Source organism: Lissotriton vulgaris, chromosome 8 (genome assembly GCF_964263255.1).
Source record: "Lissotriton vulgaris chromosome 8, aLisVul1.2, whole genome shotgun sequence".
NCBI classification, from domain to species: Eukaryota; Metazoa; Chordata; class Amphibia; order Caudata; family Salamandridae; genus Lissotriton; species Lissotriton vulgaris.
In genome coordinates, this window is record NC_141696.1 from 1,434,224,740 (window position 1) to 1,434,368,918 (window position 144,179).

Below are 144,179 nucleotides of genomic sequence, written 5' to 3' on the forward strand. Positions count from 1 at the left end.
TGCTTTGTGTGCGTGGGTTAGGAGGCGGAATGTTATCCTCTTATTGACGGGGAGCCAGTGGAGGTTTTTCAGGTGACCAGAAATGTGGTCTTTACGCGGAATGTCTAGTATGAGTCTGGCTGATGCGTTCTGGATGCGTTGTATTTTTTTCTGAAGTTTTGCGGTGGTACCAGCGTATAAGGTGTTACCATAGTCCAAGCGGCTTGTAACCAATGCGTGGGTGACCGTTTTTCTAGTTTCGGTGGGGATCCAGCGAAATGTTTTTTTGAGCATGCGAAGGATGTTGAAGCAAGATGATGAAACGGCGTTGACCTGTCTGGTCATCGAGAGTGAGGAGTCCAGAATGACGCCCAGGTTCCGTGCGTGGTCTGTCGGGATGGGTGCTTTTCCAAGGGACTCTGGCCACCACGAGTCATCCCAGGCGGAGGGGGAGGTACCAAGGATGAGGACTTCTGTTTTGTCTGAATTCAGTTTCAGGCGGCTGTGCTTCATCCACTCGGCTACTTCTTTCATTCCTTTATGTAAGTTTGTTTTGGCGGTGTTAGGGTCTTTGGTGAGTGAGAGGATCAGTTGAGTGTCATCAGCGTAGGAGATGATGTTGAGGTTGTGTTGGCGTGCGATGGCCGCGAGGGGGCTCATGTATATGTTGAAGAGGGTGGGGCTGAGTGAAGATCCTTGTGGTACGCCGCAGATGACATCGGTGGCCTCTGATTTGAATGGTGGGAGGCGGACTCTCTGGGTTCTTCCGGTAAGGAACGAGGTGATCCATTCCAGTGCTTTTCCTTGGATTCCGATGTTTCTGAGGCGTTGTAACAGAGTGCTATGACAGACTGTGTCGAAGGCTGCGGTGAGGTCGAGTAGAATGAGGGCAGCTGTTTCTCCATTGCCCAGTAGAGTTCGAATGTCGTCTGTTGCTGCGATAGTTTGATACACTCCATCCTGAAGCAATCTAGCATTGTAGGCAGTATTCTCTTTTCACCAAAGCTTCCTTTGTTACCCTAATTGTTCTTCCTGAGGAATACTCATGGTCATTGATTCCATATAATTTGTTGCAAGAATTCTCTCTGAAGGTCGAAACACATTCCATTAAGTATAGTCCTGAGATGTGAAGTGTACAGCGATTCCACCCATATCAACAAAAGAACTCATAGAGCTACAATTTTTGATAAATGTTATACTGTACTTCTGCAGAGCTACTAATCTCCAAGGGGGTATTTTAGATACAAAATATACTATTGTCTGTCTCGTATTTTCTGTGTTATGAAATCCATTTACTGTCTCTTTCACGAGATATTATTAGACATATGATGCCTTGCACTCCCCCTAAGGGACTATAGTTAGCTCCACTCATCACTGACTTATGCGTAAACCTTCTGGTTATAATATTCCATTCCCCCGACCTTTGTCTGCTGGTTTTCAAATCATGTGTGTTCTTTCGTGAAGAAATGTGGATAATTTATTGTTCGTGTTTGTTTGTATTAATGAATAGTTATTTCTTCTTGTGTCAGCCTGTTAAGATCTCGAAGGACTTAAACCTGTAGGTGACACAGTCTGCTAAGTTTTTTCTATGGTATGGGTGGGAACTCGTGGCACACTTGAGGAGAGGACAATCCCTAAAATATTGCTTCAGTCTTATGTTGTATACATGCACCATCATCTCCTACCGTGCTTGAGAGGGATCATGGATGATCGTTAAAAACATCTCCTAACACTTAATTCAGACCTTTAAAGACTGTGTCTGCTTGACACATCCCACCTGCCAGTGGTCTTGAGCCTAGGGATTCCTATAATAATGATATCATTATTACACACCTGGAGAGACAGATCTGGATGTGTTCTACTTTCCTTACATTGTCTTTTAGTTTCTCTGAATTTCTCCTCTTTCTCTTTTCTGCTGTATGTGTTTATTGGGCCTCATCAGTGGGGGAGTTTTAGCTTGAGTCAATCTGGCACAGTAAAGTGTACATCCAGACGCGGTTTGTGGCCAATTCTGGTACAACAACTAATGTACTAACCCTATCCGTTTTGATAGAGAAAAAGCGTCTGTCCAAAAAATCCAACTGCACTGCTACTTCGTAGATTTTAAAGAGGCCTTCGACTGAGTTCCCCGGGACCTACTGTGGCAAAATTAAAGTCTTGGGGCGCACCCCGGTCTCTGCTACTTGCGATAGCTCAACTCCATTCTGAAACATGGATTAAAATCAAGCTGGGTGAAGGCTCTCATGTCTCTAGGAAGATTGAGACGAGAAGCGGGGTAAAACAAGGCGGCGTGCTGGCACCACTCCTTTTCAACCTGTTTATATCAGATCATCCACAAATTCTCGACAGCGTTAACAGCCACCCGCCCCAACTAGATGGAGTACATATTACTAACCTTTTATACGCCGACGATCTGGTGCTGCTTAGCCATACGAAAGTGGGCCTACAGAGGTTACTTGATGAACTGCTCCTTACACTAAAAGCAATTTCCTAGAGTTGAATCTATCAAAAACCAAAACAATCTCCTTTGGGAAGCAAAAGATGCCGTGTGGAGTGTGGCATTTCAACAAGGTAAAAATTGACTCAACAACTCACTATAAATATCTGGGAATATTTCTTGACTCCAGAAGTTCATTTGTCAAACAGAAAGAAGCACTGGGGACCATAGCTCTAGCTTTAGAGGTCGTCACCACAAAACTCTCCAAAAAGCTACTTGGCCCCAGCTTAATCCCACGGTTAAAGGTGATGAAGGCCAAGATAACTAATTCATTAACGTATGGCCACGAGATCATGATCATGATGGGCACCACAAATACCCTCTTAAATTAACTAATAACCAACATTTGTAAACGTGCATTTCATCTGCCAAAGTCAGCATCGCCTGCACAAGTTCTCCTTGAACTAGGTCTATTTGACCATCATGCGTCATGCCCGGGAGGGCTCTTTTGAGGCCAGACTCTGGCAAAAAATCCAGAAAAGTCAAGCCAGTAACAAATATCGGCTCCACCTGAACCATAGTCTACAACAACTTGGTGTTGAGGAATTCTGGGTAACAAACCCCTCCCAGTCGGCATTAAAAGTAGTCATTAAGAAGACCGTCAGGATGTGGTCTTTCCACTCGGACAGGGCAATATTGTCAAAAAGAAAACACGCCTGGGCAGTGATCACAAATTTCAAACCCGGGGTGGTACCCCCATACTTATCTAGTACATTTGCACTCTTTTTGAAAAGAAAGTTCTTGGCTCTAAGGATGGGTGAATGGCCTTTTTCAATGACTCAGATAACCACACTCATTGAAGGCTGTGCGGACATCATACCGAGGGACTGTACCAGATAGTTTGCCTATGTCCCGCAATGCTCACTGTCAGACGTTTTTTACTGCGCGAAGAAAGGAATAGGCTCAGATTTCGATAATGCCGCCAAGCCATAATAGTAGCTTTAAACCAGAGCAACAGGAAGCAGAACATCGAATTAACAAAATTTTTTACCAAGGCGCTAAAACAGTTGGAAGCCATCAAGGTCCCCAACCACTCCCCATTACGGCAGCGTGGCACCCCACCTCTGGGTTTAGTAACTGTTCTCTGACTAACCAAAAACAGCTGACCTCAAGCTGGCCCTTGACTTGAACAATAACCACCAAGAAGCTCTCCAGATTTCTAATGTATAATGCAAATTTTTGATTTGTGTAATTTTATATTCCGTTTTTTTTTTAAGAATATGCTGCAATTGTTTTATAATGTAAGGGTTTTTAACCAAATAACAATAAAGCTTTCACACCCTTGCATAGTGTACATCCTAGCATCCCCATGTCATATACAGTGACTTACTGAAAACAAATACTGTACTGGGGGAATGAAAAGGGCGAATGGCCTTTGCCACAAAGTTTTTACCACGAAATGCAATCACAAGGCAATTTTAAATCGTAAATACTTTTATCACGCTAGTCTTTGCCACACAAGACTTTACAAAGCATATATATTTGTATTGGGACTAAGTGGTAAGTAGTTTATAGAGGGTATTTAAAAAAAGGGAAGGTTGAGGGGTCCCCCCCAATGTAATTTATTTTAAAATATATATATTTCGTTTACAAAGTGTTTTAAGAGTTAATGTGCAATCTTTTAACAGTAGGTGGAAGTGTTATACTGTGACTTGATTTCTCTGTAACAGTAAGCCTGGTAAAAATGGGCGTGGTAGTGGATTGTATGGTAAAGGTATTTCAGATGTGAGTGAATGTAAATGCATGGTATGCGTTCTACAATCTGTGTTGTGAAAACATGCGTGGTAAATGAATGTTTGGTAATGTCATACAACCCTGTCCTGCTCAGACTGAGAGTCACTTTACCTCAGAATAAGAACACAAGAACTCCTCAAATGTTTTGACCCTAGTAAGAGGTGCAGCTTGTATTCCCCCACGGCACAGCGAGGTACATTGCATATGTCTTGACGCAGCTGGACATACCCTAGTCACTCTCAGTGATTCAACAAGAAGAAAAAGAATGTGATTCCTGACTTATTTATAGCCATTGACATTTCTATGTTGTGTTATCTTATCTTACTTGATGTTATGTTATGTTATGTTATGTTATGTTATGCTATGTTATGTTACGTTATGTTTATTGTTCTTCACAGTGCACACTCAGCAACGGTTTCCTGGTGCTTTTACAAAGATATCAATACTCAGGCAGAGTTTCACTCAAGGAGGAAAGGTTGGAGGAGCTTTGCGGGTGACCAAGATGGCCGCGTGAGCTCGGAGCTCCGAAGACCTCCCGATCCTCCGCAAAGATCCTGCCACCCATCCTGTCCCACGACGGTGGGTATCATCAGTTAAGCCGGTGCTGAAGCGGCGCCCGTTCCCGGATTGAAAATCCGACCTTCCTGGACCTAGTTATGCCGTCGTGAAGTTGGCTGACTTCGTTGGGCCCAAGAGGTGACCTGCCGCGGGACGCCCTGTTCGGGCATATCGAACTGATTGGACCAGCTGGCCCGGGCTATCTCCGTCTCACTCTCCCTTTGGTGGCCCTTGGGGCTCTTATTGTCGTAACTCTCGCGCCGACTGGAGGTGCGATTCGCGACCTTCCCCTCCCCCGGACTATCCTGCCCTAGTGTTTCAATATGGCGGGCAGAGGGGACCAGGACAAAGGCAAGCCTCCAAGGGTCAGCAGAAAGCCGGATCAGTCCCAATCCACTATTCCGGAACGATTCTCTCAATCGAAGGGGTCGCCGGTAATGACGGGTCGAACTAAAGACTCGCTGCGGGACGTGTCCCCTGAGGATCCTGAATTTACGCTACGGGACGTGATGGGTGCCATTGCTGGGGTGAAGGCTGAGATGCATAGTCTACACGAGGCGCTGTCCAGCAAGGTGGATACCCTAAAGATCGAACTTAATCTGATCAGAGCCGATCTTGGCAAGACGAATGATAAGGTGAAGTCACTGGACCTCAAAACGTTGAGCTTAACCAACGACATGTCGGATGTACAGACTGAGGTCCGCGACCTGAAAACGGCTAATGGGATGCTGGCATGCCGGCTGGACGAATTCGAGGGACGGGCACGGCGCCAGAATGTCCGCATCACGGGAGTGCCGGAGAGAGCCGAGGAAGAGTCAACTGAACTCTTTGTGGAGGACTTGGTGGTCAAGAACTTGGCGCTGGGAGGTCTGAGCAAGTTTTTCTCAGTCGAGAGGGCTCACAGGATCCCGGGTGGCCCACCGAAGTCGGGCGCGTCCCCTCGCCCCATCATTGCGAGACTATTCAACTATAGGGACCGAGACGCCATCTTGCAGGCATCGAGGAGCGCTGGCCCGCTACGATTCCAGAATGCGGACATCAACTTTTTCCCTGACTTCACTCAGGCTGTCCAGAAACGCCGGCAGAGTTTTACTGGTGTGAAGCGGCGGCTTAGGGAGTTGGGGATGCGCTACTCCATGCTCTATCCTGCAAAACTTCGCATCGAGCATGGCAACCGGACAATGTTTTTTGACCTTCCGGATGCGGCAGGGGACTGGTTGGACACTTTGCCTCAACAACGGACCGAGCCAGATGATCAGACGGAGGAAGCTGCTGGAGGATCAGGTTCCCGGGAATGAAAAATCTGCCTGTGACTTTTTCTGGGGGGGTTGCTGCGGCTGGCACCGACTCTGAATATTGCCTCTTTTGTTTTATCACTTCTGTACCTTGATATGGAGGATGACGGGGGGGATAGGATGTCTCTTTTCTCCTCTAGGGGGCTTCTTGTAGGTTAGTTTAAGGGGCGACAGGCACACTGCTAGTTGGGGTGGCTTCTAGTCAAATGCAGGGGTGTAGGGTGGGGGTTAGTTGGAACGTGTTCTCAATGTTTGTTCTATTCTTTCAACACTCGTCATGGCTGAGGTTTTATTGTTCTGATACTTTTGTCTCGTGGGCTGTGTTCAGGGGGGGGATGATGGGGTGGGGCGTCCTTGATGATGGGGGGTAAATCATTGAATTTGTTGAGTTGGAACGTTAATGGGTTGGGGGATCGAATCAAACGTGGTGTTGTTCTGCAATTGCTTAAACGCTGTGCCCCAGATGTCGTTCTTTTGCAGGAAACTCATCTTGTAGGTAACACCTGTAGGGCTCTGAACAGGAGAGGGTTTAAAATGGTGGCCCATTCGGGGTTCTCTACGGGGTCCCGTGGGGTAGGCATCATGGTGCGCATGTCCCTTCCCCTGGAGGTGGAGTCTACCTTGGTTGATGATAGAGGCCGATACGTGGCGGTGGTGTGCAAGTGGGAGGGGCGCACTCTGGTTTTGGTTTCGGTGTACGTTCCCCCGGGGCTGCAAACATCCACTTTTCAAGATCTTGGTGGTGCCATTTTGGGACTCCCGGAGGGCCTTTTGATTCTGGGGGGGGACTTCAATTCTGTGGTTTCGGGTGACTTGGACCGCTTCCCATCCAGAGATCTACGTAGTGCACAGTCCTGGCTCCCGGACTTCATTGCCACTATGGGCTTGGTTGATTGCTGGCGACTTTTACATCCCGCTCAGAGACAGTACACTTTCCACTCTGGGGCCCACGGTAGTCTCTCCCGCATTGATTATGTCCTGACTCCTGCGGCCCAGGCACAGTCGGTCTCTAACGCTCGTCTCATGGCCAGGGGTATTTCTGACCACTCCCCGGTTTGGGTGTCTTTCGACTTTCACATCGTAGCGACGTCGAGAGTTGCACCTATTAACCCCTGGTACTTTTGTAACCCTAAGACCCGCGATCTCCTAATGAAATCTATAGAGCTATACTTTGCCGAGAACTCTGGCTCTGTTGACTCGGCCGTCTCCCTTTGGGAGGCCTTCAAAACTGTTCTCAGAGGAGAAGCCTTCTCCTTGATAGCCGAGGCGCGCAGAAGATGGGATGAAGACTTGGTTCGGCTGGAGTCGGATATTGCTGATCTGAACTCTCAGCTGGCCCTGGGGCCGACTCCGGATTTGCTCCATGCTCTTGCCCTGAAGCAGTCGGAACTTAGGGCCACTGCTACTGACGCAGCTAAGGCGATGAGCAGGGAACAGCAGGGCAGGATATACGACGCTGGCGATAAGGCGGGCAAGCTTCTTGCATGGCTAGATAAGAAAGAACTTGCGTCCCGAGTGGTACCTGAGATCTTGGGCGAGGACGGCCTGGTCGTGACTGACCCTGCTGCTATTGCTGAAACGTTTGCGGACTACTTCGAGACGGTCTATACGTCCGTCTCTGCCCTGTCCGAATCTGACTCGGCCTCCTTTTTGGAGGGTATCGAGCTCCCTTGTTTGTCTGACGCTGAGCGGGAGGATATGGACCGGGACATGACAGTTGATGAGGTAGCGCTGGCAATCAGGTCGCTGCGCTCCGGTAAAGCACCGGGGCCCAATGGCATTCCGGTGGAACTGTATAAGCTCAAGGCTGACACCGTCGCGGCACCCCTGAGAGATATGTTCCTTGCGGCCCGCGAGACTGGTGAGCTCCCGCTTGACCAACGACTGGCCACTATTGTGGTCATACACAAGGAGGGTAAGCCTCATGATTTATGTCGTTCCTATCGCCCTATTTCCCTGTTGAACGCCGAGCCCAAAATTTTGGCTAAGCTACTGGCTAATCGGCTGGTGGGAGTGATCTCGGACCTGGTTCACCCGGATCAGTCCGGTTTCATACCACATCGCAACACGGCCCTCAATCTCTGGAGGCTCCATGCGGTTATGGCGCGGGCACAGTTGCTCACGGAACCGACGGTACTTGCCTCGCTTGACGCAACTATGGCGTTTGACTCACTGGAGTGGAACTACCCATGGGCCGTACTTGCTAAGTTTGGGTTTGGGCCCGACTACATTGGCTGGATCCGGCTCCTCTATTCTTCCCCGCTTGCCAATGTGACGGTGAATGGTCGACTGTCTGCCTCCTTTGCCTTGCGCAGGGGCATCAGACAGGGTTGTCCGCTGTCGCCGCTCCTGTTCGCTCTAGCGCTTGAACCGCTGGCCGCGTGGATCCGTGTCCATCCTGATGTTGCGGGTATCACCAGGTCACCGGGATTTGAGGATCGGATATCGCTCTATGCCAACGACATCCTTTTATATCTTACCTCTCCATGCCGGTCCCTGATTGTGGTGTTTGACCTACTGGGCACTTTTGGTGGCTACTCGGGCCTGGTCATTAATTGGTCCAAATCCTCCCTCTATGCGCTGTGTGGTGATACTCCGCGCCTCCCTCGCGGGTGCACTATCCAGATTGCGCAACAGGGCTTTAAGTACCTAGGCATTTATGTTTCAAAGGATGCCCGGGCACGCTATGCTCATAATATGCTCCCTCCTTTGGTGAGGCTGCGGCGAGACGTGGAGGGCTGGAAGAAGCTACCGATATCTCTGCTGGGCCGGGCGGCACTATTCAAAATGATGTCCTTGCCGCGGTTCCTCTATGTGCTCCAAAATACGCAAGACCCAGTGCCGGCCAAATACTTTGGAGAGATTGAGGGCCTTCAGCGTAGCCTGCTGTGGGATGGTAGGCCACGAACATCCATAACAAAGCTAACTATACCGTGGTACGATGGCGGTATCGCCTTGCCTGACATGCGCCGCTACTACTGGGCGTCTCAGCTAGCAGCAGTTAACCACGGTTTCTACGGACCGGCGGTCAATCCTGGTTACGCCATGGATCGTTGGCTTATGAACGACGGGAATTACTATAGGGCATTGTACTCTAGGTCTCTGGATCGGAAGCTAACTGGACCCACTAAAACAGCGGTACATCTGTGGAGGGCGGTGACCAAAACTTTGGGTTGGCAGGGTAGGCTCACTATGGCTACTCCTCTGTACGACTCTGACCTGCTTGGGAAACTGTGGCACTCCAAAGGGTTCGACAGGTGGGATCTCATCGGTATCTCAAAGGTTGCAGATGTTATGGCCAGAGGGGAGGTGAAATCCTTTAGACGCTACAGGCCGAGTTCCAACTGGGTAAAGCGGAATATTTCCGTTATGCACAGCTTCGACACGCTCTCACATCTTCTATACCTGTGGGGGAGAAAGTGCCTGAGTCATCTCCGCTGGAGGACAGAGTACTGGACGGCCATATGCCGGATAGCGCCATCTCCTTGACCTATAAAAAGCTTATTAATGTGAGGACTGACCTGCTGATGAAATTGAGAGACCTTTGGGTGAATGACGGGATTGAAATGGACGATGAGGAGTGGCAGTCAGCGGTTTCTTCCCCTAAGGAGGTGGATATCTCGGCTAGGCTGAGACTTGTTCAGTTGAAGGTACTCCACAGGATTTATATCACGGGCCCCAGGCTCATACACATGGGACTCTCTCAGGACGGGTTGTGCAGGAGAGGATGTGGCGTAGTGGCGACCTTTATGCACATCATTTGGGAATGTCCGGTTGTTGCCCTGTATTGGGGTCGAGTGCATGAGGTGATGAGAGTTGTGACTGGTGTGACCCTGCCTGCGGAGGCCCGGCGCTGCCTTTTGAACATCTGGGGCCCGAACGATTACAATGTGGCCCAGACCCGCTGGGTCACCCTGGGCAATATGATAGCCAAGAGAGACATTGCTCAGAAATGGGGCGCCTCTGCGCCCCCCACGATCGGCCTGTGGAAGACCAATATGGATTGGTGTATGCTCCGTGAAAAGACTGTTTACGTGGCTCGGGGCAAGCCCAGGATGTGGGGGTCGGTATGGGGAGCGTGGAATTCGTATAGGGGAGACATCTGTGCACCCCCTGAGATGACACAGCCTGAGGTCCGTCTGTCTCCATAATTCCCCCTTCCCAATGTTCCGAGCTTGGTATCCTGACTCCGCTCCCCGGCTATATTGCTGTCTAACATCATGTTGTTAGTTGGATGTGCGAACCCCGGCCCCTCCCCGCGGCACGTGCCTAAAATATTCCTTTTGTCCTCAGCCTTGTTTCTTTCTCTTTGATTCTCTTCTTTTGTTCTCTCCTCTTTTTCTTTCTTTATGATTCTCTCTTTTAGACTCTGGTTGTATTTATTGTTATTTTAATGTTTCTATTGTAAAATTAAACCTGACCGCTCCTGTGCCTTGTTTTTGTACATGGTTCCGTGCTGCAATACGATGCTGCCTGGCCTCCGGGATGTATGGCTGAATAGCGGTGTACCTATTTTGGTAAATAAAGGTTTTCCCCAACAAAACAAAAAAAAAAGGAGGAAAGGTTACTATTGTAGCCTTACAGCCCGCCATAGAGGGCTATACCCACTATTAAAGGCCCTCTCCAGCGTTTAACAAGCGACTTTAATAGCCGGTATAGCCCAACTACGAAGGGCTATAAGGCTATTAGAACATTCTGCCACTAGAGGGTAGAATGTTCTAACAAAAAAGAACAAAGCCTTAAGGGAGCGTGAGGGGATTGGAATCCCCTCAGGTTCCCTGAAGCCTTTGTTCAAAGCCAGAGCTGTGAACAAAGAAACATTGGAATGTTGGAGCTCCAGGCTTGTACCAGCCTTTATAAGCCTGGAGCACTCTATTGTTTTCAATGGAGCTCCCAACATGCCAATGTTCTAATAATAGGCAAAAGCATTGTCTTTAAATGTTTCTGAAATTGCTTAAAATCAACTTCAATGTGCATTTTGCTGGCAGAGAGTTCCACATTGCCGGTGTTAGTGCTGCAAAGCTATGACAGCATGATATACTCTTACAAAGTGTTGGGACTATATCCCATTTAGCATGTATGTATCTTAGATTGCATGTTGGAATATACGTTTCCACTTTTTTCGTCACAAACATGTGTGCTGGACCTTTCAGCTTTTAAAAGCAATGCTTCAGAAAAGGGGGTGGTGATAAACAGAGTGTCTGAATTAAGCAGACCACTCTTACCCAGTCCAAAGATCAGGGCATGATCCATCACCGTTTTTTAGCTCACTGCACCATCCCAGCTCAGAACCTGGCTACATGCAAATTAGTCTGTTCCTGTCCCAGTGCATGATGGGAACAGGGCAAACCAAACTACCAAGCCAATTCTTATACTGGGAAGGAAACAAGCTACCGGGGGCAGGTTTCTGGCATTTCAGCCGTCGTCGGCCCGGCTTGCTTGAATCCTGATGGTGCAATGAGCAAGGGACTCACATCTGAGTATACCCTTCCACGCTTGTGGTGGACAAAATGATTCAGAAAAGGGGGTGGTGATGAACAGAGTGTCTGAATTAAGCAGACCACTCTTACCCAGTCCAAAGATCAGGGCATGATCCATCACCGTTTTTTAGCTCACTGCACCATCCCAGCTCAGAACCTGGCTACATGCAAATTAGTCTGTTCCTGTCCCAGTGCATGATGGGAACAGGGCAAACCAAACTACCAAGCCAATTCTTATACTGGGAAGGAAACAAGCTACCGGAGACCGGTTTCTGGCATTTCAGCCGTCGTCAGCCCGGCTTGCTTGAATCCTGATGGTGCAATGAGCAAGGGACTCACATCTGAGTATACCCTTCCACGCAAATGCAGCACATTTTGAAATGTTTCACTAGCATTCCATTCCATTACCACTCTGACATTACCTTCTCAAATCACTCTTGGTATGCTGCAGAAGGGAAGTCCAGCCCTAACTTCTAGGCGATGTCCCATCTGAAGTAAATTATATAAACAACAAACCCACCTCTGTTTCGCCTAACTAAGACATAAAACTTGAGCAGCTGAGAGAGTGTGATATGCAGCTCGTGCATGGTAACCTCACCCGGCCCCCATGGCTGCATGCCCTGGAGCCTGGCTTTGATCAGCATATGTAGAAGAGGCAATGAGAGATATTATTTCAGTGGTGCCCAGAGCAAGAATATTTGGATTAAAGGGACAGGTTCGGAAACATCAGACACTGGCATGCAATTTACCTTTCACTTGAGTCTCGTACACCGCTATAATCTCTTTGTCCTTTTTAAACCTGATAATCTTCGATATATTGTAGTAAAACCGAAGGTGTAGAAAAGCAGCTTTTAATGTATTTTTTTGAACTGCTTTGTGTGAGATCTGTTCAGAAGAAAAGACTAAGGTTGAAGAGGAACACCACAACAGCAGGGGAAAAAAAATCAAAACAACTCACAAAAAGGCTTTGTGGTATCTCTGCCCATCAGTCATTTTAAGGGATGCTACATCCATCTGTAGTTATGTAACACGTATGCCACACTTTGGTGCCACCTTTAACCGATGCCCTCCATTATGAGACAAGAACAGACAGGCACGCAAGCAGCATGCGCAGTGGTGCTCTTCCCCCAGCATACTCCATCTGAGTTAACCTGTAAGACAAGCCCAATCCACCTTGAAATGAAGCCCAAAAACAACCGAACAGCTTACCAAATGAAGCGCAACTACAGATCGACATCCAAAATTGCAAAAAAAAGTAAAGGCTAAAACCCATGCCACACTTTGGTGCCACCCTTAAACGATGCCCCCATTAAGAAAAAAGAATATACATGCAAGCAAGCAACGTGCGCAGGGCTATTCTTCCTCTAGCATACTCCATCTGAGTTAACTTGTAAGACGAGCCCAATCCCATTAAAATAAATCCCAAAACTAACCGAACTGCTTACCAAATGAAGCCCAACTGCCGATCGACATCCAAAATTGCTAAAAAATGAATAAAATTGTACAAGCAATGGGACAGGAGACAGCAGTAACACAACTGTGGCTTTAAGAAGCAGTGGGAAGAAGAATGCTTTATTTACATATAACAATTGTGTGTCTTTTGCTTTCTCGCCCTATGTGCGCCAGGTATGCCCAGACGTGGGCCTGGGCTCACTGTCCCACTGGAATCAAGCTATCATGGCTGAAAGGGGTGAAACCCCGATACCGGTCCTAAGATGCTTGTTTCCGGTCCAGGGAGGACTTGGCTTGGCAGTTCGGGCTGGACTGTTCCCATGAGGCACAGGGTCAAGACTGATTTAGATATGGCCAGGTCTAAACTGGGGTGGCATGGTGAGCAAAAGAATGATGGATTTAACCCAGATCTCTTGACTGGGGGTGAGTGTTTTGATTTGTTCTGCATTCCGTCCATCAATTGTGTGTCTTTTATTTACATGCAACTAGGGAGCTGAAGCTGAACACAGACAAACAGTAACAGAGAGGGAAACCAAGAAAAAAGAGAGTCCCTCAGACAACATATAAAGAACCAGAGTGGAATGAGACTGTAAAAAACCCCTGCTCTGTGGGAGGAACAGAAGAGAGAAAGGAGGGACAAAGCGGTAGGACTGACCACTAGCAAGCAAGGATCTTTAAAGGACACTGACATAGACCAATGAAAAGTAATATCAATAAAGGGGATGGACTTGATGCACACAGACTGATTACAGCAGGTCTCTAAGAGACAGGTTGTGCTGTCTAGCTAGACCTAAAAAAGTTAACAAGTGAACTGCACTTATACATTACATTTAGCTATTTGAGAAAATATACACTTGCTGCATTTTAATACACATGAGTACTTATGGGAATCTTTGACACTGCGCCTTTGCAAGATGACTCCTGCACATGTTTGTGAATTCCAAACTTGGAACTAAAAATACTAGAGTAAATGTCCTACTTTATTGTGAGAGTATTGAAGAACAGGGGCTCGATGCTGGCGTTTGATGTCATTGCTGTAATGTTGGAATACACCAGTATTATCTCCAGTAGCTTTTTTAACTTTGCAACAGATTTTTGCTTTGTGTTTAGCTAGGTAGTAGTTTCTCCCTTTAATAACGTATGGGCAGATTTACAAAACTGTTTGCACAACGAAGTTGCATTGAGGCCAGGCGCGTCCCTTCTGCTCCTCCACCTTTTTGCATACATGAAGAGTGTCTATCAGTTTGAGCAACGGTCAGCCTGACAGACACTCTTTATGTTCAGTTCAGGCTGCCAGGCATTACACATGTGCTAAATCGCAGGCGTCTGGGTGTATGCGTCAATGTAGGTTTATTAATGCGTTTGTGCAGTGAATCGGTGTACGTGCATATGTGCTTGGGAATGGTGAGGGTATGTGTGCGTGCTTGTGAATGCATGGGTGTTAGGGAGTATGCATGGAGATGGGTGAGTGTGACTATGTATTTGTGTGCTTAAGTGTATGGAAGGTGTATCAATAATATTGATAAAGCCTTTACTATGCACATACATTGTAATGTCTGCAAATATTTACACCAGCACTGACTGTGTGCAATGTTTGTGAACATTATATAAAAATTAAAAATTAAAATGATGGGGACGGCCCGAACAGCTGTGTTGGTTCCAGGCTTTCAGCCAGAACCTATTGATCAATGCTTGTCAGCACTTTCTGTTTTTCAAGTATGTCAGAACAGGTTTTTTAAAATATCCACATTATGAATTTTGGTGACCAAGAGTCCAGAAGTTTCTTAATCTTTTCTAGTAGCAGTTTCACATTCTGATGTAGTGTGCCCATTAAGTTGCTACCAAAATTGATACCTAGGTATTTGAAATACCCTGGGGCAGAATCGAAACTATTAAAATGATGATCACACCAATGGTTAACTACCTAATCAGTATGCTCCGGCTCCTCCTCACAGATGATTTCCACCGCAAAATAGACATCCTGATCTCTAAATTTCTTCGGCGAGGAAAGAAAGCACAGATAAGTATAAAAAAAATAAGACTGGATAAAAATCAAGGAGGGGTAAATCTAGCGGATTTCACAATATACCAGCAAGCTTTTTGGGCAAAACAAGGCTCATATTGGATATCACCGCCTAACGACTATACCCTGGTATGGCTACAGGTAGAGAGGGGAGAATAACAACAAGAGTAGAGGTCCGCTGCACTCACTAGGTCATGAGAATAGCCAAAAGCATAAAATCCAAGTGGCCAAGGTAGGGGTGCTCAGGAGGTTCACCTCCCTTCCAAGAGGTGCTGTACTTAAATACTCGAGAAACCTTACAAGGGTAAGGTGGGACTCTTGAGCACACCAAAATTAAACTTGAAAAAAGGTGTCAACAATGGCATGCTGACTGAGTTATAGAACACTATATCCGTTTTAACCAGCATGATTTCGTCTCTTCAGTGGGCAGCACACCTTTACCACGTTTAAGTGACTTCCGGTTCTTTTGTTATTCCAGTCACCATTTTTCCAGCACAGTTTTCGTTACATTAGATATTAACACCATCCTTGGCGTTTTGGCACCCTGTGTACCCTAATATCATCGTGTGTAGCATCGTGTTTCACACCGGTTCTTTCTCCTGACACGCTATCTTTTCCATTTGACCTTTATACTTGTTTTAGCTCACCGTTTTCTTGATGAAGTTTGTATAGACTCGGGCTCTGAATTTACATGTAGTTTTCCATTGTATGTTTTTTCTCCTAGACATCTGACCCCCTGAAGAAGAGCCAAGCCAGGCTCGAAATGCATTGGGGTTAATATGCACTGTACAGAAGGATGATGTCTACAGTTGATATCCTATGATTTGTGTTACACTTGTGCAACCAAGAATCAAATTGGAATAGTGCAATATCTTCATTTTGGATAAATGAATATTTTGAATAAATTGATGGCAGCATAAACCTTCATTACTTTATGGACTAAAGATTTGTTGACACCTTTTTTCAAGTTTAATTTTGGTGTGCTCAAGAGTCCCACCTTACCCTTGTAAGGTTTCTCGAGTACAGGTAGAGAGGGCCATCCTGAATAACCTACCCCCCCTGGCTTTTCTAACAAGAAATAGACTATACCCCCACACCTCCACGTCCATTTTTAAAAATACAAAAGTCGCGCTACTATACTAAGGGTAGAAAAGAAGCTGGAGAATATCATCAAAGGATCTAAAATGGAGTCAGTCTGGGCCAATAGCAAGATTGCGTTTAAAGGAAAAAGCTTAGCCTTTGATATATGGATTGAGAAAGGTATCCACTACCCTTACCAACTATAAACGATGCATACCCTATTATATTCTCAGACCTCAAGTCAAGATATAACCTAGATGAGATTGAACTCCATAACTTTTTGAAATTTAGAAAGGCCTTGTCAAAAGCCAAATTATCCACCTTAAAGCCATCAATCTCCCAGTTTGTGTCAAAGATTAATAAATTGCGGCGCCAGGTCTCGCAGCTCTACAAACTCCTCTGCCCAAATTCCTCTAAACTTAACAATAAGCCTGTTGCCTATTGGGAACAACAATCTACAGCCACCCATAATGAACAAGAATGGTCCACACTATGGAGCTCGGTCTCACGTAATAAGATCTCCCCAGTGCTCTCACAAAAAACATTTTGGCTACTGCACAAGGCTTTGCGGACCCCTGCCCGGTTATTCTCATTAGGCCTCTGGGATGACGCATTATGTTGGAAAATGAACAAGGAAACGGGGGACTTAGCACATCTTATCTTTCAATGCCCAATACTCAAAGCATTCTGGGAGAAAATCTTTGTCTTTTTAAATGGGGTGTTTGATTTTACGCTAATAAAAAGAACTTTCCTCCCTACCCATGACATTTATGAGCACAGACTTGAGATCTGAATCTGATAAGGATCTACTAAACCTGCTACTGACAGCAGCAGTGAAAATGGTCCTTGACAATTGGAAAGACACAGGTAAGACATATTATAAAGGCTGGATCAACTGGATCACCAATCACAGAGGAGCGGATAATATTGCACTACAGAACTCTCCCTAGAAACCGGCATCCAGAGGGATGTGGAACTCTCTCGACACGTACCTAGACTCTTACGAACCTCTATGAAAAAAGACAAGGCGGAGGTACACAACCTGGTACCCCCTATGGTCGCACAACCGAGCCAATTATACTTAACTGGTTTCAACCAATGGCCCCTCCTCCGGGCCGCCGCAAGGGGTTGGCCTACCAACACCGGCCTGCAGGTGTGCCAACATCTCCACAGAATGTCAGATGTAATTGATGAGAAATGTAACTCTCCTTGCCTGTCTCCTACCTCCTCATTCCCCCTTTTTCTGCCTGCCTTGTTTTCTTTTTCTCTAATTATCGATATGGGGGTTAGCTAAACAAACTTGACACAATGTCACAGGACACTGATGTATAAACTGCGCCTGGGACAACCTATGGTAACCCTGTAACAATGTGTTCTTGTATAAAAAACAAGCACTGGCGTTGCCAATAGGTCTCAATCAATCAATCAATCAATCAATCAGTGGCACTTGTAAAGCGCGCTACATACCCGTAGGGTCTCAAGGCGCTTGGGGGGGGGGGGTGCCGCTACTGCTCGAACAGCCAGGTCTTCAGCTTCTTCCTGAAGGAGAGGTGGTCTTGGGTCAGGCGCAGGTCGGACGGGAGGGAGTTCCAGGTCTTGGCGGCCAGGTAGGAGAAGGACCTTCCTCCTGTAGTCGCTCTTCGGATGCGGGGGACGGCGGCGAGGGCGTGGTTGGCTGATCGGAGGTGGCGTTTGGGAGCGTAGAAGTTGACTCGGCTGTTGAGGTAGCTCGGGCCTTGGTCGTGTAGGGCTTTGTGTGCGTGGGTGAGGAGGCGGAAGGTGATTCTCTTGTTGATAGGGAGCCAGTGAAGGTCTCTCAGATGTCCGGAGATGTGGCTGGATCGTGGGATGTCGAGGATGAGTCTGGCTGAGGCGTTTTGGATCCGCTGGAGTCTCTTCTGGAGCTTGGCGGTGGTCCCGGCGTAGAGGGCGTTGCCGTAGTCCAGTCGGCTGGTGACGAGGGCCTGGGTGACGGTCTTCCTGGTCTCTGTGGGGATCCACCAGAAGATCTTTCGTAGCATGCGTAGGATGTTGAAGCACGCCGAGGAGACGCTGTTGACTTGCCTGGTCATGGAGAGGGAGGAGTCCAGGATGAAGCCCAGGTTTCGTGCATGGTCTGTCGGTTTGGGTGCGGTGCCCAGGGCGGGAGGCCACCAGGAGTCGTCCCAGGCGGAGGGTGAGGAGCCCAGGATGAGGACCTCCGTCTTGTCAGAGTTCAGTTTCAGGCGGCTGGTCGTCATCCACTCGGCTACCTCTCTCATCCCTTCGTGCAGGTTGGCTCTGGCGGCGGCGGGGTCGTTGGTCAGGGAGAGGATCAGCTGGGTGTCGTCGGCGTAGGAGATGATGCTGAGGTGGTGTTTGCGTACGATGGCCGCGAGGGGGCTCATGTAGACGTTGAAGAGGGTTGGGCTCAGGGATGATCCTTGGGGGACGCCGCAGATGACTTCGGAGGCCTCTGACTTGTACGGTGGTAGGCGGACTCGCTGTGTTCTTCCGTCGAGGAAGGAGATGATCCATTCCAGCGCCTTGTCCTGGATTCCGATGTTGCTGAGGCGCTGTATTAGGGTGCGGTGGCAGACCGTGTCGAATGCCGCGGAGAGGTCTAGGAGGATGAGGGCCGCTGTTTCTCCCTTGTCCATCAGGGCTCGGATGTCATCGGTGGCGGCGATGAGGGCGGTCTCGGTGCTGTGTTTGGCTCGGAAGCCGGACTGTGAGGGGTCGAGGGATCCGTTCGTCTCGAGGAAGGCGGCCATCTGCTTGTTGACGGTCTTCTCGATGACTTTGGCTGGAAACGGGAGAAGCGAGATGGGGCGGTAATTCTTGAGGTCGGTGGGGTCCGCTGTTGGTTTCTTGAGTAGAGCGCTGAGTTCGGCGTGTTTCCAGCTTTCGGGGAAGATGGCGGTGTCGAAGGATGTGTTGATGATTTCTCGCAGGTGGGGTGCGATGACAGTGTCGGCCTTGTTGAAGACGTGGTGAGGGCAGGGGTCGGTCGGTGATCCGGAGTGGATGGAGTTCATCGTGCGGATGGTGTCTTCGGTGCTGATCGGGGTCCAGGCGTGGAGGGTGGTGGTGGGGGGGGGTGGCTGGTCGGTAGTGGTGTGCGTTGGTTGGTTGTTGAAACTGCTGTGTATGTCCGTGATCTTGTTGTGGAAGTATGAGGCGAGGGAGTTGCAGAGGTCTTGCGATGGGGTGATGTCGGTGTTTCCTGCGCTGGGGTTGGAGAGCTCTTTCACGATGTTGAAGAGTTCCTTGCTGTTGTGTGCGTTGTTGTCCAACCGGTCCTTGTATGCTGTTCTCTTGGCGGCGCGGATCAGCTGGTGGTGTTTCCGGGTGGCAAGTTTGTAGGAGGTCCTGTTGTCCGGTGTCGGTTCCCTTTTCCAGACTTTCTCGAGGGCTCGGCAGTTCTTCTTGGAGCTCTTGAGTTCGTCGGTGAACCATGGGGCCTTCTTGCTGCCGGGTCTGCTAGGCGGAGTCCTCAGCGGGGCGAGTTCGTCCGCGCAGTCGCTGATCCACTTCGTGATGTTCTCGGCGGCCTGGCTGGGGTTCGCTGAGCTGGCAGGAGGGTGTTGGCTCAGGGAGGTGGCGAGCTGGTCTGCTGTGATCTTGTTCCAGCTTCTGCGGGCGGTGTGTCGCTGGTGTTGGTGGGTCGTCGTTCTCTTGAAGGTGAAGTGGACGCAGCTGTGGTCCGTCCATTGAAGCTCTGTGGCGTGGCTGAAGTCGATGTCTGTGCTGGATGAGAAGACGGCGTCGAGTGTGTGTCCGGCGAGGTGGGTGGGGGTGGACACCAGTTGCTTGAGTCCCAGGTTGGCGAGGTTGTCGAGCAGGGTGCTGGTGCTGTGGTCGTTGTTGTTCTCCAGATGGAAGTTGAGGTCTCCCAGGAGGATGTAGTCAGCGGAGGGGAGGGCATGTGGGCTGACGAAGTCGGCGATGTCCTCGCTGAATTGTGTGCGTGGTCCGGGTGGTCGGTAGATCAGGGTGCCTCTGAGGGTGGTGTTCGGGTTGGTGTGGATCTGGAAATGCAGGTGTTCGGCGCTGGTCAGGGTGTTGTCGGTGCTGGTCGTGAGACGGATGGTGTTCCTGTGGATGATGGCGATGCCTCCTCCCATCTGGTTGGCGTTTCGGTCCCTCCGGACGATCTTGTAGCCCTCTGGGATGGCGATGGCGATGTCGGGAGCTGAGGAGGCGTTCATCCAGGTCTCCGTGAGGAAGGCCACGTCAGGGGCTGTGGCGTCTAGAAGGTTCCAGAGTTCGATGGCGTGTCTGTGGACGGAGCGGGTGTTGAGCAGGATGCACTTGAGGTGGGTGCTGCTGGAGTTCGCCTTGGCGGGAGCTGGTGCGGGGCTGGTCCGGATGCAGGAGAACTTGCATGCGTGGCAGCTGAACGGGCCTTGTGTGCGTCTTGGAGTGGCTTGATGGCATTCTGGGAGTCGGCCGGTGTTGAGAGCGGTGAGGGTGGCGGCGGAGTACGTCAGGTGGGTCGGTCGGGGTCTTCGTGGGCCAGGGGTCCTGGCGCTGGTCGCGATCCGGTCGCGGACGGGCGCAGACGGGCTTACCTTTGGCGCGCCTTCGGCGCGCAAACGGCGCACCCGCTGCGCGTGACCGCTGCGCGTTCGCACGGTCGCCATTTAAGGCGAAGTGCGCGGGTGGGCGGGTCAGCTGGGAGGCGGGAGCGGGGAGGGATACAGAAGACAAAAGGGGCGGGGACAAGCGGCGGTGGCGGGAAGGGAGGGCGGGGGGCGGCGCGGTAGGCGGACAGCAAGGAAGGAGAGCAGGCACGGCGAAAAATGAAAACAGGCACAAAATCAAGTCAAAAGCGGGGTAAAAACAGAGATACACACAGTTATGAACAACAAGCACAAATGCCAGACAAAAACGGGGAAAACACTCGCAGCGGCGGCAGCCGGCAACGAGGCGGTAGCGAGGCAGAGGGCAGGCAGGGGCACACGCAGCAGCTGGTGGCCGTGCGGCGCGGGGGTGTCCCACAAGTGGGTCACACTCACCTGCGTCGCACGGTCGCCATTTAAGGCCAAGTGCGCGGGTGGGCGGGTCAGCTGGGAGGCGGGAGCGGGGAGGGATACAGAAGACAAAAGGGGCGGGGACAAGCGGCGGTGGCGGGAAGGGAGGGCGGGGGGCGGCGCGGTAGGCGGACAGCAAGGAAGGAGAGCAGGCACGGCGAAAAATGAAAACAGGCACAAAATCAAGTCAAAAGCGGGGTAAAAACAGAGATACACACAGTTATGAACAACAAGCACAAATGCCAGACAAAAACGGGGAAAACACTCGCAGCGGCGGCAGCCGGCAACGAGGCGGTAGCGAGGCAGAGGGCAGGCAGGGGCACACGCAGCAGCTGGTGGCCGTGCGGCGCGGGGGTGTCCCACAAGTGGGTCACACTCACCTGCGTCGCACGGTCGCCATTTAAGGCCAAGTGCGCGGGTGGGCGGGTCAGCTGGGAGGCGGGAGCGGGGAGGGATACAGAAGACAAAAGGGGCGGGGACAAGCGGCGGTGGCGGGAAGGGAGGGCGGGGGGCGGCGCGGTAGGCGGACAGCAAGGAAGGAGAGCAGGCACGGCGAAAAATGAAAACAGGCACAAAATCAAGTCAAAAGCGGGGTAAAAACAGAGATACACACAGTTATGAACAACAAGCACAAATGCCAGACAAAAACGGGGAAAACACTCGCAGCGGCGGCAGCCGGCAACGAGGCGGTAGCGAGGCAGAGGGCAGGCAGGGGCACACGCAGCAGCTGGTGGCCGTGCGGCGCGGGGGTGTCCCACAAGTGGGTCACACTCACCTGCGTCGCACGGTCGCCATTTAAGGCCAAGTGCGCGGGTGGGCGGGTCAGCTGGGAGGCGGGAGCGGGGAGGGATACAGAAGACAAAAGGGGCGGGGACAAGCGGCGGTGGCGGGAAGGGAGGGCGGGGGGCGGCGCGGTAGGCGGACAGCAAGGAAGGAGAGCAGGCACGGCGAAAAATGAAAACAGGCACAAAATCAAGTCAAAAGCGGGGTAAAAACAGAGATACACACAGTTATGAACAACAAGCACAAATGCCAGACAAAAACGGGGAAAACACTCGCAGCGGCGGCAGCCGGCAACGAGGCGGTAGCGAGGCAGAGGGCAGGCAGGGGCACACGCAGCAGCTGGTGGCCGTGCGGCGCGGGGGTCTCGCATTAGGAAAGTGTGAGCTATTGGTATTGTAAATGACAATTATTTTTTTTAATATGTGTTTGCATTGAAAATATATAAATTAATGGCATTGCTATTTACAAAGCCAATAGCTTACACTTTCCTAATGTGAGTCCTATTGGCTATGGGAATGCTTGTTGTTAGCCAGCAAGGACAGTGCTGTTGTGGTGCTGAGTGATGCTGTTATGGTGCTCAGTGATGTGGTGGTGTCCCAGAGTGATGAGGTGGTGTCCGTGAGTGATGAGGTGGTGTCCGTGAGTGATGAGGTGGTGTCCGTGAGTGATGAGGTGGTGTCCCAGAGTGATGTGGTGGTGTCCCCGAGTGGTGTGGTGGTGTCCCCGAGTGGTGTGGTGGTGTCCCCGAGTGGTGTGGTGGTGTCCCCGAGTGGTGTGGTGGTGTCCCCGAGTGGTGTGGTGGTGTCCCCGAGTGGTGTGGTGGTGTCCCTGAGTGGTGCGGTGGTGTCCCTGAGTGGTGCGGTGGTGTCCCTGAGTAGTGTGGTGGTGTCCCTGAGACACACAGGTGGGGGGAGGGCAGCGGATCCGGGCTGACTCACCGGCGGACTAAATTTACACTAAATATTAGTGTATTGGGAAGAAAACTGTTTTTATTAAAGATTTGTCAAATAAGATAGCATCGTTATTAGGAGCACCGCCAGTGCGGGAGGAACATTCTATTTACAATGAATCGGCTCTACGGCAGGTGTAGTATTGGCAATGAAACGTAGTGTTCCTTGATGCGCGGAGGGGGGTTTTAAGATACTGCAGGAGTCTGCAGGGGGGGCGCCGTGAGCTGGAGGTCTTGCGGGGGTGAGCGAGGGCTGAGGGGAAGGGTTATGACTGAGTCTGGGTAGTTAGAGGGGGAGCTGGGTAGTTTCCTAGGGTTATAGTGCGATGGCATCTGGTGTTTTGAAGGGTCCATGAAGAAACGGCGGAGTTCTGTAGTGGTCGGGATGAGGGGATGTGGCGGACAGTAAGGGGGTCTGCAAGGACCGGAGGAGAGGGCGAGCAGCCCGGGACGAGAGAGCTGCAACGCGAGGATGTGGATGCCGGGGGGGGGGGGGGGGGGGGGGGTTGGTGGGAGTCTGCGATGATCAGGAGCGGGGGAGGGGGGTCCTGGGGGCTTTGATGTGAGAGATAAATTAGGGGCGGGGTGGACTCTGGCAGGGGAGGGAACATGGCCTGGAGAGAGGCCGAAGGGAAGCCGGATGGGGGCGGGAGTGCAATTAACATGGTGTAAACGGTCCGAATTCAACGTAATGTGGGGGCTCTGTGGTCTCTGTTCCTCACAGAGTCTGGGTAGTTAGAGGGGGAGCTGGGTAGTTTCCTAGGGTTATAGTGCGATGGCATCTGGTGTTTTGAAGGGTCCATAAAGAAACGGCGGAGTTCTGTGGTGGGCGGGATGAGGGGATGTGGCGGACAGTAAGGGGGTCTGCAAGGACCGAAGGAGAGGGCGAGCAGCCCGGGACGAGAGAGCTGCAACGCGAGGATGTGGATGACGGGGGGGGGGTTGGTGGGAGTCTGCGATGATCAGGAGCGGGGGAGGGCGTGAGGCTGTGGGGAAAAAGCCATAATTGAATGTTCTGTGAACGTGCATGGGTGAGAAAGTGAGATCTGCCCTCTGTGACTGAAGCCTGCTGTTTGGAGGTAGGGAGGGAGGGCGCGCGGGGAGGCTGAGAGATACCGGAAGAACAAATACATGATTGGAGAAAAGGAGGGAGGAGAGCACGACGAAGAAAACAACAGACATCACGAGAGAAGAGAAAGTGGGGAAGACTGAGGAAAAATTGAACTAGGGACGGACAGCCACAAGCTGCGAGGTCTCCGGCTCTGTCACTGCCCTTCTGCTACGACGAATGTTGCCATACCATGCTCTCAGGGCGGAACTGAAGTGCATGGCTGTGGTTTTAAGATACTGCAGGAGTCTGCAGGGCGGGCGCCGTGAGCTGGAGGTCTTGCGGGGGTGAGCGAGGGCTGAGGGGAAGGGTTATGACTGAGTCTGGGTAGTTAGAGGGGGAGCTGGGTAGTTTCCTAGGGTTATAGTGCGATGGCATCTGGTGTTTTGAAGGGTCCATGAAGAAACGGCGGAGTTCTGTGGTGGTCGGGATGAGGGGATGTGGCGGACAGTAAGGGGGTCTGCAAGGACCGAAGGAGAGGGCGAGCAGCCCGGGACGAGAGAGCTGCAACGCGAGGATGTGGATGCGGGGGGGGGGTTGGTGGGAGTCTGCGATGATCAGGAGCGGGGGAGGGGGTCCTGGGGGCTTTGATGTGAGAGATAAATTAGGGGCGGGGTGGACTCTGGCAGGGGAGGGAACATGGCCTGGAGAGAGGCCGAAGGGAAGCCGGATGGGGGCGGGAGTGCAATTAACATGGTGTAAACGGTCCGAATTCAACGTAATGTGGGGGCTCTGTGGTCTCTGTTCCTCACAGAGTCTGGGTAGTTAGAGGGGAAGCTGGGTAGTTTCATAGGGTTATAGTGCGATGGCATCTGGTGTTTTGAAGGGTCCATGAAGAAACGGCGGAGTCCTGTGGTGGGCGGGATGAGGGGATGTGGCGGACAGTAAGGGGTCTGCAAGGACCGAAGGAGAGGGCGAGCAGCCCGGGTCGAGAGAGCTGCAACGCGAGGATGTGGATGACGGGGGGGGGGTTGGTGGGAGTCTGCGATGATCAGGAGCGGGGGAGGGGGTGAGGCTGTGGGGAAAAAGCCATAATTGAATGTTCTGTGAACGTGCATGGGTGAGAAAGTGAGATCTGCCCTCTGTGACTGAAGCCTGCTGTTTGGAGGTAGGGAGGGAGGGCGCGCGGGGAGGCTGAGAGATACCGGAAGAACAAATACATGATTGGAGAAAAGGAGGGAGGAGAGCACGACGAAGAAAACAACAGACATCACGAGAGAGAAAAAGTGGGGAAGACTGAGGAAAAATTGAACCAGGGACGGACCGCCACAAGCTGCGAGGTCTCCGGCTCTGTCACTGCCCTTCTGCTACGACGAATGTTGCCATACCATGCTCTCAGGGCGGAACTGAAGTGCATGGCTGTGGTTTTAAGATACTGCAGGAGTCTGCAGGGGGGGCGCCGTGAGCTGGAGGTCTTGCGGGGGTGAGCGAGGGCTGAGGGGAAGGGTTATGACTGAGTCTGGGTAGTTAGAGGGGGAGCTGGGTAGTTTCCTAGGGTTATAGTGCGATGGCATCTGGTGTTTTGAAGGGTCCATGAAGAAACGGCGGAGTTCTGTGGTGGTCGGGATGAGGGGATGTGGCGGACAGTAAGGGGGTCTGCAAGGACCGAAGGAGAGGGCGAGCAGCCCGGGACGAGAGAGCTGCAACGCGAGGATGTGGATGCGGGGGGGGGGGTTGGTGGGAGTCTGCGATGATCAGGAGCGGGGGAGGGGGTCCTGGGGGCTTTGATGTGAGAGATAAATTAGGGGCGGGGTGGACTCTGGCAGGGGAGGGAACATGGCCTGGAGAGAGGCCGAAGGGAAGGCGGATGGGGGCGGGAGTGCAATTAACATGGTGTAAACGGTCCGAATTCAACGTAATGTGGGGGCTCTGTGGTCTCTGTTCCTCACAGAGTCTGGGTAGTTAGAGGGGAAGCTGGGTAGTTTCCTAGGGTTATAGTGCGATGGCATCTGGTGTTTTGAAGGGTCCATGAAGAAACGGCGGAGTTCTGTGGTGGGCGGGATGAGGGGATGTGGCGGACAGTAAGGGGGTCTGCAAGGACCGAAGGAGAGGGCGAGCAGCCCGGGACGAGAGAGCTGCAACGCGAGGATGTGGATGACGGGGGGGGGGGTTGGTGGGAGTCTGCGATGATCAGGAGCGGGGGAGGGCGTGAGGCTGTGGGGAAAAAGCCATAATTGAATGTTCTGTGAACGTGCATGGGTGAGAAAGTGAGATCTGCCCTCTGTGACTGAAGCCTGCTGTTTGGAGGTAGGGAGGGAGGGCGCGCGGGGAGGCTGAGAGATACCGGAAGAACAAATACATGATTGGAGAAAAGGAGGGAGGAGAGCACGACGAAGAAAACAACAGACATCACGAGAGAAGAGAAAGTGGGGAAGACTGAGGAAAAATTGAACTAGGGACGGACAGCCACAAGCTGCGAGGTCTCCGGCTCTGTCACTGCCCTTCTGCTACGACGAATGTTGCCATACCATGCTCTCAGGGCGGAACTGAAGTGCATGGCTGTGGTTTTAAGATACTGCAGGAGTCTGCAGGGGGGGCGCCGTGAGCTGGAGGTCTTGCGGGGGTGAGCGAGGGCTGAGGGGAAGGGTTATGACTGAGTCTGGGTAGTTAGAGGGGGAGCTGGGTAGTTTCCTAGGGTTATAGTGCGATGGCATCTGGTGTTTTGAAGGGTCCATGAAGAAACGGCGGAGTTCTGTGGTGGTCGGGATGAGGGGATGTGGCGGACAGTAAGGGGGTCTGCAAGGACCGAAGGAGAGGGCGAGCAGCCCGGGACGAGAGAGCTGCAACGCGAGGATGTGGATGCGGGGGGGGGGTTGGTGGGAGTCTGCGATGATCAGGAGCGGGGGAGGGGGTCCTGGGGGCTTTGATGTGAGAGATAAATTAGGGGCGGGGTGGACTCTGGCAGGGGAGGGAACATGGCCTGGAGAGAGGCCGAAGGGAAGCCGGATGGGGGCGGGAGTGCAATTAACATGGTGTAAACGGTCCGAATTCAACGTAATGTGGGGGCTCTGTGGTCTCTGTTCCTCACAGAGTCTGGGTAGTTAGAGGGGAAGCTGGGTAGTTTCATAGGGTTATAGTGCGATGGCATCTGGTGTTTTGAAGGGTCCATGAAGAAACGGCGGAGTCCTGTGGTGGGCGGGATGAGGGGATGTGGCGGACAGTAAGGGGTCTGCAAGGACCGAAGGAGAGGGCGAGCAGCCCGGGTCGAGAGAGCTGCAACGCGAGGATGTGGATGACGGGGGGGGGGTTGGTGGGAGTCTGCGATGATCAGGAGCGGGGGAGGGGGTGAGGCTGTGGGGAAAAAGCCATAATTGAATGTTCTGTGAACGTGCATGGGTGAGAAAGTGAGATCTGCCCTCTGTGACTGAAGCCTGCTGTTTGGAGGTAGGGAGGGAGGGCGCGCGGGGAGGCTGAGAGATACCGGAAGAACAAATACATGATTGGAGAAAAGGAGGGAGGAGAGCACGACGAAGAAAACAACAGACATCACGAGAGAGAAAAAGTGGGGAAGACTGAGGAAAAATTGAACCAGGGACGGACCGCCACAAGCTGCGAGGTCTCCGGCTCTGTCACTGCCCTTCTGCTACGACGAATGTTGCCATACCATGCTCTCAGGGCGGAACTGAAGTGCATGGCTGTGGTTTTAAGATACTGCAGGAGTCTGCAGGGGGGGCGCCGTGAGCTGGAGGTCTTGCGGGGGTGAGCGAGGGCTGAGGGGAAGGGTTATGACTGAGTCTGGGTAGTTAGAGGGGGAGCTGGGTAGTTTCCTAGGGTTATAGTGCGATGGCATCTGGTGTTTTGAAGGGTCCATGAAGAAACGGCGGAGTTCTGTGGTGGTCGGGATGAGGGGATGTGGCGGACAGTAAGGGGGTCTGCAAGGACCGAAGGAGAGGGCGAGCAGCCCGGGACGAGAGAGCTGCAACGCGAGGATGTGGATGCGGGGGGGGGGGTTGGTGGGAGTCTGCGATGATCAGGAGCGGGGGAGGGGGTCCTGGGGGCTTTGATGTGAGAGATAAATTAGGGGCGGGGTGGACTCTGGCAGGGGAGGGAACATGGCCTGGAGAGAGGCCGAAGGGAAGGCGGATGGGGGCGGGAGTGCAATTAACATGGTGTAAACGGTCCGAATTCAACGTAATGTGGGGGCTCTGTGGTCTCTGTTCCTCACAGAGTCTGGGTAGTTAGAGGGGAAGCTGGGTAGTTTCCTAGGGTTATAGTGCGATGGCATCTGGTGTTTTGAAGGGTCCATGAAGAAACGGCGGAGTTCTGTGGTGGGCGGGATGAGGGGATGTGGCGGACAGTAAGGGGGTCTGCAAGGACCGAAGGAGAGGGCGAGCAGCCCGGGACGAGAGAGCTGCAACGCGAGGATGTGGATGACGGGGGGGGGGGGGGTTGGTGGGAGTCTGCGATGATCAGGAGCGGGGGAGGGGGTGAGGCTGTGGGGAAAAAGCCATAATTGAATGTTCTGTGAACGTGCATGGGTGAGAAAGTGAGATCTGCCCTCTGTGACTGAAGCCTGCTGTTTGGAGGTAGGGAGGGAGGGCGCGCGGGGAGGCTGAGAGATACCGGAAGAACAAATACATGATTGGAGAAAAGGAGGGAGGAGAGCACGACGAAGAAAACAACAGACATCACGAGAGAAGAAAAAGTGGGGAAGACTGAGGAAAAATTGAACCAGGGACGGACCGCCACAAGCTGCGAGGTCTCCGGCTCTGTCACTGCCCTTCTGCTACGACGAATGTTGCCATACCATGCTCTCAGGGCGGAACTGAAGTGCATGGCTGTGATTGCGTGGAGAGAGAGGGGAGGTGCTGGTGTGGGAGGGGGAGGCGGAACTGAAGTGCATGCCTCTGATTGCGTGGAGAGAGAGGGGAGGTGTGGGAGGGGCTTGCATGCGTATTGGGAGAGAAGCCTGATGGGGGCTGGAGAGCCTGGTGGGTGGGCGTGAATGAGAGGAGGACTGGGCTGGGCTTGCATGCGGATTGGGAGAGGAGAGAAGCCTGATGGGGGCGGGAGAGCCTGGTGGGTGGGCGTGAATGAGGGGAGGACTGGGCTGGGCTTGCATGCGGATTGGGAGAGAAGCCTGATGGGGGCGGGAGAGCCTGGTGGGTGGGCGTGAATGAGGGGAGGACTGGGCTGGGCTTGCATGCGATGCGCGTGCATGTTGACGGGCACTGCATGAAAACCGCGGGCTGAAAGCCCTTTGGTTTGACGAGAAAATAGCCGACTTGAATTCTCCCCATTTCCCATTCCTGCGGAATGGTAAAGGCTCGACCTAAAAAAATGTTGAAATTAATACAAATATTCACTGTTTTTTCCAAGTATTGGTATTTGTCCACCAGAGGGAGTTATGACCACACTTTTGTGTTAAAGGCACCGTTTCACACTGCTGATGCAAGGCTTCGCCAGTTTATTCACAGAAAAGGTTTACAACACAGCACTTAAAAGTCTCCTTAAAGCAGAAAATTATAAAAGGTGCATGGTGATATTACTTGAAAAATGGCTTCTTGAATTTTCTTCAGACATAAAATAACTTAAATATTTAATCATAACATAACCAGTTTGATAAATAATTGCTATCAACCAATTTTCGAAAAAATGAAGAAAGATTTGGAATGTTTTCGTTTTTTATAAATTATGTATTTTTATAAGATCAACGTTTCTAAATGTAATAGTCACCGACGGATACAACTTTTTACCTTTATTTCATTATTTATAGTCGCTGCCCCCAATGATATGAACAGGAATATGTTGTGAATGTATGTGACTGTATGCGGGGCAAAAAAATCATATCAAGCATCTTACTGCACTGTGCGAGTGAATGTAGCAAACTGTACGCTCACAGGAGAGTGGATGACTCCAAGACAATTAAAAACAAGCATTGGTAAAGCCAAGAGGTCTCACTTTGCCATGGCTGTTGACTTTGCCAAAGCCGGATGTTTTTAAAATGTACTTGCATTGGCAAATCAATAGTGGCAACTAGCCACTTATCAATCACATTGTTTTTTACACTCGAAAGTATAAAAAATATAGGCGCTGATTTAGAGTTTGATGGAGTGTGTACACCAAACTGAAGGTCCGTCCGCCTGATTTACAGTTGGGCAGACCTTAGTCCACTACTGACATTCTCCTCCGACGGCCCGAATGGCCATCAGAGGTTTGAGCATTTGACTGCCTGCTCGGTTTACAGTGGGTGGTCGAATGGCCAGTTATTACTGTCCCCTACCTCTGTGAAAGGGACAGAAAAAAGTTTAAATGACCTAAAGTGGGGGACACTAGTTTTTGTTTTTCCAGATATACAATCCTTTGGGATTTCGTTTTTTTAGGGAACAAAATTTTTTTTAAAGTTGGACAAATCGCTGACATGCTTAACGGAGCTGTCCATCAAACTTTAAACCCAGGAACTTTGGGGCATATTACCAACAGTTAGCGATATTTATCGCTAACTGAACTTAGCGTTAGTTTTTTTAACGCAGCGCTTCGCCCAATATTATCGCTGAGATAACGTCCTATTACCAACGTTTATCTCAAAAGCAATAATAATGCAGGCGTTAGCGTGAATATCGCTGGAAAACCCACGGTGTTCATGCATTAGCGTGCAAATGCTGTTAGCCATGTTATCCACCTCCCATTGGATACCATGGCTAAGAACTGGTATTTGCAGGCGTTAGCGTTTGGCGATATTCGCGCGTTCTTGGTAATAGGCAATAGCGATGTTAGCGACTGCTGTCAGTCGCTAACGGGTTGGGTACGCCCACTTTGCATGTCATTAGCGATAAATATCATTGACATGCAAAGCGGGCCCCAAACCGCTCGCTATCGCCTACAAGCTGTCGCTAACTGGTGTTAGCGACAGCTTGGTAATAGGGCAATGGAATTATAGTCGCTTAGCGGCCGAAAACGGCCGCTAAAGCTGTGATATTTCAATATCGCCCCTTTATTATTAACAGGAACATTTGTGATGGCAGTTCCTGTCAATAAGTAGAGGACGGGGCTCCCTCAAAGGGATGGGGTATTTTACTGCATCACTCTGACGGAGTAAACACTGTCCTCTAAACTCTAAATCAGGTCCATTGTTTTCTGTTCTTTTAAGATGGCTTCCAAAGTGATAATGCAACACAGTGTTCACAGTGAAGCGGGAGAAAAGTTGCAGGTAGGAGTTCCACCTTTCCCAGAGGACAGTACCGGCCATCCGTTCACGTTGTAAGATTCTGCAAAGACCTGGACATGACTCTTTAATAGAACTTTATATGAAATTGTGTGTATTCACTTTTAACATGGCCTTTCTTCCTTTGTTTATTTTAATTATATGTCTGGGGTCATTAAGGCTGCTGTAGAACATATTTCATAGTGTTTAATTTCTTCATTTACTGTTTAAAATATAAGGGATTATGTTATCTAGACACCGTGGAGGCTGGGGGATTCCACATTTTATGATGTACTATTGGGCAGCAATGATCATATATCAGCCCTTTGGTAGTTGTTAATTGGGGACAGTTATAATTATACCAGGATGCTTGTTTCCGGTCCAGGGTAGGCATGGCTTGGCAGTTCGGGCTGGACTGCTCCCATGTGGCACAGGGTCAGACTGATTTGCATATGGCCATGTCTGAACTGGGGTGGCGGAGTGAGCTAAAGAATGATGATGGATTAAACCCAGATCAGTTGACTCGGGGTGAGTGCTTGCAATGTTCAACACTATGTCCATCACCCCCTTTGGTTTTGCTTTGTTCGCCCTAAGTTGGCAGGGTATGCCCAGACGTGGGTCCCTTGCTCACTTTGCCACTGGATTCAAGATAGCCTGGCTGATGAGGGTTATGAACCAGAAACCGGTCCCAGGATGCTTGTTTCCGGTCTAGGGATTAAACCCAGATCAGTTGACTGGGGGTGAGTGCCTGCAATGTTCAACACTCCGTCCATCATCTCCTTTGGTTTTGCTTTATATTCATGCAAGCATGGGTATTTGCAGCATGCAGGCCTAGCAAGAACACAAAGTAGGAAGAGGGGTAGGTGGCTTTTAAGAGCTGGGGAAATGCAAACAGGTTTCATATTCTGTTTTATGATTCACTACCTCAATTCATGATCACATCTGACACGCACTGTACACACCGGGGCACATTGATATGAAGATCTTACCCTTTTCTCCCTCATTCCTTTCTCTGAGTGGGTATTGTGCAGTTAGCAATATCTGATGCTTCCCTATGGTAATCCATAGGTGCCATGTTTGTGTGTCAATGGTATCTCTGCTCACCCGGTGCACCCATCCCTGAGGCATGCTGATCCGTGCCTTGACACTTAAAAAGTAGATTTTGCAAATCAGCTTGTTCAGTCAAACTTGCATGTATTATTACTACTTGTGAATGCCATATACTCTCAAGAGCTCATGTTGTTAGTGAGATATAGACCATGTGGTTGATACTAGAAACCATCTGTAGCACAGTATAATTTTGAAAGTTGCCTTTGCTCTGGCAGCTTGCCTTCATTTGCCTATGAGGGGGATTCCCTTGCTGGTGCCCTTTGTAACTCACTTATGATAAATATTTACAATAAACACCTTACAGAGTGATGGCAAATGTGAGATTGAGTTTTCTTTGATAACTTTTGGTACTTTGGCTGGGAATTGCAGCTACTCGACCGAAAAATGCAACTGATGGTGGATTGGACCCGTGTCGCCCCACTGCTTTTTGAAGTGTAAAGAAAGGAAAAACAAAATGATAATAACTCAACATTATTTTATTTTGTCCTGCTTCAGCAGCGTTGCAGGGCGGAGCTGCTCTGATCTCAGAGCAGGAGGCGGCGTGGTGGGCACACTCTGTAAGTGCGCATGAATGTTCTACACCCAGGCTGCCTTACAGCCCAGGTGCTGGGTGGAGAAAATGCCCAGGCTCCCATTCTCTGGCTGAGCGCTGAACCACGGCACTCAGACTAATCACAACGCTGCATTTCAGCATTGTGATTGGCTATGGGGAGCCTGGGTGCTTGTTGTTACCAGCCAGATGCTATAGACGACAGAGGAGAGACGTGGCGTTAAGGTAAATAATTTTTCTTTTACACCCCCTCCCCCACACACAGTGACCCCTGATCTGTGCCAGCTGCCACTGGATTGGATATCCACTTGATGAACCCAGATGCCAATGGTAAGACGGACTCCATGAGGACATGTGTGGAGGATGCTTCAGAATTCGGCCGGCCATCAGATCAGTCTTACAAAACCTGAATTTTGAAATGCGAGTCTGTTTGTATTTATTGATAAACACTTATTGTGTTTTCTTTAAATTAACTTTTGAAAATATAGCTGTGCATGAGATGGAAAGAAATGTTTGTGAAATGAAGAGGGGAGTCTTGGAGCTAGGACATAAAGGTAGGAGTGATAATTCCCAGACAGAGCAGGAGGGTGAGAAGGACAGCAAGGGTATAGCTTGGATCCGCCAGGACAGACCCTATTGAATGAGTGCTGTTTAAAGAGGTAGGCTGGTTCAGCTGCCCTGGGCCTACCTAGGGGTTCTCATTGCATAGAGGACAGTGAACAAGCATGAGTGCATTCTCGCCCCCGCCCCACACCTCTAGGTTCAAATGATGGGAAAACCTGTCAGACTCATCCTTTCACTCTTACCCAAAAGCGTTTTTCCAACCTCTCCCTCACCTTCACAGTGATGAACTGTGGCGATAGGTGCAGGCTACAAAAACATCTTATCTTTGTAAGGGTGATGGTACATTAGGAACATTGAAACCGGACAATCACAGCAAACCAAGGGGCCACCCAGAGGGACTCTGCCACATCTGTACAACCTTCATGGTAAAAGGACATGAATGTTCAAAATGTACAGGGTCAAGTGCACTGAGGATGACAGAAGTAGGTGTTTCCCCAAAGAAGGTATAGTGAGCATATAAATAACCTTAAACCAAAATATAACCCTCACATGAACAGCGATTGGCCTCAGGAGGGGCATGATGTGAGCTTGGTCCCCCACTGCAGCGCCTCCCACACACATCTTTGGCTAGATTACTGAGGAGATGCAGGAAAACAGAACAGGATCTCTTAAATAGCTTGGGTTTCCCATTCCAGCTGACATGGTTGAGGGCGCACCAGCGGAAGTGCCTGTTGCAGGGCCAGTCGATGAGCTGGGCAATGGGGTCCAAGAAGGCAGAGTGCAGATAGTGTGGGCACAGTTGAATGCAGTGTAAGCACTGAGCACAGTGAACACAGCCTGGAGAAGCGAGACCGGCTGCAGTGCAGTAGATGGTAGTGTGGCCAGTGAGAGGACTGACCAAGAGGCAGACATGATGACCACACATAGCACTGTCGCAACAGGAGCTTTGGTCTTCAGTGGTACATGTTTGGTGCGATTGGATGCATGGTTGGATTATTAACTGGAGTAGTGTGTGATCGACTGACTGCTCAAAGCCTCTTTTGATTGTTTTTGAGCAGAAAGGTTTCCCTTCCTGCACAGAAATATTCATCAACTCAACGCAGGCACCCTTGCACCATGGTGCAAAGGTGCCTGCGTTGGCGCAAGACAGCCTATTGTGTTCAGGCACAGGGGAAATGGATTGGAATGCACAGTATCTAATAGATACAGCACATTCCTGCCCCTTTCTTTTAACATAGGGCAGCACCACAGGAAGGCCTGTGGTGCTGCCCAGCGGCAAAAACTCATAAATGAGGACCCTAGATGGGCTGACGTAAATGTTAATTGGAATTTGTAGAGCGCATAATCACCGGCAGGTCTCTAAGCGCTAAGAGAGAGTAGCTATGGCCCACTCCAGTTAGTAACTGTTGGTCCCAGGTCAAAGAGTGCATTATGTCTGGACAAGGGGAGGGTCTTCAGTTTATTTCTAAAGCCGAGAAGGGCTTTTTCTGTACGAAGGTTTCCTGGTAGCTAATTCCACAACTGCGGGATCAAGACCGAGAAGGCTCGACCCCCTTTGGTCGCTGTGTTGACCCGTGGACAGGCCAGCCGGCCTGTCTAGGCTGACCGGAGGGTACGTCCTGGGAAGTATCTCCCCAGGCACTCCTTGATGTATCCTGGAGCCTGTCCATGAAGGGCCTTGTGGGCACTGCAGAGACCCTTGAACCTGCCTCGCTGTTTGATGGGGAGCCAATGTAACTGTTGCTGTGTGGCCCGTACCCGCCTAGGGAGCTTGAAGATCAGCCTGGCTGCATCATTCATTGCTACTTGCAGCTTATCTAGCAGCTTTTCAGGGAGTGCAATATATAACGCATTGTCATAATCTAGGCGGGACACAATCAGTGTGGTCACCACTGTCCGCAGGGTGGAAAATGAGAGGAGGGGTGATAATTTCCTCAACTGCCTCAGCAGGCCCACGAAGGTCTCAACCACGGAGGACACTTGATTAGACAATCTGAGTTTGTCATCTATTTTAATGCCTAGGCTTTTTACGGCTGGAGCTGGAGGAGGTGTGGCACTCAGCTCTGGTGGCCAGAAGCGGCCAGTCCACTGGTTGCTTCCTGTGGTGATGGCTAGGAACTCAGTTTTGTCCGGATTAACTTTAAGTGAGTTAACTGTCATCCAATTGACCACGTACAGGAGGATATTTTGCATGCATGCGTGGGCTTGTGGGGTATTGTCAATTTGAAGAATTAATTGTGTGTCATCGGCATATTTAAAGGCCTGGCAGTCCATTTGGGACAGGGCCTCCACCAAAGGTCTGAGATACATATTGAACAGTAGCGGAGATAGTCCCGGCCCTTGTGGGACTCCACAGGTTAATGTCCCTTTATTCGATACACAGTCACCCATCTGGATCCTTTGAGTTCAGTCTGTCAGGAAGAAGGTGATCCATTGATATACCATCCTACTGTTGCCCATTTCCCTGATTTGAGCCAGGAGTTGGCTGTGGTTGACGATGTCCAACGTAGCCGAGAGGTCTAAAAGGACCATTGGGAAACAGCTTCTTGCTGTCTGCCGTGAGCCTGAGTTTATCCAGCACCGACAGCATCACCAGGTCTGTGGTGTGGTGGGCCCTGAATCCTGCCAGCCGAACCTCGATTTACTGATGTTTCTCTATAAATAGGGATAGAGTTTTAAGGACATGCTGTTTCACTATTTTAGCCAAGAATGGAAGTTGGGAAATGGGCCTACAGTTCTTAAGGTTAGCGACGTCTGCCCCACCTTTTTCAATAGGGGGGGTACTCTGGCGTCCTTGAAGTTATTTGATCAGAATAAGGATCTCTTCTTCAATCACTGGTAGAGCCATCTTGAATATCCTTGGTGGGCATAGGTCTGCTGGTGAGCCTGACTTAATTTGAGCCGTAATGTGGGACAAGGAGTCATGGTCTAGCCTTGGAAATGAGGCAAGAGGCTCCCTGAAGTCACATTGTAGCTCATCCATAACCAGGGGGTTCTGGCTGGTGGGGGTGTTATGTATGTCAGTTAGGATGCCCTTTACTTTATCTAGGAAAAAGGTCAGCAACCTGTTGCAGTGTTCGGGGCTAGCGATTGATTTTTGCGCTTGCTTTTGACTACGTTCCTTCAGAATTCTAAAGGTTTTTTGTTTGTTTGTTATCTGCTTCCATGAGCCTGGCCTCATAGTACTCTGCCTTTCTAGCTAAAATGGCATTTTTGTATGTGGCTAGCTTGGCCCTGTATTTCTTGAGCGCCTTAGGGTCATATGACTTACGCCACTGGCCTTTGTGTTGGCTTAGGGCCTGTTTCTGCCCCCTTAGTTCCTCCGTGAATCAGGTGGCTCCCTTGCCCTTATTCCTCTCTCTTTCTCTACGAGCAGGGGCCACCCTATTGATGGCTGCTCTCAACTGGTTGGTGATGGATTCACTCTTCTCCTTGAGATCCGCCGGCTGTAATCTCCTAGGCGAGTTGCCTTGCAGAGCATCCCCTAGGCTGCCTGCCTCAATTTTGCTCCATCTTTGTATCATTCTCCATTCCGGAGGGGGTTGCGTGGGGTGCCTATCTTGGGGGATCTGGAACCTGATCAGGTAGTGGTCCGACCAACTACAAGGCCTGATATCCGGCAGTTTGGCCAGTGGCTGAGTGGACCAAATGAGGTCTAGGGTATGTCCCTTCTCATGGGAGCAGGAATCCACGAGCTGCTGCAGCCCTAGTGTGGCCATGGTTTCCTCTAACTGCCTGGCCTGTGATTCTCTGGGTATCTGGTCCCAGCGGTAGTCGAAGTCCCCCACCACCAGAAATTGTTGGTACCGGTAGCTTAAGTCGGTGACTGTTTCAGTGAGAAGGTCATTGAACCAAGGGGTCCATTTAGGGAAATCAATTGTGGCACATTGTTATTAAGCTTGAATACATATGGGACCAGTTATTTAACAAGGCCTGTTGGCCACAAAAGGCACTCATGGACATTGCTGCATTTACAGCTGCTAGAGATGCTTTACTGCATGCAACAACAGACGTATGCCGGAACAAAATAGGCTTGAGGAAAATTAATAATTGTAAGCGAAATAAGGGTGAATCTCCCACTGATTTCCTAGATCGAGAGAAGAATATGTTTGATTGTCACTCTATACTGTTAACAGAGCTGAAGTTGCACTATTGACAATGGGGACAGCTTTTGAACAGAGGTGTCACAGAAAGCGCAAGAATACCTATGAGCGATATGCATCCACTGGTAACATCAAAATATATTTGAATTGGTTTCTATAGCCAATTGTGTAATTGTTCAAAAAACTAAAGAAAGAAAATGCTGAAATAACGTTGAAATTGTTGCAAGTGTAATCTATACAACAAATAGTGAGAGGAAGGGGCTAAGGAGGACAAGGAGACAGAAAGGCAGTGAGGGGTCAGTGTTGGACCAACGTGGACGGCCTAAACTTGCGATTTTCCCCATGTCTAGCATGACCGGATGAAAGCGAATAGTGCTTTGTGCTTTTAGGCACTATTTCTACTTAAAACTCTGGTTCTCCTGATTGGATTTTTGTCATTCTGGTGTCATTTTATTTATTAAAAGTTACTCTGTGTTTCCAAATTGGTGTGCGACTTGTCTTGTGTTGTGTTTTCACTTTATTACTGTTTGTGTGCTGCATAAATACATTGCACATTGCCTCTAAGTTAAGCCTGACTGTTTTTGCACCAAGCTACCAGAGCATTAAGCACAGGTTAATTTAGTCACTTTTATGGTTAACCCTGACAAGGATTGTCGTTGTTGTTTGAGTATGATTTCCAACCCCCTTAATCAACACCCTACATTGATGTTTAGTGGTGGGATCCTTTACTTGTATGTGTGCAGTGTCACTCTGTAATTTGGTGTAACACTAAAATCCCAAAAATACACTGACATCAAATTTGATTGTTTTTCGTAAAATCTCCTTATTTTTAGATTGGCTATTTTTTTTCCTTTTTCCAAATTTAGTTTTTGCTTTCCATCCCTTTTGCTACAATAGACATGGAGCTGATCAACGTTAATGACCTCAGCAAGGCAGAGCTGCAGAGGCTTTTCGAGGAGAGGGGGCTGAATGTGGGGAGGAAGACCACAAAGGTGGACCTCCATGTAGCTCTCTGAGCCTTTGTGGAAGTCAGAAGGAAGCAGACCACCTCTGAGGAGCAGGAAAATGATGACCATGAGGATGAGGAGGTAGACTTAGAGGAGGAAGATGTGGGCTTGGCCATAGGCGCTGAGCTGCAGCACCAGAGGAAATCTTGCCTACAGGATTGGAGCTCCTTGCCAGGGTGTGGAGCATTGTATTCTCCCACAACTTATCCCCTGAGGAACTGGAGGACAGGAAGGCTATGGGATGGAGGATAACATCATACGAATGGCTTTCAAACCTATGAGGCAACCCTGAGGATGCACAAGGTTACAAGAGGAGTAGATCAGGGCTTACATGGAAACATCCCTTCAGTGGGGAGGAATAATCTGTGCTTACTAGATGTAGAGGGCAAGATGAGATATGCTCCCATGAAGGACATTCTTCTTACTAAGATTGTACTGATCTCAGAGAAGTATCGCATGAGATTTAGGTACAGTCAAAAGTTGTGAAACTTATTTTGGGTGGATTTATTTTATTACTCCAGGAAGGCACTGAGTGGCTGGGATTTCAATAGGCTGTTTGACCTGATTTTGAGGGAGAACATGCTCTGAATTTTGTTTACAGAGCTGCACCAACACCTCCATGACAACAAGCTCAGTTCAACTAAGGAGCTTGACCAGGAGTCGGACCTTCGGGTCAGCACTGAAGTGTCCAAGACGGTACCTGGGAGTGACTCAAAGAAGGGAGGTTCATATTACCCCCAGGAGAGTGTGGGGGAGGTCCAGGGAAACCCAGACAGGTCCCAGACTTAGGTAGTGAGAAAGGGTTCCCAAGCCGTTTTTGAGAAACAGAAGGGAGGTTCTGGTGGGCAAGGACTGAAGGCGTCCATTTCCAACCCCGCTGCTTTTAGTGTTTCCACTAATGAGCACAAGCAGGGGAACTCTGTCTGTCCCAAGAAACCGCCCAATGGGGGGAATTCTATAGGAGTGGCAATGTGGCCTTAGGGGTAAGTAGCCCCCAGGGGCAGGTGGCAGAACATACCCTAGTCTCCCTTAGTTGTAAGATAGACTCAGAGGGTGAGCTCCAATTGCCAATGGTTATACAAGTTGCAAGCATTCCTCCCATCATATTTTGTGTGTTTGATGTAACGCCCTAAGTGGCCAAGGGTATGCCTGGAGATGGATCCCTTACTCACTGTGCCACTGGGACCAAGCTACACCTAACTGAACAGCCCTATTTAGACCAAAACCAGTCTTGGATTGCTTGTGTTCCGTTTCAGAGATGACCTGGCTTGCAAGTTAGGACTGGACTTATTGTAGCAAGACAGAGGTTGATTTGCATATGGCTTGGTGTAAGCTGAGGTGGCACGGAGGGCAAAAGAATGGTGGATTGGAATGCTATTTAGCAATTGCCAGTGGTTAGACAAATTGCAAGTATACCTGCCATTGTTTTATAATCATTGGCAGACCAATAATTATTTAGTCCTCCCATCCAGTGTCTACAGCTTTGCCTGATTTTAACCTGTCTGATGGTTTTCCAGGCAGAAGATTTGCTGTCTCAACAACTTACGTTCTCAAGTAGAAGCTATACTACCCACCATCCTGGAGGAAGCCTGTCATGACCTGCAGCCAATTGACGGGAGTCATTTGAAGATGCACCAGCGAAAAACAGTGCTTCAACTCTGACAGCAAGGTCCATTCCACCTGCTTATCAACAAAACTACCTTGAAGTGCTGAGGACCGCTCAGCTAGATCCACGCGTCACTCTACTAGCACACCACAGAGCCAAGAGATGTTGGACCTGCCCAGAAGAGCAGCTCTTGCAGGCAAATCATGAAGATGCAACAACGATGCAGCCCCTTCTCCTCATGGCTACTGTCTGACACTGTAGCAGAAAGCCTCCCAGCTACCTGATCCCTCATGCTGGATGCATTCCAAGGTGCCCACTGACTGAAATGGGTGTGTTCTCATTATCCCAATCCCTTTGAATTGAAAGAATAATGCACTAGTTTACAATCCAACTTTATTACCGAGTACGATACCGTGTCACTAAAGTGATTGTTGATGAGCTGCCTGTGCCCCTGCATGATCCAGAGGTTCTGCCCCCGCCGTTCATCTAGCTTCAACTGCCCATTGACTGGTTTGTGAGGAAGCGAACAACAGCATCCTTATGCGATGCAGTGACTGTAATGTGACCACATCATGTGTAAAGAACCCATTCCAATCAATGTCTACCCACGTTGATGTTCCTAACACCACTTTTTTGAGTCCTGTTCACCCACAGTGGTGTCTCCAATCAAGCTAGGGCTTCCTGTGCATGGTGGTGGCCTCCGTGTGGCTGTCCAAAGACTGGTCCTCGTCATGCTGTCCTGTGTAAGCGATGCTTAAAATGAGACACATTCAATGAGACTGCCTTCTGCCTTGTGCAGAAGGCAGAAAAGAGACATTTCAGAGCCTGCGTGATTCTACGCCATCTTGATACCCCTCCGTGGAATGGGCCTAATCTTCGGAGATTCAAGAGGCTTATTCACCTGTGAATAATCTTAATCTCATTACAAATAGGCCCGGGTAAAATGTGTGTTATGCCGGTGTAATTAATTAATTGGGTTTTTGTAATGAGCTAGAATCGACTCCCGAAGGAGTATCTCTACACAGTAGACCGCTGGGGAACCCGTCCTGCCTTTCCCTGTGAGATGGTCCCTATTGGGTATCTCCAAGGTGAAACCAGGCATCCCCGGCGTATGTGGGGGGCAAGCTAATGCCCAGAGTTGCCGAGTGTGATCCCTGGTTAGAGTAGGCACCAACATGAGAATTATCGAGTCCGCTGACCCTGGTCCACGACCCTGCCACGTCGGGAATTGATCCCTGGTTAGAGCAGGCACCAACATGAGAATGATCGAGTCCGCTGACCCTGGTCCACGACCCTGCCGCGTCCGGAATTGAACAAGCATACTTTTGGTAATTTAGCATTACTTTGGTTATGCACAATTTCTGAAATTAGACTATTACACCACAACGTTTAATTACTTAATGCTCTGGTTAAGATTTACTACAAAAGTGCTGTTCGCTGTGAAAATTATTCGCAAACGCACAGGAACAACATGAGTGTGTGTGGCTGTTGTTCGCAGCTCTTTTGTGTTTTATGCACTATTTTTCCAGCTTAAAAGGCATCCTCACATCCAGAGTGGACAGGAGGATGCATTTCACACTAAACTACAGAACCTAATGCCAGTGCTGTGTTTCACATAATTTCATTTTGCCAACATTTCACATAATTACCCAAAACAAAACTATGCGAATTTTGCACACCCATAAAAAAACGACTCAATTTGTGTTACTAAGAACTGCAATTTTAGAGAACAGCATGGCTCTCAATTTCATTCGGTTGGGTAAGAGTAGTGTTTGCATAATTTTTTGTGTTGGATGCTTATTATATTCCTTACACCTGTGTAGGTGTTAACAAAAGATTAATAGTATTGCAAACGACTCAAAGACTTCCATACAGTGGATAAGGGATTTGAGTGGAGGGACACTGGTGGAGTTTGCACAGTGTATTGTGTTTCGGCGATGAAGCTATTGAACATTACCTTGATCGTTACCATACCTATGTTCATTCAATTTGGTGGAGTTTGCACAGTGTATTGTGTTTAGGCGATGAAGCTATTGAAGATTACCTTGATCGTTACCATACCTATGTTCATTCAATTTGGTGGAGTTTGCACAGTGTATTGTGTTTAGGCGATGAAGCTATTGAAGATTACCTTGATCGTTACCATACCTATGTTCATTCAATTTGGTGGAGTTTGCACAGTGTATTGTGTTTAGGCGATGAAGCTATTGAAGATTACCTTGATCGTTACCATACCTATGTTCATTCAATTTGGTGGAGTTTGCACAGTGTATTGTGTTTAGGCGATGAAGCTATTGAAGATTACCTTGATCGTTACCATACCTATGTTCATTCAATTTCTCATCTAAGTTTATATCACCAAGAAGCAAGAGAAGTTCCCTGTCTTACCACTTAAAAGCTTATGATGGCAATGCTTATGATGAACATCATGAGGACACCGTAGAAAGTGGAGAAGGTGGAGGAAAGGAAGTGATTGACGTAATGAACATGGAGTTGCTTCATGAACAGAGTTGTGCATGTTAATAGTGCACGAGGGAAGAATTGTGAAATTTAATAACTGATGCTACACAAAAGAACCTGCAGCTGCCATGTTTTTTTGCTCATGATATCTTTGCATACCAGATGTGCTCATCCTTGAGGTAAGCTGTGCCTTAGCACCTGATATGTAGACTTTGCTCATCCAAATTTATTTATATAACTTGTTTGTGAGGGTCTTGCACTAGTTAATCACTTACGTGTATTCTTGGAGAATTTAGTCATTTCACCAGTACTACAAACCATCCGTTACAGTGCTATTGCATGATAGGATGTGGCTCGTCTAGATGATGCTGACTGGGTGGTGGTGAAGAAGCCCCCTCAGGTACTCACTATATCTATACATGTTAGGATCATTGAAATGAAATTCTTACATCAGGTTTACTATAACCCACCAGCCTACGCAGGATGAAAGAGGAGGTCCATCCACCCACATTGACGACGATGTAAAGACGAACTAGGGCCTTTGATCATACAGTCGGGTGTTGCACACTCATACGACCATACCGGATCCAAGTACACCATACACTGTCCAGAATCCTGCGTTGAACCCATGCTGCTAATGGCACTCTAGGATTAGTGGAAGAATGGTGGGCCCTAGAGGTCCAAGACATTTGTAGCAGCCAGATTACTGATGGTGAAAAGAGACACCATCTGCCACTGGAGACTAGACACAGCCCTTTCCCTGGGGGGGATGGACCAGGGCAATGGACTACTGCGTGTAAGCTGAGGAACATGTGCGTACACCCACGGTTGGTCTCAGAAGTACCGTAAAGTGTGGGGTATGTGGTGGGACTATCATCAAGGACTGAATACTACATAGGGAGCATTCTACATGCTCAGTAGAATGCTGAACTATGCTGTTTTTCTTGAGCATGACTATGTTGCATAAAGCTGTATATTGTTGTTTATAGAAAGCAATACAATTGAAGTGTTTAAAAAAAGAAATCATCTGTTACAATATGAAATCTGTGTCTTGGGAGCTTGCTGCTATTTGTTGTTAAGGAGGATGCCTTGTTGGTTCACTCTGTGGCTCATAGACCACCCTTTTAGTAACAAACAACCCAGACGGGAGACAGTTCCTTTGACAGCATCCAGTTTAGAGAAGTCATTCTAAACCTGCTCCCATGCCTCTCCAGCTTACCAGTCATTTGTTTCAATGTACTAGCAACCACTTTTTATTACCGTTTGCATGCTAAGAATATTTAAGAGATAAAGAATGACTAATAAAGTCCATTTAAAAAATGTCTCCTCTTACGAAACTTCATAGCAGTACAGATCAGACCACCATAACGAAGCGCATTGTACTGCATCCCATGCATTGTGGAAATATACAAAGATCTATGTTCAACTCAATATGAATTCAGTTTATTAGGAAAATAATTTACTTACATTGGTCCATTGCATACAGCAAAATAAAATGTCCTGCATTTCAACACTGCTGTTCATACATAGTAACATAAAAAGCAAATATAACACTGATTTCTGATCAAACATTTCGTTGTCTCCAAGTAAAGTGCTTACAACGTGTTTTTTCCCCAACCCTCCTTGCAGTTATCGGAAATTGTGATACACCAACCTCTGCCCAGAGTCCTGATTTCTTAAACGTTTCAGTCTCTTATGTGCCTCTTAACAATATTGACAGTATAATTTCCCACATCTTGGAAAGTATTCAAAACAACGGCCTTGAAACCCACAGTGTTGAGAAAAATCAGTAGTATGGGTTTCTGAAAATCTTTATCATCAGAGAACTATCTAGTAAGGATCCTGTGAGGACAAGGCAGATTGATTGAATTCTGGGGGAGGAAAGTTACTCTTGGTTCCTGTGCAGGGGAGGCTCCTCCCTGCTAGAAATGAAAAATAAAATGCTTTTATTATCATTTTATTTTTGCCTACCTGAACCGACACGAGCCTTCACTGGGGCGGTGTCAGGCAATTCCCTGTAACAGGCAGGGCAGGGCAGGGGAGTAGTGGGGGGCACTTTTATGTGCACATGAAAGTTTAGCCGGCTGTCTTAGGCCAGTCAAACCGCTATAGGCACTTAGGTTTCTCTTGCACAACAAGGTTGGAAAGACACCACAGACTCCAAGTTACTGTCTGAGCGGCAAACCAGGCTGCTCAGACCAATCCCAGCGCTTCTCTCATGGTGGGAATAGTATTTCCAGCATGAGAGAAGTGCTGGGATTGGAATCTGGGAGCCAACGCATTGTGCAGCTGGAATCAATGATCGTCAGTGAGGAGTGAGGCGGCGTTCGTCGGAGAGGCGGTAAGTGCAATTTTATTTATTTAAGTTATGCTTCATTTAGTTTGTATTCCCTCTCACCACTACCACCACTAACGAATGCCAGAAGCTGCCACTGTTCTTTAGGACTGACAGACAAGGCTGACAATGGTATCTGCTCATTATCCCAATTGTCTACGATGATCTTGTGTCTTTTATTGGCAATGACGTTTGCGGAGGAGATTAATGGCTTCAGTCAGGACTTAGTGATATGGGAACTGTGCCACACATTGGTTGGCTTCCGGCCCTGCCAAACGCATTGTTCACAAGTCGGGGATGAAGGTAAAGCACTCAAGACATATCTCTTTCCTTGAGACATAGCTCCCCATTTGCACCTTCTAAAGGCACTAAATCTGGCACCATCAGCGACTCTGGCAACATCAGCGATTCAAGCGCGGAGATACCCCTTCGGGGGTCGAGTCCGGCGCTATATAAGCAAATAAATAAATAAATAAATAAATAAATAAATAAAGGTCTAAGTTTGGAAGATCGCAGACTCGCCTGTCTTTGTTGTTGGAAGCTCGTGACTAAATGAGCGGACAGTCTGTTGCCAGGGGTGGAAGATGAGGGTCTCTGCTTACCTGAAGTTCTGGCAGGTTGAACAAGACATGCTCGCGTGCGACACCACAATTAAATATACAATACAGGAGATTTAACATAATAAATAACTATGCTGGCTATGCATTCTACCTCTTATAAGAAGTTTGAATGCAGCCTCACAAGGTGCACCACATCAAGCAAATCTTAATCACACCTTGGACAAAGTGTCAACTTATGCTATGGGTTTATTTTCCAATCTGCCCAAAAAAGTGAATCTAATTATCTGGCGTTTCGTGTTGAATCTTGCCATCTTTGGAGTACTGTGAATGCTACGGGAGATCGTCCCTTTCATTCCTGAATACACTTCCAGAACCGTGGTCCAGGTCCTAGTGGTATCGCAGCTGGACTACGGTAACTCCCTGTATCTTGGCGCACACAAATACATTATAAACAGACTGCAAGTGGTTCAGAATGCCGCAGCTAGGATACTGCTGCGCACTCCAAGACAACAGTCAGCCAAGGTAGCCTTGAAGAATCTACACTGGCTCCCTATCCAGGCCAGGATCAAGTTCAAGGCACTATGTATCTCTCATAGAGCTATAAATGACAAAGGTCCAACCTTAATCAAAAGGCTTGTCACACACTACATCCCAGGCAGACCCCTAAGATCCTCTGCAGATCTGCTCATGAAACACACTAGGATAAAGAGAGCCAGATGGGGAGGCATATCCTTCTAGCCTCTGGCTTCTAGCCTATGGAACTACCTACCTAGGGAAATTCGTATGCTGACTGATGAATTGGTATTCAGGAAAAAACTCAAAACTTGGCTCTTCCCTTAAATCTCCTATGCACCCTGACTGCCATCTTTCACCTAGCGCCTGGAAGCCTTCGGGCAGCCATGCGCTTTACAAATCCATAAACACATAAACATCTTCACATGCCCTTCCACCTCTAATCAGTACGCAAACGCCTCGTGCACAAGCACAGACAAACCTGCTTGGAGGGCAGTGTTCCAATGGGTACAACACCATTAGGCTTTACATAAAATCTCTTTAAGTGGCAAAATAAAACTTGCACACACACATAAACACTGAGAATTGATATGCATGCAAACAATATACCCAGGCACGTCCTCCTTTTCACATTTACCCTATTGAATAACATGTTATGTTATGTTATGTTATTAAATTATTTATTGAGCGCACTAACACTGATTAGTTTCTTGGCGCTAATTTGACAGTAACACAACAGGGGTAAGAAAAGATAGGTTAAAAAGCTTGTCTGAAAAGCCATGTCTTCAGAGCCTTCCGAAAAGGTAGAAGATCTTGACAGAGCCGTATTTCCAGTGGAAAGGTATTCCATAAATAGGGAGCAAGTGTTGCAAACCTCCGTCCACCAGAACGTTTAAGCTTGAACGGGGGGATCTGAAGAAGACCTAGGTGGAGAGAGCGAAGGTTGCGAAGGGGAACATAACTGGTGATTAATTGATTAATAAATTCAGGACTTCTGCCATGCAGTGATTTAAACATCATACAGCCTGCCTTAAAGGCACAGCGTTGTGTGATCGGAAGCCAATGCAATTTAATGAGAAGGGGGGTCGCTGCTTGCCACCTTGGTTGCTTCATAATCATCCTGGCAGCATAGTTCTGTACCATCTGGAGACGCTTGAGTAGATAGCCTGGAACACCCAAATAGATGGCATTGGCGTAATCCAGATGGGACAGAACAGTGGCAATCACAACCTGGGTAGTAGCCTCCAGCGTAAGTAAACGCCGAACCTTCCTGATTTTTTTGAGTTGGTAAAAACACTTGGAGACCACCTGACCCACTTGTGCCTTGAGAGAGAGGTCAGTGTCCACAATGACTCCCAATGTTTTAGCCGATGGTGATGGTTGTGGAGCTTGACCCAGGTCTGGGGGCCAGTATTGGGGGCCCCAGTGTTTGGCACTATCCCCGGTCAATACCAGTTCAGTTTTACCTGGGTTTAATTTTAATTGATTTTGGTCCATCCAGGATTTAATAAACCTCATGGTCGACTGGAAGTGACTGACGGATTTTGCGGAGTTGTCAATGGTGAAGAGTAACGGCAGATCATCTGCGTAATTAAAAACATGGTCCGTTGATCCATACTAAGGTGTGCAAAAAACATTCAAAATTAATTTTGTGAGGTAGTTGTAACAATAATCAATCTATAAAGACAATTCACACTATTGTTAGCACTGTTGAATAGGTAGTTTGTAGCACGCTGTAAACATTATCCGGATCCTTCCTCAGCATCAACTGAACACACCGGACGCAGGTGCTGTTGGATTGTCTGTTCTTTCAATCATTATACAGCTGTCAAAACAGGAACCTATGGAGACAAAACAATCAGTTCAGAAAATTCTATATGGTTTTGTGCCATTTTTCACATCCTCAGATGATGATAACAGACATGATCGGATTAAACTAACCAGCAGTCAGCAATGTCTCACCAACCAGCAGTGAGTCACCAACAGAGGACTACATTTACAACAGTTGCATTGCCGTAAAGCAATCCAATATGGGCAGCGGGTGCTGCCCTTCCAATGTACCTGAGTGATATATGTTTGTCAAACTCAATACTGAGAAGGGAGCCCTGTCACCGATGCCGGCAGCAGCACTGCTACCACTGGAGCAAACATATTGGGAATAGGGGCCACTAATTGACCAGCTCTTTCCGCATGTTTTTCTTGGACTGATTAATCCCAGGTTTCGATTTTTACTATTTACTGAATCTCTTTTTTTGGGGGGGGAGTTCCGCTATAAATCTAAAAAAAAAAAAAGGTTAACTTTAATAGAGGGGACTCACCTTTAGTTCCCTTCTTTCCCTTAACATAAATGGTTTCTGTTTATCCCCCTCTTGCATCGATAGCTCGGTACCCTTCTCATTTTTAATTCAACAAGACCCTCTTCAACTCTTTCCTTAACTGATTCTTTTTAAGTTTTGTCTGCACAGCGCTTGTGCTGTGCTTGTGAAATCTATTGTTTACATACACCTTCAAAGGGGCATACATCCTGCCACAGTAATTTTCATTGGTTCCTGTGCTCGCCACTTACTTTTCCTCCCTTTCCATTGGCTGTTGCATGTTTTTCCTGTTCTTCCTCTTGCATTTGCTCTTATCAATTTGTTGAGGCCCAAATACTATTTTCATCCGCTTTTGAAGCGAAAGTGTTTTTTTTCATGTTTTGCCTACACAGCGCTTGCGTACATAGCCGACAGCTCTCAACCCGCCTCCCCGCTCATACGGATATGCATGTGCCTCATCAGTTTCATGCCAGCTTTTCTCTTATCATTATTATTATCTTTGTTGCGCTCACACAGCCTGACTTTAATATGTCTGCCTCTCAGGACGTTGCCTTGCATGAAAGTACGCCAGTTGACTCTTGGATCTCGCGGGATATTTTTTATTATCTACCTTGTCCTCACACAGCCTGCGTTTAATATGGCCGCCTCTCAGGATATTGTTTTCCATGAAAGTACGCGAGTTGACTCTTAGATCTCATAGTAATGATGTCATTTCCTATGGAGTTTCCTGGTACTGGCCAATGACCATGCGCGTCATTGTGAAGAAGCGCAATTCAAACCGGAGTCAGGTCTAACAGTTGAGACCAGGCAGGAATTGAACCTTGGTATTAGAACTTGCTCATAGAAAACAACTGAGAACCTGCAATGTGCAAGTGAGCAGTTGCAGGAAGGGGAGACCTTTGTCTCTGGTTAGCATGAGACAGAGGTACAGTCCATCTCCACTTGCAGCCTATTGCCTGGGCCACTTTATGGATGTTTTTAAAACATAAGTGACCCTCCTTGTTGTAGCGTTTACTTTAGTTGTGTCCTGGCATGTGCAAGAACAGATGAATTGACAGCACATGCATGACTCTCTTAGGAAAACTGCATCCTGAGAGTCTCTCACTTCCAGTTACTTTTGATTACAAATGGGTTTAGAGGCCACATAAGCACCACCACTCTCATGTGAGGGCTTACACATATTATTAGCTTAAAAGACTGATATCTAAGCATGAATACAATTTTACTGTTTCACAAAGGAAAATATGAATAATTATGTTCACCTCTATATATGTTTTATGTTTCTTACTGAGCATTCTAATCACTGTAAATATCATGTGTTACTAGCACCCAGTTTAATGTCACTCAGTTGTCCGCCATTGTCATCATGAAGGGCTGAGCCAGAACGCATGAACAGGTCACTGCATATGGTTTATGTGATGTGTAGTTGGCAGTATTAAAAACAGAGTGCAGTCTGAGTCGCTTTTACAGGGATAAGTATGGCAATGTTGGTATTTGTGTGGTTCGTTTGTGGGTGAGGACCAACGGACACATGCATCAAAGTAAGGAATTGCGATTCCTAAATTGCGATTTTTAAGGAATCGCAATTTAGGAATTATAATTCCTTATGCATTTAGGAATCGCAAAAGAAATTGTGATTCCTACCCATTCCTTAATTGCGACTCGCAAATTGCGATTCGGTATTAAGGAATAGCTTCCCATTCATTCCAATGGGCGTAGAGGCCAATAGGAATGAATGGTATTGCATGCACAATTTGCGAATACCAAATAGGTACTCGCGAATTGCGCATGCAATTTGAAGGGTGCAAGGCCACCCTGATAAACCCCCAAAAAAAGGTAAGTGTGCACTTGTGGTGCACACACATGCCCAAAGGTCATGTGTGTGTACCACAATGCACTTTGAAAAATGCATTTATATGCATTTTTTGAAGGAATTGTAAATGACCATGAAGTTGATGGCAATTTACGAAAACGCAATTTGCAATTGCATAATGCATCACATTTAGGGGATCGCAATTTGCGATTTCCTAACTGCATTCGCAATTAGGGGAGTCGCAAAAAAATTGGGATTTCCTTAATTGCGAATTGTAAAAAAGGTATATGGATCTCAAAATGACCTTTTGCGATCGTAAATGGACGCATTTTGCGATTCACACGATTTGCCATCGCAAAATGGTTTGATGCATGTGCCCCAAAGTCTGTAATAACTTGCTTGGATATTTCATCAGTTGTTTTAGGTGATTACTGCCTGGCAAATGTATACGTCTGATAAGCAGCTGGTGGTAGAAAGTGTTGTTGGATGGCTTAACAGCAAGGTAGTTTCATAATCGGGATGAGTTGGGTGCATGTTCTGTGTTTGGTTACAGTGTGTACTGTGATATCTGAGCAGCAAGCCCTTAAGTCAATGTGCCATGCTGCTAGCTAAGAATAGTTATGAAACAGTAGGGTATCGTTCTGCTAGTCTCTAAGGAGCGGCTCAGAGCAGCAATTATTAATTATGCTCTACACCAAGAGAGAAAGTCTCGCAGCTGGTTGAATATTTCACCAAACAGAAGCAAAGATTCCTTCCTGTATTTTGTTTTTAATCAAGTGCTCTTGTTTCATGATTTCAAAAACTTGGACATTTGGATAGGGTGAACTGAAGGAAACAATTGTGCATTGTTTTAACTCAATTTTCATGAAAGAGGTAATCTTTCTGTATTATAAAAAATGTATTTTGCTGCAAAACACTTACATACCATTTACCTACTCTAAGACACCACTCACCCTGCACACTCATCCATTAATTACTCTGCACAGTCATCCTGACATTGCACTGGATGTCGTAAACTTCTCACTCAGCATCACACAGTGCTGACTCACATACCACTGACATACCTCTCATCCAGCACTCACATTCCTCTTACCCTCCACCCACACCTCTCACCTTGAACTCAAACTGCTCATCCTGTACTCGCACACCTCTTACCTTGTACAGCGGCGCAGAGTGAAGGTTTTCCCCTTACGCGACTAGCCAATGTTAGGTTTTCGAGCGCGAGCAAGAAAAATTCGCTAGACCACCTCCCGGCGAGATTTCTTAATGCGGGTGGTCGCAGCAGGTTGCTACCGCTCGAGTTGAGAAACCTGCCGCTCACATTGGGGAAGCTGCTGCTCGAGTAGAGCATCTACTTGAGCGGCAGAAAGAAGCAGCGCCCTCCTGTGCTGCAAGTGGTACCGTTTGCGCAGATTTTACAGCACAGGACAAACCCCAGCTGCTAAAAATCAGCGGGAGTAGCGCGACTTACCTCACTCGGCCGCTTGCAGAACTCCGCCCAGGCCTACTAAACACACATTAATCACCATGCATTGAGGCACTTTCACCCTGCACTCAGACACTTATCAACCTTCGTTCATGCACCACCCACCCTGCACAGAGAGCACTCACACCATTCTCCCGGCTCTCATACACTGCTGCTACACCTCTTATTATTATTCTCATAGGTGAAACCTAATCTATTTAGTAATGCCTGTTCTGTTTCTTACTACACAAACCTTTCTCTTACGCTATACCCTTTCCTCAGCATTACTGGAAGGCTTGGTCTTCTGTGTAAATCAGCAGTTTTCCATTGACTCTGATGTTCTCCGATCTTTATTTTAAGCAACAGTTTGATAGGTTCATTTTCTCGAGAAATCACTTTTGGTGGAACCCCAGATCAGAGACCCCCAATTCGTCTCCATACCATAAATCTAAGTGGTGTATTCCCTCCCTCACCCCATCAGTTTGAGCCATGGCCGGTGGCAGTAGTATGCATAGTTTTTGGGGTGGCAATCAGGGAAACTTTCTACTTGCCTTGCCATATGGTTTAATTCCACAGGTTCGGGGTAACAAGGGCCCCTTTATTTTTTATTTAAAAATAAAATCTAATGCTTGTTAACATTATGAACACCCCCATTATTACCATAATATTTTCCTAACAGCATGAGTGAGGTATGACAGAGAGCAGCGGTTCTTAACCTGTGGTCCAAAGACCCCTTGGGGCACGTGAAGCCTACTCAAAGGGGTCCGCAACTGCTTAGAAAATAATAATAATACTGAATAATATTGATATTAACAGAATAATAAAGTGCACATAAATAAAGAAGCAAAATGTGAAATTGGAAATTTGTAAACATTCTGTAAATGTGAAAGAATTTGAAATGGGAGGCTAAAACTTCAGTTAGTATTCTGAGATTGATTTCTGGGAGCAGTGCACGTGCATCAAACGGGACAATAAGTGGCCTCAGTTGAATATAGAAAAGCTCCAACCTTTCCATTAAAATTACAATTTAGATTTTTGTTTGTCAATTAAATAAAATATTTCAGCATTAATGTATTTGCTTGCCAAGTGCTTGTTTCAGTATTTTTTGTTTAATGTTCTGTGGTTTAAATAATTGAAAATGCTCAGGCCGAAGCTCAGACTTCCAGTTGTCACTTAGTGGGTATCCCCAGACTCCAATAGTGATTCATTGGGGGTCCCGCTGTTCCAGTACTGGTTAAGAGGGGGTGACAGAAGAGAGAAGGTTAAGAACCACTGATATAGAGTGTCACAAATATTACTTGTGCACCTGTTGTTGGTGGTATTCCGTACCTATCTGTGAAGATTTACTGTAAGGTAAAAATGAAGTTTACAAGATGGAGAGCGAGTGCTGCCCACAGAGGGCACCCCCATCCTACTTCATCATGCCCTCTTCTGCTGTGTGTAGGGTTCTGGGGAGGCTGCTATCAGATCATCCTTTGTGACACGAGAAACTCTGATTGGGGGCCCCAGAGAGAGAGTACTAGAACCGGATCCGACGTCAGCAGCGCCGCGCGCCGCGAAATGGCCAATCACTGCATGACTACACGAAGTCAGACACAGTGATTGGCCATTATGCAGTGCGGCTGAGCAGCAGTGTGCACCACCCACGCGCGGCATCCAATAATGGATTGTCCTGCCCTGCTGCGCGGTGACCGGCCAATCCTAGCGCTGCATGCGGCGCCAGGATTGGCTAGGGGGGCACACTGACTGCTCGCCCTGTCGCCCTCTCTAACGCCGGGGGCTGCGGCCCAGTTAAACCAGCACCCCCCTGGTCACTCTCTATTGGGGGGGAACTTAAATGCGCATGCTCGGGCTAGTTTCAGCCCCAAGCTTCACTCGCTGCTGCAGCTGAGTGAGTGCGTGGACTGTCACTCAAGCTGCGCAGCAGTCCAGCCCCCCTGCGCGCAGCGCATTCCCGAGTCCTGGATAAGTCGGGTGCTGCCCGGATTCCCGGCGGCTCTCGGCGCTTACTAAATAAATTATTCATGATCATGATGATTATTTTTAAAACAGTGACAGTGTTTATTTTCCTTGAAGCCACGGGTCCATGTGTGCTAGTGGGGCTGCGCCCCTACGCCCCAATGGACGCACCGCGACTGATTGGCTGACAGTTTGAAACCTTGAGATGCACTGGACGCTGAGAGGCAGTTCGTATCTACCCAACTGTTCATTTTATTATGGAATATAAACTGCTGAACCCCAAGTATGGCTTTATTAAGTACAACACTTGTCGTAGGGGCCTTTTTTTATTCTTGAATGTGACATTTTAGTGGTTCCCAGTATGACAGAAATATCAGTTTGCAAAACTAATGAATCCAAGCACCCGCTCACATGGTACATTTGACTGCAGGTGCAGTGGCCTCAGCTCCCACTAACCTGGACTATTCTTAGACCCTTTTGGCCCTAGCCATGCTGACTCGAGTCCCTGCGTCGCTCTTGCACTCCTTCTCCTCTCTTGCTCTTTACTCCTTTTTCTCGTCTTTCTCTCCAGTGTCCTTCTCTCTGTCCTTTTTACTCTCTCTCTCACTATTTTGCCTTTGTCCCTGTGGCCATTCCCAATCAATCAATTAATCAATCAGAGTACTTGTAAAGCGCGCTACTCACCTGTGAAAGTCTCAAGGCGCCGGGCGAGGGGGTGCCGCTAATGCTTGAAGAGCCAGGTCTTGAGGAGTCTTCTGATGGCGAGTAGGTCTTGGGTCTGCCGTAGGTGGGTAGGGAGGGTGTTCCAGGTCTTGGCAGCGAGGTAGGAGAAGGATCTGCCGCCGGAGGTCGTTCGTTGGATGCGGGGGACAGCGGCGAGGGCGAGACTGGCGGAGCGGAGCTGGAGGGTGGGGGTGTAGAAGCTGAGTCTGCTGTTCAGGTAGGCTGGTCCGGCGTCGTGGAGTGCTTTGTGTGCGTGGGTGAGGAGCTTGAAGGTGATCCTTTTTGTCGATGGGGATCCAGTGTAGGTCTCTCAGGTAGGGGGTGATGTGGCTGCGGTGGAGGACGTTGACGATCAGTCGGGCAGTGGCGTTTTGGATGTGTTGTAGTGGTCGTAGGTGTTTGGCTGGGATTCCTGTGTAGAAGGCGTTGCCGTAGTCCAGTCGGCTGCTGACGAGGGCCTGTGTCACCGTTCTTCTTGTTTCGGTCGGGATTCACTTGTAGATCCTGCGGAGCATGCAGAGGGTGTTGTAGCAGGAGGAGGAGACGGTGTTGACCTGTTTAGACATGGAAAGGGAAGAGTTGATGATGAATCCTAGGTTGCGTGCATGGTCGGTGGGTGTCGGTGCTGTTCCCAGTGTGGTCGGTCACCAGGAGTCGTCTTTTGTGCCTGTTCCCCACTGTCCACTCTCTCTTTGTGCCCATTTTCCACTCTCCACTCTCTCTCTTTGCTCTTGTTCCACTCCCCATTCCCTCTCCTTGTTCCTCTTTTTGCCAGTTTTCCTTGTACCTGCGTTTCCTTTGCTCCTGTTCTCCTCTGGTTCCTCCTGTGCTTTCCCGCTCCCACTGCTCCTTACCTGCATCCCCCTTCCGTGTTTTCTCCCGCCTCCTGCGTCCTGACCTTCCCTTGCCCCCCTCTTTACCCCCCAGAAAGCCCCCTCAAGACCTACTTAATGGTGGCTGCTGCACGGCCCCGTTGAGCAGATGCCTAGGCTCCAGTTCTTACTTACGCGGACTGGTCCTCTGTCCAGTCTAAGGCCCTTTCTAACCTGCATTGGCTGCCTCAAAGCCCTGCCTCGTTCTCGTGCTCCTTTGTATCTCTTGTTCTTTGCTCCTATTCGCTCTTCACACCTGTTCCCTTCTCTTTGTCCTTTTCACTCTCTCGCACACTCTTTGCCTTTGTTCTTGTGCCCATTATCCATTCTCCACTCTCTCTCTTTGTGCCTCTGTATACTTGTTCTCCACTCTCTCTCTTGGTGCCTCTTTATACTTGTTCTCAACTCTCTCTCTTTGTGCCTGCTTTCCTCTCTCCACTTTCACTCTTTGAGCCTCCTTTTGCCGTTGGTCCATTCTCCACTCTCTCTCTCTGGTTGTGCCTCTCTTTGTCCATTTTACTTGTGCCCGTTTTTCCTTTGCGCCCATTCTCCTTTGCGCCCATTCTCCTCCGTACTTCCCGCCTCCCCATCCCGGCTTTCCCATCTCCCCCACTTGCATGCATCTAACTTGCGTGCCTGCTCCCGCATTCAGCACCCAGCCCTTACATAGTCTGCCTCTCCCCCAAGACATGCTAATGGCTGCTGATGCATGACCCCATTGAACAGGTGCCTAGGCCCCAGCTTCCGCTTACCTGGATCCTCCGACCAGTCTATGGTCCTTTTAGACCCGGCCTCGCTGCCTTTAGGCTCTGTCTTGTTCTTGCGCTCCTTCTTCTCTCTCGCTCTCTCTGCGCCTTCCTCTTACCCTTCACTTCTGTGCCCCTTTCTTTGTTCTTTTCACTCTCATTCTCACTCTTTTGCTTTCGTCCTGGTTTCCACTCTTCACTTGCTCTTTGTGCCTATTTTTGCCCATTTTCCTTAAGCCTACTTTTCCTTTATGGCTTTTGTCCTCGGTTCCTCCTGCACTTTACAGCCTCCCTCCTCCCAGCTACTTACCTGCATTTGACCTTACGTACCGTCTCTAGCTTCCAGCGATTCACACTTCCTTAACCCCGCCCTCCTTCCCTACGAGGACCTACTTAATGGCGGCCATGGTGGGTCTGCAGAGTGGGTGCACTGCTGGAGCGTGAGGGAACACCAAAGGCAAGCCCGTCTGCACCTGGGAGCCCGCCCAGCACCATGGACCCTGGGGTGAATGTATGACATTGTTCTGCATTCTGTCCATCAACTGTGGTTTTTGCATTTGTCACCCCGAGTGGGATGGGTATGCTCAGACGTGAGTCCCATGCACTCCACACCACTGGATTCAAGCAAGCCGGGCTGAAGACGGCTGGAATGCCAGAAACCGGTCCTCGGAAGCTTGTTTCCGGTCCAGGAAAGGCATGGCTTGGCAGTTCGGGCTGGACTGTTCCCATGAGGCACAGGGTCAGACTGATTTGCATATGGCAATGTCTGAACTGGGGTGGTGTGGAGTGCAAAAAAACGATGGATTTAGGCCCAGATCTCTGTACTGGGGTGAATGTATGACATTGTTCTGCATTCTGTCCACCAACTGTGGTTTTTGCATTTGAACGTCACAGCTGCACAGACTCCCTCCTGCATGCACTCAACACTGGGGACCATGACAACAGCTGCTCCAATGCAAGACAAAAGAACTCATCAACCAGCTGCCCACCACCACCAAATCAGACCACCAGATCACGAACTGGAAACCCCTCACCCCAGAGGACAACACTGAAATCGTGAGAATAATCCCTTCTGGGGCCCCAATTGACCCTTGCCCCCACCATATCTATGAACTAGGAGGAACGCTGATAAGCTCCCACCTCACCACTACCATCAACACATCCATCCAAAGTAGAACTTTCCCGTACAACTGGAAACATGCAGAAATTACAGGTCTCCTGAAAAAACTCACGGCAGACCCAAAAGAGCTCAGCAACTACACATCTCACTCCTGCCCTTCCCATCCAAAGTCATGGAGAAAGCTATCAACAAATATCTCTCCAACCATCTTGAACAACGCCACCTGCTACGTCATGCAAATCCCAACGATGCCTCAAAAAAATATAACTCTAGTGTTAAGCTTCTAACATTTACTCACACCATTGAAGACGAGACACCTTTTACAGCAGTAATTGGGAAGCCTGTTTCCTTGGGCTAAAGCAGAATGTGGTGTAAATGCTCAAATATACTTACGCAGGGTGGGTGAGCTTTTTGTCTGTCATGACTTTTCATCCAGAAGAAAACCAAAGCACAGACACTGCAAGCACGATTACAACTGGCAACACAACCGGCACCAGCGGTGATGATGAAGCAATTTCTGTGGAAAGACAAAACCATTCAGGAGTTAAAGGTATAAAGCGTGATTTATTCTGAACATACATCACACACACACACACACTGTGGTAGAGAAGTGGATAGATACTACTCTGCAGGTTGATGGTGACACCCCTGTAATAATCAAATGTTCTCTTTTCCAGAAGAGCCTAGAAAGGAGCAGATACCAAGTACAGCTAACAGAATTTTGCATTTATAACAAAATCCTAAATTAATAGCACAAATTTCGGAACTGTGTGCCAGGTCTAAACCTAAGTATCTATTCAGGTAGTGGGCACATGATTCATGCGGTCGGTCAGCAGGCTAGTGGGTCACGTCAACTGCAAATAATCTCTATATCAATTACATCCGAGAAAACACCTGAAGATAGGCAGGATGGTACAGGCACGTTCTCCACTAAAGACCCCTAAAAGCCTACCCTGAAACCTGGAGACTCCAGCTCATCAGTCAACACTGAGGCCACTTCACAGACCCAACCTATGCTTCTGATATTATCTCTCAATGACTCCTTCGAGCTGGGATGTGTCCCAATGCTCCTGAAAGAGTCCCTTATCACCACATCCTACAAAAGGCCTATTTTGATGGAGCCAAGCTGACCACTAGCTGTGCTAAAGAAAGGTTTCCATGGGACCCTGATATACTACAAAGGGTGGACACATCCCAATGGCTGCCCCAGCGCACACTAGACAGATGCCAATACAGTGTCCACTAATGGCATGAACAGAAGCTGGACTTGTATCAGACCAGGTAGAGACAGTAGAGCCCTTGTCCTACCTTTACCCGTACACTTCCCTGCATCATTTGACACGGTGGACCACAGCATCCTCTTGAAGAGCCTGCAGAAGGTGGCCAGAATCAGGACGCATGCAGCTATGTTAGTGCAGTAGCACTGAGGTCCAGGTATGGGAAGAGGCAGGTGGCCAAAGGGCCATGTTGCCTCCTCAGTGCATGGATAATCGATGGCACCCATAGGACTGCACTGCCCAATGCTTCAATTCATTCCTCCTTGTAGACCTGTCGAACACACTCAGCGTGCGGGCTCAGTCATCATGGCTAACCCCGGACATGTCAAATCCGCTTCTCGGGGCACATTGCTCGCCCTGACTATTTAACTAATGCTTTACGCTCCTCTTAAACCACTAGTCTCAGGACTTTCAGTCCCAAAACTACGCTGATGACATTCAAGTGCTCCTGAGGGTTACAGGCCAGCAGGACTTGTTCTCAACCATTTGCAAGTGCTAGGAGGACAGGAGTGCTGAGTGAGGAAGAACAGTCTTAAACTAAGGATCTTCAAAAACATAAATCCTGCCCCCATTAACTCCCCAACCTACATTCTTTGAATAAGCGCTTTCCATTAAGTTAGCAATTTGGGATAAAGGCGGGGTCCTGACCATGTAAGTGAGTACAATGTTTAAGCCGGTTTCTTGCCATAATAAATAGTCTGAAATGTTACACTTTTGTTGTTACTTCCATTGGCAGCGCCATTAGCGACAATGTGTGGTGCAATGTAGCCAAGATGACTCATTGCTGTGGGTCAAGAAACACTTAAGTTGGGCGGAGTGTGCTATACAGCTAAATGAACAACATTTAATTTTGCCCACACAAAGCGAGGCTGTCAGTAACATAATTCTATCTGAACAGCTCTGCATGAGCGTCCAGTGACTAACAAATACTATATACTTTGGGGTAAAAAGAAAACAGTGGCATGTACCTGGGTAAGTCCAACTTTAAGAGAAGGGTGTATCAAAGTTTGTCCTAGTTTTCATCTCACCTTCTCTTAAGACTCATTTCACTTCTGAGTACTTACTTTGTATCTCAGATTCAACAGGAAGTGTAATCTCCACATTGAGCGCTGGGTGTCGCAGCACACACGTCACAAGGTTCTCATGGCTGAATCGTGAGGAGACATAGGTGAAGTTGCTGATGACGGTGATTGTGCGGTTAGGGTTGTCGATAAAGTAGTGCTGGGGTTTACCCCGGAAACTCTGGGTGAGGTTCCACGTGATTTCTGGGGCTGGCTTCCCTGTCGCTGAACAGCTCAGTATTAATTCTTTCTCCACGCTCTCTGGTTTCGACAGAAAACTTGCTTCGAGTCTGGGTTCAGATATTGCTGTAAATTAAATTAAATGGATGATTATCCTTTGTGTGTTATTCTCATACCAGACATTTCAAATGTAAACCCATTCATTATTTATTGTACTACAGGCCTTGTGACTGAATAACTTGTAGCAGAAAATACATTTTTTTAAAAGAATATTGCGGATCCCCCAGAGTGTACCAGAAGAAATAGTGCATGAAGAGTTGGGAGCAGGTTTTATTTCTGATTTTATACAACTCTGCCCAATACTCCCATGGCTTTCCAGCTGGCTTAAAAGTGATTTAGAGTTTAATAGTAAGACTATTCGTGAGTGTACGAAAATGGAATATAGTCAACCTACACCATGGTTGAGTAACATTAAAACTACCCTGGGGGGCGATGGGTAAACCTAAATTATTCAGTGCACCAAATATGATTTGTAAATCAGATATTGCATGGACTAAAGGGGCTGTTTAACGCCTACACAAGAAGCAAGGGCCCTGGTGTCCCAGCAAAAAAAAGCTACATGCAATACATGATAGTTAAGTCTGTGAAAAGTGTGGAAATGTTCTTAACATTGGAATTGCCGGCTCTGAATACAAGATTATTAAAATATGTTGTTTAAATGTCTTCCCACAGTTGCTAGTGGGCTGGCATAAGCCTTCAGATCGCCCTCTTTGCACATGCGATAAGACCTCTGCACTAGAAACTTTACATATTATTTTTATCTACCCTAAATGGGCTCCTTTGCGTCGAATTTTAAGCAAGTAAGACTGTGTTATTGTATCAGCAATTTTTAGATAATTTGAATGTTTGCTGTTTTTTATATATCGGTGTATTTAAACAGGGATATATCATGCTCATTTATGAAATGGCACTGAAATGACTGATAATGTTTTTATTGCTGTTACAAATTCTTAATATTGTAATTTTATGATTGCTGTTGCAAATCGATTAAAGATATCTTGAACTTGAACTTGACTAAATAATTTTAATTGGTGAAAAATATTGTGACCTGGGTGCCCATTGAACTTTGATGAACAAAGTCCTTTCAGACTGCCAGAAAAACTGGCTAAGCCACCAAGTATAAGATGGTGAGGCCCGCTGACAAAGGCAGACTACAGCTTTTGGAGGGACTGCGCAATCACGCAGACACTCAGGGGCATATTTACTAATCTTTCATGCAACGTAGGTCAGCAAGCAATGTTGATGCGCTGCATGAAAGGGAGAGGGCAGAAATGCACCATAATTACAAAGATACGGAGCATCTCTACTCTCTCCTTGCGCTGGCGCACTGTGTGCTGCCTAGCACCAATGCAGGGACCCTTGCTCCATAGTGCAAGGGTGCCTGCATTACAGGCAACACTGCCTAGCACCAATGCAGGGACCCTTGCTCCATAGTGCAAGGGTGCCTGCATTACAGGCAACACTGTCTTGTGCACAAAGCAATACCTTCCCACACAAAAACAATCCTTAGAGTCATTTTTCTCGTTTTACATGTGCTGCAGTATGCTGCGCATGTGGTAAGAGGAAATAACGAGGAGAAATAAAGACATTTCTCTCCATTACATCTCACTGGGGAAGGCACAGCATTTTGACGTATTCATAGGTTTACTAGCTTTAGTAATTCTGGGAATGCTCCAAAATTCACGGGTTAATGCATGGGAATGTCCACCCATGGAACGCCTCCCAAGTTGAAATGTTATGTAATGCAGCACAAACAGCTGCAGTGCGTTACTTTGCTTTACAAAGCCATGCAATGCTGTGCAAATAAGGCCTTTGTTGGCTTTGTAAATTGCAAATAAGCCTTTGCATTGCCCTTCGTTTCCTTGTGCAACACAAAAGATCAGTAAGTCTCGGCCTCAGTGTATAAAAGACCCCTTTATTGTGACAGGTCTGTGTTTATAAGACATGCTCAGCCAACTCTGGCATCTGACAGATTAATAAAAAAAGCTAATGCATGCACAATGTTCCTAACCCCGCCATCCTCAAAACCCATCCACTTGGCGGGTTGTCTGACAGAATATCGAGGAAACATATATCATGTAGAGAATATCGTCTCAAAAATATTGAGGACCAAAATATAGAGAAGGTAGGTGCAATCAGGTATTGACCATTCTTAACTCCACATTTATGTACCTTGAAGATATATATATATATTACTGACCAAAGTCTCCTGCGCGTCGCAGCTCTCCCTCAGCGTGCGCAGGAACACCAAGCACGGACCAGAGTTACGGTGCTGAAATTTTTTTATTCGCTAGTCGATCTCATAACGTTTCGGCACCCCAGTGCCTTGCTCACATGATATGTATATATATATATATATATATATATATATATATATATATATATATATATATATATATATATATATATATATATATACCATTGTCATGGTACATGTATGTGGAGTTAAGCATACTTAAAGTTTGCTTACCCATAGAAACTTACCTTCACGATATTTTTGTCCTCTTTGTTCTTGACACAATATTTTCTCCACACGATATCTTTTCTGCTATATCTTGTGCAAACATTTGCTTGGCCCCGCCCTTTCAGACTGCCAGGTGTTCCTAGTGTAACTTGGCTGTCTGTCCTGTCTCTTCCTCATTCATCGTTCCAACCGGCCCCTGTTTGTGCTTCTAGTCCCCTCTTCTACTTCTATTTATTCAGACCTATGAATCTTCAAGAAGGCTCCCCCTTTCACAGCCAGTTGAATGAATGAATGAATGAATGAATGAATGAATATTGGATTTATAGAGCGCATGGTTACCCTGGAGCGTCCCAGCGCTTACCACTGGGGAACACGTCCTGGACTTCCCTGTGGGATGGTTCCTTTACTGGGCATCCGCAAGGTGCAGCCAGGCATCCCCGGCGGTGATGGGGCCGGAGTGGAGATTAAGCAAGTTATTGCCCAGAGTTGCTGAGTGGAACCCATGGTTAAAGTGGCACTGAGGCGAGATTTATCGGGCCCGCTGACATTGGTCCTGCACCCGGCCATGCCGGGAATTGAACCCTGATCCCGGGCCGACCTCTGCCTCTGGGTCTGCCGCCTCTAACCGTTGAGCCACACTTGACTTATCCGCTCATGAACACAGCACCCCCTCAGCACTTTCCCACCATAAACAATCCTATCAAAGAAATCCCCCTAACCTCTGCTCTTCTCTCACCCAAAGGTGTGTTTCCTGCTCTGCAGTCACACTCGCGATCATAACACTTATCAATCACAAAAAAATATTCTGTATTAAAATGCCCTTCTATAGAACGTAAAATAACATGAAACAAAAACAAAAGCACGGTGTCCTACTACCATATTTTCCTAGCACGACTTTCAATAGCACACATTGTTGAAACAGCAATATGCACTCCTTGTGGTGGTTAAGGTAACATAAAGAGCCATTCCCTGTGCATCTGCTTCGAAGACCATCAAATGAGCGCCCCTTGTGGGTCCTCCCAGTTGGAATGAATGCAGTTCTGGACTGCACCACCTGCCTAAAAGCCCCGGGGGCATCTCTCAGCTGCCCCTACTTCCCTAGGCCCAGTGTCCGTGCAGGTAAGAGCGGTGGGGGTCAACTCGACAGACGGCGACGAGGGGACATTAATTTGTTTCATTTCCACTCGTTTTCGTTTGTCGAGTCCCCCCTGCCCCCCACCCCACCTCTTACCTGCACGGGCCGACCCCAAGTGTCCTTCTGCAGGTGTCACTCCGATTCTTGAGAACCCGTCCCTCCCCAACCATTTGTTAGGTCCCTTGAGCCCTCCCCCCCCCCCCCGCCCCCCCCCTCCCCAGCAGACAGGATAGAGAGGCTAGTTGAGGGAGAGACACAGAGGAGTAAAAGATAAGCGAGATATATAGAAATAGCAGGAAGAAAAGATGAGGAGCAATGAAAGAGAGCATTTCAAAGCAACGACAGGCACTGAGACTGAGGGGGGGGTAAGGACAAACAGGAATAGAGGAGCGGATGCACAAGAGAACGGCTTGGGAAACAAGAGAGACATCAGTCAGTCAGTCGGCCTTCCTTTGAAACTATTACTCTGCCAGGGAAGTTGAGTGCGTCAGGCTGAATGCGGTCAGTCATGCTGATTTCTTACTGCCCTCCCGGCGGAGACCTCTCCATGGAGCCTTCCACGGTTTCAGAAATGGATGGGAAGAAACTGTCTCATGATGCTAAGGGAAGGGTCGCAGGAGATCTGTATGCCGGGGGCTAGCGTCTCTCCTTTGAAGAGCTCACAGAAGAATACGGGGTGACACGAGGCCACTTTTTGGCCCCCAGTGTGGTAGTGCGGATGGTACAACACAGCTGGAAACAGAAGAAAATGAGCAGGGCCGGTTTTAGTGCTGGCGACGCCCCGTGCGCCAATGCTTGTTGGCACCCCTAATGACCTCCTTCTCCACGGATTCCCTCACCACCACCCTGTAACAGTGCCTCTTAAGTCACCATAACCACTCTCTCTCTCATGCATTTCTTTTGTTTTATAGCACCACTCATACCAGTGTAGGGCGTCAGAGCACTTTACATCACACACACATTACACAGAGACAATCATAGGTGTGTAAATCAGTGTATAGGAAAAGTTGCATAAGATAAGACAGAGGACTACATGGTGTAGGAGCCACATTCCACCATTCTGGTAGACAGCATCGTTTAAGAGTGTTTAGTCCGGGGAAGCATAAACTCAGAATGTAAAACTTAGCACGATGGTTAGGGCCTCGAATGGATGTCAGGTTTTCCTGAAGGTAGGGAGAGACACATCTTTATAATGGTAGGGAGTTCCAGTTTTGGGGCGGGTTCTGTATGAAAAAATAGCAACTATTGTTTTAAGATGGAATTCAGGCATAGCCTTTTGGGAATATTGAATGACCACGAGCATACTCAGGGTGAGCGTGCCTTCGTGGGCATGGGTAGCATAGTGGCTGAAAGGGACACTGCTAAACACTCAAAGTCAATGACTGAACACCCGACAGATGAATGGGGAAAAGCCAAGGACACATTTGCAAAGTTCTAGTTAGTTATTAGGGATAGCCCTGGGGTGCCCCCCATAAGTACCAGAAGAGCAGGCGGGGATAGAACCATCTTCATAACATGCAAGCTAGAACTCAAAAGATGTACCCAGTACACTCTTAAAACAAGTGCTCCAGCGATGTTGGTACTAGGCTTTTGAGAAAGTAACTAACACAGGAGTGCACAGAAACCCAGGAGGAATAAGTAATTGCACAAATACAAGCACATGCTGTGAATATTGGGCTGCTAGTGAAAACTCGTCTATGGGACAAACAGGAGTTTGAATATCATGCCAAGCACTGCTCAGTTGCGTGCCATCTTACAGCGCTGTGCTACCGCAGATAATGGATCACATCTCTGACCCTAGAACAATACCCACTGCGTCCTATAAAGATCACACTATGAATATACACTCCCGCAGCCGTGCGGGTCCAGGGTGTGTAGCGCCTTACACGAATGTGCCAGAGTGAACCATGTCAGCGCTATGAGCAGAGCTCTAAAGTTTTCACAGGTCCCTTCATAAGCAGGTCATTCAGTCCAGGGTTTTTCTTTACGTTTCTGATCTTTAAATGGGATCAAGACGACAACTCCCAGAATTCTAATAACAAGCATTTGCAATGCAATGGTCTCGGCATCATTAAAGGTAGAGCTATTGGCATTGCTCATGACATTTCTTTTTTTTCTTTAAATCATAAATAAATGGCATTGTCATTTACATTGCCAATACACAGCACTCTGCACTCAACAGCACACACCACTCTGCACCTGCACTCACTGCTCTGCACACTCACTCTGCACTCACTACTCTGCACACTCACTCTGCACTCACTACTCTGCACTCACTACTCTGCACTCTGCACTCACTACTCTGCACTCTGCACTCACTACTCTGCACTCACTACTCTGCACTCACTACTCTGCACTCACTACTCACTACTCTGCACTCACTACTCTGCACTCACTACTCTGCACTCACTACTCTGCACTCACTACTCTGCACTCACTACTCTGCACTCACTACTCTGCACTCACTACTCTGCACTCACTACTCTGCACTCACTACTCGGAATATGAGATAGAAACTGAAAACTGTTATTACCAATACATGTAGGGTTGGGCTACCTGTTCCCAGCATGCCTTGAAGATGCAAGGCCCGTTACATGTATTCTACTCTGTTCTTGTCCCGTTCACCCTGTCTCTCTGTAGAGAGCCACCCATTGGCATCATAGGATGAATGAAGCGCTTTGTCTAGGGCCAATTACTGGTATTGATTTTTCAGCTCAATCTTACTTTAGGCAGCTGCTCCACTATCTATTAATATGATGTATGGCGTGCAATGTGCAATCCGAGATGTGCAGTGAGCGGGAAGGACATAGCACTGTGGAGAGGAAAACAGAATACGATGGCAACTCTATCCCACAGTCCTGCAGTCACAAGCAAAGACAAAGGTGTGTCTCACTACAAAAGAGCTCACAGGATGTCACAGTGATTCACTGCAGGACTGTGGCTGCAACTCTACAGCAACTGCACCAACTCAATGCCAAAGGCTGTCGCAGGAGCAAAGAAGACTAATGTAGTGCAAAGCCATACACTGCAGCTACAAAGGGTGGCAGGACCATGTCAACACTGCCCCATTGTAGCCAAAGAGGAATAGATACAGACAAATAAAGAAAAGCACAAATTCCTCACAGTCAAAACAAGCGTATGACAGTATTTATACATAGAAGTAAGATTATAAAGACAGAGCATTACCTAACCAAGTACTGTAGTCATAGCAAACACGACCTTCCCTCACATAAATACATGGCCAAATGGATACAGCAAACCAGGAGTTTAAAGCACACGTGACCTTTCAAAGCAAACATGCTACAAAGAGACACCAAGCAACACGCTAAATCTCTCCACCAGCTCAACACTGTGAACACTTGAGAAAGAGATATCTAATTAATCCAACACAGCACGGAAATAAGACAGAATGGCTTATCCCATCCTTACATATTGCACTAGCAACTAGAACTCAACAGGCAAACAGAACAAAAGCCAGTGTCGTTGTTAGAGTGGCGTTGTGAGTCTCGTCTACATGCAGATGGACACGCTTTCATTTAGCAGCCAAATATAAAATAACTCTTACTGCCCCCGGAATTCCGCCGCGGCCGCACCGGAAGTCAGGCAAGGTCGCCTGTGACGGGGGCGGAGCCGCGTCCGGACCGGAAGAGGAGGCAAGCGGAGGACATGCGTGGAGGGGCCCGGGGCTCCTGCGAGCGTGGAGAGCCCCGGGGCCGACAACAGGACATTGCACACGTGTTGCGGGGCTCCCTTGACCAAGAGGGAGTCCTGGGAAAGGAGCTACCAAGAGCCGCAGCGTCAACTCTCCCTGCCGGTGCGGAGAGCGGAGTCCCCCAGATTGCCACAGTAAGTTAAAGGGGAGAGGGGGGGGGCCGGTGCATGTGTGTGTGTGTGTGTGTGTGTGTGTCTGCGCGTGTGTGTATGAGTGGGGGGGGTTCTGTATGTATGTGCGTGCGTGAGCGCTTCTGTTTCTATGTATGCGCATGCGTGTGTTGTGTGGGAGCCTCGCGCAGCGCTCGTACTTATGCGCGTGCCAGTTTAGATTCGCATGCGCGCGGCCAGGAGTGTCTCCTGGGAAGCACACTCGCTGACAAAAGATCTCGGCGGAGACGCGCTTCCGCGCGGCTAGCCGAGACCTAAAAACCTGGCTGAGCCACTTTAGCATGAAACTGGGAAACATGGGAGCCCCCTCGGAGCGCATGATCAGGGACAGCAGGTCAATGCCAGATTTTCACAATGTCTACAGGAGGTAAATTTGCATACACATGCATTTGATAGGATAGAGTACGTTTTCCAGAAAATACGGTAATGATCTCACTCTTTTGGAACTAAGTCGGACAGCCCTAAGGTTACCAGTTGACTCCATTTAATCAGGTACACAACGTTGAGGTGCTAGACTCTCCTAGTCAGCAGTGCTTTAAATGGGCCGGTACTCACCGGTACTGAGTACCGGCACTTCTACATTTTTGGGCCCTCAGTACCGGCACTTCTCATTAGCCAAGGGAGAGTACCGGTACCCTAAGAGTTGCACTGCAGGCTCCGATTGTTTATCTCCTCTAACACAGGTTAGATGCCGCCCTGTCTCGCTGGATCTTGTAAGGGCGCCAAGCCTCCTGCAGTCGCTGTTGGAGATTTCAGCAGCGTCCACGTGAATGGCCCCAGGCTGCAGGGGTCTAAGAGGGCCTGCTGTGCCTCACGCTGTGCTTAACAGTGCAGGTGTTTATCTTTCCACGAGGTTGTTAATTGGCTTAAGTGACTAAAACCCACATCAAAACTTCGGGCTGCAGAGCAAGTACTTTGCATTACTTTAACTGGAACTGAACATGCAGTTAAGGCAGTTTCCTTTAAGATCCTGGCAATTGTTTAAAATGTATTTAAAGAACTGTCTGGCGACGGGTGTGAGGGAAGTTGAACCCATTAATCGATCAGAAGGGCAGCAAACAGGGAGGGAGGTGAAAGTGTAAGAGATTATGAGAAGATTCTTCGGAGCATATGCTTTAAAGAAATATAAGGCGTGACAGACCCCTGGAGACCCTCTCGTGATAACATCTGCCTTATTTACAAGTTGGGGGTGTGGGCATAGCGATTGTGGTCGCCACAATTGCACGTGGTGTCCGTGTATCATGGCAGTGTATGTGTGTGTCATTTTAGAAAGGGATACGAACAGGACTAGATATTGTCTGAGCAAAAACACAAGTGGGAAGGGTCGTGTATAGCATGGCACTGTTGATGATGCGAAGTCGCCTGAAAACATGGTTGGGACCGGAACTGAGGGAAGTTCAGGTAAGACGTGAGGAGGAAGTAAAGATGGCACTGGGTGATCTACAATTTAGCTGTGCTGTGAAGTAGTGTGGCTCACTGGTTAGAGGCGGCAGACCCGAGAGCAGAGGACGGCCCGGGACCAGGGTTCGATTCCCGGCGCGGCAGGTTTGTGGACCAGGGTCAGCGGACTCGATAATTCTCCTGCCTCGGTGCCCACTCTGATCAGCGATCACACTCGGCAACTCTGGGCATTAGCTTGCCTCATCTTCACTAACGGCCCCACCAGACCGCTGGGGATGCCTGGTCTCACCCTGGAGATACCCATTAAGGGACCATCTCTCAGGGAAGCCAGGAAGGGTTTCGCAGCGGTCGAAGCCTTGGGACCCTCCGGGTAAGTAGTGCGCTATATAAATGCCTATACATTTACATATACATTTACATTTATAGAAACAGAGACGGTCATTTCACGGCCCTGATTTAGGCAAGATCAGAGTTTAAAGTGAGAGAACTTGTAGAGCTGTGCCTTGAAAAATGTACGGTTACGAGCGGAGTAGAGCGAGTTGTGTATAAACTAGAAGGTCGTGGTGTTTTGGCACATATCGCTGCTTTATTTTGTCCAAGACTTTGGGTAGTGTTTGGTGTTTAGTACTAATTAAGTCCGTAGGATTGCGAGCAGTCTTAGCATATTTAGGAGTTGCCAAGGCTACAAGGAATGTATTGTGCGCTAGATACCGGGGCGCTTCTGCCTCTTTGGTCCTCTAGCTGGATAAGGCAGCACTTGGGGTCAATGGATTTGTCTGTAGTTAGATAGCGAGAGTGCTCTTTTCGATAATTCAAAGTTTGAAGGATCAGAAGGAGATTGTCGCTAGGGATGCTGTCCGACAGAGCGCGGTCTTTGCAAAGGAGCTCATATTTCGAAATGTTTTGTGAATGTGTAGTATGGCGGAGAGGGCCGTAGTCTTGAAGGCCCTGATCGCTGAGTTAGTATTCTATTTACTGTGGTGATACCTTGCAGTCTTGGTACATGTAGAGAGAAGTAAAATTTCTCAACAGAATTTAAATATTCGTTGTACACTCTTCTTGGTAGTTGAGACCAATAAAGCAGCTCTACTCAAGCGTTTCGTATAGTAATAAAACTTTGCTCTAAGATGTGGTTCCATAAAACGTATCAAAATACTGACATTTTAAACCGAGGACCGGATTAAGTGATGTACATTGCTTGAGAATATGCATTGATGTGTATTTTAAACATTTCTTCCCATACAGAGGGAAAAGGGTTTGTTACATCCTGTTTCTTATTGGCATTTATTCTATTGGCATTTATTCTTTGATTGGTGCTGTCTAGCAAAGAGCTTGTTGCATTTAATTATATGATGCAGGGATGTGACAGTCAGCATGTACCTATACAAGCCTTACCATATATCTCGCCAGCTACCTGTGAAGGCATTTCTGAAATAAGTAAACTTAATTCCATCAGCTAGTTGCTGTAATTGATATAGAAGTCATTATGTATCATCATATGTCGCCATAAGCCCCGCCCCTAGCCCCGCCCACTAACCACGCCTCTAACTCATATTAATGAGTACCTGCACTTATTATTTTCAATTTAAAGCACTGCTAGTCAGAATCATTGTTTTAAGGTCATTAATCATTTGAGTCAGAATAAACTAGCACTATAAATACCATAATGCATTATGTTGAAAATTAAGCTCACGACTGAAAAGAAAAATGGTGTAAAATCCATAGAATCTGTGCACGTTGCAGTGTGAGTGAAGATACCTGGAAGTTGTACTACGTATGCTTGTATGTTAAACCCGAAAAAAAATGTTGCAGTGTGAGTGAAGACAGAATTTAAGACCGCGGCGCCTGACTTAAGAGGCAGGAAGCGGCTGCCCGTCTTGTTTATGGGACGCGTTCAACCTATCACGTGCAGAGCGCGCGAGGACGGCTCACCGCCCACGGGAAACGCACACAGAAACTCCCCAGCAGCGCCTACAGGTCTCAGCATGTGGTCACGTCTGTATTAAATATAAACACGAAACCGAAAGCTATCAGACCACGAAAGACGTTAAAGCTCCCCGGTGTGTTTTTTTAGCCGAGAGCTTGCATTTTCTTTCCCCCTGGACGGCCTTCAATTTCAATTTCCCTTAACCGCAGGCCTCGGCGGCTGTGTCATTGATTATCGGTCTGCCCTCACGTAAACGTCCGCAGCGACCTGTGTGACGTCTGGAGACAACTTCTTCAGTGCACCATTGCCTTTCTACTCCTTTGCTTTGAGGTAATACTTCCTTTTACCCAGTTCTGCCGTCCTCACATTAATGCCTCCTCCCTTTCCATATCCTTTTCACATTCTCCTCTCCTGCCCACCACTCATTTCCTTCACTCCTTTCTGTGAGCCTTCTTCTTTTCCCAACCTTTGCTATTCTTTATTTGTTACAAAACCTGTGCCCTGTGCCACTGCACTGTATGAAATAACAAGCATTGGCACATACAATAGGTCTCATCTTTGGGACCTTATAAGTGTATAGCCAGAACGACTGGCTTTGCCAATGTCTTTAAGCTATGGTGTAGAGCATTGTGGCTGCTGTGCAGAATCTTGAAAAGTTATAATAAAAAAGTGCTGTAAGCCTTTGTTTGTGTATATATTATGGCCGACAGAATTGTGACCCATTAAAGAAGATTCTGTGCACCGAATTGTGGTCCGTGCTCCATTCTTTGAAAATTGCAAAGGCCGGTGGACAGTGGAATTCTTGGGATATATATATATATATATAAATATATATATATATATATATATATATATATATATATATATATATATATATATATATATATATATATATATATATATATATATATATATATATATATATCAACCTGTTACTTGCCCACCATTCCCTGGTGCAGATGAACGGGCACGGACCATAGCATATGTATATATATATACATACATACACACCTTTCAATATATGATCACTTCCAAAGGGCATCAAATACAATATATTGGAAGTGACCAATCATCCTGTTAAGTACCTTCATGTCAGTGACACTATGGGATATGAGTCAGTCGGTTTCACTGTGGAATGTTATCACAGTTCGCGTGGTGTGACATCACCTCTACACATCCTTGAACACTACCCCCCATTGTCATGATTTATTTTTCTCCTGAACCAGTTCCTCTTTCATTGAGATACTTACTAATAATAGCTCTTCTAAATATAGATGCATCACGATGGAATGCGCACGTGGTAGACACTCACCCCGGAAGTTCTGCATGAGGAAACGAGTCACACCTTCTCCATTCTGTTCATTGTTCTCTAAAGACGGCCTGCCCAGGGGTTCTCCAGATGGCCTGGGAAAACATTTCTACTGCATGCAATTGGGTGGTATGTGATTATGACACATCTACTGAGATTTGAAGGAGGAAATTCCTGCTCTTTGCAATTATGTCATAGAACTTGTTATTAGCAGATAATGGCTACTACTGGTTTCAGTAGGCATTTCTTGTAACTTTTAGAATTTACCTGTTTTTCCACACAAGAGATATATTCTACAATTCCCAAGATCTTATAAGCCAGTACCCGGGACTAATAGAAACCATTTGTAACTGGTCAAACACAATTTCACCAGGAGAATAAAAACCTACTGAATAATAATGCTTAATCCGCATGGATGCCAGCTGTGTGCATTTTGGCAATCAGACAAAAGCCACACCATCTGCAGGGAGCGACTGAGCAGTTTTGCAGAAGTAGATGGTTTTGGGTAAACGTAATTTAAATCTTGTTTTTATTTTAGGTAAAACAGCTCTAAAGTAGCAAATAGGAGCCAGGGAGGATTTGGCACAGACAATTTTTACTGCAACCGGAACATCTTAAATGCGAGATACTGTATGATAAACTGTATACTGTATGTATAAACATGAATACTATACAATAAACAGTATTGTCTCTAGGAGCCCAGTAGCACGAGATACTGGGTACTAGGATGTGATACGACAGACATGATATTTTTTACATCACACATTTTACATATCATGAAGATTGGGCTTTTTACATTACACATATTTTCACTCAGAGGCACATGGAACAGGGGTCATTTATCCCGAATTACTCCATTTCTGCCCAAGTAAAGAGGCCGAATTAGTACCTGGTTCTCCAGGATGGAAGAGATGTGACATTATAAATGCTTGTTGCAAGTACCATATTTGTGTTATCTGTGCATGAATGAGTGCTGAAGAATTTAGCTCGTTTAGCAATACCACATACATGCATACATGACAAAAACATGCATATTTCACTAATAGTATGAGCTCCCTTGGTCTGACCGGCTCTCCAATAACGATGTCACTGTTGATGGCCACAATGCCTCGAAAGAAGAGCGGTCTACAGATTTAAGACTCTACAGGGTATGAGCGGGTCATATCTCACCATAGACATGGAGGCACGTCCTTCCTATGATGGCTCCTGTTGGGAACACGTTGAAGATGCACTTGTAGCAGCCTTCGTCTCTCAAGCTAACAGAATGGAGAGTTATGGCTGTGGAGTTCAGTTCCGTCCTGGAGAAGTGGACTACACGACTCTTGTAGTGACCCATAAGTTTCTGCCCATAGGCTTTGCTGTAGGTGGCCATGGTGCCACTGAAATCTCCAGGGTCCTTCTGCCACGTGACTTGAAGGACATCATGGGAGTGTTTGAGCTGGCACTGGAGGGTCACTCGGCTCCCTTCCGTTGCAGTCAGAGTCTTCTCGTGAATCACCATGGCAAAACCTGCATCAGAATAAGAGACAAGGTCACTTGCTTCATACATTTACTCTAGCACCTCACCTACAGCTCTGTTTTCACAAATCAGATGGTCTCTATCCTCTCCGTGGAGATGGTCACCTCTCAGCTTTGAGTACATCATGATCATCGTTCTTGAATAAAGTCAATTTGCACCCACGGGTCTACGGTCAAACATACGGATAGATTCTTTCTTTCCGGAATTTAAAAAAAAGTTTCCAGAAGCTCTCATGGAAGCCTGCCACAGCTGGATTGATACAGAGATACTCCTGGAAACTTTCTGAGAATTTTTGTTTTTGCATGAGCAAATACATAAACATGCAAAAATAAAAAAACTTTTTTCTTCTTCACATTGAAATAATTTTTCTCTAATGCGACCTCTCACCTAGCCCTACCAACCCAATTCTGTTGATGTAAGAGTCTCCTTCCTACCCTAGAAAGGCATTACTCCTACCATTTTCAAGAGCAAATGTCTGGCCTTTTGCAAATTTGAAGGTGTCAAAGAGAGCTTCTTAAGTACCCACAGATATGTAAGAATGTGTGCACAAACACAAAGGAGACTCTAGCCTTGTGAAGCTTATTTGTCCCCCCCCCCCCCCCCCGGAGGTGGATTTGCTTACAAAAACAACTTTGCATAAGAATCACCTAATGAGTATGAAATCCAAATTAGTAGTTAAATAAATTAGGCTTGTTCTCATAAACAAAGCTATTTACGTGCCTAAGTGAAACTTACACATTTAAATAGCTTTGTAATTTGTGCCAACTGTGGTTTTCGATTGCAATCATTATACATTACTGCAGAGATACTACTATTGTCTCACCACTAAAATCCCAGGAAGATTTGTATTCAAGAAGAAAGGCCACTGATCTTGAAGATTCTTGACATTACTGTGAGCATTATCTTCGCCTCATCACAAAGCTGACCATGTGAAAACAACTCAACTAAGACAATGTCTCATAGATCAAAAATCAAACAAAACTCTGCCAATCAACAAGTATAGGCAAAGCCAATAGGTCTCACCCATGCAAGAGCTATTGGCTTTGCCAATGTGTTTTAGCTATGTTGTACACCAGCACTGCTGCTCTTCAGCATGGCTAAAGGTTAGTGGCATATAAGAGAATGGCATGGGGGGAATGCTATAGTGTGGAGTGGGTAGGGTGGAGTAGAGTTTCAGAGTGGAGTGGGTAGAGTGGAGTAGAGTCTCATGGCATAGAGTGGAGTAGAATGCCGTAGAGAGGAGTAGAGTGGAGTATGCATGGTGTGCTAGTGCACTGCCATTACCATTACAGACAACACATTTTCAATTGAAATTACCATTACATCTACACAGACACACAGTTTTACTAATACAACTATACAGCGCCAATGATAATGTGTGGAAATCGGCATCACCTGGTGTGTTGATTTGTTTTGACGGTATTAAAATATTATTTCTACCACACTTCAGAATTACAAAAAATATACTTAATTTGTCCTTTCCTAATTCTTTTACATTCTAAAAGATTTGCACATGTAATGCACTGGCATTTAAAATGTTGTTATGTGCTAGACAAATTGCATCATACAACCTTCTACACCGGCAGTATCCAGAAAGATGGTCAAATCAATGCTCTCACTTTGCAGTCAGCGAAAGGAAAGGAAACATCGACCTCCCTCAGAAGACAGAGTCTAACATTCGACCTTTGTCTTTGAATGCACAGCAAATGTGACAAGATAGAAACAACATTTAAAAGCCTGTTTATTGATCATTCACTTCTTGTTTAAGTTATGTTATTAGTAAAGAGCACTGACCAACAAGAAGAGGATCACTGACAGATTGATATTCCTCACATGCATGCAAGATTGATGAACTGGTAGTGACAGGGTTAAGACGATTCAGTGAAGCAGAAATACAGAAGGCAGGAAACCTTTTCAAAGATATACAGTAAGTTTACTGTTGTGAACTGGCATACAAGAAAGGCAACTGAAAACAAGTACACTTCTGGAGTGCCTCACAAAAAGGTTTTCAAAAAGTTCTCAGAATGCGAGCACTCGTTGAAGATATAAGGAGTCAGTCAGAAAGGTGGTAAACAGGCCATGCTTCAAGGAAGGGGCAAAGACCTGTTGGATAGTCTCAAACAAATAAAGTCAGCAAATAGAAAGCAAGCAAATGTGAGCTGCAAAATATAAATGGTAAGCAATGGGTGGAATGCATTCCTAGGGAAAGTTTCAGCATGTTCTCAATTTGTTTTTGTAACTAGACAGCTGCACCGACTGGTAGGCTTCGATCTAAAAAGGCGTAATGCAGCTCAAGGCTAGTTTCCAAAATCCCACAGCTCATTAACTTTTACAGACAGATATCTGAATAAATGCTAAATAACACAGTTAAAATAAGGTAGTAAAAGCCTCGAGAAAGTTCTGAACCACAATTTATTGGAGATGCAACAAACACTATATAGCAGCCTCTCTACAGTCAGAGTACAATCGTTAGTTACAGAATATTAACGATGGAAGAACTACGACATTCTAAATCAGATTGTGCTGTAAGGACTATTCCAATAAAGATGGAGAAACAGGTGTAAACAAAGGGAAGAGGACAAGGATAAAAAAGACAATTTGACATTTAAAATTATAACATTATAGCAAACACATATAGAAAGAGCATGCAATGTACTCTCTGTGCAAATAATGGTGAAACAAGAAATACCGTGGTATTTGGGCACTTTTGATAACATTTAAGAACTCAGATCAGGGAGGATCAGAAAGAGGAGTTGTCAAATTATGTTGAATCCCAATGTCGATCATTATTTAAAAATTACTTTTATTTTACTTTTATATTTAGGGAGGAAGAGGAAAAAGTAAGTATTTATAAAGCAACGTAAAACCCAGAAGAATTAATATTTAATCTAACTATGAACATATAGGGAAATTAACCCCCATTACCACAAAATGTTGACATCATATTCCTAAACGTTTCTTTATCCTTCTGCCTTAAGATGGATGAGAAGCTACATTGGCCACTCTCGGATTTTAAATGAAACCAGCAGACAGAGGACATTTCTGTTCAACTCCATCAAGTACCTTATCATGATTAATAGACTCTCAATAGGAGGATATTATGCTTCTTTTTAAAGTTGCTAGAGGAGAATTCTGGATTCTTGTCGCATTGCAGGAGAAGGATTGCTTCCTACACTGATCTCATTAAAAAGTAGGAGGCTCAAAGAGAAGAGATTCTGCTTGCTGAACCCCAGTAGACCAACAGAGATTTTCAGTTTCTCAGCAAAACTGGAACGAGGGAGATGTGTAGGGGTTGTGGGTTGTGCAGACTGTCTTAAATTGCACTCTTACATCAATGAGGAGTCACTGTGGAGTTAAAAAGACAAGAATAATGGTCAGCCCTTCCAAAGTCAGAACAAACAAGAGCAGCACCATGAAGCACAGCTCTGAGGAAAGGAGGGGAAACAAGATGAACTTTTGGTGTGTCAATGAGAAGATATTATCTTAGTCTGATGTGGAAAGAATGAGGTTCTGAAATACAGTCATTAAGACTTGATAAGGGATAAATTGTCTAACGCCCCAGAGTGCTCGAAGCTGAAAAAGAGCGGAAAGTCAGTTGTTTAGGATGAATCCCATGGATTTGCTTCTGTCCACAATTGTTAGTTAACAATCCACAGATAATGTGAGTCAGTCTACAGGTCAATGGACAAGCTGTTTTTTTTCAGGTAGATTAGTGGGAAATTTGTTTTTTTGGGGGTTGAGTTTTAGGCTACAATAAGACAACCAGTTTGGGATTTTTTTACCAGGATGTTGAACAGCAAAGAAACTTTCTTTAGGGAGGAAATCTTAAGAAAGATTTGGGTCTTTCCCACATCTTACTAAAGTAGGGGAGGCACAAATACAAAATGGACAAGGAAAGCCATTGAATAAAAGTGAAGCAAATTAGAGTGACTGGCAACCTTTCTAAAGCGATACCAAAGGGGATAGTGGACGGAGCACTTGAGAAAATCAAACACTCACCCCCAGCCAACTGATCTGGGTTTAATCTATCATCAGTCTTCAGCTCACTCCACCACCCCAGTTCAGACATGGTCATATGCAAATCAGTCTGACCCTGTGCCTCATGGGAACAGTCCAGTCTGAACTGCCAAGCCATGTCTTCCCTGGACCGGAAACAAGCATCCTGGGACCGGTTTCTGGCGAATCAGCCGTCATCAGCCAGGCTTGCTTGAATCCAGAGGCAAAGTGAGCAAGGGACTCAAGTCTGAGCATACCCTGCCAACTAAGGGCGAACAAAGCGACACCAAAGGGGATAATGGATGAGCGCTTGAGCAAATAAAACACTCACCCCCAGTCAACTGATCTGGGTTTAAACCATCATCAGTCTTTAGCTCACTCCACCGCCCCAGTTCAGATAGGAATAACTGCACTGTAGTATCGGGTTCTGGAGATGCTGCAGGTGAGGGCTGAGACTTCTAAACACCTGTTTGAAGGGAACTATTGTGGAAGGTGCTGCAGCTGGGAATTGAGGCGCAATATAAGAGCTTTGGGAAGTGCTGCAGTGCACCGGTTAAGAATCGAGGTCCTATAGATCAGTTTGGAAAGGCCGCATTTGTAGGTGCTGCAGGTCCAAACCGAGGTGCCCCGGTATTGGTTTTAATGGCATCATGCGCCACATTAGAGGTTGTTGTGGTTGCTTCAGAGGAGGACTGTAAGCTGACGACAGTAAACTGTGAGCTGCGTAGCAGGATCCCCCATCATGGCTTCCTGATATCCCGCACAGAGTGGACAGTGGACTAGGGTACAACTCTGGGTCATCATGTAGAAATCGCTCATATTTAGGACACATCTCAACGTTGGGCATTGGTGTCTTTCATGCACTGTGATTCTTTCTTGTTTTGTGGGTCTAAATTCATAACTGAGGTCCCGGGTAGGCGAAGAATCATAGCGGCTATATTGGGTGGGTGCAATCGCTCTGACGCGCTCTAGCTGCGCATAAAAGGGGACGGACATGTCTCCGCGCAGCGGACGCAACCAGCGGACGTGCCGGACCTGTGCCGGAGTCGTGCCAGAGTCCTGCCCGTCAGCGCCAAGGAGGCGCAGGGGGCCGGGTCGGCTGCTCGATCAGTCAGCCACGGCCAGGCTTGCTTCTACTATGACTCACAGACGCTAACTGCACTCAAACCCCCCGTTAAGAGCTGTCACCACACGCTCACCCCGGAATTGCTTCTTAATACTCCTTCGTGCCACTGCTTTGAGAGATATTCTACCTTGCCCCGCCTTACGCCGCCCCATAAACACTTTAAGGCTGAGAAATCTGAGCCCGGCCTGCCGATCACCGAGGCTGGGTTCCTCATTAATGCTAGGTCCCTAGTCAAAAACAACTTTGCTTTTAGGGACTTTATCTCGGAAAGAAACCCCGCATGGGCATTTGTCATGGAGACCTTGGCCTCCGAGTGCTCTGGGCCTGAACTGTTAAATGCCATTCCCGAGGGATACTCCCTGGCCAGAATGGATAGGCAGGTCCGGAGAGGGGGGGACTAGGAATACTTCACAGAACTTCGATAAAATGCCATATCGAACATCTCCCTGTAGTGTCTTTCCAGGCCATGTACTTTGTCCTTAGCCCCATTCCTACTATCTCCTTTGCGGGCATCCTGATCTACAGGCCACCGGGCCCCAGGTCTAGCTTCAGCCATGACCTATCGCAAGTTCTGGAACCCTATATGGATAGGCCTAATTTAACTATCCTAGGGGATTTCAATTTCCATCTGGAGGATGACACCTCCAGAGATACCACCCACTTGTTGGACTCCATGACTTCCTGTAGACTTACACAAACTGTGATAGGGCCTACTCACTACCCTGGACACACGTTGGATGGGGTTTTTTCCAATGATCCTAGAATAAGGATAGGGACCCCCCTTCCCCTGTCTTGGTCAGATCATTTAGCTGTCCCATTTGCCTTCTCCTTCCTCCTTCCCAATGCTGCGCAGGGAGACTCTAGCAGATGGGAATTAAAGAGAAACTTTTGGGGGGTAAATAATGAAACTCTGGCCCCTTTTCTGTCCAGTCCTATGCCCCTTCCTACCCGGGGAACTGACACCTCGGCCCATGCCCTCCACAATGCTATTTCTAAAGCCGTTGATACTCTGGCCCCGTTGAAACAACACTATACTGCAAGGAAACGCCCCACAGCACTCTGGTTCTCAGACGCTTTCAGAGTGCTCAGGCAGGGCTGCAGAAAGCAGGAGAGGCTCTGGAGACTCCATCTTTACCCCCTTGAAAAAGACATCCACAAGAGACTGCTCAAGGACAGACAGACAGACAAGAAATCCCATTTCACTAAGATCACCACCTCCCTTAGCTCCCCTCGGGAGCTATTTAAAATTGCGGATTCTCTGTGTGCCCTTCAATCTCCTGACCCTATTGAGACCTCACAGGACCTTTGTGATCAAATCTCCACCTATTTCCACGAGAAAGTCTCGAACATTTACTCGGGCCTAGAAGCCTTTAATCATGATTTAGGGCCTCCCTCTGACCTGGAGACTTTTTCACCAGCTGCAACCTCCGTTACACCGCAGGGTGGTTATTTTACTAACTTCCCCCTGCTTACCCCAGAACAAATTAATCTGCTTCTGGACAACCTGAAGCCAGGATCTCCTCTTGACCCCTGCCCTCTAAAATTTACTAAGGAATGCAGGGATGTCCTACTTCCCCCTTTTCTTGAGGTGATCAATCAGGCAATCCTTTAGGGAGTCTACCCAAAGCCCTGGAAACTCGCCTTCGTTAAGCCCCTCCTTAAGAAACCCACGTTAGACCCTGGCATTCTTAAGAACTTTCGCCCCATCACCCTGCTCCCTGACCCACGAAAATACTGGAAACCCACCTAAAAATCCATCTGAGCACCGTTTTAGATCACGCCAGCCTTCTTGACCCGTCTCAACACGGTTTTCGCAAAGCTCATAGCACCGAGTCCGCCCTGACAGTCGTCGCTAATAACATTTGTGCGAAGGTCGACAGTGGCCAGACTACCTTGCTAGTCCTGCTCGACCTCACCGCCGCATTCGACACTCTGTCCCCTGCCATTCTGGCTGGACGTCTGCGGGAAATAGGAGAAATCGGACCGGCGCTCTGCCTTTTAACATCTTTTCTGACTCAGCGCGAACAAAGGGTCAAGTTGGGCGACCACCTCTCCCCTGTCAAGCCTGTGCAGTGTGGGGTTCCTCAGGGCTCGTCCTTGAGCCCCACGCTCTTCAATATATATGTAACACCTTTGGCCAGGCTTGTCAGATCCTTAGGTCTGGAAGTCGTATCCTACGCTGATGACACCCAGATCATGGTTTCCATCTCACATACCGCTGACATCACTGCCCTTAACTTTAAAGCCTGTATGACGGCAGTCGCGGAGTGGATGGTAAGAAACTACCTCAAACTTAACGGGGGAAAAACGGAGGTGATCATTTTTGGAGGAAAGCAGGAGGCTTGGTCTGCGGACTGGTGGCCCTCTGCTCTCAGTGCCTGCCCCACGCCCACTCAGTCCGCTCGGAATCTGGGCGTTATCTTTGACTCCTCGCTTTCCTTCGACAAGCAGGTCAGCAGGACAGCCTCAACCTGCTGCGGGGTTCTGAGAATCCTGAGAAAAATCGCACATTACCTGTCAATCGAAGCCCGTAAACAGGTCACGGGAGCCCTCATAGCCTCCCGCCTGGACTATTGTAATGTACTTTATTTGGGAATTACCAAACAACTTGTCCAGCGTCTCCAAATTGTGCAAAACGCGGCCTCAAGGTTCGTTGTTGACGCTCCTAGGCGTTCATCAGGCTCAGCCATTAGGAAAGATCTGCACTGGCTCCCCATGCAAGCCAGGATTGACTTCAAGGCCTTGTGCCTCACTCATCGTGCCCTTCATGGGCTCGGGGCAGAAGACATCAGTTCCCTTGTGTCCCTCTATGTCCCCGGTTGGGTCCTTCGCTCAGTGAACAAAAACCTTCTCGCTGTTCCTAGAACTCTGAAGGCAAGATGGGGCGGGAGGGCTTTCCTCTCCCTTGTCCCTAGGATGTGGAACGCCCTTCCTGCGGAACTTAGGGATCAATTCTCTCATTCTCAGTTCCGGAAGGCCTTGAAGACCTGGCTCTTCAGGGAAGCCTACCTCTAGCCGGCCTTCCTCCTCTTATCACACTCAACTTTTCTTTCCATATTCAGCGCCTTGACGTCTTCGGGCTAAGTTGCGCTATACAAGTCTATTATAATCATCATCAGGCTTAACTTAGAGGCAATGTGTAAAGTATGTATGCAAAGCTTAAACAGTAATAAAGTGGAAACAAAACAAAACAAATCCCAAACTAACTTAGAAAAATAGGTAATATTTCAATAAACAAAATGACCCCAAAACAACAAAAATGCAGCAAGTAGAACCAGAGATATGATTTTTTAAAGTTTGAATTAAACTAAAAAAGCCCCAAACGCAGTTATTTGGTCGTGCTAGACCATGTCAAAGACAAAGGTTAACGCCGATGGTGATGCAGCATGGGTCAGATACAGCAATCAACTTTATCCCAGAGACATTTTACCCTTCAGACTTCGAAAATTTTCAGGAGAAAAGGTGGTCATCAATGAGTGGTCTGCAAGGCAAGCTGCTAGCCAGATCTGAAGCTGGGCTAGATGATAGAAAGCTGCTGAATAGCGGGATCCCGCTACGATCATCGATGAACGTGGGAAAGCTCAGAGCGGGGGAAGTTTGAAGTCTCTGCCCAAGAAAGCCTTGATGTCGACGGGTTGCTGTTCAGCTTCGGTCACAATGAAACCCTTTACGTTTGGACTTAGAAACTTTTTGGGAAGTCAGATCTCCTTCAGCAGGACACAGCAGCAACTGGAATCTGACGGGCAATAAGACATCTTCGAATTAGGTCTCCGTCACCTGTTGGTTCTCTGAAGGCAAAAGTTAGCAACAAGTTTCAAAGTCCCTGCTCTAGCAGTTTGGATAAGAGGAGCACACTCTAACACTAGCCACATGTCAGGACCTAGGGGGACACAACTTGTGGCTTAAGACTTACTCCAAGAGAGGCCAGGGCAGGAAAGGTTGGAACTGGGCAGTTACAGGTAGAGCAGCCTCTGGAGTATTGTTGTGTCCCTGTAGCTCAAACAGGAGGTCAGGTAACTGACCCTTGGAGTCACGTCTAGGGTCCTGGTGCTTCAAGGCAAGCAAGTGCAGTCTTCCTTCAGGTTCTTCAGACAGCAGGTAGTGCATCATCTGATTTTCCACCAGTCCTGGGGTGTCCTTAGGACAGAACTGGGGAACTACATTTATGCCCAGTGCCAGCCTATGGGTGGTGGAAACTCCTGGCCACTCCCTAACGAATGAGGGAAAGGTACCCGGGGGAAACCTGATCCACTTTTGCTTCCTGTGTGTTTTACTGTAAACTATCCCAGAGTACCCCTATCTCCCTTAAACCAATATGGATGAAGCTTTCTTCCCCCGGTCAGAGCTCTCTGTGCCCTCCCAGAGGTATGGCTATGGAAATGGGCAAACCCTCCCTGTGGTCACTCCAAACCTGTTTTTGGAAAGCCTACCCTCCCATTGGATTTGGAACCAACCTGGCTAGTAACACAAAAGGGAGGCAAGTCTAGGTGTCAGCCACATGTGCCAGTGGCATGGTAGGCATCATTTGGAGTTCAGTAAGAGGCTCGGTACAGTACCTTCAGGCAATCAAGCTCAAGAAGGAAACCCACCTCCACACAAAAGATCTCTGTCCACTGTCTGAGAGCAATCCACATCACACCGCAGGGGAGCCATTTAGGAGTAAGGTGACACTGGACACTGGCAGAAAGGCCCATTTGGCTAAGTCAGGAAAAAGAAAACTTTCTGAAATTGTCATTTCTAAAAATAGTAATATAGAATATGACTTAACCATTTAGTTGGTTAGGTCAAGCCTAGCGCAGCCCGCATGCGCTGCTCTAGAATCGACCTCTTGGAATCACTTCAGCTTTCTTCAGCTTTTGTAGAAGCTCGTGCATGTGGTGCTCACACGCACTTGGCCTTTGCATCTGGCTTTAGTACGCAATTGGCCAAAAGCGTGTGGATGTCCCAGCTTCTTGGGGAATGTTTACACACAGAGCGTTTGCTCTCGGGAGCCAGCAGCGGCGCGCAGGGGCCATCTGTTTATAATTAGTGTGGCTGCGCTTGTCTCCCACACAGTCTCTCCTCCCCCTCTTGCAGGCCGTGGTTGTAATGACACTTATCCTCTTTGTTGTCCTTTAGTCACAATCTTTACTCAATTTTTATTGAATGATAAAAGACGAAATAATCATGGCTCAATTTGCCCCTCTGGCCTCTGGGACCCAGTGCAACTGCACCTGTTGTACTTATGGAAGATTCCCCCCTGAGCAGGAAGGGAGGGGCTTAGGGGATTGTATTGGAAACAGAAATAGCGTCACAGTTTTAATTCGGAACTTGTACCTGAGAAAAGTGCAACTGTAAAAGACAGCACAGTGTGGGAGTGTGGGGCAATGGACTTTAAATAAACCTCAGTTTGTGTAAGATAGAGTGGTGGGCTAAGCTTTTGCTGCTGTGATCTTGTACAACCTGCAAGTTATCGTGGTGGGCTATGGCCCTGCTGTAATTTTGTTCAACCTGCAAGTTATCGGTTTGACTTGCAGCAGACCCTCGAGTCGCAGCCTTCCGATTCTGAGATAGTATTTGTAATTGGTTCGGAGAAATAGTAATCAAGACCAACTAGTATTTATAGCGCCGTGAACTTGCAAGCACATGTGAAAAGTCAGTCCGCATGTCTATGCTAATAGCTTCACAGAACGAACTCTGAAAATGAGCCAGTCTGTTAGAAATGAAAATGTTCCTGGCACCGAAACTGACTTGCAGCTACCAAGAATGTTTACGGAGGTATTATGTATGTGTGTGTGTATATGTGTGTTTGCATGTGTGAAGGGGGGGCTCACAACTAGCCATATTTTAGACCGAAAGACTTATCCTCATATGCTCTAGGTAAGCCCATGGAACAAAGCACTCTGAAAATACAAAACGAAGTGTTGATAGGCGCTATGAGCTCCCAGGCCACTCGGGCGTCATTAGAACAATAGCTCAAGGGCAGTGCGTGCGCCTACGGTAGCCATTTGTAACCTGAATAGTGCAAAGCAGACTCTGCCTTTCATCCTTCTCAGGTCAATGAAATGAGAACACTTGAGGTTGGTAATTGTTACTTCTGTTTCACGGGCACTGAGCACGCATCTCGTAATCACCCCCCCACCAAAATAAAAACGAAACACCGGACCCTTAAATGCTGAGCTGTTAGTATGGGAGGTGGGCAGAGGGAGGGTTATCTTCTGAGGTCACAGGTCAGTATCAAGGAGAGCGCTGTGATGCCATGCAGTGCCTACCCCTCTCTCCATCCGTCTTATGCCCCCATGCTTCACCCCTCCTCTCACCTGGCACCTTTGCTTTTCCTTACCAACACTCCTGCTCTTCCCCATTCAAAATGGGAGGGAACGGGGCTGCAACGTCTTCTAGATGACTAGACAGCTCTGCAGGTTTGCGCGCCTGCTGAGGAGATCTGTATACAGTGGAATTAGCGTTGTATCTTCCTTGACTAGATTAGTCTGTCATCCTTCTGAAGTCGATACAATGAGACCTTTTAAGACTGCTTGTGGTTTTATGAATATGGAAGACATCCGTGCAGGCGACATTAAGGACATTGGCATATTGTTGACCAACTTCCCCAAAAAAAAATAGTAATCTTTTAAATATGTTTTTTGTGTTTGTAAAATCCTATGACAAAATTTGAAATCCTGTATATGTTGTTACTTATTCTAATTTGTTTTTACTTTGCCTTTTTAATAAATAATTGATCAATATTTTTATACAAAATACTACTGTTTCATGTCTTTGTTGATACCTGTGGGCACCATTCACATTCAAGTGTAAATTTGGTAACTAATGTAACACTACAACCTCCTTGCACTCCTAGGGAAGACCCCATGACCAATTAGTGATCTGATTGATAGTGAACCCAGGAGAAGGAACTCTGATTGTTTGATATTGTTGACCAACTTCCCACCCCACACCCCCAGAGGCAAAGGCTGACCTGCTCGGGAGATGGAACCACGGCCTTGGCAGCAGGACACAACGCTGGTTGGACCCGGAGACGGCACAGCTGGCAAAGGGGCCTCGTGTCATGGATGGCGCCTTTATCTGGCCCCAGAATCGTACCCATAAACAAGGTCGGATTGGGACAGCGGACACAAAAATAAACGTGCCTCACTGTTAGTGAATCACATAGCTTAAAAAAGTGACCAAAAGTTGCCCAAGTGCTCGAATGGGGGCAGTTTTAAACCTATAAAGACACGCTACTTAGGTGTTTTTGCAAAGTAAGGGAGAATGTCTGCATGTGTGCTTGTGGCAGACAATGTGTGCCGTAATAGCAAACAAATGAACAGCAAAACCCACCCAGACCATAAAACACGACCACAAACAGCAAACACGCATTGGCATAGCCAATATGCCTTGCCTTTGGGACCTTATAAGTGTTTAGCCATGCAACAGTTGATGTTGTTGCACCAAGGATATTGTGCTGGATAACTAAACACTTATAAGGTCCCAAAGGCGAGACCTATTGGCTATGCCAATGCTTGTTTTTAAATTAGTATTAATATGAGTCCTTGCATAGTTTTTCTAGCAGCTCCCAAACAGAAACGAAGTACCATAAGTTGTTATGGTGTATCTCAGTGTTTTTCTATGGCTGAGCCAGCCTTGCCAAAGTGAACAAGCACTGAGAAAGCCAATAGGCCTGGCGTTGGCCGCCAGCCTTCTTGCAAGTTTTGCTTTGTTGTTCCTTACTATTGTGTGGGAATATACCGGGTCTTTATCAATCTAAAAACAAATCATTTGCTCAATGCAAAAAACACACATTACCATAGTGCTCTGGCACTGAAGGGAACTACTTTGTGTGTGGTTGTGTTCCTTGTGAAAGAGCAGCATGCCATAACTCATTGTCAAGTCAGCCAATGGCTGAAGTGGGCTAATGCACTGCCCAATAATGCATGCTGGAGTGGGTGGAAAATAATGTGAACAACACCAACCACAGACTAATGGGAAAAGTCTGGCTGAAACCCCTCTAAGTAACTATGTTATACACAACATTTGAGTAAAATTCAAAGGCCTTGGCTAACAGAGAACTAATAAAAAATCAATTGTGCTGGCCCTGGCTGCAAGCCGCTTACCTTTGAGAGAGAAAGGTTTTGAGGATAACCGGTGACTCCGTAAATAAATTCCACTTAACTTTACAGTATCTAAACTGACCCATCCTTTAAATGCTGGAAAGGTATCACAGAGCTGGCCCCCCTGGACCTAAGTTGGACACCCACGGAAGAGATGGTCAGGCACTATTAATTCTAAACTTGAGTGAGTGTTAGCTACAGTTGAATGCTCCTACTTTAGCACTCTAATCATAGAAAGATAGATAGATAGATAGATAGATAGATAGATAGATAGATAGATAGATAGATAGATAGATAGATAGATAGATAGATAGATAGATATGTATTAAGGAAGGCCTGCAAGCACATCAACATATATATAGCAGATTGATTTTGTCAAACACTCTCTCCTTTTCTAGAACCTCTTCTCTACATCGTCTCTTCTATCTTCTTTGTACTTCTCAATATTTTTTATTCTCTATCTAACCCTCTTCTCATTAGACCATGCATGACAACTGAAACTTTCTGTTGGCCATGCATGGCTTTTTGCAGCACCTGCCACCTTTCTTGGACGAATGTGCTTTTCTCCAGTTCCCCAGTCCAAGATGCCTACCATCCTGGGGGACTCCTGGAACTGGAGAAGTCCACTACGATCATGGAACAAAGAAGTTAGTGCAATGTGGGCATCATATCCCTGCAGTTTGTTGTCAATTCTTGTTTGGAAAGACATCACACTGCATGGATTTGTTGGTTTTTATCTGCTTTAGGGCAGACAACAACACATTGATGCCCACCACACTACTTTCACAGCACGGTGGACTCCAACGTGTCCTCCATAGTACTGGAAAAAAAAAACAATTCTGGTAATGCACAAAAAAAATAATTTTCCATAATCAAAATTGGCAGGCAATGAAAAAGCCTCTCACGTGTCCCAAATCTGATAATTTTTTTTGCTGTATTATGGAAAATGCCAAGCGAACCAACGTTACACAGCAAAGCGAAAGTGAAGCAGACCGCTCTAATGGAATCTGCAATGATTGACAAATGTCCTACTGCACAGCTTTCCTACACTTCCCCCAATAACAATAGTAGCCACATGTGTGACTGCGCTATCACCCGAGAAAGGAAAGGCTCCAAAAGGTCTTTATGACACAAGCAAAGATTACGATTTTGCATTGCAAATTGGCCAGTTCTAGTGATGTGGGTAGCTGTAGGATTTAGGTCAGGGCTCCGTCAGCACCCAGGGAAACTTGTCGGGCTGAGATATTTCTGAAAACAAGCTTGCTAGCGTAGTCTGGGGTGGTGTAATCTGCGTAGATCCCAAAACTCTTTCTTACCCAACGATCCTGCGAACACCAAACTTTGCGAAATCACATATTTTCCTGATATTTCTGTGAAGGAAAATTCCAGAAGCTGTGAGAAGCCATACATTTTTACCCCCATGTGTTCTCACATGTCTCCCAATAAAGATGCTACCCCAAATGTGTACCAGATATTATCCAGTTAGTACCTTAATTACGTATGACCTCATAATTGCAATTTATTTGCTATGACCATAAATCAGACAAATAAAGTACAATTTTAATTGAATCAATCAATTTCAAAAAGAAGATTCATACTACACACCTCATAAATAAAAATATGCAAACATTAGAAAATGGTAGTCGATGTTCTGTGCAGATGTGCACAGAGGTCAATTATAACACAAATACTTTCAGCCTCAGAGGCCCCGGTTATGGTTTCTACAATATTTTGTTCAAGGAGATGAATCCTAAGCATGTTTAGCCTGGCAGGGTTATCTAGATATTAAACCATCTTTGAAAGACTGTCTGCTATAGCAGCCCTTTGTGACGTGACAGGCTATATTGGGTCAGTATAGACTTACCCCCTTGCTAGTTAGGGTTAAGCGTGGGTTTGAAATTCTCCTATGCTCACGGAGTTTGCAGAGTTTTTCCCACTCTGCGTAGCGCGCAGAGTTCTGAAAAACTCTGCTTTGCTATGCGGAGCTTTTTCCTCGCTCGCGGTTGCCAACGTTTAGTTGTCAAGTGTAAGTGAGGAAAATATTACTCCAGATCACCTCCCTCCCAGTGAGATTTTGCAATGCATGCGGTCGTGGATGGTCGCTACCGCTCGCATTGAGAAACCTTATGCTCGTACTGTGGAAGCTGCCACTCGAGGAGAACATCTACTCGAGCGGTTGAAAGAAGCAGTGCTCTCTTGCACTGCGCGTGGTTAGACAAACACCCAGTACTAAAAATCAGTGCGAAGAGTGTGACATAACTCACTCCACATAGCGGACCTCTGCGAACTCCGCCCAGGCCTAGTTAGGGTATTTGCAGCTGTCTGTACTGGGGACATTAACCTAACAAACTATCTGGTTTTTGCAAACAAAATAACAATCTGTAGAGCAGATACATTGTCTCAACAGCCTATATTTTACAACAGTCCAGTGTAGGCTGGAGCAATGGGAGCCAAACTTAAATCATACCTAACTTGTGATAACTCTGCCCTAGCACACTAGGTTAATCAAAGCACCATGCTATATTGGAATCTGGAGTTTCCTGATTGAACATTGCTTGTAAATGGCTGGTAGGTTTAGATAGTGACAACCACTTATGTGTCAGGAATAGGACTTGCCATGAAAGATGCTGGCTTAAGAACAACATGACCCTATATGAAAGGGGAAAAGGGAGTTCAGCTAATGCCCATTGAATTATTAGCCCCTCAAATTAGCTACTCACACACAATAATGTTGCGTCCCACGGGATTCTATCAAATCTCCCCTATTATTCACCATCTACCTAACCTTCTTAACCAAGCCTGATTTAATCAATCAATCTCACCTGTAACAACTATGTAGATGGCACCCAAATACATTTTTCTAAAGTGTAGACTGAAAGACCTCTACAATTTAAAACTTGATGATTGCCTTCGGACCATAAACACATGAATGATGAATAACCATATAACACTAAATACTGCAAATACAGTACAGTACAGGACCTGCAGGCAATGACAAAAACACCAGCTTACTCCCACTTGGCCTAAGGAACACGAGGCCCCTCCAACAATGTCAGGAGAAATCAGAAACTTAGGTGTAACCATGGATTCAGATCTATATTTGACTCAATATGTTAACATAAAACAGAGTGCTTTCTACAAAATGAAAAGACTGCGCTGCATCCTCTCACATCTTGGATATCAACAGAACGTACAACCCAACCTCACAACCCTAATCTACAATCTTGACCTTGGCGCATCCACATTTATCATACGCAAATTACAACTCATCCAAAATGCTGCTGCAAGACTTCTTCTCTTCCTTTACAAGAGAACACAAAACTCCAGTCTTCCAATCACTTCAAAAGTTACCTACAGCAATAAGGGCTATATTCAAGGCACTTTGCCTTGTACACAGAGCTCCAAGGAAGTGGACCGCTATACCTGTACTCTAACTTCAAGCAATAACAAGCATTTACAATGCAATAGGTCTCGCAGCATTAAAGTTTGAGTTATTGGCATTGTGTATGACAATGCCAATAGTTTTAACTTTCGCAAATGTGACACCTATAGCATTTCTATTGCAATTTGTGTTGTATTTACGTGACTTAGATGTATTGATATTACAAATAATAATGGCTTTTATTTTTTTTAAATAATTAATACTGAAATAAAAGTTATTGTAATTCATAATCACAATAGCTTAACATTTTGTAAATATCTTTTGTAAATTAGGTGCCATGCTTACCAGTAAAAGGCTGGCTCTAAGGGAGTCAGTTTTCTGTAAGAATGTCAACAGGCACCAAAGGCACGCAGCTGCCGAAGATAAAGTGCGGCGGCAGTTGTGCCAATTTTAATTAAAAAAATAAAATCATGATTCTGGGCAAATTAGTTGACATCACTGTGCAAAAAATTGTAAATATGGGTGGAATGTAACATGATCCGGTTCATGCTCTGTTACCAACCATGTGGGTTTTCTTCAGATCCATACAAACATACGTACATTATCTGGGGGTGGATGTGTGTGGGGTTGTGTGTGTGGGTGGGTGTGTGTGTGTGGGGGTGTGTGTGAGGGTGTGGGGGTGGGGGTGTGTGTGTGTGTTGGGGTGTGGGGGTGGGGGTGGGGTTGTGGGGGTGGGGTGGGTTGTGTGTGTGTGGGGGGGTGTGGGGTTGTGCGTGTGAGAGGTTGTGTGTGTGGGTGTGTGTGGGGTTGTGGGTGGTTTGGACTAGCTCGCTGTGCTCGCTCGCGTTACCGTGTCCCTGAAAATGTTTTCACAAAAAGGTGTGTCACCAACATGAAAAGTTTGGAAAGCTGTGCATTAAGCTAATGCATGCAGACAGGTGTTTTGTTACATGGAGTCTCACAGATTTAACTCGTATGCAAGGATTTTGGTGTTGGTTACTTCCTTTGACAATCCCTGGATTTAGGGGAGCTGCACTGTGAAAACCCTTTGCACGGCTTGCAATACATAGTTGTCTGTCAGGCCCTTGTATTAAAAATAAAGGAAAATGTCACACACATATAAGTCGTATATGGACGATCTTGGGATCAGCTCTCTTCTATCTGAGTATCGTTCATATTCTGCTTCACCATGCGATGGCATACTGGGTGATGCCGTGGCCCGTGGGTGAACAGCGTTTGGCAGATCACATGTACACATCTGCCTTAAAATGAGTATGCTTCTGGAAGAATTTTGCACTTTGTTTTAAATTGTATCTTGGTCTTTTTAAAGTTTCTATTTTCATGGATGAAATATGTAGCTTTTATGATTCACTTTGTGATTTCTAATAAAGCTTACTTAGATTTGATTTGATTTGTATGCTTCAGTGTCTCGGCTGGTGGCCAGTGCTCAGTTTTCAATGTTTTCCCTGAATAGATTCCCTTTCCTTTTTTCTCAAGCGCGCCCTGAGTGCACCTCCCCTCAAAGTACTACTGATAGCTTGCCGCTCATTTAATCTACACTGTGCTGCATCTTTTGTGAAGTGGTATTGTCCATAGTGTATCTTACCTTTCCATGACAGCCACAATGTTTAGAAGCAGTATGTTGGCCTCCTTGGATCAGCGCAACAGTGACATACGCTTTAGCATTTGAAGATGGCCACCCAGGGCAATGTTGACTGCACACCTCTCTTGGTATGGTATTGTGCATGGTGTATCATTGTTTTCACTGCTCCCAGATCGTAAACATGTTGCTTCTAAACGTGGCAGCATCATTGGAACTTTGAAACAATGTTACAATGTGTACAAGACAGTTATCTACTGGTATGTTTAATTTTATTTTTATTTTGCAAGTATATATCCCTGTCAGGGCTAGAAGGCATCGTGTTTTCTTTTTTCTCCTTTTCTAGTTTTAGTTAACCATATGCTTGCTAAGTGAATGTGTTTGCTTTGTTGTGGTTAGGTAAATAGGTGAATGGAAGCATGAGTCAGGAAAAATGAACGTACGAGAGCTACAATGAGTGGCAGAGTGCGTGCCTAAACTCACCAGTGACTGAAGAGGCACTTTCAGTTATATGCCAGATCTATTCACATTTCCAATGCTTGTTAAGACTATTGTCCGCCAGTTCTTTAGAATACACTAGGCGTGGTAGGACTTGGCTGAAGGCCAGAGGGATTTGCAAGAACCTGCAGGACCCCTGGATGAAGGATGCACATTGACAGCACCGCTCATGAGCTCTTGTCTGTCGATGTGTGTCGGCACAAGTCACCTGGTTTGAGAGCCTTCTTCTGCATCGTGGCCCAGCTAGCAACGCACAAATATGCGAGACTGAATATGCATCTGTCAGCTATATATACTAAGAGTTAGAGCATATCTGTAAGATTTTATTAAGTTTACCCCACTATGCACTTTCGGATCTTGAAAAAAATGCTTCTTTTCTGGACAAGGAAACGATGGCAAGCTTTTCCTACCATTTATATTTGTAAACATTACAAAAAGTCGCTTATCAAAACAAAGTAACTTAAAATCAATAACCAAAGAACTGAGACTTGAAATACTGCTCATTTAAACCTCAAACAGATCCACAACACTTTTCAAAATGAAGTGAAGTAACTTGGGGATGTGAAAAGGGCCCTTTGAGCTACATCTACTAGGGCAGAGCTTAGCAGTATTAACGTGACTGCTGTACTTGAAAATTCGCAAGTTCCTCAAAGCGGGCTCGACAATAAAAAACAAGCTGGATTTGTTTTTAAAAACCAAGTTCAGCAGAGGGGATGAGTCTGCAGGCAAAGCCAAGCGAAAATACTGAAATAAAAAGTCATTTTTGTAGATAACGCTCAAGTACCCACGAACCAGTGCATGCTGCAAAAACTATAATTAAACACTGAGGGAGCCTACGTCTCGTGTGTCAACACCGCCGCAGCCCGGGACAAACCAAACATCGCCGCCGGCCTGCGACCAGGAAGTCAGGCAGGCCGGGCGGGACAACCGGAAACCGGAAGTAGGAGGGCGGGAGCCTACCCCGCCTCCCACGGAAGAGCCGCGGCTGTTTCGAGCACCGGAGCAGGCAGGAGCCTACCCTGCGCCCCGGTGCACTCGCCCTGAGATGGAGGGAGGAAGAGTCCTGCTGCCGGCGCCTTCCACGAGGCTCCCAGGAGTGAGGGAGAGCCATAGAGGAGCCCTGCAGCTGCCGAGGAGAGCCGCCGCACCAAGGAAGCCGGTGAGTTGCTGAGCTGCAAGGGCGGGGGGCATGTGTGTGTGTGTGTGTGTGTGTGTGTGTGTGTGTGCGCGCGTGCGGCGGGGGGCTCTGTGTGAGTGTGTGTATGTGTTCTTGGAGTCTGTGTGTATGCGTGTGTGTATGTGTGTGTTTAAAAGAGGCTGATGACTGTGGGGAGGGGAGGGGGTAGGAGGGGGGGTGGTGCGCGAGCGAGTGTCTGTGTGTGTGTGTGTGTGTGTGTGTGTGTATGCCCACACATGTGAGCGAGCGAGTGTCTGTGTATGCGCACGCATGTTGCTGCAAATGTAGACGGAGCCGACGTGAGCGTGCACGAGGTTAAATCCAGAGAAAAAGCGCGTGGCACCCTCTTGTCCAGTCATTCCCCCGAAGTCGATCACTATAGTTGTCGATCTGGACTGCATCCTACGGATGCTTACCAGCTCGACCTAAAAACGAATCAGAGCACTGAGCTCTAGGTTTCCACCACTTATAATCAAACCACCTTACCATAAGAAATCCATAGGAGGCCCTGCTTTCCAAGAACAAGGTACCAAGCTCTGAAACTCCCTACCAGCCTGCATTCTGTGAATCCAGAAGCATATGCACATCAGCAGACAATTTAAAACATGGCTTTTTTCAAGACAACTACACCACAACACATTCCGGTAACAGAACCTGGAAAGACAGTTGCACCCCCAAACTCAATCTTTAGCTTACAATCCACAAATTGGAAACAACTCACCAGCAAATTACTCTTGATTAGCAGGTATGTTAAGGAGGGCAGACTTATGTAAATGTAAATGTTTTTGTACAGCGCGCAGCTACCCTGAATGGGTTTCCCGGCGCTTATACAAATACCGCAAGGGAACCCTTCCTGGTTTTTCCCTGTTAAGTGTCCGCTCCTGGGCACCCCCATGGTGAAACCAGGCATCCCTCGCGTTGTGGGGGCCGTTGTGGAGACTAAGCAAGCTATTGCCCAGAGTTGAGAAGTGTGGCTCAGGGGTTCGAGGCGGCAGACCCGGAAGCTGAGATCGGCCCTGGACCAGGGTTCAATTCCCCGCCTCGGCGGGTCTTGGGCTAAAAATTCCACGGACTCGATAATTCTCGCTCCGGTGCCTTCTCGACTCACTGGTTCACACTCTGCGACTCTGGGCAATAGCTTGCTTAATCTCCACAACGGCCCCTCGCGGCGGGATGCCTGGCTTTCACCTTGTGGATACCCTGCCAGGGTTATCTCACAGGGGCATACCAGGACGGGTTCCCTAAGCAAGCGCCGGGACACCCACTGCGGGTAGCTGTGCGCTATATAAGCTCAAATACATTTACATTTACATTTACATTTGCAGCGTGGGACCCATGATCAGAATAGGCACTGAGGCGAGAATATCCGGTCAGAGGAATTTATGAGCCCGAGACCCGCCGAGGCGGGAATCGAACCCTGGTCCCTGGCCAGAGCTCTGCATCAAGGTCTGCCTGCTCTAACCATTGAGCCACACTTCTCCAAATGCTTAGCCTGGGTATTACATAGTTATGTAGGTTAACACATCACATTACTGGCCCACGCTAATAATGCCATAACAGTCAGAGTTCAGTAGCTAACTGAAACCTATACCTCTTTTATTGAATTAAGGCATATATGTGACAAGGGTTGTTCTTCACTAGTTCTGTGAAGCCAATAACCCAGCCACCACTAAAAGAACAGGCATAGAATAACTGAAGAGCTCTGTCACACGCTATGGGTTAATCAGAGAACTTTCATCCAGTTCATGACTGCAAATCCAAATACCGATGCATTATGGCAGCTTCTTTACATCTCACAATGTTTTTCAGATATGGGATGATGGGAACAATGCCCATCCCAATCAGTAAATCTCTCCACTCTCTCTCCCTCCAACAATGCCAGCTCTGACTCACTAATGGGGTCTCTTCTCTTTCCCTCCAAACCACGGGTCAGCTGACAACCAGCCAAAAAACCATAGCCTGAACACAAAATCCCCTCTGGCCTTCACAGCAGCAGGAATGCCCAACACGAAGCTACCAAATCACTGCACGACAGCGGCTGAGGGGGGAAGATGAGAGGGAAGCTTACTCTACACTTACAACTATCTATACACTAGGGGAACATTTATGTCACACAGGTTTTGAGCCACTTTAGTAAATTGGCTTGATGTGTTGTGTTGCATGAAATATAAGTAAATCTGCGCCGACATTTCTTATTGGACAACCTAGTGGAGTAACCAACTAAGCTGACTATAATCATAACAAATACAATAAAGGGACCTGCAGAGCTGTTCGATGCTGCAAGCACCTAGAAAAGCCATAAATTGTGCATCTGTATCTCTCACACCTCATCATCCACCAGACTGCTATGTGCTGTGTCTCATAACACAATAACCATGCCTCTGTGGTCATCACGCATGACATGAAAACACTTCCCACATAGGATCACAAAACAAAAGGCAACACACTTCCAACCCCATACCACCTTATATGGTGTACCTTGCTGCCCATGTAGGTAAGTGATTCAGTGCCACACATAGGGGTAGTAAGCGCTAAAGAAGTGGGCAATACAATACAATATTTTTCATTTCTGCATCACCAAATTTTTTTTGTTCTTTGGAATCTTTGTTTCCATCATACTTCAAAATTATAGACCAAATTGTGCTTCATTTGTGCTTTTATAAAAGCTAGTAGATAATTAAATATTTGCACAGTTCATTTACAGGTATTTCAATGTTTTTTTAATTAGAAACAAATTGACATCCTACAGCATAGCACTCCCTGTACACAAGGCCACCAAATTTACGCAATTTTGCAGCTACGGTGTTTTCCACATAATTAGAATTTTACCACATTTTCTGCATATTCCACCATCCGCTGAATAATCTGCAGTTTTAACAAAAAACACATTTTGTTTCTAGCTCAAACAGATCAAAAGTTACTAAAACTGTGACAACAGGTGCTGCCATGCAGAGTATAGTCCTATGCAAAAGTTGACTGGTCACCTTTCAGTTACTTACAGCTATATTTGGATGTGGAACTGAATGAAGTAAAACCTTTGCCCAGACAATGCTAATGTGTAAAAATAACAAACTAATGAAGCGATACTATCACAAAATGTGTTGCATTAAGTAGCAGCATTTGTATTTTCTTACCACATAATTTTGTCTGTGCCCCTGGCTGCATATCTGTATTACCCGTAGTTACAATATCTACGGTACAGTGGAGTGCACCAACGTGCGCGGGTCCCCTCACCCGGAAGTAGAGCGGACGTTTACATTGTGAATCAAAACAGACGTAATACATCCGTACTTGCCTGCTATGAAGCTGCAGATAGCGTGTGCCAGGAAGAGGCTGCTCGCCTTCACCTTCATAGCAAGATCTCTCGAGTTGAACACTGCTCCCAGCTCTGCTTGTTTCCGCGTGTGAGCACTGCCTTATATTTGGCAACTGAAACCAGACTGTATGAGTCAGAGGAACTTATTGTTTTAATTTTGGCGAGCGAAAGGCCTGGAAATTTCAATCCGGTCTTTCTGGGCATTTCCCCTTTCTTGGGATTCAAAATCGCCCGGGCACGCTAACAAAAGTGGCCCCCATTTGCATATTGCCTTTCCCCACAATACTGCTTCAGCGATTTTTTTTTTAAAGGCGGGGGAGGGGGGGGGGGGGGGGGATCGGAGGGTTTACAAAAAATACACCGATTAGTTTACACTGTTGAACCACACCTGAAACGTGAGGCCACTTTTGCTCAGGCACCCTGGCCCCACTCAATCCAATCAACATATATTAATCGGCCGGCCCAGGAAGAGAAAGGTAGTGTGACACCTCTGCCCGTTGATGCAAGGGAGGTAATGGACGCCCATCTGCCTCCAGAAAGGCCACTAGGGCACCTGCTGGGCTGCTGGCGGCATCCTAAAATAGCAGGAACTGCCTAAATCGGCCCCCAGGCTGCTCAAAAAAGCAGCCCACAGCTACAGCTCGGACACTGGCCCCTCTGGCATTGCCCGAGTGCCCACGTTACCAATCCGACGCTGCCCCCTCACCCTGCAGAATAGATGTGGTTCCCCAGACTCTAGTAGGGGAGGCTAGGGTGACCAACTGGCATGGGTGCAAATTTAGGATGGTGAGTGGAACAATTCAGGACAAAGGGTCAAAATTAAGGAGAAAAATTTAGGATGGAAGGTCAAAATTCAGGACAAAACTTCGGGACGAAAGAGTTTTACCGACACATCAGTGCCAGAGGCGCAACTAGAGCCACATTTCGGGGCGTAGAGGAGGGGCCTACTGAAAATTTTGGGGGGGGGGCCTAATTCTTCCAGCGATAGTCTGAGTGGAGATGCAGGGGCTCTAAGAAGGGGTGAAAACACAACAAAACCCAGTTAGGAAGTAAATGGTCTTTTAACCCGTTTACTGCGGCGGACATTCCGCCACGGTGCGGACCTTTGATGAAGTGGGCGGGGCTGCGTCGGCCGTTGGCCGCGTGCAGCACTAGGGAGGTAGTGCTCCCGTCGGCCAAGGGCCGGCGGGAGCACGGAATGGGTTAAAGACCTGTCAAGTACTCGGGTGCGGCTGTGTGTGTGCCCGGGAAGCTGTCTCACCCCGGGTGCACCCACATGACGAGGGGGTTGGGGGAGCTGAAGCCCTTTAAGCCCAATAGGCGTTGCGCGCCTGATCAGTGCCATTGTGAGATGTAAAGCTGCACGCATAGGATTTAGCTAATTGGGACCAGCAGTGCTGGACTAGAGGGCAGTGCTTCGATGGACCGGCTTTATGTGTCAGATCGCTTAAGGTATTCCATGTCTGTTCATCTGGTGATAAGTGGTTTAGGGGCTGGTACAGTAGTGAGTGATGGATAAGCAGGGCCGGACTGGGAACCAAAACCGGCCCTGGCAAAGTGTTCGGCAAAGTGTTCGGCAGGCCCCCCCTCCCCACTCGGGGGGTTTGGAGGTGTCGCAGAGCGCTTTGCTAGGGTCGGTTTTCGTCCGATTTTGTTGCAGGGCCAATTTTGCAGCTATGCTGTAAAAACGGCCCTGTAACAAAATCGGCCCCCAGGGGCTCAAAACCGGCCCCCACCCTTGCGGCGCACCGGGGGATTGCCCGGTGCCCGCTATGGCCAGTCCGGGCCTGTGGATAAGACCCATAGTGCCGTTCACCTTAGCCTTGCAATAGCACTACATGCAGCAACATGCAGCTCCACCATTACAGCGTAAGCATCATGTGGAGCGCCAACACTATTCTTCTAGCAATGACACCTGATGTGCAGCACTCAGTAACTACTTCTGTTATTCTGTCCTGGGGCCATTCCCTTATAATTCAGTCGTGACCTAATAAGTTGCTAACCAACTTTGTTTTTCTAGCATACTTGTATTGGAAATGCGTGTCATGCTCAAATAAAGAATGTAGATCAAGACAATATACAAATTATTTTGGTGGCTGTCTCTTAGTTAATTAAAGTTGTATGTTGTATCCAATACCTATGTGAAAATACATGTCCTAGAATTCAAAGTGCTGTTCGCTCAACAGCCATGGCAGGCTGAAAGTGTCACACATGAGATGTAGCTTATTGGCAGTTAAGTCAAGAACTGCCAAATCAGCATGACCAAAAACCATAACACATTTCATGCCTGAATGTCTGTGTTTTCTGCTGGAAGTTGTTCTCCCTAGTTACTCATGGCAACATTGAAAAAACATGGTGTAAAATGTAACACTCACTAAAATTCTTCTAAATGAAAGGGTACCAAGTTCTGAAGTCTCACTACAATCTTGCACACTTTGTGGTAAGAATTCATTATTTGGCCTGTAAGCAGTGGCAGTTCCTCTGCTAAGAAGGAGTGCCGCCCCACTGCTTCTTTGAGCAGTGGAAAAAGGAAAAACAAAATAATAATAACACATGTTATTATCATTTTATTTTTATGAGGCAGTTTTATAACACGTGGGTGATGCAGAGATGATAAGAAACTTCTTAAAAGAAACCCGAGACATACGGAGATACTTTGCCCCCGTAACTACAAGATTCAGCAATAACTAGTCTATACAGCTGAACACTCAAGATCACGTTTGGCCATGGGAAGCACAACTCCGATACACCATGCATGTGCCCAAACAATATGACTAGCCCTTTACTCATTAGACATCCAATACAGTCTAACAGATAACGAGACGCCCATGCAAGAACAGGATAGAAGTGACCCCATGTTATTTAACCCCCAGAAATAAAGATCCTAATTGCCCCAAGATGTAAACTGCACATGACGAGACGGAGAACATCGAACCACTGCATTTCAGTCACTCTAGATATGCCAGCGATATCCTTATGGAGTAATTGAAATAGCCAATGTACATAAGCAGGTACTGATAGACACTTTTATATTTATTTTTATTCCTTCCCTCACAAATTGTAGATCACGATAATCCTATCACAAAGTCCCAGCCCTGAGGAAGACCATCTTTGAAATCCTCCTGGTCCCCAGCACGAAAGTCGAAACGCGTCAGCACACCCACACAACTCACCTTTTCACTTGCACAGGACTCAGAGTATCAATAATAAATAGGAGTTCTAAAAAGGACTCGAAATGTTTAGCCATAAAAAAGTTGAATGGTCTAAACCTTGAACATTTCCGTAACGACTCTCTGAGTCTATACTTTTTTAAGGACCACCTAGTAAAATTGACCAAGGAGTACTACTTAGATGTACCCTGGGGGACAGAAAACGTAGGATTAGGACCTAATACGCCTAAATGTGGTATTCACTGTATATATGAGATGCACTTGTGTTTGATTGTGTTTTATAATTTCTTTGCAAATGACCAAGTTTTTTTTTACATTAAGATCGGATGTACAAACATAACAAAAAAAAGCAATTCAACTATGTTTTGTCATGTGATTGAAGGACATTTCCATTTATGAAAACAAACGCATAGGATAAATAGAAAAATCTAAGAGAAAAACAAGCTCTGTGTTGCTTATTATTGAAAAAGTGATTAAATAGTTGTGTACCTACCTTTATTGCCAAAAAACTGATGGTTTTTCTGTTCATTAATTGAACTTGCCGTGGATAAAAGCAAGATCCATTAGCATGAATAATTTATGAATCTATGGTCCTAGAGGTATTGTGTTGTGTATTACTATATGTTTATAGGTTCCAACCTCTTAGGTCCTGAATTTAATCTATCCCCTTAATGTAAGCGTCGTGCAGGTGACAGCAGCATCATGATTGGCTTAGGGAAGCCTGTGTGCTTCCTGCTTCTGTTCTGGGAGGAACAGAAGAGGACAGAGGAGAGGCGGCAGTCGGCAGCTAGGTAAGTGTCTGTTTAAATTGTTTCCCCCTTCCCCTACAGCCTCTCCCTTGTCTCACCCATACTACTCTCTGGCAGCCGCAACTACCTGTGAGATTTCACTATCAATGTAATTTTCCACATCTCCCAACCCCCCACAGATACATTGTTACTATCATGCATTTTAGTAGAGTGTAGAATTAGTTTAATTTGACATTCGTAGAGAGAATATTTTCAACCCGAAAATTATTAGTCATGTACGATAACTGTCCAAAATCAAACATTACCTACAGTACAGAATGCTTTTTCCAGCAAATTATATTAAATGAAACTGTTTATTTTTCCTCCCAAGATTTGGAACTACCTCCTATGACAAGGTGAACAAGGTGTTTTCCATCATAGCTATTAAGTGACCTTATCATATGACATTGTCATCTAGAACTGCTTTTTAGCCAATATATTGTTGTATTCTGAGTGGTGTCGTTTTGCTTCTCATCATTACAAGTTTGGTGAGTTGGCTAAAACACCACGAATGGCCGAAGGTATCGCACATGACAGCGTCAGCACTTTACATAATAAGGTTGCTGAACTTCATTAGTGGATGGTGTTGTAGAAGATGGTTCTGTTAAGGAATATACTACGCTTAAAAATGAAACAATGTAAATAAAAGTGTACTGGTGACTTTTGTAATCATTTGTAGTAGTCTGTGAGTGGACAAACATGTTAAGTATTCAGAACATGAACTTGTGGGAAGTATTGTCGTACCGGCCTGAGCAAGAGGTGGCAGGCATGAAGAGTGGTGAATTCAGATGAGTGGCTTACACTAAACTGCTCTGGTGAGCCTGTACAACACCTGTGGCCGAACTCTTCCCTTCCTCTCATGTCTCAGTTCCTCACCTCTCCAGATTGTTCATTGACCCTCACAACTAAAGCAGGAGGCATTATTCTCTGCCAAAAATAAAACTATCAAGTATTGCTCAACACCTCGCCATATTATTGACTTTTTAAAATTTTTTTTATTGTTGTTGCGTTTTCATATACTTCCATATGATCAATGAACAGTAATCATCTCCCTCTGCGGTAAAATTGTACATAGTACATCCCATGGCATACGCGATAAATACATCACAGCATAGAAACTACACTACAACAGATAATATTACTTTCTTAGCATCCCTCCCATAACCACCATCATCACTTATTCATAGCCAGAGATCAGTCTATTCAGCCCTTCCTATAATCATGGGCTAGCTTCAGGGGTTGAGGCCATTTATGGAGACTCACATATATTCCCCTGGAATTCGTTCCATTTTCCCCATATTCTGGACCATTTTTTTGAGCATCCGCTGTGGGTGTAGACCGCCCTCTCAGCCACCATTGCAACATCCATGTCCCTTTCCCACTGTTGATGCGTAGGTAACACCCCAGAGCCCCAGTTCTTGGCTATATTTTGCTTGGCGATCGTCGTCCCGAGCGTGGCCCAGTTCTGTAGTGCCAAATTTAAATCAGTAGGTTGCCAGACATTTAGGAGGCAGCATCTGGGATCTCGCGGGACCTCTGCCCCCTCACCTCCGAGATCTCACTCAACATTAACCGTTCCCAGTAGGATTGTATACCTGGACAGTCCCATATAATATGATAAAATGTGCCAGTATGCCCACAACCCCTGAGGCAGAGTGGATCGGGGTGAACTCAAGCTTGTGTAGTGTGGTGCGTGGATAATATATACGATGTAGCACTTTAAGTTGTATGAGTTTTAGCCTACATGGGATCGCTGCCTCACGGGCTGACGCCAATGCATCCATCCAGTCGGATTCCTCCATGTCCCCCAAGTCTGCCTGCCACCTTTCCTTCAGTGTCGCCATGGGGTCTGGTTGGTTATTTACCAGCTTACAATACGTCTGTGAGATGACCTTTTTTTCCATATAGTCCGTGAGGAGCCTGTCTTCCAAGGGAAAGGCCTCTGCTAGCGAGGTGTCTGGGGGGATAGCGCTCTGGAGTGCGTGTCTAATTTGGATATATCGATAGAGTTCTGTCTCCGCCATCCCATATTTTTCCCGCAGCGTTGCAAAGGGAAGGATCTCGCCCCTCACCCAAAGATCACCTATTTTCGTAATGCCGATGGGGTCCCATTGCCTAAATCCCTTAGTGTTAGCCAGGATGCCCAAACGTCGAGTCTCCCAGAGGGGGGTGGCCAGCGCCAGTACTCCTTCCCAACCTAGCACCTATTATTGACTTTTAACCTCTTGGCTGCTTGAGTTCTTTTTCTGCTGTACTGGACCACAATAGAAACAGGTGTGGTCATGACGAGCTCAGCTCGTCATAAGCACACGAGCACTGTGCTGCATGACGAGCTGAGCTCATCATGAGCATAGATGGGGTTAATGAATTAACTATCCTGGTACCAAAACATACATGAACAGGATTCTATGCTTTTAGAAGTCGACAGCCACTCGCTTTCGAACGAATCCTCAGCAGAATAAGAGACCTGTCTTAAAGATAGACTTTCACTTTATCGAACCAGACTTGCCTGGTACCCTGTAGATGGGTGACTAGCAGAGGTCTTGTTAGGGAGCCGAACATATCCCCCATTTGAAAGAAGCACCACGACTCTACGAAGGAGTGAATCACAGACAATACTCTCTCAGACTGAGATAAGGAAGAAAGTAACAGCATTTTTGGAAATCCAGGGGTATAATTGTCAGTAGTGCAGCAGGTGCAGTGGCACAAGGGTCCAGAGTCCTGAGGGGCCTCATGAGACTGATTACTGCTGTGCCTAACAACTCACACAGCAGTAGTTAAAGGGCCCATTTTCATTGCATGCACTGGGCCTCTTAACACCATTGCTACACCACTGGTAAAATACAGTATACTAAAACAATGTAATGCTACAGCAGCAACAAACTAAACAGGTGCTTATGTAAATAGAAACAAAGTAAATGAAAGCAATACACCAGTGCTTAATTTGTAAAATAATATGTGCTGATGCCCGAAGTGTTTTTCAGAAGCATGTATCCAGTGCTTCCAAATGTCAGGCTTGAGGACTGCCAAGGCTGTCTGGTCTTAATTCCACCTCATGTCTCTTTCATCCACTACCAGACATTCCCTGTCACTTTATCACAATCTGGCAGATTGTTTTCATTCCCTACTTTCTCCCATCATCACTGTTTATACGTCTTTCTCTTCTTCCTTCTTTCCCTCATTTCTGTCTTGTCTTTTTAATTCTAGGCCAAAGTTTGATGATGAAAAATAAGTCCTGGTCCCCAAAAACGAGTGCTCGTGGGCCCCACCATCAAATTAAGTGATGGCCATGTACACAATAACCACAACAATTGTGGGAGTTCAGAATGTTTAAACTATGACAGCAATGAACCCCTGAAATCTGAACTCCTTGTCCTGTGCAGACCAGTCTGGAGTGGAGTTGCACATCAACATTAAAAGCTTCCAGGAGAAGCATACTCATGCTTGAAGCACTATGTTCCTGGAAGGCCTGAGACATGTGCTGCTAAGTAACACCTCTGCTATTTGGGCTGAATTGTAACAATTCAAAATTTGCAAACATTTGTGACAAGAATTTTCAATTCTATTAAGGACAAGGAGGCGAGGATTATGCTATCTCATTTCTTTAATGAAATGCCCAGCAGCCATAGAAACAAATAAACTACAATACCCAGAAACACATGGGCAACAACCATAGAGTCTGGGGTATATAATGGCATATAGAGAGTCACACTTCCTCTTTCTTCTGTGGAAACAAATCCAGTAAAGCAGAACATATCCAATCCGGAAAGTCAAACAAGGAAAGTAGCATCACCAAACTAGGAAGGCCAAGGAACATCCAAAACGCAATAGATTGACGAAGACTGAAGCCAGAATCCTCCGCAGAAGTAGGAAGGCAGCAACCAGGCAGGCTGGAAAAATCTTCATTTGGGATCAGATCCTGAAAAGGAACACAAAGCCGTAATATACAAGCTATGTAAAAGTGAGCATAAAGCAAGGGGGAGGGGAAAATAAACAAGATGCATGTAAACAAACCATCATAAGCATAAATGCAATATATGTATATGGAGGACGCGGCCAGCCGACAGCTGTGGAGAGACCTGGGGAAGCGGTGGGACCGGCCCACGGGGGTGCGCACCGGACAGCGCCTTCCTTCCTTACAGCACCCGGGCACGCAAGATGGCGGCCGCCGCGCCGGGACTCTGCTGCACCGGAGCGATCATCCCGCCGGGAGCCTGATCAACCTCCAGCTTCGGCCAACCTGCCACCGCGGACTGCGGGGAGCCGACGAACGCGCCGCCTGTGCGGGGCTGGGCCCTCCAGAAGCCCGCAACCTTCCACCGAGGGCGGTGAGTACTGATCTCTCACCCCCTCCCCCGAGGATCTCAGCGCCAGCACCCCGGTGGCCCCCTCCTTCCTCCGGGCCCCGTGGGAGGACATAGTGCACGTTGCCACCTGACCGGGAGAACCAGAAAGCGCTCACCACCACAAACTGCCCGGCGGACCCGGGTGCCTGACCCTAAGATGGCGCCCACGGAGGCCTGACACCAAGAACAGCGCGAACCTCGCCCCGGGGGTAGGAGTGCCCCCCTCGAACTTGAGGCGGTACCGGTGGACGTCCTCTGCCCTGGAACCCCCTGGTCCACACCACCCGGCCTTTGACCCTGCCGATCGGCACCAATACTGTGCCACACCCCCCGGGGGGGAGAGGACGCCCACACGACCCCCTGCAATCGGCCCTACCGGCCCCGGCGGCCGCAAACCACCTCTGACACCCCTGGTGGGGGTTCCCCGAGTGAAACGGACCCCGCCCTGGAGCCGGGGGGGACTAGGGGAGCCGATCGGCACTGAGCTGCCACCTACCCGGCGACACTGTGGGACGACGGCCTGCCGCTCCCGAGGCACACGACGATCCGGGGGCCCTATTGACAGCACCCATGGGGAAACCGAAGGCCTCTCAGGTGACGGCTGTCCCTGAAACGGCCATCGAGAAGATGCCACACACAAGGACGTGGACGCAAGCCAATGCGTCGCAAACCGACCCTACGCTATTGGCGAAGTTGGATCAGGTGTTGGCGGCAATCGAAATGTCTCGCCTTTCGATGGAAGAGAGATTGGGCACCCTGACGACGGACATTAGCTTAATCCGTGATGAACACCGTAAGTTGGCGGACAGGGTGAAGGAGGGAGAGCGGATCGTGACCGAGTTACAACCCGCGGTGAAGTCTCAGGAGGCGGACATGCAGGAGGTCCTGCTCCGCGTGGCGGCCCTAGAGGAGCGCACAGTGGATTTAGAGGGGCGCTCGAGACGATGTAACATCCGCGTCCTGGGCCTGCCGGAGGGGATTGAAAACTCGGACCCTCTGACCTACATGGAATCCTGGACTAAATCGTTCACCCCGGACTGCGAACGGTCGCCATACTTCTCCATCGAGAGGGCCCACAGGGTCCCGGCCCGGGCACCGAAGCCCGGCCTTCCTCCACGACCCATGCTAGCTAAATTCCTGCACTTCCGAGACCGGGACTAAGGTGCTCCGTGCGGCCCGGACGGCGAGTCACCTGCAGGTGGAAGACCAACACGTCATGGTGTTCCCGGACTATGCCCGAGAGGTCCAACAGCAACGATCCACATTTCTGGAAGTCAAGAGGCGCCTCCGCGCAAACGATCTTCAATATTCCTTGCTGTTCCCGGCCCGCCTTAAAGTGATCCACAAAGGGAAAGCCCTCTTCTTCAATACGGCGGCGGACGCGCAGGATTGGACTGAATTCCATTGCCCGCTGATCCCTAAACCCGGACCCCAGAGGACACGCAACAACGACTCCAGACGATCCAGAAGACGGGGCGCACCCGCGCCCGACCAGGCCGCCCCAAGAGCCAGGCATCCTCCCCCATTGGCTCACCCGACCTCACGCAAATCATGCAGGAGCGACGAGACGCCTTACGGGCGGTGACCGAACTGCACACGTCACCCCCGGCTTCGGACCTGGAGGGTCAGTCGCACCTGTTCACCCCTGAGAAAGACCGAGACAGTGATGGGACAATGTCGGGATTTGGCCCAATCTCTTCCCCCCTCGTTGTGGCACTCACACTGGACGCTGCCCTGGCCAGCCAGCCTACCACCTCTTTGTGAAGGTTGAACTGTCAACTGCTATATCCTTCTCATGGTTGCCTACTGTATTGCGCGACGTCTAGGAGCCTAGACTGCTTTGCCAGATGACTGTATGCGCTAGCGAGCGATAGACATTTCTCCTGCTAGACCCCGACCCGCGCACAGGCCCAGCAGCAACACACCCTGCCACCCCCGCAGATATCTGTTGTATTTCTCCCCTAGTGGGACACTAGTTTGGATATGACCCCCCCGGTGACGTATCCTCAGTATTGGGACTGTTACCCACCCAAGGTTCTACTTGTTGTTAATCCCCCTAGTCCCCCCCCACGATTGTGGAAGCTTGGCGCGCAGGAGCACATGTGACACATACACACGGGCCGCCCACAGGAGCTGTAGGGGGGCCCCTCTCCCAACCACGTCACCCTAGGAATGGCAGTCCCACGCTCAGACATTAATATCCTTACACTAAATGTACGGGGCCTACACACGCCCAGTAAGCGCTACTCTGTATACTCCTACATTAAGCGTAGGTCAGCCAGTATAGCATTTCTGCAGGAGACACACATTAACGCTACTGAACTCACTCGTTTGCAGGTCAAATGGCGAGGGATCTTCTATGCCACACAATATTCAGCGTTTGCGCGCGGCGCGTTAATCTGGGTAAGACCAGGTACTCCCTTCCGGGTGCTCCGGCGGGTGGTAGATAGAGAGTGCAGGTATGCGCTTCTGGAGGGAATACTTGATGGACAGGGAGTACTCCTTGGCAGCATTTACGCCCCTAACACGGATCAGGATAAATTCTGGGATCACCTCACGGGCGTTTTGGCCCAGTTCACTACAGTTCCGTGAGTGCTGGGAGGTGACTTTAACTGCACACTGGACCCCACCCTGGACCGCTCGCATCCTCCCCCCACACACTCCCCGGCCCCCCGACAAGCAGAACTCTTCAGGGCATGGACCACGCATTGGGCGCTCACTGACGCATGGCGACACCTACACCCACTGGCTCGCATTTACTCCTTCCACTCGATTCCACACAACCTCCGAGTCCGCCTAGACCGTTTCCTCTGCTCTGCACCAATCCTCCCTAGGATAACATCTACAGATTACCTAGGTCGGATCCTCTCAGATCATGACGCCCACATCATTCGTCTGACCTGGCGCCCCCCGCACCCACCGGTCCCCACCTGGCGCCTCCCTAGGGACTGCCTATCAGATCCAGTTTTCAGAGACGCACACAAAACCAGCATACAAGATTACTTCACACACAACGCGAACACGGCATCATCGGTACTGGTAGAGTGGGACGCGTTTAAAGTGGTGGCAAGGGGAGAATGCATCAAACAGGTAGTAGGGGTCCACCACACCTTGGAGCGGACGCTCTTAACCTCAGAGCAAGCTCTGGCCGCACTCACTAAACGGCCTGATGACTCGGAGGAACACGCCGTGCTCACGGCCGAGGCTAAGACGGAGTATCAGACTGCCTGCGCTGACCTCCGAAAATACAATTTTTGGGCTTACGCCTCTAGGGTACACAAGGACAGAGACAAAACTGGGGCGCTACTGGCCTGGATGGCGAGGCAGGACACCGAAATCAAGCCAATCACAGATATTATCAACCCGGAAGGTGTACTAGTGCGCTCACAGGCCGAGATCCTCCTGGCGTTCCAGCGCCACTATGCACAAGTATACGGGACCCCGGCCCAATACTCCCTGTTTTCTGTGGATCACTTATTAGACCCGCTGACGTTGCCCACAATATCGAATGATGACAAGCGCACACTTGACGCCAAGATAATTCCCTCTGACATCACCCAGGCGATACGTGCCATGTCTCGGAATAAAGCGCCGGGACTGGACGGCCTCCCACTAGAATACTACTCGACATTCTCTCCCCTAGTGGTCCCCCGTCTGTCACGGATGTTCGGGGCGTCTCTTCATCTAGGGAGGTTACCCCAGCCACTGCGGGAATCCGTGATTGTCACCTTTCCCAAACCCCACAGAGATCCACTCCACATGGGGTCATATCGGCCCATCACGCTCCTGTCGGCTGACTGTAAGATCCTAGGGAAGATTCTGGCTGATCGGTATGCACAGGTCATACGCCCACTAGTCCACCCCGACCAATGCGGCTTCGTTCCAGGGAGGAACACCTCCCAGAACCTCCGCCGAGTCTTCCATATTCAAGATCAAGTGCGTGACAGATTTCCCCGCGCCGCCTGCCTCATTATGGACCTGGAGAAGCCGTTTGACACCCTCACCTGGCCCTATCTGTTCTCAGTCCTGCGACGTCTCAATATCGGCCCGACGCTCATGGCGTACACACGCCTCCTGTACACCGATCTAACCACCCGAGTTCGTATCGGGAGACGTATCTCACCGGCGTTTGGAGTTCGGCGAGGCACAAGACAAGGGTGCCCCCTGTCGCCTCTCTTATTCGCGCTGGCGGTCGAGCCGCTGGCGGTTCGGCTGCGCCTGGAGGGTGTGGACTGGGGCATACCGCTTGCAGACGGCACCCATTGCGTATCCATGTACGCGAACGATCTTCTCATGTATGTCCGAGACATTGAAACGGACCTAGCCCCCATTGGGGCAACGCTGGCGGAGTTTGCAGACGCCTCGGGACTACAGGTGAACTGGGACAAGTCCACAGTCTACCCCTTACACCCGGGCCTGCCCCCCGGGAAGTCGAGCTCGGACCGCATAAACTCTCATGGTCCGCGGAGGCTCCCCGGTATCTCGGTGTCCGCTTGTACCATTCTCCAGCAGACATTTTTGAGGGTAATCACTGCAAGGTACTCGCTAGTCTGCGCCCGACTGTCGCCTTCTGGAATAAACTCCCGTTGGCCCCAAAAGGGCGGATAGCCCTAGCTAAAATGGTGATGCTTCCCCGACTCCTTTACCACTTCACAAATCTACCGGTTATACCACCCAGGTCCTTCTTCCGCGACGTTGACTCCCTCTTAGGGACCCTTTTTTGGGGCGCAGGCCGACACAGGGTCGCCCTGAAGACCCTCCAACTCCCCACGACGCAGGGGGGGCTTGGGGCTCCATCCTTCGAGTCATATTTCCTCGCGGCACAGCTCCAATGGCTATCCTAGTGGACGGCGGACCGTTACCCTCAGGAGACTGTTACCTCGACCGGCAGAATCACGACCCCGGAACTCACCCGTCTTCTCCTCCCGGGCACCAAGCCACGGCGCACATACCCCCTTCATGTGGCGATAGCGGGCCGGTGCATGATGCGGCTCCACCGGTTGTCCCCCAGTAGACCCCCGTATTCCCCGCTGCTATCATTGATAGGCAGCCCCAGGCAGGACTCCTACTTCACGGCTCCTCTGTTCACCGAATGGTCCCAATGTGGCATCACGGATCTGGAATCGCTCTTCGAGGAGGGTCAGTTGAAACCACTCGACCGCCTGGTCGCTGAATACGGGCTCCCCCCGGGTCAATTCCTCAGATATAGGCAGCTGCCCGATGGATACCGGCCCCATTTTAATCTCCGAACTGGCGAGCCAGACACGCATCTAGTAATACATGCTATCCTGCATATGGGGGTGGGACGCCACCTAGTCACCTGGCTATATAAATCCATCCGGGAACTCTCACACGCTCCCCTGACGACCTTACGTGCTACATGGGAGGAGGACATAGGTCGCGCTCTACACGACTCAGAGTGGACTAAAGCACTTGAGGCCCCAAAACGCATCTCTAGGAACGCCCGCTTCAAAAACATCCAATACTATATACTACACAGGGCATACCTCACCCCAGCGCAATTGCAGAAGTTCTATCCCTCCACACCATTCCTATGCCCCAGATGCTGCTCCCCTGCCGCAGATTTTCGTCACATGTTTTGGAGTTGTCCCAACCTTCATCCCTTTTGGCGGGCGGTACACGACACACTGTCGGAACTCACAGGTCTTACTACACTGGCCACCTGGGAGTCCAGCGCACTGGGCATCTTCCATGTCTCTAAGCAAGAACCGGTGCATAGACGTTTCGTGTCCTTAGCGCTCCTGTTGGCGAACAGATGCATAACCAAGCGCTGGCGATGCCCGGAGGGCCCCCCTATAGCACAATTGAAGGGGGCGGTTGGTAAGTGGGCGGCGGCGGAGGAGGATGCTCTTAGAGAAGAAGAAGCCAGAGGCGCGCGTAAAATTCCCATATCCATGGAATGGGCCATGCTCCTCCACAGCTTCCGGCAGTCCACGCATGCAGGAGACCCACCTACTCCTCCCCCCCCGCCCGAGAGGGCCAGTAGCCTCTACCTGGTGTAAGCCATCCCAGGATCGATTCCCGGTACCCCCTGCATCCTGATCAAATTCTCATATGTCATATCGCCCATCTCGTTACTCGCCTGCGCGGGGTGTATCCACCCCCTGCCAATCCTCTCTCCCCCCCCCCCCCATTTTGGAGCACAGACTGTATGGCTCCGTGGCCCCCCCCCCCCCCGACACCCGTCGCCAGTATCCCCCTGCTTAGACCCTGCTAGCGCCCACATGCTTCCTTCCCACAGTTTGGTCCCCCCCTGTTCACTGGTAGCACCGTCATATGGACAGTACAGACCCCGATCCTACGCTATTGTGGCGGGAATTTGCATGCCTGTCATTATTCATCGTCCTCTTGGCGACGCAGGTCCACTGTCTCCCAGCCTGCAGACATATTTGCACGATCTGTACTGATTAACTGAGGAAATGTATATTTGTACCAGTTATATAAAACAAGAAAACGTTGCACGCCTAGCGGTTCGTGGCTGAATGTTGAGGCCACGTCAGCGGATTATTTACACTGTACTGATATACTTTGATGCAACAATAAAAACAAATTTAAATAAAAAAATCAAACAGAGTCACTCCCAAGGAGAAGGCTTTAGAAGCCATAGCACCACGTGCAGAATGAGCCCCAAACACAGATACATCAATGCCAGCCTCTGCCATGAGCCATCGTACCCACCTAGCTAACGTAGCCAGGGTAACGGGGCGAAAGGGCTTCTGTAACGCAATTAGCAATTGACCTTGCATATCAGAACGAAAAGAAAAAGTACTTACTTCATAATCCTTGAGACATTGAGCTACGCACAGCTTAGGACGTGCAGGGAAAGAAGGGTAGGAAATAACCGCAGTATTGGTCTTGGTACGTCTAGAGAGACGAAACGAGACACCCTCAGGAGTAAAACTGCGTCCGGCTAGATCCAAAGCACGGACATCAGAATCCCGCTTGCAGGAGACTAGACACAGTAACATAGTAAGTTTAGCCGACAACTGCTTACGAGACAGTAAAGAATTAATCGGCCAAGCCTCCAGAAAACGTAAAACAATAGAAACGTCCCATAAAGAAACATACTTAGGACGAGGGGGATTCACAAGGCAGATACCCTTGAGTAATTTGACAACAAGAGGATGTTCACCCGCCGGTTTACCGTCCAAATGGAGGTGACCCGCAGAAATAGCTGAACGGAAGTTGTTCACCGTACGATACGCCAAATCAGAGGAAGCCAGCGAGGCCAAAAAATTGACCATCACAGAAACATCAGCCGATGTGGGATCAACTTGCCGTTGAACACACCAGTCACTCCAACGCTTCCAGGAGCCTCTGTAGCGTTTGTGGGTACCAGGAGACCAGGCGTCACTGATGAATTTGGAAGCATCCGCAGAAAGGCCTGGGACCGACCAGCGTTCCCCGAAATTCGCCACGCTAGAAGAAGGAGAGAGCCTGACTGAACCAGGGGATGCAGATTCTGAAGCGGATCTAGCAGGAGATTCCACTTCTGGGGAAGAAGGAACAGCATTGCACAAGCCATTTCCAGGAGAACTGGGAACCACGCCTGAGCCCTCCACAGAGGAGCGATCAAAATCAATTCCGTCTGGTAACGCTTCGTGTAAGCCAGAACCCTGGGAATCATCATGAATGGGGGAAAGGCATAACACAGAGCAGCCGGCCATGGTTGAAGAAAGGCATCCAGTTTAGGGCAGCCGGATCCGGCCTCCAACTGAAGAAACGTGGGAGTTGGGTGTTGAGACGGGACGCAAAGAGATCGATCTGACAAGGGCCCCAAGACCGGAGGAGATGACGGAACACACGAGGATGAAGCCTCCAATCGCTGATATCCCTCAGATACCTTGAGTTCCAATCCGCAACAAGATTGTTGCATCCCGGAAGGTATTCTGCAATAAACGTGATCCTGTGCTGCAGACAATAAAGCCAAAATTCCTTGGCAATTTCCGTCAACAACCGGGACCGAGTACTCCCCAGTTTCTTGATGTACCGGACTGCTGACACGTTGTCCATGCGGAAAAGTATGCAGCAGTTGGACTGAAGGGGAGAGAGGCAAGGAATCATGAAGGATCCCGCCAGCAGCTCCAAACAATTGATGTGGAGAGAGAGCTCCTGGGGAGACCACCAACCCCCCGTCGAGACTGGACCGCAACGGGCTCCCCAGCCCCAACGGCTGGCATCCGATTCTATCACCACCTCCAGCGTGGAACCAAACAGGGCTCGACTATTTCAAGCCTCCATATGATCCAGCCACCATTGCATCTCTGATTTTGCCTCCTCCGAGAGGGGAATCTGATCGGAATAAAGGAGGCCGTTTTGAAGATGACGAATCTTCAGTCGCTGCAACGCCCTGTAATGCAGCTGGGCCGGGAAGATTGCCTGCAGGGAAGAGGCTAAGAGACCTACAACTCGTGCTAACGATCTCAATGACACAGTCGGTTTCGTGATAACGGAAGTCAAACTCCCTCTTGATATAACAAATCTTTTGATTGGGCAAAAGAAGTTGACAGGTGAGAGAATTGACCCTAGAAGTCGATCACCTGAGTCGGGCGCAACACAGACTTTGGAGCATTCACCAGAAAGCCGAGGGACTGCAAAAGCTCGATGGTCCACTCCAGATGAGACATCAGTTTGACCGGACAATCCACCAGAAGGAGGATGTCGTCCAAATAAATGATCAACCAAACACCCGACTGCGGAGAGACTCCACAACCGGCCGCAACAGCTTCGTGAAGCACCAAGGTGCTGACGAGAGGCCGAAGGGAAGAACTTGATATTGGTACCAAGTCCCCAACCAGTGAAACTGGAGAAAACGACGATGTGGGCAGAAGATCGGGACAGACAAGTAAGCGTCCTTGAGGTCCAGATGAACCATCCAATCCTTTTACCGCAAGAGATCCCTCAACAGATGGATCCCCTCCATCTTAAAGTGGCGGTAGACCACTCCCCCGTTGAAGTCCTTCAGATTGAGAACTAACCTTGATCCTCCTCCCTTCTTCTCCACAAGGAAGACAGTGCTGACGTACCCCCGTGGGTGCCGCTCGGTCGGAACAATTGCCCCTTTCAAGAGAAGCAACCTGAGTTCCTCTGTGATGAACTCTCGATCTCTTTGGGAAAAAGAAAGTTGAGCAGGAGGATGAGTTTGACACTGGGGTTGATAAAACTCTATCTTGTATCCCTGGACCGTCTCCAGCACCCAAGCATCGCTGGAGATCAAGCGCCAATTGTGTAGGAAAAACTGTATCCTGCCCCCCAGAACAACACTGCATGCAGGAATTAAGCTCACCTGAAGTTCCAGAATCTTGATATCCACCGGACTGACCGCCGGAACGTCCCTTCTTGCATTGTCCTCGCCCCTTTCTGGAGGGATAGAAGTTGGACCTCTGGGAGTAATTGGAATCTTGATGGCCCCTCTATGGGACTGGTAGCCTCTCTGAAAGGACTGCTGCTGCTGGCCACGGCCGAACGAGCGCCCCCCTACCACGTCCGGCCTTGGGAAAAACCGGACGGAACGCTCGCCGGAGTGTTGCCTGGGCTTTGTCCAAACCGCTGAAGGTATTTACAAATTGAGTTAGTTCCTTCAGAAACGGTTGACCAAAAAGCAAACCCAGCGCAGCAGGACCTGACTCTGAGGTGGAAAGCTCCGCCAACTTCGGGTCGAGCTTCAACAGAATGGAACAACGCCTCTCACTCGAGAGTGCCCAGTTTGCATTGCCAAGTTGGCAAATCGCACGCTGAGCCCACTCGATGAGCTCGTCCGGATCTACCATTGTCGATGACTCCTTGGCCATAAACCCAAGATCTAAAATCTTAGTAAGGGGACCTATCATATCCAAGACCTTATCCTGACAGGATCTCCAGGAGCGATTTAGGCCTTTTTTGGGATCTTTTGCGAATTTACTCAAGTAGGTGACCATAGTGGGATCCACCTCCCGTGTGTCTGCCAAATTGTCAGCTAGATCCGGCCTAGGACACTCCGAACGGAGCCGGGCACGGACCTCCTTGTCAAAGGATTGCCTAATGTGCTGCTGCACATACTCAGCCACCGCTGGGGACGGGAGCCAAGCTGTAGAATTAGGGTGGATAATGTCAGTGGGGTCAAAGGAGAGAACTTGGGGATGTGTAGGGGCATCCACAAAGTGTTCTTTGCACTTTCGCTTCTTAGGAGGAGGGGAAATATGTTGAGGAAGAAGAAGAGAGATGGTCATCATCGTCGGCCTCCACGGCCATATTCTGTGGTCTAGAAGTGGAAATAGATTTTGCCAAACGTTGAAAATCTGAAGCATGTGGATTCCCAGGTGAAGTAGTATATTTCTGCGACGCAGGAACCCAACCCTGCTGCTGCGCATACTTGGTCAAATGTCTCTTGAGCAGAGTAATAGCCCGAACCAAAGCCTTATTCATAGAGTGCTGAACACCCCTATCCAGTGCTTCAACCAAGCCCTGTTCAAGTGAATCAGAGGCCTCCTCATCATAATCATTGTCATCTGCATAATAATAGTCTGCCATGATGCAGCATATACGAAAGTCAGCCCACAAGATGACAAAAAATGGGTTTGCCCAAGGCAAAAGTCAGGGGGAGTGCAAAAACCCCACAGCAAGCCAAGAAGCAACAAAAATTGCTTCAATAAACAATAGAACGTGGAGGGAGGGCTTGCCTTGTAGAAAATACACACTCTAGGCAGAGCCTATGCAAATTAATCTTGCCTGAAGCGTATAATAGCAACCGGCGTCACAAGGGGTTAACAGTGAGGCTGTGGGCGTGTCAGTCGCGAAGGACATCCTGTCAGGAAGCTCCGGTTTCGTGTGTAAACACGGAGCGCCAGAAATGCCCCAAACCCCATGCGCGGGCACCGGCCGGCGCACTGAAACGGGGAAGAGCTCGCGCAGGCAGCGCAAGCCTTCACAAACCCCGAAATCCACTCCACAAGCAGGACAACCCAGGCGCAGAGCGCCCGAACGTCAAGGGAGGTGAGCACACGCTCCCAAACGAGTCGCAAACGAAAATGCACACGAAGGAACAACGAAGCGCTACAAGCGCAAAACCCAACGCGGCATAAGCGCAACAAAGCGCGAATGAGAACGCGGCACAAAGCGCGAGCACAGCGCGAATTACAATAACAATTCTAAACATCAAAATGTAAGTAGAAAGAATGAAAGCACTTAACTGGCTGCGGAGCAGCAAAGAAAGAGGAAGTGTGACTCTATATGCCATTTTATACCCCTGACACTATGGTTGTTGCCCATGTGTTTCTGGGTATTGTAGTTTATTTGTTTCTATGGCTGCTGGGCATTTCATTAAAGAAATGAGATAGCATAATCGGAGCCTCCTGTCCTGAAATAGAATTGCAAGTTGCAACTGGTACAATATATGTGCGTGCTGCCACTAACAGCTCCTGTGTTCTGAACTGGGGAGAACTTTACTCAGTAAAATGTCCCTGTTCCTCTAATCGCGGTGCTGTCTTTTCAACTCAGGGGCAAGGGGTAGCAAGGGCATTGCCAGGAGTTACAAGGGAACTGCCAAACACACAGATGCTACCCCTAGAAACCACCATATGACGTCCATGTCTGCCAGCAATATTGATTAAATCTTTTTGTAATTCTCTTTCTTTTTACTCAGGAAAGCAAGAGTGGCTTTTCAGAGTATTTAACAGTTTCGTACTCCATACCGAATTCTGCTATCATGCAATGTCACAGTTTAAGGGCTGAGGGGGACCCATTCAAAACAAGGAACCCTGAACCCCCCCCCTCTTCCACCTGCCCCGCATCTCCGGGCGGTGGGCCCTCCTTTATGCCGCTGCGGAATCTGAGTAAAGTGAACAGTTCAATATGGTGCTTATCAAAAGTCTTCTAATAGGGTCTTATAAAAAACAAGCATTAACAAATCCCTGATGCCAGGCTATTGAGTCATTTCCACGATTATAAGAGTGAAACAGGAGGGATCTTGCCACAGATGTCGATTCACCAAAATGACTGGCGTAGCAGGAGTGACATCACATACCCCTTGACCCCGATAACATCACAGGATGTGATGTTATATAACTGTTGACCCTGGTGATATCCTAGAGTTTGTGCCACATGACACATCTACCTCAAATACATTATAGAAAGTTCTCTCTCAGCTAAAGTGTAAGGCTATAAAAATACGTAAATATTACTAAAGCAAGTAAAAAATAAGCATTATTAATGGGAGGATGGCTATGATTTGCCAAAGAGGCAGCCATGAAACACAATAACTGTGCTTCCCATGTTTAATGTAACTGGTGATTAATAACCTTCTCACACAATGTACTGAGACTCCTTGGTGTTCCTTTCCTGCAATACGTACTGTATGCAAAAATTTGAACTGTCTCTGTTATTGATACCCAGTGGGACATTGTTTCTTTATATATTCTACGTACCCAGTCCCATTTTGGTCTATGGGTTATACTCCTGTTTTCTTCACTCATGAAACACAATGGGCACATTTCCTAATAAAATGGAACATAAAAAAACTCTTCTCAGGCTTTTGTTTTGGACAACTTGTGCTGATGTGTACCCACAGTTCTGCATACTGTTTAAGCATAAATTCATACAATTTTGGCAAGCTTATTTTATATACTTCAGTGTGGTGCATTTTAAATGTAGTTAATTACTGCAGCCCTTTGAATTTGTACTGGTGTTTTTCTACGCTGCAGCTACATTATCTTTAAGGCCCAGATGCATCAAGGTAAAATCCGCTCGCAAATGGGCAGGTGCCCCTTTGTGACCGGTATTATTGCATTTGGGATGCATCATCCCAAATGCAAAAATCGCAAATTAAGAAATCGCAAAATTGCTATTACTTGCATTTAAGGAATCTCAAATGGAGATTCCGTAAATGCAATGCATTAAAGTTTAAAAAATAGCGATTTCGCTAATAGGGTTCGCAAATTACCATGAAGTTGAACTTCATGGTAATTTGCAAAAACTTTGTAAAATTCACTAAAGTGCATTTTTCAAAGTTTCATGTTGCGCACACACATGCCCTAATGGCATGTGTGTGTGCAACATATGTGCACAGATCAATTTCAGGGGTGCAACAGGGTGTCCAAAGGACACCCCTGCACCCTTGAAATTGCATTCTCAATTTGCGAATCGCTAATTGCGATTCGCAAATTGAGATTGTCTTCCCATTCATTCCTATGGGCCGCTAGGCCCATAGGAATGAATGGGGAGGTATTCCTTAATTGCGACTCGCAATTTGCGAGTCGAAATTATGGAATTTTAAGAAATCGCTATTTTTTTAGTGATTTCTTCATGCATTGCATTTTGCTATTCCTTAACCCCTTAAGTGCTGCCTCGGTGCATTGGCCGACGGCAGCACTACCTCCCCAGTGCTGCGCACGACCATTGGACGTCCATTCAGCACTAGTTCCAATGGACAGCGCAGCACTGGGGAGGAATGTTTAATAGCATTTATGAGGTTAATAGTGAATCGTTATTTTTCGCTATTAAGGATTAGCAAAATGGGTTCTTGATGCATCTGGGGGTAAATGTAGATAGAACAACCGAAATTCCTTGAATAAGGATTAGTACGAGCACCTCTGTAAATTCTTTAATGTACTCCCATGATTAAGACAAATACAATAGGCCATATGTTTGAAAGGAATGTACCAGGCATGCTTTCTAAGTTTGGGCACTCTGAGGCTAGGGATCGCCAGCCTGTGCCAGGTGGCGCAAAAGGGATATCAGATGTTGCAGGCGACCCCAAAACGACATCCATGGATCCTGCCCATGTAGCTGCCCATATTCTAATCACACTAAAACTGTACGGTGGACATCACGTTGATTGACCGGCTAAGAGATAAATGTAGAAACAACAATTTTGATACAGCTGTGTTGTCCTGTATTCGGTGTTTATTTTTTGTGGAGTTTCATGGTGTTTTTTCAGTGTTTTCTAAGCCATTAGAAATCAGTGCTTATCAGGGAACCCCAGGCTTTGTTATTCAAGGGAACAACTCATGCATATAGGTGAGAGGGATACTAGGGGGGTAAAAAAGGATATGCTGAGCAGGGGAAACATTATGCCAGGTGACCACATGTCAGATACTTTGAAGTGTGTCTTAATCAACACCAGATCCTTAGTTAAACATTTTCAAGAGGTTTATACTTTGTTGGAATGTCTTGATTTAGATGTGCTGTTCTGACTGAAACCTGGACACGAGTCGACTCAACAGTCGAACTAGGATTAGCCAGCCCTACGGGATATTAAGTCTTTCATAAACCAAGGCCAGAGGGGATGGGTGCAGGGTTGGAGTAATATTTAAAGAGAAGTGGAACTTCACTCCCCTACATATTAATGATGTAGAAGGCATAGAATTATTAGGCTTCTTGTTGAATGAGGCGAGGGGACAAGTGCTGTCAGGAATAGTATGTTATAGGCCTCCTGGAAGACAAATTCCCCAGTGTCATGCTTTGATTGACACCTTTTTTAATATGTCACTGTCCCATTCTAGGGTGATTTTAACCTATGGGATAATGGGAATCTTGGACCAGCTTTTAGAGATTTAGTGCAAGCATGTGAGAGCCTCAGCATCAATTGGTACTTCAATCGACTCACTGAGGAGGACACTTTCTAAATGTAATATTTGCCAACCACACGGAAGTAAAGGTGGTCGAAGTATCACCTCAATGCTGGACCGATCACTTTCTAATTCATTTTCTGATAGCTCTACCCAGTACTTCTTTTTTTTTAAATATATTGTTATTGTTTTTCTTTAACAAGATACAGATATACATGTAACACTTAGAACATTTCTGATACATTGACTTAGCCTGAAAACTTCGGTCAAGAGAGGGAATGGGCCAAGCTTCTGCGAAATAAACATGCTTTGTTACTCTCGGAACAGTACATATTTGTATCGAGTAATTCAGTAGAAGAACATTTCTGTGATCATCTTAATCACACTCTGGATCAAAATATTCCAGTAAAAAAATTTAAGAACAGAAAGAAACCGTCAGCCCCCTGGTACAGTGAGGACCTGAAACTGTTGTGAAAAAACTGCAAACAGGCTGAAAGAAAATGGAGGAAGCTCTATGCTGACTCAGACAAAATAGCTCTGATAATACAACTTGTCTCATATAAAAAAGTGATTGCTAGGTCAAACACTGAACACTATGCTAAATCCATCTTGCAGGCTCCTAATAGCACGAGAACTCTTTTTTACATACTGAAGGACCTATTGAATCCGGCTTGTGTGTACAATAAGATTAGGGCGACACAGAAGCTTTGTGACAATCTTGCTGTCTATTTTGATGAGAAGATCAGCAAAATTATTGACGGTCTTAATTTAAACAACAAAACTAGCATGGATGCTGAAAATGATCTATTTATAACAACCACGGAAGAGCAACAGGAAGAGGCAATAAACAGTGACCAACAAGCAGTGTTAGACTGCTTCCAAATTCCCACTGAGGAAATGCTCAATAAACTAGACCTGAGTGTGTCCTCCACTGGATCCTCTTCCACAGAGGACATGGAAAGATTTTAACGTAGAACTATTTCCTCGGTTGTGGCAAATATGCTGCCAATCACTGAATAAAGGAACCATGCCAGAACGCTGGAAGCAGGCAATGGTGACTCCGTTGCTAAAGAAACCCACACTTGATCTTTGCCCATCCAATTTTAGACCTATCTCTCTGCTGCCCTATCCTGTAAAAATTCTGGAGCGAGCAGTCAGTAAATCCCTCTCCCACTTCTTAGAAGAAAATCAGTTTCAGTTTCAGTTTTATAAGGCTTTATTTCGATAAAACATATCTTTAAAAGCACAGCATAATACATCAGCTTAAAATCCACATCAAATGCATTACTCATACAATAAATTAGATTAAAAAATGTACACGTACAATTAAAATTAAAACATTTCGTTGCAAAATTTGGGTAATAACATTAATTAAACATTAATTAAACAATGTCATTAAGCCTTTTGGTTCGGATGGACCAAGCCCATCTTAAAAATTTTGAGAGACCGCAAACAAACAAAGGCCTCCCCAAACTGTAACAACAGCTAGGAATCTCGGCGTCCTATTCGATTCTGACCTATCATTCAACCAGCATGCCAGGACCGTAGCCGGCCGATGCTTTGGAATAATAAAATCGCTAAAAAAGTTCTTCGACTTCCTCCCACTTGACGCCAGAAAAACAGTTACAGTAGCTCTCATAATTTCACGCTTGGATTACTGTAACCTGTCTCCTTGCGGGGGCAAAAAAGGCTACTTTGACCAAGCTTCAAAGCGTTCTTCATACAGCCGCCCGACTGGTCTTAACTACTACCCCGAAAATCATCTATCTCTGCAGCCCTAAAATCCCTGCATTGGCTCCCCCTCCATAAAAGAATACTTTTTAAGATACTGATTGTTGCCTTTCGAGCTTTTAACAAATCAGGTCCAAAATACCTCACCAGACGCTTTCCCCACTATAACCCCAGTCGATCCCTCCGTTCTTCCCAGGACAACCTCATCCTCACTGCCAGGTACAACTTGAAGACCAAGGGTGGTAAAACCTTAAGCTGCCTTGCCACGAAAGCCTGGAACAACTTGCCCAAAAATCTGAGACAACAAACTCACGAAAAACCTTTCAGAAAACTTCTAAAGACCTGGATTTTTAACCTCTCCGACGACTACACTAAAGCAGCCATCTAAACTCATACCGTCACCATGACTGACCTACCAGGAATTTCAGCGCCAAGATGCTCCCTTCGGAGCGAACGGCGCGCTTTAGAAATACCCCCACAAATCACAAATCACAAATCTGACATCAGAATTCGCAGAGCTACAATGTGATTTCTAGATTTCTAGTACCTAAATCTCTGCATAAGGGTTTTAACCAGCTGTTTCTCGGTAGTGTATATGCCGGGAATTCGAACAAAATGTGGGCAACGGACTCTATTCTAGTTGCACATGTTGGGCACAAGGGCGAGGTTTGAGAAGGAACTTTTCAGCGCGCAGTTAGCTCACCCACTGGAAGGGTTGCTACCCTGAATTTAAAATACAAGGCCCGATTGAATGGCTTTGTAATAATATCAAGGTAGGATTCCCGTGCTGCCACGTCCTTGAACGTCAAAAACTCAGATGTTAATCTGCCCTGCTTCGAGTCAGAGCTGCTTTTGCTAGATACCAAGCTCCAGAAAAGGGTCTTAAGAACAGCTTTAGGGGGGGCAGATCTAGATACCAAGGCATCCTCTAACCCCAGCTCACCTAGCAGGGATTTAACGTCTTTAAGCCACCTAATCTTTGACCAGCCTGACATAGCCAATACTTCTGACAGCCCGTCCGCATAGCTTGCTAGTTCTGGTACTCGCCATAGACGGGCCCATAATAGAAGCGGGCGGATTTGAGCCTGTTCCTTAATTGGACGGCACCCCATGTCAAGGAGCAAAGGTGACGTTGGAGTACTCTGTGGGAGGGCCATTAAATCCTTCAGGAATTTATTCTCCGATCTGGATAGGCGGTCTGCATTACATGCTCCCCACAGTTCGGCCCCATAGAGGGCCTCGCTCACTCCTCTTGCCTTATAAAGGTCTATGACGGGGGCGATTAGCTTGGTTGAGGAAGCGCGCTGCTCTTTAAGAAGTGCCCACTACCCTTTTGTGGCTTAATAGTATTTTCTGGAGGTGGGAATTCCACTGCATTGTGTCTGATAAGCGGATGCCTAGGTAGTCAAATTCCGCAACCCTTTCGAGGGGGAACAAGGTTCAGGGACGGTGGGCACCCAAGTTTTCTAGGGGGATTCAGGACCAAATACTTGGTCTTATCTGTATTAATTATAAGACCCCTACAGGTGCAAAAGGACTGAAAGCTGTCCAAGAGACTTTGTAGACCCACAGGGGTCTTGGAGATGAGGAGGGTATCGTCAGCGAATAGGAGAGTTGGTATTCGCTTGCCCGCCAGCGAAGGTGCATCAGATGGAATTTTCAGCAGGTGCTCCACCATTTTGTTCACATAAAGCGAGAACAGAGTGGGGACAAGGACACAACCCTGGCAGACACCCCTATTCACTGGAATTTTGTGGGTCTTCTGGACCTGGGTACCCCACCTCACCTGGGCAAAATTTCCAATATGGAGCCTCATCAAGAATGACAGATTATAAGCGGGCATCCCCATATCGGACAATACCCCCCACAAACTAGCCCTTGGCACCAGGTCAAAGGCAGTCTTTAGATCGATGAAAGCAAGATAAAGACTGCCTTTGCCTAGTAGGACCACATTCCAGGATATGAGCAGGAGTCTAAAAGCCTTCTCAATTGTCCCTGTGCTGGACCTAAAACCTGCTTGTAGATCTGAAAGGATTTTATTATCTTCAACCAACTGTAGCATTCTCCCGAGAATTACCTTGCCAACAACCTTTTGTGTGGAATCTATTAAGCTTATTGGCCGGTAATTGGCGGGGACGTCCCGGCGCCCCTTCTTAAAGATTGGGACGACCTCAGCCCCCTTCCAAGAGTCAGGAATTACTGCACAGTTATGAATGGCATTGAGTAATGATGAGATAATCCTCCCCCATTCGATGTAATGCAAACGGAGTAGGTCCCCTGGTATCCCATCTGGGCCTGCTGCTTTATGTGGCACTAGGGACTTGATCACATTTTCCACTTCCTTACGTGTAAAGGAATGGGCTTCATACTCCCCTGAGAGGTCCATTAAAGGAGATATGATCGGCCCCTGCCTAACATCTATATCGGAAGTGTATAGAGTTGAAAAGCGATCGAACCACATTTGGCCAGTGATGTTGCAGGTGATAAGAGTATTATCCGGACTATTCCTAACCCTTACCCTTTTCCAGAACCCACTCGAATCTCTCCCCGCACTGGCTGCTTTAAGGTCGTGCCAGTACTGGTCCTCCCAATCTTTCCTTGCTTTGCTAATGCACAGTTTGTAAACTCTCCTGGCCATCCGGATCTGCTCTGGGGACTAACATTTAACTGCTCTAATTAATGCGGCTTTCGTCTGCCGACATCTTTTAGAGTACCAGCCTGGGTTGCCCTTAGGTCTCTGGCGCTCCCTTGAGGAGGGACCCTTGCTTTGGACAATGAATAGATTACCCAATTCGTCGATAGTGTTGCAAAAAAGTGCTGTTACCCCTGGGTAAGGGTATCCTACTTGGACTGCGTTACTGCTAGAAGGGCCCCTATCTTTTGTAATTTCCCCTCAACTAAAGTAATTTTCCACCATTTAACCCCTTCGATGCTCACGGCGGAACGGTTCCGTCATGAGTGTCGGTTGGCCTGTGCTCATGACGGAACCGTTCCGTCATGAGCCCGTTGGCTCATTAGAACCTTCAGCACAGCGCGAGAATTCGCACCGCGCTGAAGGTGTTAAGGCACCTCCCGCAGTTTGAGGGAAAACCTTCAAGGTGGACAGAATTTTTGTTTGAGCTACCGGACCATCTACACCCGACCACAGGGGGTACAGTGTCAAAGAGAGTGGATTGTGGTCGCTCTCCACGGTTGGCAGGACTTCCATATCGTGCATGAAGCACCAAAGTTTGAAGTCCAGAAGGATGTAGTCTATCCTAGAGGTGTGATCTATCCGGTTAAAAGTATGGGCTCCAGTGGGGTCCGAGATGGATCGACCATTTACAGCTCTTAGTCCAAATTCCAAGGTTAAGCTGTTCAACTGGATGGCCCGTTGGGACCACCTCTTGATAGGATGGATTGTTAAGGATGGTATGCCCCTCCTTGCGTCTTCCTCAAAGGTATCCAGGATGTCATCAGCCGCTAGAGGCTCAAATGTACAATTGAGGTCCCCTGCGACCAGGACATGCATGCTATCGGAACACAGCCTGAGTTCCTCTTCAATACTAGCAACAGTAGGGGAAGGAGCACAACCTTTGGTGCCCCTCGCATTGATGTTAAATATTTCCAAAGTGTGTCCTCTTTGGGGCATCCTAGCTGAAATTCTCAATATGTCTGGGGAGTTGGTATCTTTTTGCACAATTTGGCAACCCAGAGAGATACTAACCCATATCATAAGGCCTCCCGAAGGACGACCTCTCCCTGTGCTAGAGGGGACTGCAGGTAAAAAATAGGTGGCATAGCCCACCTTATGACAAGGCTCCAGACTCCAGGTCTCTTGGAATATGCAAATTGTGTAGTACTCAATCAGAGCATTCCATTCAGGGAGATCTAGCTTTCTAGAGATACCCGCTAGGTTCCAGCAAAGGATCCTTGAGTTAGAGTCGGCTAAGACAGACTCCAAGGGAGACTGTATAGCAAGCATACTGGACCCGGGTTGAAGCCCCAATAGCGTGCCCTTTGGCGCAGCAGCCCTGAAGCTGTTCTGGTATGAAAAAGTATCAGAGACTGGCATAAGCGTAGGGATATTGTCATTAAGAGGAGAAGGAGTGTCAAGGAAATGGGTGGGCCCAGATGGAACATTACGCTTACTAGGCACCCTAGAACCCGACATGTCCGCTGTGAAAGGTGTTAATTTAGCAGGGAGATAGCTGCCCTGTCAGTAACCGCGCACCATCCTATTCGAGTTGGGCCCACTTTGCCTCCCACCCCAGGACTGGTGGCGACCATTCAGATGTCGTGCTGGTTGTAGATGGAAGTAGCTTAGGTCGTATGTGCCAATTCCTGAGCTACCAAGGCCATAGTGTTGGTTACAAATAAACCTAGTGATCCTGTTGTCCCGAAAATTGACCAAAATACAATCCCCCGGTGTATCCTTGATCCTATTACCAACCCAGCTAACAATTCTGACATGTATAACCTGACCGTCGAGCTGGTTTGGCAGAGGTCTGTTCTCATTCAACGAATACGTGGTTTTATTTTTAAGCTCGTTTTGCGGTTCTGATTTACCAGCCTTAAGCTGTGGTACCCCAGTAAGCACAACAACATAAGGAAGGCATTCAGGCAGTAGGTTAATATGGGAAAGGTTTGTGTCTCCAGTCACAGCCGGGCTTGAGTTCTGTGATGTTGCGATTTGATTAAGGCTGGATCCCCCTCCTTTACTCAGGTCGCTATTAAGTTCCTGACACTGTGTGGGTACACCTTGACGGGGACAGTTTTGGCCTTTAGCCAGGCTTGGAATAGAAGTTGGAATACTTGGCTGGGCAAGATGAGATAGTACAGGTGGTACTGTTTTGGTCATTTCTGAGGTCAGACCAGGGGCTACCTCTGGAACTGTTGATATCCTCGCCACTGGGGATGCCGTATCCCTCAATTGGTTTTCCTTCTGCTCGCACACTTCATGCCTATTCTTAGATTGAAGTTTAATTAACGATTTGAGGGAAAAGAAATTGTCTAGAGTGGCTTGCTCAAATCTATCCAGCCTCTCCGTCAATACCTTCACCCTCTCAAGGACGGGGAGTATCAGGGATTTCATGATCTTCTCTATCTGGGCGATGGGGGATAACTGGGGGTGGAGCTTGTGTTTGGTGTTTGTTTCGGACTTGCATTCGCCTGGCGGACGCATGGACTGACCACCAGTCGGGAAAAAAATTCCTCCTCTACATGGCATAAGTTTCTCATTCCTCCCTGTCCCAACCGCTTTCACGCTACCCTTGGAGCTTTTTGCCTTAAACTTTTTAGAGTTTTTCAAATACCCACCCCTTAGATCATTTATTGCTCTTTTCCTCTTAGGAGCGACTAATCTGGCACCTTCAACACCCACTGCTTCTGGTTGTACCGTTAAACTTACGGGAAGTCTGAGGTTACTAATAGATGGGGCGTATTCTTCAATATGCTAGACAAGCCCTAGAACAGGCGGAGTGACCGTATGCCTGGGAGATTCTAAGACATTAAGTCTCTCCAGGCTGGCCGTAATGTTCAATGAGCTTGATAGAGCTATACTAGATGTGACATTTTCGGTACGCTCGTTGTTGATAGCAGGAGACACTGCCAATGCTAGTGGCCCTAGAGAAGAGCGCTTGCTGTTAAGAGGCTCTAGAGAGAGCTGACGCTCAGTAATGGCAGTTTCCTTTTCTATGGCAGTACATGCTCGGATGATAAACTGATCGAGCGTACCACTGACGCATCCTCCCCCCACCCGCCCAGAGCGAGTTGACATTGGCATGGACAATACGCTTTTCCCCTATGTGACACAGGAATCCCAAAAGGGCAATTATCAGATGTAGAACACAATGCAATACAAAACGTCCATGTACCTATTTGCTGTCCCTGTGCCGAACCAAGGATCAGGGGGATGGCCCAGCCCAGCCTTAGCCAGCCCCGGACGGCCACAGACGGTCCCGCCCTTGTCCCGACCTTCTCCAGGGACGCTCCTGCGCGCTCCCATGACGCGGGGAGTGATGCGGATATTTAAGCGCCTCCTGGCGCGATTCTCCCGTATGCGGCTTCTGGCCGCAAGGGCTGCTGGGAATTGTGATCTTCTGTCCCTGGCGCTCTTCCCCACTCAGCGGCCCCAATGGGATTGAGAAATGCGGCGGCGGGGGGTGAGCGAGCAAGCAGCGTGAGGCAGCGATTCAAATTCAAAAGCGACCCCTAGGAAGGCAGGTAGGGTATCACATAGGTATGCCAATGTTTTAGAAGAAAATCATCTGCTAGTTGAGACTCAGTTTGGGTTTCGTCCTGGGCATGGGACAGAAATAGCCCTAGTGACAGTCCTTGATAACCTGAGAATGCGGGCGGATGACGGCCACTCAACCGTATTGGTACTATTGGATATGTCGGCCGCATTCGATACGGTGAACCACAGTTTTTTACTGAAAAGATTCAAGAACATCGGAGTGAAGAGTCTGGCACTGAAATGGCTGCGGTCCTATCTGACGGGCAGGCAACAGGTAGTGACAATACCACTTTTCACATCCCCAAAGACCCGTTTGCCACGGGGCTCCGCAAGGATCAGCATAAGTCCGATCCTATTTAATATTTATCTGCACCCACTTATCCCCATTATTAAGTCCTTTGGCATTGAATTAGTCAACTATGCAGATGATACACAATTGATGTTCTCACTAGAAGAAGACCAGATAGTCTTTCTGGAAAAATTCCAGAAGTGCATGCAAAGCACCACAAACTGGCTAAAAAACAACTCTCTACAATTTAATGGGGACAAAACAGAAATTGTATATTGTTCTACGAATAAAATTGCTCACCCCTTTCCTACTGAATTATGACTTACACCCACAGATAAACCATTAACTACAGCTACAACAGTACGTAATCTGGGGGTTATGCTGGATGATAATCTTCAACTGGACTCACAAATTAATAAAACAGTTTGTACTTGCTTCTCCCTGATTAGAGCCCATGAAAGATCCTTCCACTGCAGCCTGCTACCACCAGGTCACAAGTGGTGAGGAGAGTAATTCTGAGTAGACTGGATTACTGCAACTCGTTGTATCTGGGTGCACCAAATTCAGTGTTACTGAAGTTGCAACGGATTCAGATAATAGCAGCTAAACTTACTTTAAATAGGCAGCGCAGATTCTCAACATCCTTGGCTTTGAGGGACCTACATTGGGTACCAATTTGTCGGAGAATACAATTTAAATCCCTCTGTAATGTGTTTAGAGCAGTACATGGAATAGGTCCGAAAGCCTTGCAGAAAACATTTACTTGGTATGTTCCCACAAAAAACCTCCGTTCATCAACTGCTAACTTGGTGAATATTACCAGATTAAAAAAACTCGGACTGGTGGCAGAGCCCTTGGCGCGGCAGCTTCACGGTTACGGAATGACCTTCCCTCAAATATTAGACAAATCCAAACCTTGTTTCAATTCAGGAAGAGACTAAAAACCTGGTTATTCCCAAGGGAGGAGTAAGATGAGTCTCACAATCTAGTTTCTGGGGTAGATTTCCTATACTTACATTGCCAATATGGTAACTCGCAGCGCCAGGATACCCTTGGGGTGACAGTATGCTCTATAAAAGTTCAGCTACAATACAATACAATTAGTTTATATTCAGCTGCCTAACCTCCAAAATAGACAAAAACTGTGTTTTCCAGTATTTGCAAAACATGCTTTTGCAGTGATTGATATAAAGAATTTCTATATAAAGGAGAAGTAATTCAGGGAATCTTGTGTCTTCCCATTGGTAGTGTGTCCAATGGACTTGTGTTAGACTGTTCAAGCATTAAAAAGCCTATGTTTTTCATTCTCACTCACACTTACATCTCATTACACTCTTTCACATTCCATTACCTCTCAAACTCTCTATGTCAGTACTCTGTCTGGTTTTAAATGAATAGTGATGGATTTAAAAAGTAAGAGTGCTAAATTGAAATGTTTTAATAAATACATTCCTGGTCACAGTTCGGGGTTAATTTATATACTCCTGACTGAATATTGTGACATTGTAGGGGTTGTCAGCCCTGTCAACAGGGCTTGTGAAACCTTTTACATTTTGAATTACAGCAGATTAATTTGTAGCCCTTCATTATACGGCATCTGAAACGTGATGCTTTGAGCATTCACACAACTGCTTTCCTGCACCCGTTGAATGGCTACATGGGTGCTGCTGTTCATAGCTACCAAATATCCTCATGGCAAATGTCACACTTTAAGTCAGTCCTGACCGTCTAACAGACATCACATTGTATCCTGGGACTTGAACCTTTTCTGTTAACATTGTAACTTTGGGCTCACAATCCTCAGCAGTAAAATGCAGTTGGATAAAAAAATCGGTGTTAGCTGGAGGTATAACGCACAGCATTGTACCACCTTGCAACTATGAATTTTGTTGGCAAATTGAAAATCTTGTATAATGTTTTCCCTTCTTTGCCATGAACAGTCTTTTCAGAGGTATCTGTCACTACACCCTGAATTGAATGATCAAAGCCTGGGGTGTTTAGCCAGTGAACTGCTATGATAGAAAATGTGGTTGGTGAATCAAAGAGTTCTACCCATTTTGTGTCTGTGGTTAAATCTGGTAGGTCATATTGGCCAAAATTAACTAAAGAGGAAATAAAATGTACTTCTAACCAGTGTGCCTTTAATCCAAACACACACAACTTGAAGAAACAAAAGAAGAAGAAACAGTATTTTTGTGACATCCCTAAACATTAAAACTAACCTAGACCCATCGTTCTTGCTGCTGCCTTGTATAACAAAATTACATTGATTTGGCTCTTTCAGAAAGAAAAAAAAAATACTAAATCTCTCCCCGTTTCCTTTCTTTAAATGACATTTAAATTTGTGTTAGTGCAAGTGTGTATCAGGATTTATATATTTACACTGATAATGATGTTTTGGTGGTGTTTTATCAGTAATTGTAGGTTTAAACCTAAAGCAAGCTAGCATAGGCAATTATTTTTGGGAAAGGACCATATCCTTTTAAATTTTTGCAGCTTTTTGTATGTAGCACAATCCAGACCATTAAGAATAAGAGCACTTTACATGAGCACCAGATGACATTATACAAGGTCAGATTTTTTTGTATGCACAGGAAGATTAAGTGATTTGCCCAGTATCACAGGATATTGAGGTGACTTTGGGACTCAGACCTGGTTCCCCAGTTCCAAAGTTAGCTCCTCAGGAGCACTTATTGTGGTGTTCATCTTCAGCTTCTCCCCATATGTCAGGGTTATACATAGTCTGGCTGGGCTCACCAAGATCTGGGAGCTCTTATATATCATATATATATTCTTTACCAAATTGCCTAGAGATGCCCTCAAAGTGCCTTTATTCAAGGGGTCCCTGGTAAGATTTAAAACAAAAATCTTGGGATTTACTGGAACATCAATATTTCCCACACACTAACATCAACATGTTTTAGACAGTTATTAAGTCCTGCAAGTCAATGACTTCCATGAGGATAGTTGCCTATCTAACATGTGGGTGTAAATGTGCAAAAGCGAGCAATTGTGAAATGTCATCACAATTAACCAGATCCTAGGTATTTCCCTTATTATATGGGTTAAGGGCCCCACAGATGAAAGTAGAAGGTAATCCCTGCAGTCAAACTTTAATTAATAGTATTATTTTCTAGCGCACCACTGGCCTTCAGATCCATCTGAATGTTCAGAATCCATATAATGAGAGAAAACTTGTATCCAGTTATTTTGCGACTACTTTTCATTATGAATTTCTAACAGCTCTGCCAAGTGCCATGTTTTTAGGGTTAGGCTAACCCATTTAATTGCAAGTATTGTCATCATCACTTTCTATTAGCAGCCCTACCAAGGGCCATGCACCCAGGGTTAGTCTAAACTCTAAGGCATTTTAGCGGGTGTTCCTGCATCACTGCACTAAAAGCATAGTCATGCATATTTAGCTCCTCTTCAGTGCTTGAGATACTTTCAACTCGGGTCAGAATGTGTAAAGCCGAAGTTTGTCTGATTGATCTTTTAATGTGTCCCAGGGAGTATAAAATGACCCAGAAAAGAGTTGACTGGGATTGTCAAGGAAACCAGGTCAGTTCATAGCCTAGTCCTCTCTCCACTGCGAAAGCAGTGATACCGTGGAAGCCCTGCCAGAGCTCCAAGACTGCAGCACAGACTCAGACAGAGTGGCCCAGATCAAGTTCTCAACAATGATCGTAAACCCTTAAAAACATCTATGTCAGTGATTCAGTCTGAGTACTGTTTTATGCTGTGTTTTTGTAGTTCCTATCCAGAGAACACATAACTCTTGTATAGCTGATACTGTGAAGTGAGTTGCCTCTAGGCAACTGAGTAAACTCAGGTTATAGGCAGGTGGCAAGCCGGAGTATTTTTGGAGTTGAAGCTTATGGCAATACGATTTTCTTTCACCGTGTATCAAGTGAGTGATTGAGACACAATGAAGACCACTACCACACCAAAGATCTTGGTATCTCACAAAGAGGTACCCAAATGCTACTAATTGGTTTGATTTTCACATGAAGAAGTGGCACTCAAAGTATCACATATTTGGCAGTAGAATGTAACTCATACGCACACTGAAACTGTAGAAATGTCATAAATAAGCGATCTGCACACTTGCCCACAATTTTATGTATAAGTAAAAGTGCTTTTCCAATGTTTGGACATTGTGTGTGGGTGGGTGAATGAGAAAAGGTGGCAATGACTTGCTGGATAACTGAGTGATTAAGTACTCAGAAAATTAATGTGGTTGTCAGTGTATGGTGGGATAGATGAGTACATAAATTAATAGTTGAATAAGTGTATGACTGGATTAATTGGTGTGTGCATGACCAGATAAGTGAAGGGTGAATGCAGACATGTTGTACAAACCCAACTGGATGAGAATATGTTCTCATTACTCACTGGTAATCTGAATTACTCTGAGTCGTAGGCTTCTTCATCACAGTCCTTAACCCCTTCCATGCTAATGACAAGGTCAACTTGTCATGGGTTTTACCTGGGCTGTGCTTATGACGAGTTGACCTTGTCATGATCCCTGACATTCTTCATTTTCCAGCGCACAGCGGGAAAACCCCTTAGCAGCCAAGGTGTTAACTAATGAGGCCTCTGTCTTAGTACGTAGACCATGTTCACTCCCATAAAACTGAAAAAGAACTTAGAAGAATGCTTTACCAGTAGCAGCTCCTTTATCATTGCCATAAGTAGGGAACTAATTGCATGTTATACTCAAACTCTTTATAATGTAGGTAACAAGTAAAACGGATACATTTTATAGCTGCATAAAATAAATAACTACTAGGAAAAGTGTGTATGTAGAACTGTGATGAGAAAGTCTACGACACTGAATAATGGTGATGACCGGTAGTGAATCAAAGCATTATGTCCTCCTCTGTCTCCCTCCTCCCAGTTCTTAATTGATGAGGATGTACACAAGGTACCCTCATTTTATACAGATATATAGAGCAGTAATTCCAAGAAAAAAGCATAAAAGACTTACATAATGGTTCATCCACTGTTTTATTATGAAAGTAACAAATATGAAGTTAATTAGTCATTTAATGTAGAAAGAACCCTGTAACTAAAAGTGTCAGACTTTGAACTCCCAGTTTCAACCTGCGGTTATAGACAACTGTATTCGAGTAGTTGGCAAGGGTCAGGTTGCAGAATTAACAAATGTCCTTTAGTGACACATCCTGGAAGGCTGCCCAGCACGTAGACATTCTCCCAATTGATCTTCATTGAATTGAGAAGTCTGCTTAACACGTATGCCAAACAGTCATCCTTATCCATCTGCTGATTGTTTCCAAAGTGATAAACACAAACTAACTAACCTAAGTGTTAGACACAAAAATAAAAAGTGTGCCATGTTCATCTAATGAATTTAATCCAAATGGAAATAAAATATTTTTCTATCTCTTTTAAAACCTTTAGAGCCAGTCTTAAGATAACCTTATCAGGTAGGAATTTGAAAAGTAAGGATTCTGAACCAATAAGGCATCAATTTCCCCTAAATGGTTAGCAGATGTAATCTCTGGCAGGAAAAAAAAACTAGTAAGTCAGGAATTTAAGAGAGACTGATTCAAGGGGTCCAAAAGGAGAACCATTTAAAGCTCCCAAGAGCTACTGAAGATTCAGTGAATGAATCTGAAATTGGATGACTGATCTCCTGTTAGAAAAATGTGCTAAATCAGAAAGCAAGGCATTCTAAATCCTGAATCTCTTTCCATAATAGCTCTTATAGTAGCCCATTTGCTTTTCAATGTAAGCACAACCAATCACATCAAAAAGAAATCCCAAATTAAGTCTAGAATTAACAAAGTTGAACAAGAAGATGGCTAAACCCTTTTTGACCTACACCAAAGCTCAAACTTCTTCCACTGGAGTTGCTTTTTAAGATAGCAGGTCTTATTGACTTTTGGATTGACAAGGCTACTTCAATAACATATCCTACTTTTAACAATCTATTCCTTTCGATTTCTAAACCCTCAAACAGAGGCTCAGTAAAGATGTCTTCAGAAGAAGAGAGACCTGAACACAGAGGGTACACTTAGAAATATCAAATCATCTGACACTGCTAATCTGAGAGTACCAGAGTATCATTGTATCTATGGCCAACAACAGTGTACCAACAGAACCAAGCTCTCTCCCGAGTACCTTGGACAGGAGGGGAACAGAGGAGGAGGCATAGAGAAACCCCTTAAAGCAAGAAATGGATAGGCCAACATTAACCCACAAATGTAATGCGTTCTGCTTTGTTGCGAGATTTGCACACAAGAATGACTGACTCTGTGGACAATCTCCTGAAAAACTAGATGAGTGGGACTGGGAAGATCTTGCTCAGCTGGTCTGCTTGCCCGTATTTCTTCCCCAGAAGATGAATTGCCTACAGAGAAAGGAGTTTTCACTCAGCCTATGAACCTATCCCATTTGGCAGTAAAGTTATACTTTGTACCCATGAACCCACTAGTCAGTTGACATAGGCGTTGGCTGTAGGAAATTGGGGCTGCTTCCTATGGTCACCCCCACTTTTTGCTGTGATTTTCTGTTTTTTCGACTTTAGTGTGGCTGTGGTCCTGCTAATCAGGCCCACAGCCCAGCTGTTCTCTCTCTAAATTGATACCATGTACTTTAGGTACATACCAGATTGGTTACTGGGTCACCCTTGTCAGCCCCTGTATAGTGTACTATAGGTACCCAGGGCATAGGTGCACCCAAGGCCTACCAGGGGCTGCAGCATGTATTATGCCACCCCTGGATGGGCCTCCAAACTGACACCACAGGTCTCATCACTCAGCCTGGGTAAGGTGGTGTAATCACCCCTTACTGGGATATAGTATACCTATATCCACCCACATATATAGACACATAGTAACCTATAAGTCACTCCTATGGCAGGCCTTAACAATCCTGGAGGCAGAGTGCTTGGTTTTGTGTGAGAGGGTGCCCTAGCATGAGCTGAGCTCATCTGCAGCTTTCAGAACCATCTCCTTATAGCTGTTCTATGATATAGCCATACTATTAAGTGCATTATAATCCTCGCGGTTAATGCTAACTTTAGTTTGGCTTTATCGAAACATGTTGTGTAAGGTGTCAAACACTTTGGATTACTAATACTACCCCCTGCTAGATATGGTGGTGGGGGTAGCATTCCACCCTTCTAGAGGGAGAAGACATGTTAGTACTGGTACAACCGGTTCAGTTTAAACAGAGCCCCAGCATCACAAAATGGATGCTGGTTTCACAGACACGAGTCTGACCTCCTGCTGCTGGACAAAACTCCGGCAGGGGAGGCCTGGACAATAGGTTTCCTGCTTAGGGAGGTGCCAGCACCTCCCCATACAGGCTTTGATGTATTGGGGCAGGGAGGGCTTCATTGAAAGATGCAATTCCAGACACTCCCTGGGGCACACAAGGTGCTCCATGCATAGCCCGGTTCAAACCAGTTGCTGGGGGCACTCCAGCCCCGCTCTGGCGCGAAACTGGACAAAGGGAGAGGGGTGTAACCACCCCCTTCCCAGGTCCTTCCATAGGAGGGACCTAGCAGGTAATCCAGCTCCTTATTTCAGTATAAGTATAGGAGCTGTGTCCCTGGGACTTTAGATTATCCTGGAAAGAAACTTTGATACAGAACTCCTAGACCTTCGACATTCTATTCTGACATGAAGATGGAAGCCATCTCCCTTGTGGTCAAGGAGTGACCACCCTGTGCAAACAGGCACCATCAGTGACTTGCCGGTCTGCATTGTCGAGGCTCCCGCCGGATCCCGAAGACTCTGTGACTCAGGACATGGATTCTCAGACATCCCGGACGCTGCTCGACGACTCCAGCAAAGCTGAGGCCTGTGGCGGACAGGAGAGACGTGGGACCGGAACTCCTGGACATCCTAGATTTTGCTAGCGGCATCGACTCCTGAGGTAACTCAAATTTCCGCATTGGGTTTAAGCATGGGCGAATTTTGCGGATCTCGCGTTCGCGAATTTTGCGGATTTGCGAACTCGCAATCCGCAAAATCCGCGAATTCTTGCGAATTTGCGGATTTTTTTTTTTTTTTGTGTTTGCAAGGATTTCTGCCAGTTCGCGAGGGTTTCGTACCAGTTCGCAATTGCGAACTTACATTTCGTCGCGCAACGGTCGCGAATTATGTTGTTTCTACGTCTGGTTCATCATCACAGGTTCCCAGCACCCTCTGTTTCACCACTGCAACCCTCTGTTACATCAATGCCACCCTCTGGTTCATCATTACTGTAGATTATGGGGGGGAAAAGCAAGCACACCATCCCTGCTTCAACTCAGATGAATTAATTTGGGGTTAGTTTATTAATGTGTCACTGTTTTAAAATTCCAGTCTGGCACCTGCTTCCTTATCTGTAATTTTGCTTTCTGTTGCAGTGCATTTTTTTTCCCCAGGACCTTCTTTGTGGCCTACTTGTAGCTATTGTATGAGCCTGCTGTGAGGGTCAGAGCAGGGTCATACAATTGTTGCAACTAGCAACTGAATTCTGGAGGGGCCCCAGTCAGGAAGCACTACCGGGAATTGTTACTAATGATGAGTTTGAACTCTTGCCCCTGCCGAGTGCTTTCACTTTTGAAAAACTCGTTTTTCTGCAATTTCGCGGGGTTCGCGGGGTGCGAACACGCGCAAGATCGGATTCGGAAGCCGCAAATTCGTGCGAATATGCAATTTGTTTTTTTTGCGGCGTGTTAGTTGGCAAGGTTTTGTGCGTTTTTGCGAGCCGCTCGTAGCGCAAGACGCGAAGTTACCCTCGCGGTCGTTCAAGGGCGCAGCCATCTTGTTTGCCTGACGTATTTCCGTTTCCGGGCGCGAAGTGTAATCTCGCAAAGTCCGCGGCTTGCCAGTACAGTCTCGCGCGTGTTCGCAAGGGAAATCTCGCGCGAACTTACCCGCGCGGTCGTGAACGGGCGCGGCCATCTTGTTTCTCATTCATTGCTATGGTTCTGGGCATGGTCTTTGTATCCTCTGTCAATCTCTGCCATCCTTTGCTTGTTTGAAGTTTTTTTTTATCTATTTTACTTATTATCTATCCCTCTATTTTTCTAGCCCTATATTTTTGTGTTTACTGCTACTTTTGGTTAATTTTAAACTACTTTTGTAAACTCTTTTCTTTTCTTCTCTTCCCTATTCTATTTTCTTTATTCCTTTCCGCCCAGACCATGGTGAAGGGAGCCGGGAAGCATCCCGAGAAGGGGAAGGGTCCCGCACCCCGTGTCCGGCTCCCGTGCGGGCGTTTGAGGGGGGAGCTAGTGATGCCACGGGAGATCTTTACCCCGGAGGAGGTGGCCCAACTCATTTTTTATGTTCAGCGCCGCCTCCCCAGGACCATCATGGGAGGCGGCAAGATCAGTGCCGGGTACGGGGCCCGGGAGCGCCGGAAGCGGTGGGAGAAGGTGTGCCAGGCCATTTACCACCACTCTCGGGTCTGGCGCACCTACAACCAGGCCACCCACCGCTGGACGCTTGTCCTGACCCGTGAGCGAGATCTGCTCGACCTCCTTGGCCTTGAGATCCCCGGGCTTGGTGAGTAGTAGTAGCTATGTCTTTACTACTATGTTTTCTCCTGCTGTGTTATTATATTGCAAATTTTTGTTTTTTACCAAGAGCAATAATGCTGCTCATTACATTGTAGGTACATTTTATTTCAAAATCTTCTGTGCATTTCAGGTACACTGCTCTCCTTCTCAGTAGTGTTGCTACTATGCTTATTTGTTTTAGATTTTGTGTTCATTTCATTGGCCTGTGAAATTATGTATGAGTGTAGTTGAAAGAACTGCGCAATGCTACACACTAAGGTTCAGATTTTTAATTACCGGCGCATCCCTGCAAAGTTGCAGGGATGCGCCAGTAATTGTGCGTCACGCCACCATCACCCATGGTGCGCCGTATTACAATGCGGCGCGCCATGGGCCCAAAACGTCACCAAAGCGTTACGCATCTGTGCCGTAAAGGTGGCGCATTGCTGGAGTTGCGTCGCAACGATGGTGCAGCTCCATCAATTCTCTGGGGTGCCCTATCTCCCCAATGCTGCGTCAAGCCGTACGTCTGCTTCAAGCAGGCGCAGGGTTTGAGTCACGCATCATTGTCCTCAAAGTGACTGATTGAAATCTTGTAGATTTCCCTCAGCCACTTTTAGGATGCGTTCCTGCGCAGGAACGCCCTCCCTTGCGCCGGATCACCCCTATTGGCGCAGGGCTTTACAACGTGATGCATCTCCCAGATGCGTCACGTTGTTAATATACGCCGCACCATTGCGCCTCTTTTGTGCTGTCGCTGCGTCACAAAAGTCACGCAACAATGGAGCAAAAGAGCCGCAAGGGCCTTATAAATCAGCCCCTACAGACTCAAGTCCAGTCCTTCCTTTGTACACATGGCGATAAGAAGAAATAGTGGTGGTGGATTAATAGTTTGAGTATTTTAATGACTGGTGAATGTAGTAGGAAACTTTAGTGTTGTCGCTGATCTTCAATCACGATGGACTTTGGCTGTCACTTTGCGTGCTGCGGACTGCTGCCTGCCAATCCTAGGCAAACCTTTTTAGTACTTTGTTTAGTGAGTTACATAGGGTAGTTTCCAATTCGACGGTCCGCAAATCAAGCAATACTACATGTGATTGGTCAATAATATATCCCGTGGAGTCGTTCCCTATTTGCTATTTCGCAAAAATATTTTGTTACTTTGTTAGTTCTTTTTTAAATGTTTGATTTGGTTGAGAAATAAATATCATCCATGTTTTCTGTTTTTCTTTCTTTCATGTTGTACATCAGCTTCCCCCAGGGGCAAGAGGAGGACACAGGAGGAGGAGGAGGAGGGTGCTGTTGTCGATGCAGGCCAGGACCGGGCAGTCGAGGGCTCCTTTGCTGGCCCCAGTAAGTTTTAATTTTAATATAGAGTACTTATTTTTTCCTAGCGTTCCTCATTCGATTTTTTCTAAATCGTCTTTGATCTTCTTGTAGACAGGATCTAAATTCTTATCCCTATGACTCCGTGTGGTATTACTAGATTATTCTTATTAGTCTGTCTGTGTAGCTAACTAAGATTGCACATTTGGCATTTCCATTGGACTCCCATTCTAGTCAGCAATAGCTCTATGCACTGAGTGTAGTCCTCTGGGATTGTCCATAATGTCTTTTCAAGTATTCTAAATGTTTATGCTTTGACCATTGCCAACAATAAAAAGGTGAATGACCACCACCAAGAAATAATAAGATCCTACTTTACTTTTGGTTTGGATAGGACAATCCATTCTACTACTGTTGCAGGGACAAATCTGCACAAACAGAACTATGGACACTAAATAATGCATCGCTTAGCTTATCAATTATAATAGGTGCTGTAACTGTTAGACTTTCCACATACCTCAGTGATAACAGACTTTGTAGTTGAACCCCCAATCTCCTTACTGACTAGATAGTGTGGCAGAGTCATTTAGCTCCCAAAGTCACCGATGGCAGAGGCACGGACTCATGCTTGCAAAAATTCGAAAACCTTTAGCTCATCCACTCTAGTCTGGAGGACCAAAAACCACAGAGTCTATTTAAGTTTAAAAGCTTTATTAAAAGTAAACACATTTATTAAATTCAAGTTTGTCATAAAAGTGAACGTGTAACTGAAAATGGAAAAGTGCTTAGTGCTGACGATTAATTGGACACATTTCTTGTGGTCGAGCCGAGCTCTCACCTGGTTTGAACTTGATCCTGCTCGTGTTCTTAGAAGTCAAGGTTCTGTCTGTTAGGAGAAAAAGTGGTGCGTGTTAAAAAGTAAAAAGCAAACATTCATCAGTTGTGCCAAAAAGTGCAGCAAGACAACAGCCTTCCCTGGAAAAAGGGACATTTTTACTCTAGAGTACACAGTCAAAAATTATTAAATTGTACACTTTTTTTCACATTTCTTTCTTCCTCCTAGACCAAATATTATATAGTAGTGAGTGGTGTATTCTAACATTATTAAATGTACTTTGTAGGTGGAACATCTGGAGACGGGGCCAGCGCGGAGGTGGTGGCATTGGACGAGGAGGACAACTCTGGGGAGGAGGCGGTGCAAGTGCCGGAAAAGGACATGCCTGTGAGGGTTCACACGGTGGTGGCGGGCAGAGGTAAGCTATACATTCCTTAGTCATTGAGATTGAAGACTGCAGAGTGTGCTTTCTGCACGGGTGTATTATAAAAAAAGCAGGTAGTAGCCTCCTCTAAATGTACTTCGACTTAGCTGTGAAGTTTTTGGCGAGAAGAATCCCAATCAGATCTGAGGTGAACTTGATGGATGGGATGAACGAAAAGCGAAAGAAGGGTGTAAGTAAGTGTGGAAGCACGAGAAATGTAATGATGACTGGCAAAGAAGAATGATATGTGTTTGCTTGGTCCCCGAGGTGGCTGGGAAGGTAAGAAAATGGTATGGTGCATGGCTGGGTGAATGATGAAGCAAGGATGGGTGGAAGGAGAACAGCCTGGGTGGGTGAGACAGAAACTGTATGTGTGCAATATACTTTGAATGGATGGATGCCTGGATCATTCATGGTACTATCTGACTCTTAGATAGCATATGTGAATCTAGAGAGAGTAGACGGTCACTGGATGAACTAAGTGTTACTTTGAAGAGCATGTAACACCGCACCCGCACGTCCGTTCCAGTGTAGGAAAGGCAAGGAAAAGAAGTTGTAACGTTGTCCAAAGACTACCATGAATAGTAGCAGTAGTTTGTATTGCAACTGCAAGCACAGCATATATCCAGTTATTACGGTGGGCACTCCCTACCTCCCTTAATAACTTTAGTTTAGTAGTAGTACGTCATTCATGTGTGGGGGTATCACTGTTCACTCAATAATAAGCAAAGCACCTAAAGTCATCCCATATGTCATCAAATACATCCCATGTGAAGTGATAGATAATCAGATAATTTAGCTTCTTCATTTTCCTTTTCTAATACTCATTTGCACTGTAGGGTGAAAGCTAAATTAATTAAGCAGTAGCCCTTTTAACAGAGTATTCTCAGTGCCACCCGTAATAGAAAAGTAAGAGCTTCACCACCTGCATGTACTGGACCGGTACAGTAACGCAAGTCTGTCTCACTCACCATGGTGTGCGTCTGTTTTTCTCGGGTGCAAGTTCACTGCGCTGGCATTATGCCGGCTTGCATAAGATAACGTACCAATTTTCCTAAACAAGAGAGAAGAAGAAGAATAAGAGTGGTGTACTGTCATAGTCGACTGTAATAGAAGTCCATAGTGCTCGTAGAATTTGTTCCTTAAACTCCCACTAATGTTAGAGCAAGGATGAAGAAGTCGGAGGTTACATAGATACTGTCCTCAATAGTTATGCACTGTGCTTTCAATTTGCTACTTGTACTGTGACAACTTTCTGCTCAATCATTTTGTGTTAATCTTAAGGAGCATTGGTTACAGACTATGTCTTTCTTTTTTCATGTAGTTGCTCCTTCCAAATCCAAGACACCATCAAGGAGGAAGGAGCTGGCTCGAATGGCCCGGCAACGGAGGCTGGATGCCACTGTTGCTGAATATCGGCGGCTGGTGGCCCTGGAGGAGGAGGAGACGCAGTCTGGAACAACAACAACGTCCACTGGGACAGCTGCCTCCTCCTCCGTGCGGGCTGCCAGCCAGCGCAGTGCTCCAGCGGTACGGAGCCGGGCTACCAAAGCCAAACGCCACCGCCCAGCAGCAAAGAAAGCAGCTGCCCCTCACAGGATTTGCAAGGCACACCGGCGCCGCTTATCCCTCAGACTGTCCTACCTGGAGCAGGAGGTCCATAATTATAAGAACGTGGTGGAGGGCCTCCGCTTCGAACTTGCCACCCTCCGCAAGGAGCATGATGCCCTGGCTGCTAATTCCAACAGCACCCTGCCATAGTGTCCCTTGCCCCTTTTTTAGAGACTTTTGGGGGGTGGGAATTGGGAGTTGTGATTTTTGGGGACTTTTGAAGGACAATCGTTGGGGTTAGGGAGGGTCTTGCGGGAGATTCTTTTGTTAGGGCTATAAAAATATACTTTTTGAAACTTTATCTGACCATACCTGTTTTTTACTGCTTTTGAGTCTGGTGGGTGGGGGTTTAACATAACAGTAAGTTTGTTTTCCTGAATAGTCCTAGGACTTTAGTAGTACTACCGTCAATCAAATCTCTCGTCTCTCCTAATACTCCATTATACTACCTCCAACCAAACGCCTATCTTACCTGTAATTTCTGTTTGCAAGTAGGGCTAGGCCCAGGGCTGGCTCCACGGGAAACAGCAAATAAGGTTGGCAATCCTGGGCGGATAAAATTTCCTCATAGCGGTGGTACTAGTGGTGTGACACAGTGGCAGTTGCTTGCCTATGAAAAAAAGAAAATGAAATCTGGTTTGTCCTCCTGAGCAATACAAAGGTACAATACAGAATATAGCAGGTGACAGAAGTACACTAGAACAGTGCCACGTTGTAGCCTAACAAATGTTAAAGTATAACTAATTCGGTTGAAGTTCTTTGACATTAGCCATGGGTCTTTGTCAAGCAGAGTAAGAATATATCCTCGGATTTCTTCACCAGCCTGTTGCTATCACCTTATCCTCCCCAGCAAGTGTGTGGATTTATTGCTGTAATTTAGTCACACATCAATCAAAACCACACAGCCCGGGGGAAGAGGGTTAGGGTTTGAAAAATGGATGGGTACGGGGGTTTTTGGGAAAGGTTTTGGGAGACAAGAAAAAGTAGCACAGCATGGACGAACAATTGTGAACATAAACAAATCTTTGGGTACAAACCTATCCATCAATCTTTGAAAGTGCATACACTACTGTAACTGCATGCATGTCAGTTAAAAGTAAGTAGTACTTTCGACAACTGTGGAAGAAAGAATGCGACAGTACAGGGCGTGGGTGGAAATATTGATAACTATATTCAACATAAGGTCTCTGTAGCCAGATACCTGAGAGCCTTGCTGGTCACTATAAATCCATTCACAACAACACTCAATGGGGTTGGTCTGGAAGGTGTCAGGTTTACTCCCCGTGATCCAGTCGATGCAAATATGGTTCCACCTCCAAATGTCACCAACACCCAGAAGTGTAAACACAGGGTGTTCGAGGCATTAGGCGGGGGAGAAAAATAACAAACTAAAATAAAAAATGTGGGATGGGTAAAGGTAGGGTCAGCAGGGAAAGGATACCTGTAACAGAAGACAAGACAGGCATCAGTGAAGTGCTGTCCTAACATACAAGGGTACTCTCATATAGTCTCACTAAATAGTCTGCAAGTCTCCCGCCTACTCATGGGAAATGTAGTTTCATAGTACGGTAGGCGCTTAGGGGCTGCGTAACCTGACAGAAGGTATAGTAGATAGAAAAGGAGAAATTGCTTTTTTTCTAGGTGTCCCCTCACTCACCAGGGTTGCCCCTTGGTGACATGCTTCATCATTGGGGCCATCCCAGTCCTCTACGGCCTGGGGCGTGCTGCGACTTGCGAATTACGTAGGAGCACTTACAAATGACTATGTGTGGTGCAGATGTGATAGTGGAGTGGACTAAGTGATGTGTTAAGGGATCAATGTAGAAGCAGAGAGAGAGCCAAGAAATGCAGTCACAGTCAGAGAAAAAGGCAAGGGATACTGTATCTATGTGGTTGTAGTAGTCCTGTTGGAAGTGGTAAGTAAGTTGCCCGCAGAAAAAAAATCCTCCTATTAGCGGCACTCCTCCATTGCAGCCGACGCTTCGTCCATCGATGTTGGTCACCAGAAGACACCCTGTCCACTGCCTGCCTGATGCTGAATTGTGGCTCGCTACTGTGAAGCCTGACTCCATCCTTTTTTCCCCATTGCAGAGACTGAAACCCGGCCTGTAATTATTCAACGAAAAACAGGAAGTGATATAATATTACAACACCACTGATAAATAAATATAAGGTATGTAGGCTGTGGAGTGCAAAAAGTCACAATTTGTTTTTCCTAGTAGACAGTACAATGTTTTCGAAAGTGCGTACTCTGAGTCACCTTTTGAAGGATAAATAAGTATGGGCAAATTAATGTATCGGATCTTGCCCCTCAAAACAAGGCCTAGCAGAAAACTGGTGACAAAACTTACTTTGAAAGTAAAAGTAGGCCGAAGTACCCTAATTACCCATTACCCACCGTGGATTGCATTCAAACCACTTGCAAGCAACCAAGCAAAAGTAGCCATAGCCAGCATCGCTCCAAGACTCGAAATCCCCCCCACTCAAACACATGCAATAGAAATACTGCTAACCCTAACGAACCCTAAGTTAAGAATAGTGGCAAAGGCTTTCTTTAACTATGCCAAATCCCCCCTTTCCCACCATGGATTTTCTTTAAATGACTTGCAACCAAAATTACACATTCTCACGAGTGCTCTAAGACCCCAGAACTCAGTTTGAAAAATCTAGAACACCCCGAAACACATGCAATCCTGCTGCTAGGGCTAACCCTAACGAACCCTAAGTTACAAAAAGTGCCAAAACTAAAGGCTTTTCCGCGCGGATTTTGTCCCAACCACTTCTACCCGGTATTAGACCTTCCCAGGAATGCCCCAAGACCCGGCAACCCACCCGCCAAGAAGCGTAACACCCCCAAACAGGCCAAAAGCAAAATCTCATACTTGCAATATTTCTGGGCCTTCGGTCCAAACGCGCTGCGTAGCTAGGCCATATGTCGGGGTTGGCACGACGGATTTCCTGAAAAGCAAATGCAATCAAGATTAGAGTGTCCCAGCAGTGCTCCCAGACCACGAAACTCACCCGCAAACAGACGGAACCC

The 144,179-nt window shown here is 47.1% G+C and overlaps 1 protein-coding gene across 1 annotated transcript; it reads right to left on the bottom strand.

Annotated features, from left to right (window-relative positions):
- Nucleotides 1-46,570: 46,570 nt before the first annotated feature.
- Nucleotides 46,571-96,411, bottom strand: LOC147698890 (nectin-3-like). The gene is made up of 5 exons (XM_086933528.1): nucleotides 96,295-96,411; nucleotides 72,785-73,123; nucleotides 59,260-59,562; nucleotides 57,312-57,435; nucleotides 46,571-47,746 (listed from the first exon to the last, which is right to left on the bottom strand). The coding sequence occupies exons 1-4, from the start codon at nucleotides 96,350-96,352 to the stop codon at nucleotides 57,347-57,349; spliced, it is 789 nt and encodes a 262-aa protein (XP_086789654.1). The 5' UTR covers nucleotides 96,353-96,411; the 3' UTR covers nucleotides 46,571-47,746; nucleotides 57,312-57,346.
- Nucleotides 96,412-144,179: the final 47,768 nt, after the last annotated feature.

Bases quoted from the DNA above. Each gene is read 5' to 3' on its own strand.
- LOC147698890 (XM_086933528.1), bottom strand. From the start codon at position 96,352: ATGAAGGTGAAGGCGAGCAGCCTCTTCCTGGCACACGCTATCTGCAGC. The intron at 59,563-72,784 runs GTGAGATATGAC...TTTAATTTACAG, and splicing joins GACGTGCCTCCATGTCTATG to CAATATCTGAACCCAGACTC. The intron at 57,436-59,259 runs GTAAGTACTCAG...GTCTTTCCACAG, and splicing joins TGTTGAATCTGAGATACAAA to AAATTGCTTCATCATCACCG.